Source organism: Chelmon rostratus, chromosome 13 (genome assembly GCF_017976325.1).
Source record: "Chelmon rostratus isolate fCheRos1 chromosome 13, fCheRos1.pri, whole genome shotgun sequence".
Classification (NCBI taxonomy): domain Eukaryota; kingdom Metazoa; phylum Chordata; class Actinopteri; order Chaetodontiformes; family Chaetodontidae; genus Chelmon; species Chelmon rostratus.
Window position 1 is genome coordinate 1,916,576 of NC_055670.1, and position 144,179 is coordinate 2,060,754.

General features: G+C 42.4%; 2 protein-coding genes across 2 annotated transcripts; both read left to right on the forward strand.

The window, feature by feature from the left end:
- Positions 1–37,241: 37,241 nt before the first annotated feature.
- On the forward strand, positions 37,242–62,024 carry wars2 (tryptophanyl tRNA synthetase 2, mitochondrial). Its single transcript, XM_041951315.1, has 6 exons — positions 37,242–37,346; positions 51,228–51,488; positions 54,196–54,276; positions 55,976–56,058; positions 58,003–58,121; positions 61,204–62,024. Exons 1-6 carry the CDS (start codon positions 37,242–37,244, stop codon positions 61,653–61,655), a joined length of 1,101 nt encoding a protein of 366 aa, XP_041807249.1. The 3' UTR covers positions 61,656–62,024.
- Positions 62,025–67,443: 5,419 nt separating this feature from the next.
- On the forward strand, positions 67,444–103,813 carry tbx15 (T-box transcription factor 15). The gene is made up of 8 exons (XM_041951249.1): positions 67,444–67,630; positions 74,627–74,834; positions 78,282–78,383; positions 86,767–86,938; positions 93,743–93,910; positions 94,713–94,777; positions 99,899–99,996; positions 102,981–103,813. The coding sequence occupies exons 1-8, from the start codon at positions 67,444–67,446 to the stop codon at positions 103,811–103,813; spliced, it is 1,833 nt and encodes a 610-aa protein (XP_041807183.1).
- The last annotated feature ends 40,366 nt before the right edge of the window (positions 103,814–144,179 follow it).

The following is a 144,179-nucleotide window of genomic DNA, read 5'->3' on the forward strand; positions in this document are numbered from 1 at the left end:
AGTGGGCAAAGTAGACAAGGTTTTCTTTCTCCTGCCAGAGATCCTTGTTTTTTTCATTTTAGGATATTGAAATTTTTATACATAAAGAAATCTGCAGCTCAGATTTAAGTTATTTAGATTATTTAAGGCAGGAACTGTTCCCAGTCCTGTCTGCAAGAGACTAACTTTATGTTTGATGATACAAAAGATCAATAGACTAAAGTTGGAATCTGGGATGGAGCTGAGTTTAAACCTGTTATGCTTATCTGAGGATGACATGAATGTTCAGAGCAGCCACTAGTATAAAAGGATGTATTTTATGTGTGAATGCATCAGATATCTGAGATACAGACACCACCGTGCTGTTTTTACATTGCAACTTTTCCCAGAGCTCCTCGTTTCTGTTAGCGGTGTGGAGTGACAGATAATGCATGAAATCACTGTTGAAAGTAACGTGACTGATGACTTGGTTCTGGGGTGTTTGCAGTGTGGGCGCAGATGAGGAAAGTGCCTGCCAGCAGCCGGAGGCTGCGAGCTTCAGAGAGCGCTAGCGTGTGTGCTGGTGTCATTCTGTTTTTCTCTGTCTTTCAGCAAAACGCTCTGCAGAACAATCACTTATTTTCTGCTCGAGGAAATAAAGTTCCATAATAAAAAAGAAACCCTTTGAAGTTTGGGGGGCAAAAGCTCGACTTGTCTAATAACCCGCCTGAAACTTTGTGTCCTCATGCCTGGCTGTGTGAACCCTTTTACTGGGGTGAATACTTGAACTTGCCTTAGGGACACAAAGACTTTATGAAAATAAAAAGACACATAAAAAACACATAAAACTCATGGTGTGCAGCTCTTCTACTTCATAATGTGTAATAAATACTGTGGAATGATTCTTTCTGATCATTGAAAATCCAGCGAGCTTTGATTTAATACCTCTGTGAAATAAAAATGGGATAACAATGCTCTCCAGCCTGCCTTCTTCGCCGCCTTCTTTTCTTTCCTCCACGTCCTCTCGTCTTCTTTTTCTCATCATCTGAAGACTTCTCATGTGCCCTCCAGGCTCATTTGGAACGCTTCATGTCCAATCAGTTGCCGCTGAAACGTGAATCCACTGTGACATTTTCTCTAATCAGCTCTCCCCGACCCTCTCTGTTCCCGCTGTGCAAATTATGCAAATCACAGTGTAATAACCTGACCAATTTGAATCAAACCAAACTTCTGACTCAGTCCTGCTGCTTTTTTTATTTTCCTCTTGAGGGGAAGAAGAGGACACAGCCAGTGTTGTACATGACTGAGGGAAGTAACAAGACCCTGTGTTGCCAGAACTCACATTGGTTGTTCTGTGTATTCTCTGACCTTCACCTCTTCTCTGGACTGAAAACTGGATGGTGTTGATGGTGTTGATGAGAAGCAGGCAGGTATGCTCATTTGTGGGTGGACACATACTTGCATACACCCATGGTAACATGTACACACATACAAGTAAAAGTGTGTGTTTCTCAGTTTAAATTTTCCTGCTGCCAGGGATTCAGCTCCGATACAGAAGTCTCTGATTTTTATTGTATACCTCAGAGAACAAAGACGTCTGGGTTTTAAGGGTGAAACCTTCATTTCAGTTTTATTTTCTAATCTAGAGCAAACCACAGGGAACTTTCTATCTTCCATGGTCTGGTTTGTTTCAGAAGTATTACATCGCTGGGTTTGGTTTAGTGCGTTAAGTCTAAGACTCAGAGGTACTGGTGCGACAGGAATGATGTTATCTGGATGGAAAACTGCACCTACTTTGGAAAACATAGTATTCGATCACAAATGCATTTTGGTGAAAAGCAACAAAATAAGATTTACGATAGCTTGTTGAAGTCCTTATAAAGAGATTCAAAACTTCCTAAGCAGCTCCAAAAATGCTTACAGCACATGGAGTTGGTCTCAACAGAGAAGGGTTTCTGAAGTTTACCACTGGTACCAATACCAAATACCAAACTGAACAGCCAATACTTTGCAAATGTTAAGTTTTCAAGTCTTTCCCTTGGTTGTTTTCCTCGTCAGGGTGGAAACGCATTTATATTAACCCTAGAAGAACACTAAAAGTCTTGGAAACATTGGAATAAATAAATAATACAGGTAAATTGGGCAGCCAGTGAATAATCTCCATTACTTGTTGGTACTTTCGGTAGTTAAATGTCAGTATTAACTGGATCTTTTAGCAAATTGAGGTATAGTTTCAACCATAGTGTGTGGTTCAGTTGTAGTAGATTATTTGTATTTTAATACCAATTGTCTTTATATTATTGGAAACACACTTTGCTTCCCAACAATCACATTGGGAGTATTAGTCCCAGCAGAAGGCTACACACATCTATTAAAAAACCCACACCCAAATGCTTTCACACTGTAACTAATTATCTGCTGATGTAAACGCAAAAACCAAATAAATATTGCAGCTGTGAATACGCTTTGCGTAATCTGTTCCTTGTGGAATCACACACAACATGAGGCTACTTTGGAAACACATTTTGCTGAGTTAATTCAGGGCAAAGAAGAAAACGTTTGGGCCAAATGTATCCTCTCCCTTGCCAAAGTGATGGAGGAGTAACATGCCTCATTTAGGAGACTCGTTTGAGGGTTTGGAGTTCAAAATGAGGCAAAAAGCCACAGCATAATGCTTCACTGTCCGCAGAAAGTGAGAATGTCATTTGAACACCAACATGTCAGACAGGAAGCACAGGACAGATGAGCTGAAGCGGCATGGGATATGTTAAAATTAGCAACAAGATAAGATTTAAAATGGGCATTTGTCTTTCTGGATTTACTGGCCCATGGCTGCTGTACAATGCTAATCTACCACAGGATGGACATGACTGATCAAAATCAGACACCTGATTTGTGACAGCTGCACATAAAGAAAGACCATCACCATTTATCAGAGCCCAATCAATCTCAAGACAACTGGAAAAGTATATTTAGCTCAAAGAGCCGAGCGGGAAGTAAATATTTTTACTGGATTTTTCCATTTAATGATATGCAGCAGATGTGGAATGAGGCGGAGGCGAGAGGCATGGGAATCACTTTACTGACTGACTGTCACCACCAGTATGAAACCAGTGAGAGGCAATAGCAGGCTTTCAAGTTAGCATTAAAGAGCTTCAAGGTTTTACTGGTGTTCTTGCATGTGCAAACCCGAGACCCCTCATCCCCAAATAACTGGGTTTTTCAGCAAAAAGAGTTGTTTTTGTCAAATCTGGGCCTTTGATTGTATGGCTTGGCAGAGGGACCCAAGGATTTGTTATGCATTACATGCAGTATGCTAAAATCTCATTTCCCTACTCTGATGAAATCTGGACAAATTGTGGGCTTTTCTCGGGACCAGTTGGCTGGGGAAGGGTATGCATGTGCACGCATGTGTTTCTGTGTGTAAGCATGCATATGTGTGTGAATTAGTCAAAATAAGGTCTCTGAATCTCCCCTCAGGCCATCACTAAAAGTTGTCAATCACCTCCTCTTTTAATTCTAAAAAGATGAGTGTTCACATGCTAAGCCTTTGCCTTTGCCTCTGAAGAGGTCTGCCCCTCACCCACAACGTGGAACCAGGGTGCCGGGCACACAAAGCATATTTACCAAATGAAAAGTGGCGCCGCATTAGTCTTCTGTTTGATTCAACAAAGCATTAAATCTACAAAATAAGTCATATCAGATAGCAAATGGATAGCACGAGTGTTCATGTATTTTGAGTTTGAGTGTGTGTGTGTGTGTCGGTAAGGATGAAGTGAGATGTTGTGCTGTACTTGCCTTGGATCTGGGGCGTTTCATTTAAGCGCTGTGTCTACGCTGCAAAAAAATCATAAAGTATCCATTTGAAGAAGTGATTTAATCCATTACAGAGAGCTGCAATCTGACTTTATTGAATCAAATCTATTCCATAATGCAAAACAGCTTTCAACAAGTCTTATCTTGTGGAGTGATCTGATCAAATCTTGCAGTTGTTTCTTTAATAAAATTCCTAGAACAGGTAAAACTGTGCTGAAATGCAGTGGAATTGTCTCACCTCATTGGCAAAAAAAAACGGAAATCAAATTAGTTTTAGTATGACACTAAATCTCTTGTTAATATGAGTTTCATCTTTTGGGGCGTGGGGGAAAACACGGGGAAAACATCCAAAGGAGTAGAGGCTCAGTCTTGGCAACAAGAGTGTGCTCCAGCGCCAGCACGTCAACTCTGTGGGAATTAGCAGCTCCAAGGGTGAAAATGAGACCGAGAGGATGAAGAGGCCACTTTGCCACGTTGTCCCCAGAAGACTTGGTTTCCTGGCGAGACATGTGACACATTACATGTATTTTACTCTAAGTTTAACCCAATTATCTTGTGATCGTAATATTTATTATCAAAGATAAGTTCAAAACAACAAGTACAAAGGAAAACATAGTTAGATATATAGTGGTAGTGATGACACATTTAGAAAACTTTTAGAAAATGCTTTGCATTTTGTGCCTTGTTTCCCCCAAAAGTTAACAAGAAATGTCTGATAACAAATCTCCAAAAGAAACTTTTCAGTGAGCAGTTCAGATGTGCTCAGATCTCAGATTGTGAAATATGTTTCATGAGGAGATAGAAAGCAAGAACAGGATGGTGTCGACAGATTTATATGCACAGGATGGATGTTGTAGACTCCTCTACTTCTGCACAGCATTCTGTTATCGTACCTGCAACGTGGCCCTTGGTTTCCACCTGCCATCTGCAGTAGGACGCCCCCACCTGGCTGCCCGATGCCTTCACTGACAGGTGAGGACAAAGCCCCCGCAGAGAGCGAGGCTTTGCATGTGGCATCAGGTTTAACAAGCTGTCACCAGGCTTTAGGGGATGGGGAAATGATGGAGATTTTACATGTGCGTGTACGTGAGGGTGCCCGAATGTACTGTACGCCCAAGCATATGTACACGTGTGTGCATACATGTGTGTGAGTGTGTGGGACACTGCAGAAACACAGGAGGCGCCTGGACCTGTTTCCAGTTAAAAGCAGAAGCCCCCACAACAAAGGCCCTGGCGGGGCTAGTCGTAACGAGGAGAATATCATTTTTCTTTGGCCTCTGTGATCTGCCGTTCTTACGTTTCACTTTCAAAGCTCTGCTCCCTGGCAGAAGTCCTCAGCTCTGCATCTCTGATGGAAAGAAGGATCGCCGCCCTCTGCCTCTCCTCACCTCCCCTCCATTCTTCCAAAAAAGTAAAATAAGTGGGAGAAAGAAAGAAATGAGAGAAAAAATCCCACATGCCTGTCTTACTTGCGATAGCTGAAAGAAGAAGCATGGAAGCCATATTTCTTTGTCAGCCCGGCTCTGAAGAGATCCTGCAGTAATCCTCCGACAGGCTATTTAAGGCCTGTGGCTTCCTGGTAAAGATCTCTTTAGGAATCCCCTTATCCCTGCCCTCAGGGGGCAGAACCACAGAATTTCTCTTCCTCCATCCCCTGCCAGCAATTAGTAGAGATGGCCAGCAGCAAGGTGGATGTAGTGGGACGGTTGAGGGGAAGGATGTAGAAGCACTGAGGCGCTTTAAATATTCTATTATATACTATTAAATATATGAATGTGAAAGGAAATGCATACAGTGCCTCATGCTCAGGTCAAATCAAGAGTGAGTATTTGTCTAATTTTCATCAGGTGACCAGAAACACAAAGTAAGAGCTAATGTTGCTGGATGTGTAAAACCATTTGTTCTGCTGCCCCCAAGAGGTGGAAAAATCAGTTATTGTAGGTTTAAGTTGACATAAATGAATGACAGCAGATTTATCCTGTAATTTTACCAGCAAGAGAAACAATCTCAGCACCTTCTGCATTTCTAACTTTTATCAAGCCAGATTTAAAGAGCAGGTTTTGATGGAGCTGTAACCTGTTAAAATCCTGTTCTGATCCTGTTAAAATCCATTGGTGAACCGGATCAGGGTTCAGGTTTGGGGATGCCAGTGACACCACAAACTAGAAACTCACCAGCTCCCATAAAGTTTGGCCCACTGGACTAAATGCTTGCACAGATGTTGTTGACGTGGTGTAAAAGGCCTGTGGTGATTTTCAGAGTTGTAACACTGAGCATGGCCTCATTAATGCTGCTCAAACATGACTTACTGAAGAGGAGGACCGAGAAAATAATTTCATGTTTGAGCTGGTGTGGTGTTGGTTGTGTTTTAGACCCACACTAGAGAACATTTTCACAAACATGTTGCCTTTTAAAGGAGTCCTCATACGACCCTGATTCCAGAAAAGTTTACTGTGTAGAACATGAATACAACTGAATGTGATCATTTGCTGATCCTTTCTGACATACACTCAATTAAAAACAATATGTTTGACCTCATCAGCTTCAAAGCTGTAATATTGCATGTTGCATCATCATCATTAATGTTGCTCAGCAACCATCACTGCAACTGACTGAAAAGCAGCAAAGGCCGCAGAGGGAGCAGGTCATGTCAGGTGATCAGGTCAGGTGGATGAGTGGAGACTGGGGTTTGGTAACAGGTGAAGGGGTATCCTCCAAAGGCTCAGCCATAGGTGGAGCGAGGAAGATGTTACTACTTGGGCTCAGGAACACTTCAGAAAGCCGTAAAAACACAGTTCATTTACACCTGATTGCATTCTGATTTATTTACGTTTAACACAGGGTCCCAACTGTTTTTTGTTGAGCAAATTTTGCCCATCTTGTTCTTGTGTTGGAAGCTTTTTTGTTCGAGTAGGCCAATGGCGAAATTCAAAAAAAGGTGATTTTTAAAGGAATTAAAAAGGCATGTTCTGTTGTTGTTTCTTGCTTCGTTTGTATTTAGAGTTTTGTTGACTGCTGTTAAATGTTCACTACTTCACCATCCAGTCTCCTTTTTGCAGCAAAAGTCAAGCCATTGTGTCATATGAACTGAATCCAGAGACATAACCAGAGTTGTCCCTTCACACATGTTCTTGTCGTTCTTGTCTACTGGAAATGCTCTGTTTGGTTTAGGTGGGTAGAGTGTGCAGGAAAAAGCACATGATGCAAAAATCACACTGGGGAATTCAATTTGTCCAACGATTTCGGCCTCACCGGCAGAGCTTCCCGAACGCTTTCATCTCTCCAGTGAGCAGACACTTTCGTTGCTGTCTTTGTGTAAATTACCCATGTTTTTCATGGACGTTTGTTTGCCAGTCACATGACATCACCACTCCAGACAACTATCTACGTGGACTCTGGGAAGGGAACTGGCAGGTAAGGTCTATTTAATGTCCGGCCGAACTGATTCGGACATTTGCGTTCTCACACTCAGCGGTGCATGTGTGAGAGATATACGATATGATACACTGTATGGGCCATTGAGTTTTCCTTGAAGTGATGATCGTGCTTCTCATGTGGTGAGCAGATCTGTGATTTTGACTTGATGCTCGCGGTGTGGCGAGGGGGATGTTCATTGAGCTGGTATTTATGGGCGGAAGGAAAGCAGCTTTGATAGAGCGTCTCTTGAGCGTTCTCCAAGATGAGATGTACTCATGTCCTCGACCTCTTGCCTCTTCCCCTCTTCATCTCTATCTTTATTTCCCATCAAACAATATGGGAAACCTCTGAAGCTGTGTGTACGCACACATGTATGTGTGAGAAGAGAGAGGAAGATCTAAAACGCTCTGCACTATAAAAATGCTAAGAGGCGACAAATCCCATTGAACTTGCTTGTAAAAATCTCATTGGACAGTCAGGACCTCATCAGACCATGAGACATCAGGAGGTGTGAAGTGGATGTTTACTCAAAGGGAATCTGGTCAACTGAGAGTTCAGAAAGAACACACTCCCCTAATACCCTGCCAATTACGTCATTCATCTATTGCCTGTCATATGCGAGCTTCCTGTATCTCACATCACTGTCACGTTCTGTTGGACAGGGCTTTGATGTGGCGTCAGAGCTTTGAAAAGGATTCAACTATGTGTTGCTGTTGTTGTTGTTATTGTTGCTGAAATCCATCTGACATGTGTATGCCACATAGAAGCCAGACAAAGGGCCGGCGCTGCCTGTGTGCCAGTTGTTGCCTGAGCTGCAGAGCCGACTCTGCGGGGTTCCTCCTTGCTGGGAGCCGGTCCAGCCTCGAAGGCTTCGGGGGGAAGTACTGAGGCTTTCATGCTGTTTAACTACAGATGTAGCCGTCACACCAGCTCCACATTTTACTGCTGCAGTGGCACGGAGCAAGACATTACCACCAAACCGTGGGATCGCCCCCAAGTGGAAGTGTTTTGAAATTCTCCTTTCTTCCAGTCATTAGAAGAACTAATATGGACAACAGATGACTAATTGTGATACAATGAGCGGCATCCAACATGTGATTTTCTTTAACTTGCCTGTCTCATCAGAGTTCAATAGGCCTTCTTCATGGCAGACATTCTGACCTGTCATAGCAGGAAAAAGTGTGTTTTGTCATCAACGTGCATTTGCACACCAGTTTCAGAAGCAGTTCCTCTAGGGAATTATGTTGATTTGCGTTTTCTTTTACAGAGATGGACTCAGGATGTGGACACGTATCTTAGCTTTGCATAAAGACCGGAACAGGCAAAAAGAGCTTAAAATAAATGCAGCTTCATCGCATCCACATTTTACTCCTCGGCTTAAATAATTGTGTCTGAGATGTGCGCTGATATTTCAAGAATGAATTAACGTTTTTCCCATTGTATCGTGTAAAACCATAAAATGGCAATGTTAGTTAGGAAGTGAGTGAATGCTAACATTAGCTGTAACACTAGTTAATTAACAAATATGATGCTTTAGCTTGAAATATGGCCAGATGTCCGTCTGGGATTTCATTCATTATCGTTTCAGTTTCTGAATTGTTTGTTTGTTTGAGCTTCCCACTCTGAGTGTCACATCAACGGTAAATGTCCACTGCGTGAATATGGTCCTAACCTGGCAACCTTGCTGCGATGACAAGATTTTGAAAAGCTGGCTGTTGTTCGTGAAGAAGTAGTTCCTGCATGTAGCTCCCCATGTGCACACAAATGATCATTTTTACATTTCAAGATAAGATTTTAGTGATTTTTAGATGCATCTGTAACCGTTTCCCCTGTCTCAGTCCTGTATGATCCGTACGAGTCCCAACTTCAAAATAATACCAAACAGTTCCACACAAATAATGTAATTTGTATGGAGTAATGCTGTTACACAGACTTATAGCTGAGCTTATGAGGAAGCCTCCTGATGTTATCCCAGATCTCACATCTTTATCCATTTTTGTACCTTAGTTTGAGGCTTTTATAGCAAAGTTCACAAAAGTGTCAGATGCTGCAGCACAGCCAAAAAAAATCCCATCTTGAATTTTCTATTCTGAAGTCTGTTTTTCTGAAATACTACTCCTGCTGCCTTTTTTCTCGCTCACTCAGTATTTTAGCTGCTCAGACGCACCAGCATCGATACATCTGTACGGCACGTTGAGCATTAGGCTGCTCTGCTACATGTGGAACATCAATCTGCAATCTGAAGTCTGCTCCACATGTGTGAGAGATGTATCGGGTGGTGTAAATATGTGTGTATGTGTTTTTCTGTGTGTATGCATGTGAATAATATTAGGTGAGTGTTAGTGTGTGAGAGAATTCGAGAACAGGGATTGTGTAAATGTTGATATGATGTCAATTAATTAAAAACAAAAAACAATACAGAACTATTTGCTATGCAAATTAGGCTAAAAAGTAGCAGCACCTGTTAATATATTACAGACTGGATGATTTTATGCTGGGGTGTTTTAGGGATAAACTTAGAATTCTACCTAATATATATGTATCATCTTAGAGATATTTCTCCTAACTATGCATTAATCTTACTCATGTAAATTACTGTGTTTAAAGCCATTAATAGTAAACACGTAGTACCTAACAGGTAACTGCAAGGATATTCAATCTGGCTCAAACGAATGCTCCTCAGACATATCATTCATCATTCATTCCTAAATACGCATACTAAAAAGTAATATCATTTTTTAATGTGTGATTACATCTTATATCAGCTGCTTTACTGTTTCTTATCATTTTTCATGACCCAAATTCCTCTTAATTCAATAAATACTAAACTATTTAATTATTACTGTAAACATAAAGTTCTGAATTAAAAATGAATTCAAAGCCCATGTCTGGTGCAACTTTCTCATTATCAAAAACTTTTAAAGCACTCTAACATCATCAAGCAGGCTAGTAAAATAACAAACATCACACAGTCCAGGACCCCTCATACCCCCGTCCAACATGTCCCAACATGTTGTCAATATAAAGTCCACAGGGCCTTCGAAGCTTCCATTCCATAACATTATAAAGAAAGAGTGGATGAAGTGCATGCTAACACCTACACATTTATTTTCTCACTTGATTTACTCTGTATGCGCTGTGTTTTGGACTTGTGAGGAGCGTTACAGACAGACTTTTCATTGCCTTGTAATGAACAACACAGTTTTCTGATTCTGATTAACATTGGATTGTAAACAAAATATTAAAACAAACCTCAGTCTTTCATTATGATGGAATGAGTCACTATATAATTTATACGGTCACAAAAATGACTGATTGGGTCAAAACATCAGTATTTGTCATTTATAAATGACTTGAGCAACTGTAATATCCTGGTCTCAGCACAAACTGAGAAACACTGTCTCAGCATCATCTCTCTGTCAAATTAACCAATCGGTGTACAATGTAAACCAGGAGGGAGGTGAATCCCAACTCATTTACACTGCTAAGGAGGGATAACCACTATGAGAATCCTGGATCCCCTGTAGGAAAAAACCTCCCCCTTGCCCCTCCGGTTTGGCCGTCCCAGTGAAGTGAGGAGGCATCGCTGAGATTGAAGCTGGCACCTCGCTCAGAGGGAGCTCCGGGGGTGGGAGGCCCAGCCCCGGGCGGTCCGCTGCCAACCGAGGTGAGGGATTGTCGGGGAAAGGAGACATGGCAGCTCCACTTCCTCTTGGCTCGACAATGGGAGCCAAATTAGAGGGAGAGAGAGAGAGAGAGCGCAGCCTCGCCTCATCTGTCACACTGCTCTCATCTCTCACTCTTTTTGTCTCCTTTATCTCTATATCTCCTCAGCCCCCTCAGGCCCACTCCTCCTTCCTCCCGCTGTCCTACTGGATTACAGTACAGAAATATAATCCAGATGATGGCTAACCACAGAGCATTGAAGAGCAGAGGGAGGCGACCAGAAATCACCAGGCCTGATAATCAGTGTGTGTGTGTTTTGAATGGTTTGGGTTGATGGCCATCGAGGACCTCTGACTTGTGCGGCTGTCTTTGAGTTGACGGTGCTGTTCTCATCCCTGCACTGAGCTATCAGGATTTTATTTTCTTACCCACTTTCTCTGTTTTTGTCTCCATCAATTGCTTATTTTTCTTTTCTGTCACAATCCCCCATCTTATCTCCTGGATCTCTTGGACAATTTCTACCGTTTGTGACATTTCAGATCAGGTAAATTTCTTAAAAACGTAACTTTTTAAGAAATGATAAGACTTTATTAATCTCACAATGGAGAAATGTACTTTTACAGAAGCTGTAGAGAACACAGTAGGGTGCAAAATAAGAACAATAAGGGTACAAATAAGAGCAAATGGAGCAATACATTGCAACTGTAATGGTTTGGTGTAAATCATTCTTGGTAAATGATGTTTCTGACTAGATTTTTATTTTTTTACATCATTGTTCTTCTTCCTGTTTCTGATTTTGATGTAAGTGGAACCCAATCTGATAACAATAACAGATAAGAATGACTTGTGACAAACTATGTAATGATGACGCTGTTTCTTAAATATTATATTTTAATCATATTTTAGTACTGTAATTTCTTGTTACTTATTCGCCAACATTTACGCTGATACCATACATCTGTGAAACTAAAGTCAGATGATAATATCAGCAAAGCCAATGCATCCACATTTAAGAGAGTCTTTGAAAAGTTCCAAAACATGTCTCATAAAAAGGTCGTCTTCTGCTTAATATCATACTATTGTTAGCAGGCTACTACTTGCCCCCACCACTAATTCCCACCACCAAAAGTGTCACACATCCAACTCACCTGTACCACACAATCCATTTTGGCTGCACTTTGTCTGCCATTCTTGTGCAACTAACTCAATATAGCTTTAGCAATATATCTGACTGCTTGAGGAAGACTCTGGTCATGCACATTGAGTGCATGGGTGCAGTGTGTGTGGGTGGGGAGGTACGCAGACTAACAGGCAGTGATTACAGGCATGCAACAGACACAGACAATGGATTTTTTATTTTTGCAGAGCATTTCATTTATTAATTGCTGTTGGGATTTAAAGATGATTTCAACAAATATAACAAAAATGCCTCTAAGACAATAAGACATTATTATTATTATTTTGATTACTGTTATTATTATTATTATTGTGTAATACTGTATACTGTGATACTGTGATTTTTTTTCTGATTTTACCCTGATTTTTACCCTGATACTACTCTCATACTGTTGCAACCCTACAGTATAATACAGGGTAGAAGCCAAATGAGGAACTTGATGTGATCCTGACCCTGTCACCTGTATGATAACTGCTTGCACAATCTCTCTTCTGCCTTCTTTTACTATGTGATCACATGCAAATTCAGTCTAACAGACCTTCCTCATATTTTGATTTGTCAGAGCAGGAGAAACACAGGTGTTGGTAGTAACACTGCTGATGGGTTTGTTCCTGTCAGGTGATGCAGTAAGTCATGCTGGGACCCTGGATATGGTACATTTAGACCCTGTTTGCATCTGGCATTACCATGCTTCCCTTTTTCCTTTTGTCCTGCGCTCATTGACAAGTCCTAAATGACTTTGTCCTACCAGTCTTCACAGCTGGAATACTTCATATATATATTAGTTCTTGAGACATTTTTGTTTTTGTACTTAGCTGTGGGCCTGTGTGAATCTGATGAGATGTAATAACTGTGTGCGTGTCCTTCGACAATCTAGTGGAAGTGACGAAGGCAGCAACAAAATCTGAGCAAGTGGTCAGAGGACACCATGCAGACGAATGACAGACTCCGCTGTCCACTTGTGATTGGATCACCCAAGGTGCTTGTTAAAACGAGGCGTAAACACAGTCTGTTCTTAGCCAATTAAAGTGGGCTTGTCGTAGCATTTTTAGCATGCTTCACTTTGTCCATTTTCCCATTTGAACAACTCCATACTAATTTCAGTTCAATTCATTTCACTATAATTCACTTTGATGACCACAAAGCTAAGCTGCTGGAATTTGTAACCACTCAACTCCATCATTACATAGCCATAATATTAAATTACAACAAACCACAATAAACATCACATATTCCCTTCAATCAGACCTGATTTGAAAAGAAGGGACATTTTCCAGCGCCCCTCCCTGAGCTGTCCCACCACCCTTACCACTGTCCACATACCCCTTATATTTAGACAAGAGTACCCACAATGAATCTTAAAATCAACCCTTGCCATACAATATCAGAGCAACAAAGATTGGGTTAACTAGTTCCCACATTTAGTGACGACAGTCAGGTGGTCAGGATCAGACACCTGGATGAAAGTGAACTGCAGTGAACATCCCTGCACTGTGGGCAGATAAACTCAACTCTTCGTTTACTTATGTATTACTTGAGGGGCGTGTATACATTATGCATATGATTTTGACAGAGGCTACTGCTAAGTGAGACAATAGCTGCGAGAGCATGATTCGGAAAATGGATGGCAGAGATAGTGTAAATTCCGTCATTGCTGGAGCATGTTTCTGGACCTCTTGGGTGCACTTATGCTCAGGACATTTGTTGCTTTTCCCTCCTTGTGATGCACTAAAATCTGTGTGGCATATTCTCCAAAAAGCATGACTTTGACCGACTTTGCACTTCATTAAATACGGGTAAGCCTCCTCCCATTTGGGGAGATACTTGCACAAACTATCAGAGCTTTTGGCGGGTACTGCAAACTCCGTCTCACATTCATTCCTTCTTCTCCTTTCATTGAGTGAATGATTCCTTGTCAGTGTTATAGCTAATCGTCTACATACTGCCACCTGCTGTACTAGAGGTGAATTTAGCAAACATATCAAGTCGGTAGTTATGACTCCCGCACCGCAGGGAGTCATAACTCGGCTGGCCAGGGTACGCCTCGGGGTCCCCCCAGAAGAGCTGGAGGAAGTGTCTGGGGAGAGGGAAGTCTGGACATCCCTGCTTAGACTGCTGCCCCCGCGACCCAGCCCCGTATAAGTGGAAGAAAATGGATGGATGGATGGATGGTTCTGACTCCCGTCAACTTGTTTTTTTTCTTTAGAAAGGTTAAAAATACAGGAGGTTTACAGGAAAATATCTAAACGGTAGGATGGCGAGAAAGACTGGTGAAATATGGTGAAATATGATATCAGTGTGGAAAAGTTTTCATGAACTGGATAAAGTTTAGAAAAGTTTAAACCACAGTAACATTGTTGTAATCATCACGAGAAAGCATGTCAAATCTGGTCGTTACACTTTCATCCATTGTAACGTAATGTTTTGCCGTGTCTGTCAGCAGTCAGCGTTTCCTTCTTTCTCTCTCTGTCTCTCTATCATTCACATCCATAGCAACTTCACACAGTACTGTATTTCTCTCATATCTCCTGTCTTCAGTCCCTTCAGTGTCTCTTCTCCATTTCTTGATCACCGTGCCTTCCTGGTGTCGACACACACATCTGGATGGCGGCTTTGAGGTCTGCAGTTTTCATCAGAAATCAACACAAGCCATCACGTTGTAACCTGTTGAGATGCTCGTCGGTTTTCTAACTGTGCTCAGTTTGTGGCTCAGGAGGAGCTGATTACAGGAGCCATCTATTTGGTGTTAATTTCACTGATTTTGTCATGTTGATGATAGACATTATATCAATTATTTATAAGCAATAAAATTTTTAATAGGAAGCAACAAACAACAAAGAAGTAATTGGTGGCGATGTGTTGCAGGGCCACTCCACAATCATTTAACACATGCAGCAGTTTGCCAAGGCGAATATTATGCAACATGCAGAAGAAGTGCATGTTTCAGATCAAGGACTTGAGAAACCAAATTTGTGGTTTGGTGGCATGTTGAATATAGTTAAACATACAAAATACCAAGCGCTAAGAACCCCCTACAAAATGGCATCTAAATTTCCATCAAAAACATTTGTTCAAAGATGGCAAAGAGGGAGATGCCTTACAGATAGCTGACAATACCACAGCGAGCAGAGCTGGAGAAGAAGTGGTGAGCCAAGAGAATGAAGCGTTTTGCTTTAATAAAGCCGCTGTGGTCAGTCAGCAGAGGACAAGTAGAGACAGAGGCCTGACTGCTGGAAGGAATGTCTGCCAATTTATGTGTAAAATAACCTCTTCACTCATAATGCCCAGCGTGTTCTTCTCCCCATCTGAGTTGAGTTCAGCTGAATTATTAACTTTTAGGTAATTACTTGGGACCCAAAAGTAAAACTCAGAGCAATTTATCATGTGATTATCTAGTGGTGGAAATCTGGAGCGATGGAGCGGGGCTGCCTGGATTGTGTGCTGTGAATCAGAGGCAAACAGCAGAACGGGGCAGGCAGTGGCTGGAGTTTTCAGAAATAACATGGGAGACTGGAGAGGATCAAGGTGTAGCAGGTAAACCAGGAAGGCAGGAGACAATGGACCTGAAGCAAAGGGGAAACAGGATTTACAGGTTCAAGGACAGCAAGAGAAGACTGCAGAATGTGGTCTGACAGTGACAAAGAGTAGAGTGAAGGACCAGGGTTTCTATTCTGCAGGCTGCAGGTGTAGTTGATGAGGGGATTGACAGCAGGTGTGCAGGTGAGAAGGAGGAGGAAGAGACTAGGTAGAGAAAACAGCAGAAACACTTGGGATAAGGGAGGAATCTAACCAGACCCTAACAGGTCTTGAATGTCTCTGTGGTGTTTTTGCATTTGTCTGTGGCCATTTTGTGGCTCTTTGTGGTTGCGAAATCAATCAGGAAAAACAGAAATGAAACCTAAACTGAAAAGGATCTAAAGTGAAACTTTGAAATAGAATAGAAAATAAAAGCTTAGTTAAGTTAAAAAAAGCAGAACAAGATTTAAATAAAGAAGATAAACTCATAAAAGTTGAAGAAAGGGAATACATTTTCAACTTTCTCTTCTTTACAGAACTAAGTTGAGCTTAATTGGCTTTGTAAATCACACCTCTTTCAAACTCAACAGAAACCAAATAAAACTCACCCAAATCACCTTGGTCTGTTGCTCCAAGGTCCCAACAATCACCATCTGTGGTTTGGTCAAAATAACCCTTAATTCACAGGGCTAGATATGAAAGTATGTCTCCTGGGCTTGAGGTCTTCACAGGTGGATCCGTATGTACGGGTTTGGATCCACGTTTTATGTGGTTCGCTCCGGCTCGGATCCTGTTCTCTTACAGTGGGTTTCAGTACTTTTGAAATTATGTGTAATACCTGAGTGGATCCGAGAAGACCAGGCCATGATCAGACAGTGATAATGATGGAAGTACTGTCTGTGTGTGTGTGTGCATGTGTGTGTCTTGTAACGTGCAACATTGTAAGAATAGCATGAGAAAGTGCAGGTGGGAAATAAGGTGAAAAAAAACAAGTGCTACAAAGGCTTGTCTCGGAGGGCACAGGTGATGGCACATTAGCAATGCTAACGTTAGCAGCCATGGTAATTAATGAACAGTCCTTAGTACAGTTCAAACGGGAAAAAAGTTAACTTTATTATGCTCAGTGCAAAAAAAACTGCACAGCTGATTATAAACGGGTTTGTTATCTGTCACTGTGACAGCAAGCGGACTGTCAAGCTGAAATAACACCTGGATTAGCCATGCTGTTTCAATCATGACTCTCCTGGCAAGGACGATGGATTATGCTTCATGACCAGGCACATGGAGAAACTACTGACGTGACATTAGGCAAGACAAAAAGTTTGCTTTTGACAACTTGTAAATTATGTGTTAACTTTTTAATAGCAATCAGCTGGGAAATCCATGCTGATCTGGTCTGTGTCTCCTGGCCAGATCCAACATTCTTTGGTCCTGCAGGGGTCCCGGGTCCCCAGCTTTCAAATAATAGACAGGTAGTATATGTCCAGGTATTATTATTTGGCATGAATTTTTGGACCTGTGAAGACCTCTACTGCACACTGCTTTTCCACGCTGTTGACGACCAACCTCCCTGTCACTCCTCTCTCGCTCCATAAATGTCCTGTCTCCACCTGCCGTGTCTTTGTCGCACCTGGAGTCAGAGTCCCGTGGCCGAATGTCTGAACCATGTGAACACACAAAGACACAATTATTGTTCTAAAATAAGAATAACCTACACGTTCAGTTGAGAGCAATGAACCGGTTGTTAAAATACCACTATGTAAAGGCTGTAACCGTGCGTAATGTCCGTGCCAAATGATATAAAGCTTCCTTTGTTAATGCTGGAAGATAATTTGCAATTTAGGCAAGAAGGTGTTTTCAGAGACGGTGCTGATTTTCTGTTCTCTGATGATAATGACTGGTTAAAGTGCTGTTTTCAGTTTCCAGGAGCTGTTCTCTTGGAATTGGTTCAATTGGTTTCTAACTTTGATGAAAAGCCTACATACATGTGTCAGCCTCAGAGACTGTGTTCGGCCCTGATCCGGCCGTGTTCATTGGGAGGTTGCTGAGCCCAGTTCCATTGCCTGCGCTCCCCCAGTGCTCCGAGCTCCCGATCCAGGCAGACTGGAGTCAGCTGATAGGGCCACTACTTACTACAGCTAGTAGCTACAGCCAAAGATAGCTAAAGCCAAGAGTGTAGTGAGCAGCAATTAGCAGTGCTCTGGTGATCTGCTGCCTTCTGTAGCGCGAGCTTTGACGGTGGTGGCTAAGTCTTCCATATTACACCTTTTAAAGACGTTCAGTGAAATTCTGATGACACCTATCCATTATACCTTCAAAATCCCAAGGTTCACTGTGTCCACTGTCACTTGTTGGTAGTTTGATCACTTGCAAATTTAAAACATCTTTAATTTTATTCAATTAAACAAATTGACATATGTAAAACCAAGTGCTAGTTAGTATTTTACTACAGGAGTACCGATTGGTTTGTACAAAGTAGAATGAAGCTGTCAACTGTCGCGAGTTTCCCTGTGACCACCAACAGGCTAATCCTGCATTCAACACAGGTACCCTACAGGAATTGAACCAGGGACATTGAGTTTGAGTGACTTTTACTAAAAACAATGTTCAGGAAATTACTGAGCCTTCTTAAAAATGAAATTAAGTATTTGTGACCAGCTTGAAGATTTAATTTTAATTTAGGAACAAATGTAATGGGCTGAAATACTGAGAGTTAACATGGGACAAGAGAAACACACGGTAACACTGTGGCATGGAGCATATTGAAGAGCTATCAAACAGTGGACAGTGCAGGCGCTCGCTCTCTCTCTTCCTCTTCCTTTTCCTCTCTCTATTGAGTGTAAGCATTTTAGGGCTATGATAAGTAGTGATCTGGCCTGCTTCCTTTCTCTCTCTTACTGCACACATGACAGAGGAGCTGCACTCCTCTCTGTGGGTCTGGTTTCAATTTCTGGAAAATGAAGAGGTTGTGAGAAGTAGAGGGGAAAAACTCCTGCCTTGTAAATCCATTATTGTTCAGGATATATCAGAAATCCAGCTTTAATAGCACTGTTTGTGTAGGCTCTGCTCTCTATCCCCCACTTTATAATCCTATTCGCCGACCAAGGCTTAGCCGCACAAATAAACATGGTAATGGATCCCCTCACATATAGCAAAGAGAAGAGGCAAAGAATGAGGCACCCTTCGGCCCAATCTTTTCCAGATGGCACCAATAGATCACATTATTTATGTCGGCTGTGTTCAGGTTCCCAAGGCAACGCTGCTCTGTTTCACAATCGTTGGTTCAATGACCCGAATCTCTTCTGTTTTTTCTTACCCGGGCCTTGATTAGCGAAGAATCCGAAGAAGATGGATCTCCTTCGTGGAAGAGTACGCTACTGATGCACAGATGTGGTGTCACTCCAACGCACCTTCTTGAGAGGATAAACCTTCCATCTCCCACCTCCTCCCATATGGGTTTCCTTATGATATTCAATCCTCAAGATGGGCGTGCATTATGCAGCGCATCGTTTCCATTAGCGTAGCTCGCTCCCCTTCGTTCACCCGTGAACTGCGGTCCGATCTTTGGGACTCATTACCCTTCTGCTCTCAGTGTGGTTACGGATAGTTAGCTTCGTTCATGAACCTTAATTGTTTCTCCTTGTCTTTTTTGCTCGGAGATGAGCAGCCGGGCGGATGAGGATGTACGCTGCAAATCTCTCCGGCAGGCGGAGACATCTACACGAGAAACAAACCTGCTGGATGTTGCCATGTTGGTGTTTGTAAGTTAACATCCACTCTGCCTGCCTGTGCCATTTTAATCACAGTAACAGTCAATCTGCCCATCCCGCCAACCTGTGGTGACACAGAAAGACAGACACATGCTGCAGGGACAGAAAGATCTCAGTGAGTACAGGAGGTCAAAGTTTTCATAGCTGGTAGCAGGGAGGGGATTCCTGAGAGGATTTCAGCTGCCAGAAGCATCTCTTGCTTGTTTATCAAAGGTCAGTCAGCTGTGGAGTCTGGACACAGCATCCATGAAACCTTAAAAAAACAGCTTGAAGGTTGCTCACCCTCATGAGGATGGTTCAAAGCTGTCGTATTTTCCCTTCCATCTGAACTGGAAAGGTAGTGGCTGGTATGGTTGTGGAGATCTCGCTGCTTCTGCCAAAACTCACCGTCTCCTTCCTCTGCTTCTTCTTGCTGGCCAGGAGTCAGCACTTCAGGCTGTTTGCCTCATGCATCTTTCCACTTCTAGCAGCGAGGGAGACGGAGGAGGCTGGCGTCGGTTTCTGACATGACGATGGAGAACAGGAGGAAAAACAACAACAACAGAGAGGTCGGAGGATGTTAAGACCTGGTTGTTCTCCAGAAAATCTGTGTTTTCTGAGTATGGTTTGTTGCTGTGTTGCTGCCAGGCATGCTGTGTGCAAGTGTGTGTGTGTGTGTGTGTGTGTGTGTGTGGGCATAAACACTTCATGCATGAAGCCAGATTTGATACCCAGACTCCAATTCTTTTGGATTTTGGTGCCAATAACCTTTTTTTTTGCAACAGTCCTCAATTTGATGATTCTAAGAAACGTAGAAATTGGTTCTTATTGGCTGTGCCTGTACAACCCCATGGATTTATCATATCAATTCTGGAACTAAATTGCTGAATAAGGATTTTTAGGCTGCAGCTCTTAAAGATCATACCCTTGCCCGTCCCCACTATGCAGTTTGATTTATTAGTTTATTTGTCAGGGATGGTGTCCACTAATCAGCAGAGAGAGTTGGCCAATTAAGCACATTTTCTGCAGTCCTTGTACAGAAGGCACCCTACGATATTTGACATATAACATTTGTGACAGAGTTGCTTTCAGTGGAAACGCTCTGTACTGAAACCTACCTGTACACTACCTGCTCAGCACCAAACAGCAGACAACGTTAGCAACTAGCTGGTGAACATGGTGGAGCATTTAGCAGCTAAAGAGCTAGATAGTTCCCCCAGGAGTTGGTGTACAGCAAATACAAAGCTTAAAGTAGACTATTAGACTCATTTTTTTCCAGGTGGTTGAAACATGACACAAAATTAGTGCTTATATTCCCCCCATCTTAAAGAGCAAACTATTCACTGTATCAGCTGAAGGGGTGATAATATGTCAGTGTGTCTAAAGCTTGTTTCTGCTGCTCCCAAGTGGTGAAAACAGTTTTTGAAAATTGTGCAATAATAAAATTCTATGGATGTGTGCAGGGAAGGAAGGAAGCTAACATGAAAAAAGTGTGTTTGTGCGAAAAGGCAACAGCAAAACACATTCAGTATTTATTAAAAGGCTAATGGTGGGACATGAGCACAATCAGCACATGTTGAGATCAAGGTTATTGATCCCTTAAGAGGAAAAAGAATGAAAATTAAAGGTAATTTGTCTTCGCCATGCGAATATAGAGCTCCTGTGGGCGCGCTATGTTGACTATTGACAGATTTACAGAAGAACATATGTTCGCAGTTTTCAGATATACAAATTTACAGTCCAGTGCAAGAGCAATTGTGCATCGCTGGCGACCTTGCAGCTGGAATTGTGCAAACTTTGACAAAGAGCACACTGATGAGCCAGTGTTAAACTCCCCGGTCACTCAGTCGGTCCAAAATCGACCGCACAAGTGTCGCTCCCCCCAACTCTCGCCTGGAAAAATGTACTCCGACTGCGTGTGTTCGCTTCCTGGCTCGACCTGTGCTGTCATATTTCTCTCACTCCACACGTTCCTGTCTTTGTGGCGATAAAAACTAATAAAACACTGCTGAGAAGTGGCTGCCCACTGTCCCCCTTCCAAAAAACTCAATTAAAACAAAACAATGAGCAGTTACTGCACATTATTCACAGCGTAGCTGCATGACAGGGGTAAATCATGCAGTCTAATGACAGATCGGTGCATGATTCAGGCATATATATGAAGTGACAGTGAGTTGTTTTGAACAGATGTAAGCTGAGGAAGAAGAGGAGGAGGAGGAAGCTGGAAATGTAATTATAATTAATGCGGGTGGATAGAAGGCCAGTGAGTTCGGACAGTAAGCAGAAGCTCGTCAGTCTGGCCCGGATGGTTGCGGGTGCGAATCCCATGTTGCTGAGGCTGGTGCAGCAGCTGAATAAACCCAGCAGAGGAATGTAGGCTGGAGACAAGCAGCAGAGAAACACATTGGAGGAAAGTTCTCTCATTTTGAGGATGTGGGATTATGTGGGACAGACGGTTGGGAAGGTTGGACGGATTCAACTGATCGACCACCTGCTAGTCTGCAGTACCCACTTACTATATTATATATATATTTTTAAAAGCCCTTAAACTTAAACTAAACTTAAAGGAAAGTTTTAGATTCGCAGTTGTCATGACTGCTTGTTTGTAAAACACCTTTGTGTTACAATCACATCAACTAACAATAATGAGATACCTGTGGATTTGAAAATATATATTTGTATTTTGTTATATAATGTATACATAAAATAATAATTCAATTAACTAGATTATTATATAGATTATTGGAATTATTGACATTTTGTAGGAGTGAAATTAGAAATAAAGCGAATTATATTTTTATTCAATTTAGAGCGGTTTGTTACAAATTATCAATATGTAGCCATTTGAAAAGAAAACATTATGCTTTCAATAGACAATAAAATGCAAATAAAATGACTAAAGTGAAATATTTAATAACATTAAAAAATCAGTTGGCAAAAATTATAATCCATGTTTTTTTTATCATATAGTATAGTACACAAATATTTTTTTAAACTGTAAAACGAGTGCCCATAAAAGAAAAGAGACAAACTTCAACCTTAAAAGCAGGCGTTTGCTCTAATTCTGCTGCTCATCATGTGCTGATGATAGAGTTTCTGTTTCTGCTCTGAGTGAAAGAGCTTCTAATTTGGCCCCGGAGTGTGAAGAATCAATGAAGAACCATGAGAACAGCTGTGGCCTCGCAGTACCTTCAGCACAGTGGGCCCATTGAGAAGGACGTCAGATGGGGCTGAGGAAAATCGAACACACAGGCTGAGCTCACCCTGCTAATTAAATGTCTAATTTAGGAATTATTGTCCGGAATGAGGGTCAGATGTGGGTTCAATCAATAAAAACTCATGCACATGAAAACACTAGAAGAGTGTATGACACATGCAAGATCCGTGCTTATACAACAAATATGCATCAGTTGGTTTCCCTTGGTCGATGTGAGCCCTTACATACTCTCCATATTCTCTACCTTCACGCTATGGTCCGGCTCAATTTTCAGCAATCCCATCACAAGTGTCTGTACCAAATTTTTATTTTTATTTTTATTTTTTGATTGTGGAGCCACAATAGGATAAAAAATAAAATTTCAGGCTAAAAGAATTACTTTTAGGGTGTTTTTATTGCTGTCGGTCAAAATGGGTCAAATTTCACCTGAACAATATATAAGGGCTGAATTCTGCTAACTCACACAGGGTGAAGCAGAGGTATGTGGTTCTGGAGCGGATGTTTACACACTTCTTCTTTATTAGTAGCTGCTCGTTTGTCAGTGCTTATGTGCCGCCCCCATCTGAAAAAGGTGATGTTAGCATTATGCTACACGCTCTGGATTTGCTTCCCTTTTTAAGAACATGAGGAATGCGCCTGTTGTCCTCTTGCTCTTTGTTGCACATACAAGCAGTTATTGTCACTGCAGACATTTGTCATTTAATCATTGGTTTTTGGTCACATCCGAGAATAGTTGCCATACAACAGCCATTGAGGGAAAATCAAAATGAGAGCGACACCAAGTCACAGTTCGGCGTGGTCTGAAGTGCGAATGCCGCTTGAGAGCGAGGAGAGACACAAATGAGAGGAAGTTCATGGTGGATGACCTATAATTTCACAAATGAGGAGCAACTTTGTGTCGCACCATCTCTTCTTAATCATGTATCTGCTCATAAACATGTCTGCTGGGAAGCTCTTGTGTCTCCTCTCATGGCAGCGAAGCATTACTCAGGTCTTTTCATGTCTTCAGATGTTGTTTCCAGATGGAACCACAAGGAAAATGCCACACTGTTGGACTCAAAAATAACTTTATATTTTTCTGTCTTTGATAGCTGGTTGGCCGTTCTGGTCTACACACTGAAAGACTGTCTTTGTACACGTCTTTGTGCTTCTTACATAGATGGATAAGACAAATATTTCAGGACATTTAAGATGCAATTTCCCTTCCAACACTGTGCATTTCAAAAGAAAAGACTGTTATTTACAAATTATTCTATTTTAATTAGAAATGATTATTTCCACTGTGGGCTTTGGAAAGGCACCAAACATACAGAGTAAGTTGGGGCTCATGATGATGTCTGAAAGAAGAACAGAACAGTGAGTCAGGCTGATCAGGCCAGTTGAAATTACATACAGTGAGTCTGAAGCCAGCGCCTTGTTAAGCCTCGCCACATCACAATAAGCACAGCAAAGACTGTAAGACGGACTTTTGAAATGAGCTCAAAAGCTACGACCACAAAACCGACACAAATCAGTTGTGTGGCATTTAGTTCCACTTCAGCGTCCAGTGACGTGTAATCCAGCGTTTGGCGAAATTGTCAAATATTACATTTATTTTCGAAAACACATGAATGTTTCAGTACCTGTTCTGCTTCTTCTACGGGAGACAAAGCTCTCACGTCACATGGTCGCTGTTACAGGCCTCCATAGTTTCCTGCAGCGTGTGAACAGCGGCCGCTCTGCTCTGCCCTCATCTGGCTCGTTGTTCGGTGAACCTGATCCCCACTGTGGCTCTCCGTGCTCGTTAGTGCGTTCGCTGCTCCAGCAGGACTCGACCCAACATCCATGTGGGCCAGATCCTCTTGGCCTGGGCTGCAGCTGGGGATCACACACACACACACACACACATGAGGGCACAGGCACACACATGCACACACATAATCTACACACCGACTTAGAAGGATGGCAGACACACACTGATCCCTCAGAAACACACTTACTTACACACATAAATAAATAAATACACCACACACGCAAAACACACTCATACACACATTTGGAGGCCTAGTTCCACCATTTATCTCCTGTGTTTATATTTAATAATGATGCCTTATTTTGCATAAAAAAACAGAAATTTACCCCTAATTATGAGTTAGATTTTTTCTGTAAATCTACTCTGAATTTTGACTTCTTACTTAATTATTAACTGTTTCTGGAATTATGATTCTGTCATGACAACAGACATCCTGTGATATTTCTATTAAATTTTTCTCATGTCAGCTACCTGTCAATGTCTTACTAAATGATAATAAAAAAATACTTACAATAGGTGGTCAGTCTGAGCAGAAATGGGCTTCCATACCACACACTCATATATACAGATAACATCACTGCAATCCTGCTCTCAGTGTGGAGTCGATATCAAATTAAAAATCATTGTAGATCTGTTTTAAGGAGGAGTAAGATAAAAAAAAAAAAAAAGAAAAAAAGATTAAAATCAAAGCAGCAAAGGTTGAAATATCAGACTTTCAGTTCCTCGTGTAGGTCAAACTCCAAAAACCTGTAACACAGAAGACATTCAGACATTGTTCACAGGCTTGATGAGTAAACTGACTTTTACGTGTCAAATCTGTGGAGTGTCTCTTGAATGTGGCAGTTCTGAGGGCCTCTGAACTGGACCTCCTCAACCTGCGGACCGCTGATCTGGCTCCATTTTGTGAAGTGATGCATTTGTAACTATTGAGCAAATAGTGACGCATAATGACCCTGGTCTAAATGCTCTGCGGCATAAAAAAAAAAAAGATCATGTCTGCAGGTCTGGTTTTCCTGACTTCCTTCTGAAAGAACGATGTAATTGTGCTCCGGTCCCACAGGAATCCCGCAGGACCCCTGAGACCTCCAATTAGACACACAGTCCGACGCTCCGCTGCACTCACACTCACACAGATGCACACAAACACACTGGAGCAGACAATCAGACATGTGCTCCCTCTCATCCACAGGCGAACACACAGACTGCCGCCTCGCTGCTGTTTCTGCGTTTTCCACAGTGAATGGGATGGCGGTTAGGCTGAAATGTAAATGAAAATGAGCGGGTTTGGTGGAAGGACGGCGGGCGGTTCCAGCTGTATGACTTCGGTAAAACAATCCTCCGTCACACACGCTGAAGATCTGACGTGCTGACAGCCGTGATGAGGCCTTGAAACAGATATTACACATCTATTACACATGTGAGCACACTCACGAAGACACACACACACATATACGCTATCGCTGTGCCTTCCTCACATCGGCACACACATGGGAAAAAGGGAGGAAGAGGAGAGATATACGGGGATGACTGAGGTTTGGGGTTAAATGGAAAATGGTTCACTGTGCGTACAGCCAGCATAAATGTAACTGATTAGAAAACTTTAAAGTTACCATCCAACCAAGCAGGAAAATAGAGCAGATTTCTGATAGTTTCAGCATTTATTCTTTTTTTCCCCCCCGTTGGTTAATGCTAACCATAACTTTTATTTACCTTCACCGCAGAGACAATCTTCTTTATTCGAGACAGGCCTGTTTCCTGTTTTAATCTGCTGCTGATGCTGTTAACCTGCAGCCTTCAGCCAAACACTCAAGTGAAGCAGCAATAAGCAAAACATATTACTGAGCAGAGGGGGACTTTAAATCTCTTGCAACTACAGTATATAATTCTTCAATATGTTTGTCATTTCATGTCTCATATCTGGAAAAAATCAAATGACATTTAAGGCACAAACAAATCAGGGTTGTCCCTCCTCCAGTCCAGGAGGAGGCGATAATGTACCTGTAGCTGTTTTGCTAAGCACCAAAAACACCAGCAGAAGCACAACTTCTGCACTCAAGCAGTCATGCTAACAGCTAAATAATAATGCCAAACACATGAATGAATTGTATTCATGAACTCGTGCAGGCTCATGCTGCTCCCTCACACGTCACAGATCATTTATGAACTGATCGGGGATCAGCTAACCGCTGCAGCAGTTTGATGCACTATGTATTTGAGTATGTATGTATATATGTATTGATATACTTGGAGCTGTTGTTCCTTGTTGATTTAATAATCAACAGCTAAGTCCAGTGTGGTTTGGGTGTAGTCTTAGCTGCCGTTATCACGAGGACAGAGGAGACACACCATGACTGCATGAGGGAAATCAGACAGTGAGTGGGTATTTCCACAGACAGTCACACTGTGGGAGGAGTAAAGGTAACTATGCATCTCAGAGAGATGGATGCATTTGTAGCTTGCTGATCAGTTGTCTCTCAGTCCATCTTGAATGCCTCCTGGATGCATTTCTGTGTATCTTTTTTGAGAGAGACATGAACTGAGTAAGAGTACATGGGGTCTTCCAAAACAATAAGGTTCTATGTCAGGGAGCCTCGCAGTATAAGTGTCTGAGCAGACAAAACTTGTTCGCAGGATAAACTCATTGTTGGTTTTACTGTATTCAAGGGAAAACATAAATTCATTTCAGACTTGTTATACTTTATTGGTACTGGTTTACCACATTAATCATATCATTGCTGGTTTCATAAGCCCCAGTTCATCATATTTTTACAGTTGTGGTTGTAATAGTACAATTTCTAAGCATGCATAGAAAACAGCTGCAACCAAATGAAACAATACAAAAAAGAACTTTCAAAAATGTGTTTTTAATTCAGAGAAGCCAAATTAGCTTTTCACATTGAAACACAAAGGGAAACATATGCTTATTACATGCACACACACATACATATACGAACATGCTTGCATGCTTTTACATATACATGCATGTACTCATGCACCCGCGTACATGTGCTGACATCCGCACACTCGTTTCTTCCATTACCTCCATCATTTTAATTTACATGTCACAATCATTTAGGATATTTTATTTCAAGACTGTCCACATGGACTCAAATTTTATGACGGATTTTCTCCATGTGTTCGATATGTTCCAGAACAGTACAAATCCTATCCTTTAACTCGTGATCGTACTCACCAAAACCCCCTTTTTGTTTGTCCCTGCGCAAAAGCATTTACATGTATCTTTGCAGAAGCAGATGGAGGCCTGAAGCCCACATGGTGTGGCCTGCTGGAGTGAATTCACTGCAGTGAAATGAAATCAATAAGTGTATTATAGCAATAGCTAATAGCTTACCGTGATACTGGGAGGTTTTGGGGTTTGACTTGAGTGAAGTCATAGCAAATCATGACACGATGCCTATTGTCTCCACTTAAAAAGGGATACCCCTTCAGCTATCCAAGTGGTGGATGTGGGTGCTGGCATGGTGGTTGTGAGACCAGATGAAACCTTTGCGATTGCTGTGGGAAAACAGAGCAGAAAGCCTGACTTGTAACCATCGCCATCCATCCATCCTGTCAGAGTGTTCCTCAGCTTCGACCTTACCTCCCTGCAAGCTGCTCTGGATTAAAACATCAAATGTCAAAAATTTAAAAAGTCTCCTCCAAAAAAAGTCTGAATTTTGGAGACGCCTTTTCCGAGCTGCAGCTGCCCAGGTGTACTTTTCTCAGATGTGTTCATGTGAAGCAGCTTCCTGAAACAGAATACAGAGTGTTTCACATCTGTATGTAGAGCAAATACCATCGACCTCTCCTTCACTCGTTCCTGCTTTTAAATGAGAGTAAATTAGGTGTTATAATGTCGCGGCTGTTTTTAGTGGCTGCTGAAAACACACACACACACGCACGCACGCACACACACGCATACACACACACAGACAAACGCACGTATTTGTACACACACAGTTTATTCAGTGTTCTAGCTCTTAATCAGTCATCAAGTTCAAGGGGAAGCAGGCGATATAAGCAAACACACACATACACACACTCACAAGCTACCTGGATAACAAGATCATATTTGGGGATCATGGTTTACTTTGGCCCGCATTGCCGGTCTTTAATGATTAAATCATTTATTGGTTCAGGTTTTCGTTACTCTGTGTTAGCACATATCTGAAGGTGACGGTGTGACGCCAGCTTTGCAGAGGAGCGCAGTGTATACTGTGTACAGGTATATAACATGACCATGTTTTGAAGGGTGATATGCTAAATCCCTCTCATCTCCCGCCTGTTGCACTTGGCAAGTTTTGCGTTGTAGCAATTTGCAGTGATAACAGTAGCAGATTACCGTTAAAAACAGCATCAATTTTCTGATACACTGGTAGTTTCAGTCAGACTTTTTTTTGTTTTTTCTTTCATTCTCGGGGGTTTTCATGGCTGAAAGGATGCTGGCAGATTTTATCATCAACAGCTTCCAAGCCATTTGCTGCGAGCGGGTTAGAACTTCTGACTTTTTTCATTCTAGCTGATTTATTTGAAAATTAGAGGCCTGCAAATGGATGTGGAAGTGCATAATATCATGCTTACTTATACTCATGCCAAAAAAGCTGCAAAAAAAAAAGACTAAATCTGACAAATCTGAAGTATAAGTCACCATCCTGTTCAGCTGAAGAAACGTGTAAAAGACATATAAGTAAAGGAGTAGCATTGTTCTCGCATGGTAGATCTAGAGTAGTATTATAGTACAATAAAATAAGAAATAGCAAACTCATTCACATTCAAACAAAAAAAACGAACACAAGAGTTAGATTTATGATTTATTGTTAGTGTTTTCAAACAGTATGTTTAAATTTTGCAGGATAAAAGGTTTTATAGATGATGACAAACTGGTGAGCTTTGCAAACGCATCTCAGGTAAACGTTCTCAAATCCATTAAAGAGCAAGACAGATAGCACGAGGAACTGGTTAAAACTTAGTGGACTGTCCAGTTCTGACCAGGACTTTTACAAAGTGATAATGTAAATACCTAATTATATAGTGCTGCATGTTGCCCTCTTGACTTTGGGGTTTGCTGCTGTAGCTAGTGAGACCGTTAGGCAGCCATGTTAGTGTTAATTAGAGCAGACAAAAACACTGTTTAATCCAATCCTCACACGTGCTCTGCGAAGAAAAACACACCCTAATATTGTTTGTACTATTAGATTTAAATCACTAAACCAACTAACTGTGTGTTTGAGTGTATGTACATATTTGAATGAGGTTTCTATGTATGTGTCTGTTTGTTTCCCTACTGCTGGTACGTGTGTGTGTGACAGAGAGAGTGTGTGCTGCAGAGTTTTAAAATACTATGTCGTCAACATTTCTAAAATTTCTAACCAAAAACAGAGAAACACACTGCTGCCGCATAGAAGCAGTGAAACAGATGCATCCAAAAATGGCCGAGATGTTTAATGAAAACTGAGTTTCTCTGCATGACTGTATAAAGGGGGGTGTCACACTGAAAAGTGATACACATTACTTTTACTTCATGTTAATGAAAGAAGGAAAAAATGACCGAATCGAGAGGCATCTGACTCTGGGAGTCGCACAGTCTCTAGGAATTACACTACGGGGAAAACAGCGAAATACTGTCATCCAAATTGAGTTTGTCTGCGTGACTTCTAGTTTCTTTGGTGAGCTGTTGGGGGGAGGAATGTGGGAGACGAGGGAGAGAGGGGGTTCATATCCAAAGAGACAGTCATTATTTTTCACGTCACAGGGAATAAATGAGGGCTGTCAGGCTGACTAATGACCGGGTCTCTGCTGTGGTGGAATCAGGAGAAAGTCTTCGTCTACTGATGTCAGTCATTTTCTGATGGACCCTGGTGCTGATGGATTGTAGGATCTGGCTCTGATTACACGCTACACTGGCATCCACTCATCCCCTGATCCCTTTGTTATTTTGGAAACGGGTAATAAACACACATACGGTGGCCATGCATGTATTCGCACACACACACATGCACATACAAGCAGTCGCTCCTGCTCTGCAGTCTTCATCAGTTTTGACACTTTCCTCAGACCTCAGCTCAGTGGCGGAAACCCCCGGAACACACAGCACGTCTGGTTCCCAGAAAGCCACACTCAAACCTCTCAGTTACACTTTTTTCATCATGCTAAATGGCTAATAATGACTTTGAAGTACACTCTAATTACATAACGTATGTATGTATGTATGTATGTCTGTATGCATGCTGTACCTCCAAAAATAGTCCCATTACAGCATTCAGGCTGAGCAGATGCTTTTATTGTGACTTTTATTTTGTGTTCCTTAACTCTGAGCCCTCCAGGAGGAGGCACATCTTCCTCATGACGGAGAGCAACAAGCAGATGGGAAATGTGGCTGTAATTTTGAGGAACATTTACTACAGCCCTGGCAAGAGACAAGAACTACTCATTTGTTTCCATCAGTTACAGCGTAGTGTGAAAATACAAAAACAACGTATTTCTGACTCGTAGGATCCAGCCATGCACATGTGAGTTTTCGACTCACAGGTTTCGAGATGTCTGCTGCCAAGAGATTTTTGGCTTTGTGGTGAAAAAGCTCGAAAGATACTTTAGCAAATGTTTATGATGAGTTTAGGACCAAAAACAAATGAGACCCATAGATGAACGTAAAGGTTAGAAAAAGAGGGACATAGAGACCTGTCCTATGAAAAGTCTACTGCTGAGTCACATTCTGTGGGCAAAAAGTGAATGATCAACAGCAACAGTGATAATGATAATACTGAAGCGGAGGAAGTGTCCTTGTGATCTGTTGTAATTCTGTGTTTCACCCTCTCTGCCCCCCCACTCGTGTCCTGTCAACACTACAACAGGCAATGAGACAAGGTGCTGAAACTGACTGCCTCCCTGAGGGACCCCACGCTGCAACCCCTCCTTACACACACACACACGCGCGCACACACACACACACACGCACACACACACATGCACACACACACACACACACACACACACACAGAGTTGGATCTGATTGACAGGATACGGAGATGTCTTCAATAAGCAGTATTGAGATCGGGACAAAGAATAAAAGGTAATGTTTGCCACCCATGTCAGTAATCCTCTAAAACTCTTGTTTAGTGTTATCTGCAGACTCAAGACTGACAGAAGAAGTGAAACTTTTGTATTTCTCATTTATTGCATCTTCTCCCAACTTTGTCGCTATTTTTTGTCACAATAAACTTTATATCATTACTATTTATATTAATGGGTGTGGAATCTTTATCTTTATTTGAATTCTTTTCATACCTTTTTCTTCTGTCCTTGCACTCCTGCTGCTATGCACTTCAATTTTCTTGCATAGCTCCACACACCATGGTTTTTCATCTTATTTATTATGAAAATAAACTTACAATTTTCTATGTGATGATTTTAGGCTTACCTTTTGTCTCTCTGACTTCTTTTGGGTTTATCAATAAAATCTAGAAATGTTTGAGTATACTGTATATCATTTTCCTCATGTTGAGAACAGAGATGCTGTCTCTGTGTATGTTGATGCTCTGTCGTCTTCGCTGCATGCCGCTGTCAGGTGACCTCCGACATGACCTCCGTCCGTGACATCACGTCAGCCAGCAGCACTGATGCGATGCCTCATGTGAAGCGTCTGAGCCTGTGGTTGGAAGCAGCGTTTAAGCAAGTGAAAAGTTCATGTTTCCCGACAGCGTTCAGGCTTGTTAATGGGAAATAATGAGACACATGTAGACAGAGATGGTGATCATGTATCAACAGCATCATGTCAGCCTTTTGATGCATTCAGCTTATCATTTCAGCCCAACACTGAATAAATCGTAAGTGCTGGTATATGTAAATTTGAATCCTTGATATTAATGTATGATATATATTTGGATAAATTGTCTTGATAATTGATAGTTAGATAATTGCATTTCCAGATATATCAAAAAGACATCTCTTTCAGCTCACCCACCCTAAGCACTGTAGGTGGGCATGTACATTTTTATACACACACACCGACACACGTGCACATGGAAATCGAATGCACACACAGTACATGTGGACTCAAATGCACAGAAAAATACACGCTGGTTTGCACGTGCACAGCCACACAGATTAGTAATGAAATCCAGATTGTCCTCGGGGAAGCAAACATTGCTCTACACAAAATACTTTGTGCTGAATGTTTATTATGCTTGCTGAGGCTTCCCACTCTGAGAACAGCGGGCCGGTGAAGGAGGGACGCTGCAGGCTGTGTGCGGTCGGCCCGACAATTCAATCACTGACACATTCTCTGCGCCGCACAGTATCGGACTATTATTTTTCAACCCTCTGGCCAAATTCTATCTTTCCAGCAATTGACTCATCTGTCTGACCATTTGGTTAATTGTCCATCCATCCAGGCATTTGTGCTTCTGTTTGTCTGTTCTTCAATCCGTCTGATTCATCCATCAGTCATTTGTCTGTTCAGCCAACAGTTCTTCTGTTTGTCAAGGTGGCTGTCATTGTGCTGTGTGTCCATCCATCCATCCATCCATCCACTTGGGTGGTGGACATCCTGTGGACAGTGTCAGAGGGGAGATCCTGTCTTTCAGCGTCAGGATTCAGAGTCCAGAAAACACACACACACATCTTTGGCCCCTCACTCAGCAGCCCCCTACCCTCCCATCATGCCTTGCCTGACTGTATTATGACAGGTGGAGTGTCGGCCGCCACCAGCATCTCTCCTCAGCTCCAGAGGGCTGCTGCTGCAGAGAGTTTCTATGTGTGTGAGAAAGCATTAGAATGTTTGTTTAGAAGTTAGACTCATGTGTGCATACATTTCCATAATCTCTATATATACGACAAAATCCAAATGCATGCTTACATGTAGATGTGTTGTGGTCAGTTTGAAGGAGATGTAGAAGTATGACAGGGAGAAAAAGATGGAGAAGAAAGAGGGCAGGAGATGAAGACACTGAGAGAAGGACAAGATAAAGACAGGACAATCAGGAAAATCAAGGGCATCAGAAGAGGAGCAGGATGAGGCAGAGGAAGAGTTGGAAGATGGTGGAGACCATTATCAAGAAGGAGGTGAGAAGGGGATTTAAGATGTGGAGTTGGGTTGGAAGAGGAGGAGCAGCAGGAGGTGCAGAGAGCCTGATGAGGATGAAAAATGAATCACCCTGATGGTGAAAGGGGAGCAGGTTTGTGATGAAAGCACAAAGTCGTCACTCATCACCTGGATGGCCTCTCGCTCCTCTCCGGAGAGCCCACTGCTGAGTTTCTGTTTCTTCTTCTCTGCTTCAAACTGAGTGATGGACAGTTTTTAACGCTTTAATTCCCAGTGAAAGAAAGACTGAAAGATCTCGCCACATTTACTTCCTGAAAAAACATGCACGCCTATCAGCATACAGCAGTTACATCACGCTGCACAAGTCAGCATTCTGGAAAGAAAAAAAGATTATGACGACTCACTAACTTAGAAGCCGCAGTTTCATCCTCGATGATGACTGATTTTTACATTTATTTATATACATTTTATGTTCATCCAAATATATTCATGGGCATGTAAATTTGGACGTTTCTGACTTTGGTGATCTAATTATCTGCTTTCAGAGAAGCTTGAAAGATGCACAAACCATAAAACTTGTAGTAGGTTTTTAAACCTTTCATTCAAAGGTACCTCATGGTGTATTTGTCCTGTTTAGCACAATGAAGCTAAGGATAAGGATTGTTTGTTTACAAGAAAACTCCACAGGTCAACTTTAATGGTGCATTTTTTGCCCTGCATTATATTTATGTTACTCACAGTTTTGCAGAAAATATACTTTTCTTTGTGACAAGCAGTTTTCAGGCTATTTCTGACAGCTAAAAACTGACTTAAAGTTAGAACACTGTGCATTGTTTGCTATTGATATCACATCCATTTCAACTGCTTAATGAACAGAAAGAAAGACATTTCTTCAACTCAGTTTGAAAAAATGTTGCTTTGATTTATTAATGCATTAAATGCTTTAATCCACCATCTACTGTACGCTGGATGTTTTAATAATGGTGACCTGTAAGGATGTGGAGGAACTAAACCACTGCAGCGCTACCATTCTGACCTCACTCAGCTCCAGATCTACATATAACCCACATAATTTACCATGACACACACACACACACATACACACACACAATAAATAAATAAATACATACATAGCAGACAAAGAAAAGACGAGGAGGAGGCAGAAGAAAAAAGAAGAGAGAAGATGAAGAGCAGGAGGACCAACCTCTATTGGGTGGCCAGGAAACAGGAGCTGAATGCTTACACACACACACACACACACACACACACACACACACAGAGCAAGCACACAAACCCACCGCCCACCAGTCAGTCTCCGCTCCACCGACCAGCTCTCCCATCACCCGGGCGTGAGAGAACATACCAGCTCAGGTCTCTAAATCTGACGCACCAAAGAGCTCAGCCTCAGCGCCTCGGGAAATAATAATGAATATGGAATGATACAGTCTGTATTTTACGCTGCAAATGCAACCAGATGCAAAAGGTAGAGGGGAAAAAATCAGGAGCAGATGTTAGTAACTTACAGAAACAAGAGGTCTGAGGAGCTGTGTGCAACCAGTGTGCCCTGCAAACATATTGTAACCCTACCCTGTGTGTAGTATAATCACTTAGAGTATGTATATCGCCACTTTGTAATGAGGGAAGGTATGGAATAGAGGAGTTCTGCAGCTGCTCCCTGGGAAAGCTCAGTTGTTAAGGAAACAGCCAGGCCAGACACAACACCACCCGATTAACATAGAGACCTCAGACAATAAGGAAACCGCACATGTCTGACACATTTCTATAGCCTACTGTACATGTGGTGGTGGTGGGAGAGCGTGTATTTGCATATCTTCCTCTCCCATAGGCTGCACAAGGCTCAGATATTCAGCCAGTACAGGCAGCTGGTGTACAAGTTTGGAAAATAGAGTAGAAAAGTGCTGTGTAGTTTTCAAAGCAGCTTTCTGTCGAGATATTATACATGAATTTAAAGGGACAGTTCACCCTATTATCGAAATACATTTGTTCCCTCTTACCTGTAGTGCTATTTATCCATCTAGATAAGTGTGCCTTCTTTCAAGTATAATGGAACAAGATCAGCTTTTGTTGCTCAAAGGGCCAAAAATTACATCAGAAAAATCAACATCAACACAGCTGTACAGGGTGACGTGCGTGCTAGAAAAAACCTGAATTATGTGATGAAGGAATTTACGGCGGTAGCACTCGTGTGAGGCAGTCTAAAATTGTGCTAAAATGCTCGTCTAGATCGAGGTCTTTGCTGTAGCCAGAGCTGCATATTGCTGTGTGAATCAATGGAGCATCATTATTCTACTCGGTAGTTGTAGTCTATCACGCTCTTAAAAACCACGTCCCGGGCTGTGTATGGTCCACACACCAACACCAGTTCCCACAATTCCAGGGAAGCTGTGCCTCCTAATAAATGTTGAGGAAGGTCGTCTGTACCATATTTGTTTTCATACAAATAGCAGACATGTAACATCTTACAGTTTGTAGAAGTGAAAATAAATTACTTCTGGCATGTTTATATGATTGTGAAGAATACAAATTTAGCTCTAACTTCATGTAAATATATGAAAAGGTTGATGATATTTGATAAATATCATTTGCAGCATTTTACTGATATATAACTTTGTTAAAATTTTCTTTTTTTTCCCTTTACCTGACAAACTTTAGCTTATCTTAACATCAGGACAGTCAAGTAACAATAAATTAGCTTAAAATAAAGATAAATCACTGTGACAAGAAACAGATGAAACACTACCAAATGAAAATAAGGGCGAAACAAGAGGGAACTAACTTTCAGTGAGCAACAGCAGCTCTAGTTCTGTTGCTGGTGTAGAGTGGCTGCAGAAAAGATGTGATGAGACGACCTTTAAGACCTTTTATTAAGTGATGTCTGCTCACAGACTCTAGTTGTGACCAAGGACTCGAACCTGTTGTATTCTGTAGAAAAATAAAGTAGTCTTTGGATTGTAGGGCTTTAGTTGCAGGCTACACAGTTTCCCTGGTTTGTGTGTTAAGTTTTGGGTGGTTCCTCTTTATGTAACATTAAAGACCTTTGCTAGTCACGTGCCTGTTGAAGTGATGAATTTAGGATGAAGTTGTGGTGGTTTAAGAGATGCTAACATACGTTTTATACTTGCACTGCAATTTTGTTGGCCTGTGCAACAAACCTTTCAGCCTTTCCAGAAATCATGACTCAGGCACTCGAAAGAATCCACAGTCCTTGTTGTGAGCAGTTTCATGTCAGGACTAATTCCTCTGAGCGTACTTTTCATTCTGTCATCATTTTATTGGTACTAAGTGCTAATGCCTGTGCTGTGCACTTTAGAGAGGACTTGTTATACAGAAAAAAGCACCAGATTTATATAGAAAAAAAGCCACCTGACAAGTGAAGAAGCAAATCAGTTGGAATTCAAGATGCTCGCACATCAATTCTCAAAATTTAAATCTGTAACTCAGGCTGTATAAGAGATTCAGAATTAAATTAATATTTGTTGGCTGTATGCTCAATAAAACACTCCAACAAAGGTTTAAAAAAGCACATTTTGGAATAAAAACAGCAGGAATGAAACACAACAAAAAACAGCAACAAACAACAACAACAACAACACTGTTTGATTTTCAAGAGAGCTAAGATTTTAAAATGTCTAATCAAATCTTTCCTTTATTTATTTATTTACTATATTTGATAATGAACATTTCGCATGACCAAGCATGACCACCTATTATGAGCGTAGTTTCTATTATTTGCAGTTACATTTTGCCTAAATGAGTTTAAAAAATGACACAACGTTCTGTCACCTGACTGTGAGTGTCCTCGTTCAAGCGCTGAACTGCAGCTGTCCATTTTGTCTGTTCAAAGCTACCGTAGTATGATGTCACAATCCAAGATGGCGCTCCCCGTGCGGACTAACTTGAGACGTCTCCTCAGATTCATTCAGAAGTTTCATTCTTCGGAAAGGTTCCTCTGCGCTGCTGCTCGTGCGGATAAGAAGGTAGGTGTCGCGGTGAAAACACTGTGTGAACTAACTGGGACTGTTTGTGTGTCAGCTCGGACTGACCGCACACTGACACACTGACTGAAGCAGCTGTGAACCTGAATGAGTCGCAGCCTTCGGAGCAGATGTGAGAGCAGACGAGCTGTTTGTCTGCATGTCAGCTTCTCATTCTCTCAGTACAGACAGCAAACCTGTCCTCGGTGATGCCTCTGACGAACAGCGTTGTTTACATACTAATGCTGAGTGACTGAGGAGGGGGACAGGCACAGATAACAGCTGGCTGTTGTTAACATGTATGGACTCAGGGCTGAAAGTCGGGTTATTATTGGTACACACAATGTGAAACACTTTAAATATGGCAGGTTGACGTCTTATTTAAAGCTGCTTAATTAAAATAGCATCACATTCACAGGGTTGGTTGCTGAAATGTTTGGTATAACCATCACACACCAGTCTTTGAGTAGGGTCATACCCTGTATCTCCAGTATGTAACTGGACATATAGTAAGATAGGCCCATAAACTGCAGGTATTAGCTTGTTGCAGATTTATTCAAATCTGTGTATATGTCCGCAGGTGAGTAACAAACTGCAGTATGTAAAGGCAAAGATGTGTTTTAAGTACTTAAACACATATTTGTTAATTAACAAATTAACAGACTGCACTGACAAATACATTTTTCAACAGTACACATCTTGGTTACAATTCTCTAACTTCTTGTTCTTGCTCATATTTTTGGTCCTGTTTATTTCTTCTTTGATCAGTTGTTTTGCAGCTGTAAATCAGGATACTGTATATCGACTTCTTATATTTGAAATAGTATTGCAAATGTCAGATTTAAAAGAATACCCAGCTGTTGGTGGGAACTGATGGGCTCATTGATGCTCATGCTTATGATGTTATGGTCATAACGGCATGGATGTGGTCAGCAACAATACTCCAGGAGGTTGTGCTGTTTAAGCAATGCTTAGTTGTTTCAAAGGGTCCTAAAGTGTGCTAAGAAAATATTCCCCACACCATTGCACCACCACCAGCATCATTAAGTTGCTGCCATCTGATTGGCTGATTAGGTCCTGTCAATGAGCAGTTGATCAGGTGTACCTAATGAAGTGGCCAGTGAATATATATATCATATATAAGGGCAAATCTGCTGTGTCTTCCAGTTGTCATTAGTGGTGCAATGACAGGTTAGCAGTCACAACAACAGAATGAGTTCATCAGTGATTGGCTAACCGCTGACATAGTGTTAAAGAATGTCTGGTCAGTTTTGTATACACCTTCAGACCTTTAACCAGCCAGTTCATTTTGAGCTGAGGAGCATGTGTACTACACCCCCCAGGATTTCCATTAGAGAAAACAGGTGATGTTGTCCTGGAGAAATTCTGTTTAAATTTTATCTGTTTTTATGGACCCTATTTTCGCTCGTTTTGTGTCCAAGTCACTAATGGGGAAAACATTTTTTTTAAAGTTGGCCCAGTATCGGGCGAGAGCGCTGCAGCTGTTAGCTGCAAAACAGGTTGTAATGTAATCCCTCCGAGTGTTTGCACACCGTCAGTGTACGTCCATTGAAGGTGTTTTCTTTTGGCACTGACAGGCTCAGATGGTATTCTGTGTGTCTGACATCATTATCTCTACAGAGACAGACCTTTCTGTTAAACAGAAACCAGAGACAGCAGCTATATTGCCAAAGCCACCAGACTCCATTTACAAAAACAGCAATTTTAATCATTGTAAAACAAAATCAAACTCAACAAAACCTTCTTTGTTCACCTTACACTTCTTACATCTTAATTGGGAATTATTTTAGTAGGACAGTATGGCTGGGTAGATTTAAGTATGTCGGACCTCAACAGGTTTTTTCTGGGAAACCCATAAATACCAGATAACAGAAACCTGCTCCCAGTGGTAGCTTTCATTTGTGAGAGCTGTCCAGTGGTCAGAGCTCGCTTGTCTGCCCTGGCTAGCTTAACTTTTAACTCATCATTCTTCTCCTCAAAGTGTTTTTCATTGTGTTTAGTCATAGTAGCTCTCGATGGCAAACACACAGAGGCTCAAGGTACTGAGTCTCTCGCCCTCTACCACCACACTGATTGGCAGCATACGGGTCTCAATCATATGGCACACCAACTGGGTGATGACCGACGTGATTATGCCATGTGTGTACGTAAATTAACCTATAGACTGACATGCATAACCAGTCAAAAATGCTCTGTGTGGTTAATTGATGATCATTTAACCATTGACATCCCCAACTGAAATGATGCACTAATAAAATGTTGTGAGTTTAGACATTTCAGTGTTTGGCCAATCTTACCTTTTCCTTTGTTGCTGTTTTTTTTCTGCACCTGTCCCCAACTGGGATTGGATCTACACTCCATTCACCTTTTTTGCTCTTCATTTTGTGTTGACGAACCACCAGCAGCAGCAGCTGAGTGCAAGAATTCAGTCAGCCAAAGTTTCTCCTTGGCAGCTAGCCAAAGGCGCAGCACTTCTTCAGCAAATATGTAGCGCAAAAAGTATTTTTAGTGTTAGTCCTATGCTCTCCAGTGTAACACTCTCTTCAAGCGCTTGCATGTGGATTTGTAGCAGGAAGTTTAGGTATTTAGAGCAGCTGCAGTTAGTTTGACAGCAGAACATGTTTTTTAAGGCTTAAAACATCAACAGAAACTGTCAGCTTTGGTGTCAGTTGTTCATAATCAAAGACTGGAGGAAAGGCATTCGGAGAAATGGAGGAAATAATGAACTGAAGTTGAACTAACCAAGGCAAGTTGAAGCAACACGTGGTTCTCCATTAAAACAATTACAACATGTCTTCACACATTGATCATCATCGATTATACATTGATTATATTTGGACTTTAGCTATAAAATGACGATGTTATCGTTCATTATGAGAGTTTGAATGACACCATTTGGATAAGTTTGAGCATTTCCTTCTGATCACATTCTAAACTGCTCAGTTTTGACTGTGGCAGCTTTCATTTATGATTGAAATCTTTGGTTTATTCTGTGCAGTTTCCTTTCTTCGTCTGGCACGTGACATCACATCCTCAGTAGCGCTCCTTGAGTCCTCTTTATTTCAGTGGATTTAAGAAACGCGCCCACCATAACTCAGCGTAAGGTTTCCTATCATTGCACGGCTGCCTTGGAGAAGCAAATGGGGTGTTAAGTCAAACAACGAGTCCCCTGGCACGCGTAAGAATAACTAGTGCGTTTCAGTACAACAACGATGCTAATTATTGAGCTGTTCTAGCATTACGGCGCAGTTGAAAACCTCAGCCATCTGCCCAAAGCCCTGTTGCTGGTTGATGTACGAGCTGTAATACAGTATGCACGTTCACTGCCGTCCCGTCTGTATTTTGTTAAGACAAAGTCTCTGGAGAGGCTGGAGAGGTGTGTGACGAGAGGGGAGGAATGGGTGGAAGCGGGGGACTCAGAAAGCATCACAGCAGTGCTTCATTACCAGCAATAACATCAGAAATGAAGTGTTGCTTTTCATTTGTTTTAATTTTCTCCAAATGTGGAAGGCCGAGTGCAAACACCAGCACGCTCACAATGCCCTGAGGTGTGATGTGCGTCAAACAAGACGCTTTCTGGAGCTTTTTCTGCTCTGGAAAATGTGTTTAAAAAGTCACTGAACCTCAGCGGACTGACACGAAGATGAAGTGCGACCTTTGTCAGATGCTTTGAATTTTGAGAGAAATGTTTGTGAGACAGCCGTGGTTTGCTTTTTAAAATCTTGTCACTTGTAGTTAAAATTCTCTCTTAGTGTCTGCTCACAACTGGAAATATCGATGAGATGAAGTCATAATTTAACAACCTGTTATTTTGTAACCCTCCTGGCTGGTGACACAACCTTGTTTTCGAATTAAAGGATGTGTTCTATCTTTTTTGCTATTTTTCACAGAGAGAGAGACGTCATAGGTTAATGGTTTGCAGGGGGGCTGCCCAGATGTTGTCATTATTGACTAGTCAATCAATTCTAAAAAGTTTTCCACATTGATATTTTACACATCAAGTTCAGAGGACTTTTCAGCTTGTTTTCTAATGTCTTGTCTGGCTCTGGAGTTTGTCAGCTCTGAGAAAATACCCCCGGTCATGTGATCAGGGTTATCATAGCTTGGACTTAGAAGGTTTCATGAAACACTGTTGAGTTTCATAATGAGAACTGCAGGAGCCATTATTTTTATGAGCTCCACAGCTTCATAGAAAAGCAATAAATTGTCAGATTACCCCTTTAAGTTTATGAAATTCCAAAAATAATACTCATTGCAATGCATATTCATTCACATGTTTTACAGTATTTGGTGTCCTCACTCTTGAACAAACTAACTTCATCATATTTGAGGCACTGCTTAAATTAATTTAACCTGCGTTGTACTGCCGTACACTAACTTCCAGCCTCATGTCAGCAGGAAATAAAGGGCTCCCCGTCCAGCCATCCCTCGCCTGTGGTCCTGTTATTGACTGATATCAGTCATGTCAGCCCTGGGCTCCAGGAAAGAGGAAGTGACTTCTAATTTGCCTCTCTGTTCTCCTCTGCTCCAAATTCACTTACTCGGGTGTCAGCTAAAACCATTAGAGCGGCTCCCGCACCACATGGGAGACGCCGGCGAGAGCGAGGAAACATGGCCTCCCCTTTGAGGATGTTCATTAACTGCCCTATTTATTTTCAACTGTCAGAAAAGCCCACTAATTCTCAGCAGTCCCCTCTGTGTAATTAGGTCTGTCGTAGTCATTCTCCAGCCAGGGCCCTCACTCAGACGCTTTGCACATTACCCATTTCTTCCCAAATGTCAACATATTCCTTTTTTAAAAAATTCAAATCTAGCTAAGTCGAGTTACAGAATCAGCCTGTAGCTGTGCGCCCACAGTGGTGCCAGGGGAATCGGGCTAGTCCTCCTGCGTTTTAGTCCGTGCCTGATCCAGCGCCTTTTGCTGAGCGTCTGACATTTTTAATTAAAACATACCGAGTATCTGGTATCGTGCCTTTGAGCTGCACTCAAGTCAACAGACACTGCTTTTGCAGGGGGAAATTACAGAGAGGCTCCTGGTGGAGGTTTGCCGTGAGTGTTACCATAATTACATATTGATAAATTTATGGAGTGTGTGCCAGTTCTTTTTCCCTGCGTTGTAACTTTTATGTGTTTTTCGGGTATTATTAGCCCTCCTGTCAGTCATTTGTTTCCGGCAAGTGAAATAAAATTAAACATGTCCATTGTCAACACAGAAGAAGGAAGTGGTATAACGAAACTATTTGGAGCAATTTGGAAGGGCCCACTGAATGGAAACAAGTAGCTCTGGCATGAATGTGTTTATCTAACAGTGAAAAAAGTTACCTATGAATTAAGCTAGTCTTGGCTTTTCCAGCTGCACACAGTTGCTTTCCATGTGATCACTGACATACTGTAGGCAAGCTGCTTTGGTTTTTACAGGCCTGAGCTTACAGATCAGTTTTAGTTAGCGGTACTGACTAAAACTGAAAGTGAATGAAACTGATCAGGCGTGATCTGTAGCTTAGTTAGTAGCTATCGTGGGATGATTGTTGGAAATTATTTTGAACCGCAGCAAATATTTGGGTGTTAGGCTGTGTTCAGGCAGACATTACTGCTAGAGGAAACAAAGCCTTGTCATTCATTTCAGTCAGACCGCTTTGTTGGCGAAGCTGGGGTCCCAATGTAGAGGGCTCGGGCCAAAGTAACACAGGGTCGTCTGCAAAAGCGGTGATCTGGCTCAAGCTTTCCTGCAACTCAAGGCAATGCGTTAACGTTTAATTCTAGTGTTTCTTGTGATTCTCAAAATGGACAATAAAATTATTCCTGCCGTTATAACTTTCCAGAGTTAGAAAATCCTGTCGCTACCACACGTTGTTTACTGTGCATTTACTTAAACTGTATTTGTGGAACTTGAAGCAACAGGGGTGCAGTGCAGTGTTTGGTCTGAATGGCCAGTAAAAGGGATTTTGATAGAACAGCATGCGTGGTGCAAGATAGTGTCTTTCGGACATCTGTTTCCAACCGTTTCAGTGGAGCTTTCATTCATAACACATTGTCTTTCTCAGCAGATAGAGATCCTATACACACCTCAACTTTAACTTTACTTTTAAGCCACCATTGCCACAGTAAGTCAATGAGAATTTCTGAATCATCATGTTTTATAATGGGCTTTGGTGTACGTTTTTAAGTTGAACGTCTTGCACAGCCTTGCTCTGAGTACACCAGCAGGTAATATGATACCACAGTTGATACAATATCAGTCGCCAGTGTTTGTCACTTCCCATAAACTAGAAAAGTCATTAAACGTTTAGCTCCTAATGAGCCAGATCACAGCTTCCTGTCTTGAGTAGGAACTGCTCCTCTTGGTTATCTCCCCCCAGGCAGTATTGAAGTCTGGTTCCTTCAGAAGCTGCAGCCTGTTAGGGCTGGAGGCTGGGGCTGCCTCCCCTGCCTGGTTATTTTTGGAGCACCGTCGGGCCCTGTCTGCGGGGAGTGCTGTTTTTGAAGGGCCTCCAGTACCATTAATCAGCCGAGGGACCCCACGGTGCGAGCAGGCCCCGAGCCCTGGCCGGCCACACTGCAACGTTCTGTTCCTGTACCCCCGCTCTCCGCACAGTGTGAAACTCAGAGGAACCTCATCAATCTCACCTGTCCCACACGTCAACCGCAGATTTAATCAAACGCTCCTTTTGGGCCTTCCTCTCTGCTCCCCCTCCAACACACTCAGAGAGAAAAAAAAGAAAAAAAGTGCCAAAGCCTGGACGTCGCTATAGTCACACTTTTATTCTTATTTATTTTTTCTTCCCCACATTGCCTCGTCCATCACTTTCTTTTTTCCTTGTCCTGCTTTATCCGCCTACTGCATTTCTTAATGTCGCCTGTGTCGCCGTTTACATGCGTGCATGTGTGCGTGTTTTCTCTGTGGTCGTACGCACTTTGTTTCAAGCTGTGGTGTGTTTCCACACTGGCCAAACACGCACGCACGCACACACATGCTTTTAGGGATAAAGGGGGGTAATACAGTTAACCCCATTTCCTATTTGATACCTGACTGAAGTGCAGCTCTGTTGGTCTCCGGCGTTAACAGGTCCCAAAGTGAGAAAAAGACAGAGATGAAGAAAGACACAGAGGAGTGGGGGGAGCTGTGTCAAGGTGCATTTCAGCATGATGCCGGTGTTAATGGGGTGCTTGGGGCGCCCAGAACAGAAGAGGAACACTGGATCTTGTGTGTCTGACGCTCAGCGGGAGAGCCGTGAAAGTCCTGCATGTGTCGGCCCATCTCGGAGCAGCCACGGTCAGATCTAGAGCTCTTCCCCGGCCCACAAAGAGCTGATGGTAATTCACAGCAGGGCGAGCGGCGATGCTCCCAGAGGTGGTTCTGAGATGTGTTGAAATTGGCGAGGTAAAATGGTGGTGACCGTCGGCCCCGCTCATCAGCGCCTTGGTGAGAGAGATGTCAGTGGGCCACTCCAGGACTCCCGGGCTCTGATATGATGTATGAGCCCCGAAAAGCAGCCCAGAACAGGTCTGAGAAGAGAAATCCACTGTTTTGCAAGCGCTCGCTCAACCAAGCCACGGCTGTGATTAATAACAGTGAGCGAGCAGGACTGTCCCCTCACGTAGCACGCTTCAATCCAACAATTTCTTTCAGTGACACCAACTGCCAAATTTGGGTCGAGTGAGCCAAAACGGTCAGCTACTGATTGACGGCCATGATGTTCAGTTTATGGGACAGATTTATAAATGGTTTGACTAAAAGAAGAGCATGCAGTCAAGTGTGCACGCCTCGTGGACACTTCCGACCAGGTGTACACACAGTTTTCTCTGGCATTTGTGATATTGATATTGCTGAAATAAGAAAAATGTGATGACTTGGAATCTAATATGCAGTGTTATTCTTTCCGGCTGTTTGATTTTAAGTTGCACAACATCTACAAGTTACATCTGCAAGTCCACATGTTATTTGACTGTTCTTTGGCAAATATGGCAAACAAATCTGTATGCATATTTCAGTCTTGTGTGCATTCACTCTGTAAGCACAGTTTTCTGCATCTGGTCCAAGCACTATGTCTCATGTGTGTAACAACACACTCTTCTCATTTAGTTGCATCTTGTGCTCACTTTAATGATAAATCCAACACTGGCCATATAGTTCCCACAATGAAGTGGTTCCAGGGCGAGAGAAGGGAAATGCTGTTTCCATGGAATCCTGGAACTAGATTTTCTCTGGAATTGTGCATTGATTCCAAAGGAAGAAGACAGACTATTTGTTCTCAAATGAGGTGAATCAGCTCCAGTTGACTTTTGTTTTCCATTTAATAACGTACCGTGTGCGTAAGATCTGGTGGTGTTAATGTTTTGTTGATGGGCTGTCTGATTCTTTCCACCAGCGTCGTTGCTTGATGTGAGCTGTCAAATCCATACGGACGGACACCTTCACAGCTTAACTGATGTTGATGTAGGCAAACTCCACGATACATGCGGACATACGCCTATGTTTGCACACGATCTCTGTCCCTGCGGAGATTACCACACACATACACACACACAGACAGACAAATGAACACATATTCCCGGAAAGGCAGTGAAAGTGTGAAAACATGGCCTTTTAGTATATGTAACCTTCTCGCTGTTGCCGTTAATGTCACACACACGTGGTGCGTAATGCATTCAGCATATGGCAGACGTGGACGAAGAAAGCTTTCGTCACCTTAGCAAGGATGTAGTACGACAGCCGGTCAGTGTAAAATATGAGGAAAGAACAACCAGCGTTTCCCGCGTCTGCTGCGTGTCATCAACAGGCGTCCAGCGACTGCGAGACAGATGGAAAGAGAGGGAAGGGAAGAGACAGTAGGGGAAGGCAGATGACGCTGCTCTGCACGCTTTTAATCTTTTACTTCACTGTAGCTGGACAAGGAAGGGTCGTATTTTTTTTTGTCTTGAGCTTGCTGTACTTTAGGACTGAGCCCTGCCATTTTTTTTTGACTGAGTACTTCTTCCGCCACTGATTTTCAGTATGTATGCATTAATATTTATATGCTTCTACGTTCATAATAACTCACATCCTAATGTTAAGACATTTACATAAACATACACAACACCTGAATATCAATGAATCGCAGTGACTGCTCAGTTTAAACCAAGAAAGAACAGAACATTTTATCATACAATATTTGCAGGGAGAGAATAGATACGTCTTCAGAGGAGCTTATCCGACCTACAGGCAGACAAAGATGGAAGAAAGCAGGCCAGGAATTGCAGATGATTGTTCTTCTTCAGCAGCAGGAAGTAAAGGAGATAATCGATAAACTTCACTGATCACTGCTCAGAATATCTCCAGACACACATATGAGAATCACAGAGTCGACCACTGATCCTTTCAGCGGTAGCAAACACATCCTAGCTGCACTCAGCGAGGAATGCTGCAGGAACCTGAATGTTTTGGTGAGAGAAGTCCACTGTGAGAAGCAGACCAGGTCACAGACCCAGAGGAGACCGGATCCTGAGTCCAGTCCAGCTTGTCGCTGCCGGAGAGAACCGGGAGAGGTAAAGAAAGATGAAACAGTGTTCAGGGTAATACGCCGAAGGACATAAATACACATCGAGAGCCAGAGTTTCTCAAACGTTTTCATGAGGGTGAGAATACAGAAGTGAGAGCGCTCGGTTGCAGTCGGTCCACATGTGTTTGGACAGTGGCCTGATTCGTGTTATTTTCACTTTGTGCTCCAGAACCTGAAATGAAATAATACCTACGGATCTTGAACATAATATTTGAACATCAACATGTTAGCAGATCTGCTGGACACGGCTGTAGGCTGCTGGTCTGGTTGTGTTAAATGTTAGTTCAACATCGAATCGCAGGACAGAAAAGTGCATCTGGCCACAGCCTCAGCAGGTGTGCAGCATAAGCTGTCAAAGGCAAAACACCTGCTGTGACATCACTGAGAGGGGGTGTGGCCAAAAGTGCAGCACTTCTGAATTTTTCCACCCACACAGAGCAGTGTGTCACCAGTTCTCTGCCAACTCAGCTTCATTTATATAGCAGTTAAAACACAAAGTGGTCAACCAAAAAGATTGTTCAGCCCCCACAGTAATAAACAAAAGAAAGGAGAATGAAAGTTTAAGGAAAAGGAAAGGAAAGGAAAACAAAAATGACCTTGATTTCCAGTCTTCTTTTTTTTTTTTATAAAACCCCCCACATTTTTTGTCATTATAGCTGCTTGACGAGTTTTTGATTTATCTTATTGGAATTTTTAACAAGACGCAAGGTGTCATTTCACCTCCATCACATGAAGTCAGGCAACTATTATATATTGAAATAGTCCATTGCCAGAGTATGCCGGATGATAATATTTTATTACTCTTGGCTTTGAGGTGCAGTATTCATTACAAACATTAATTGCTTTACAACATTTGCTGTCTCCTCTGTCATCACGCAGTCGTTGATTTACTTGCTTGTGTAGCTTACGTTCACTTCCAACAACTATAGAGGCACATGTTTAAAGACACTTTACCCTGACCAAAAGTAACACGGAGGTGTGTGGCGAAGTAGCTTTACGCGTGATAGCGTGATTGCCCAGTGGCTAGTTAGCCGTGGCGTTGACTCTCATTTGACACTCGATTGGCTCAAATGACACCATTACCATGTCTGCATGGCTAATGGCTTCCCCTGGGGGACGGAGCGGAGGGGGAACATGCGTTTGGCGTGTCAGCTCGAGGTGAGAACACACATGAGCCAGACTTGGGGCCCCGTCCGCACCCAAATCAATCCTGACACCTCTTAAGAGGCTCTCAGCATCAATGGCTCTCCAGTGCAATTACCCCGTCGGTAATGACATAAGCACCCAGTTCCTTCCTGCCTCTCTTGCCGGGCCGCGACCAGCTCCCTCAGGCCAGTAGATGGAGACTTTGTGGACCACGCTGGCCACGGAACAGTTGTTATTTGATCCCTCAGGGCTGAGAGATGGAGAAGCTCTGGGCCGCGCTGGTGAGAGAGCAGCTGTTATCTGATCTCAGGGGCTGCGCTGAGCCTGTCCCTCAGCCAGATTGAATGTGATGTAGCTCAGCTAGCTGTCAAGATAACCGATTTCTCAGCAGTGACTGAAGAGGATATCCTCTGAAAGCTTCGAGTTTTAATGATTAGTTATGATAACCTTGAAGAGCACGGCCGGGGAACACATGATCGCCAGTCAGATCTGAGGTGATAACACGGAGATCCCATGGGTTTTGTGGGGGGAACGTTTTAAAACGGGCGTCTCTGTCCAGCTGTTGCTGTTTACAACCCATCAACACATCTCGCGTGAAGCTAAAACAAACTTAACCTCGGCAGAATTGTGGGTCATTTTCTTTGCGAGTGATTCAATGAAAATGACTAAATCAGCCTCAAGATGCACTGTATATTACTGAGCAATTTCTTTGATCAGAGACTTTAGCAAACATTGTTTTTATTGGCAGTTGATGCCAAAGTATTATTTATGATAGCAGTGTGAAGTCTTTGCCTTTTAATATGTATGGCCTCTTTTATTGGATTTCTCCATGTGGCACTTGAAAAGACAAATTTTAAATAAGATAAGCATTTTTAATACTGATTTGATACAGACATCATGAATGTCTTCAAAATGCTAAAAAAAAAAAAGAAATTCTCTGACTAGGGTAAGTTGCTAAGGCAAAGAAAATGTTGGGTCATCCTGCAAAACGTTGAACTTGGCTCAGTGTTTCTGCAGTGCAGTTCACTCAGCAGCACACTGCATTGCCAAACAAGCACAGATTCCTGGTAGATTACTTACTTCAAGTGTAGGTTGGAAACATGGAGCTGTTGTTCCACTGCTTTGGTCTAGACTGAAATATGTGAACACCTACTGGATGGGTTTCTGTGCAGACATTGGTGGTGCCCAGAGGATGAATCATGATGACTTTACTCATCCTCTCACTTTTTTTAGTGCCACCAGCAGTTCACAGATTACATGTATCCTGTAAATTGTCTCAACAACCACCCAATGGATTGCCATGAAATTTTGTAAACACATTCATGCCCCCCTCAGGATGAACTGCAATAACTTTGGTGACCCCCTGACTTTTCATCTAGCACTGTCATCAGGTCAAATTTGATACGTATGTCAGATTTGGTTTACTGCCAAATACCTGCAAAACTAATGCCATTCCCATCAGGCTTTGCTGCATGCTGGATTTTGTGCTAATTAGCCAAAGTTAGCATGCTAGCGTGCTAAACTAAGATAGTCAGCCTGGTTGCATTATACCTGCTTAACACCAGCTTGGCAGTATTGTCACTGTGCGCATGTTAGCATGGTGATTTTAGCATTTAGCTAAAAGACCCGCCCTGCTGAAATGTAGCCTCATATAGGTGCTAGCATGGCTGTAGCATAGCATCGGATAAGCCTTAAAACTGATGGACATATTGTTCAAAACTTGACTACGGCACATACCGACAATACAGCCTCTTTGGATTTTTTAACCGCGGTGCTGTTTTCAGCTTTACAAAACTCCCTGGCTTTGCTGTTATGTTGGATTTTGTAGACCTTGTGTAATTGTAACCGCTGTGCATGTGGACGTTCATGTTATATCTACCGCATATTCCACCTCCCCACCCCCACAAGGATGCAATCCCTCAGCACCTTCTCACCTGTGAGTGACAGCACACAGCCACAGCACGGCGCCTCTGCCGGGAACTGGCCCCTGGCCTCCATGGTGGCCGGGCAAACGTGTGTCACCCGGGCGCCAAACACTTTGTCTTTCTAACTGCTCAACAGAAACAAAAAGTTGCAGTCTGCGTCTTTGTGTTTTTCTGCTCTGTCAAAGCCCTAATCTACTGTGTAATGGCTTTGGTGAAGTAGCCCCAGGTTTTGGAAGCCATTGTGGTTTCATGTCTCATGACAGGTGCCGCTCTGCTTCCCCGCTAATTGTATCATGTCGTGCTTGGTGCCACAAGCAGTGGTTAAGTCTGATCCAGCAGGCCCAATTGAAAGCCAAGGTTCAGCGGAGTGGGCCGATGCCAGCAGAAATGAGGCGGTCTGGTTTGGCCGGGCTCTGCAGAAAGGGAAACACAATGTTTGCCCAACGATACAAACACAACGATTGATCTCCCTCTTTCTTGCAGAGGGGGTGAAGAGCCCGCTGCTATCCCAGCCCTGGCTCTGGAAAATACAGTCCTTGTTGAATGTTGGTGATATGGTGGGCTGCATGTTGTATGGTATATTTTATATTTTCATGGCTCTGCCTCCTCCTCCTCTTTCAGTGTCCTTCCCCGATGTGGTAACAGAGGCCTCGAGTTTGTCTGGGCGGATGTTAATTATTATTGTTGGCCAATGAGGTGATGCATTCTTTGTGCTGGATGTGTTTGGGAGAGAACAGAGGTGCTAGCCATGGAGTTAGCATATCGGTAATACAAGCATGACCGCTGCTGGCCTCCAACCTGTCAATAGTTTAACACTGACACTTCAGTCTTTGCAGGCTTCTTTCTAGTTGTGACTTTCTCACCTTTTCACCTTCACCCTCTCTCTCCAAGCACTAGTTTCTCTTCACTCACCATTTCTAGGAGGAGTGTTCTTCTCCTGTCCATTTTCTTGTCTTTTATCTTGTTGTAAGTGTTGTTAGTGTAGGATTTGAAATTAACAAATCATCTCCGTGTTCGTTTTGAGACATTGATATTATGGGTATTACATTAAGCACGGAAGACATAATTTGTGTGTGTATGGACACATTCAGCACTAATAATGGTATGAAATACAGGCTATGAAACATCTCAAATCATTTTTTTGGATACCTTCACAGAGCATCTTAAACTTGTCAATAAAAATAATAATTAATAAATAATTATTTAATAATTGCCCATAAAACTACCCTGATCATATTCCCCTCCTTTCCCAGGAGCCTCCAGGAAGTGGGCGTGTATTCTCTGGGATCCAGCCAACTGGGGTGCCCCACCTGGGCAATTACCTGGGTGCCCTGGAGAACTGGGTGGCCCTGCAGCACCAGTACCCTTCGGTGCTCTACAGCATTGTGGACCTGCACTCCATCACCGTGCCTCAGGACCCGGCCCAGCTCCGGACCAACATAGTGGACATGGCAGCCAGCCTGCTGGCCTGCGGCATTGACCCAGAGAGGGCGATCCTCTTCCAGCAGTCTCAGGTGAGCAAAGAGAGGAAAAAAACAACATTCAACAGTTACTATTACTACAATGACAATGTCAAGTAGATTATTAGCACAAAAAAATATCTATATTTTATTTTACTGTACTGTACCTGCACAGGTGCTATGGTGGATGTACGGTCATGCTGAAAATCAAGTGTCATTCAGGTTTCTACAGCATATCATTGTGCTGGCTCTTTAATGTATATTTCCCAACAGGAAGTTTCAGTTTTCTGACTTTGCAGTGCCCTGGAAGGCATCTGTAGTGTGTTGTGAATATACGCTGCTTTGTCCTCCTTTGCAGACTCAGTACTATTCATACGTGATCACATGTGAGGCGGTCTGGCCTGACACGTGCTCGTGAACACACATTTAGTTAATGTCTGCACATTTATGTTACATGTTTACTGTGGTTATTGAACCAAAATTCACATCTTAGCATAATGAACGCTTCAGTGTCTGCTTGTGTAGTTCATATATGCAGTATATTTAGACAGTCAGCCATCTTTGACTGTTTATTTTAGTGCTGTCGACTCTGTAATGTTTACTTGCTGACATGCTGGCCGGCCCCAAAACGCCTATTTGATCGCTCCTGATTCTTATCTCCACCTTATGCTCTGCACACATACTGTGTGTTTGTATGTGTATGTATGTGAGATAGTTAGGGTTCAGTCCATCTGTGTTTGTCTGGCACCCCCCCCTACACACACACACACACACACACACACACACACTCACAGTCCTATTTTTGTTCCCGTTTAGCTTTATGCCACATAACTTGGCAGCAAAGCAACCCTTCTGTTGAACACGCCTGTTCCACATGTAAAAATACAAGCACTGCCCAAAGAAAATACTCGACTTCATTGAAAAAAAAAAAGGACATATCTGGTGCAAGCTGAAGTCAGTGGTATCAAAAATGAAGTGAATGAATCAGCAGATCCATAAATCCTCTGGGTTTTCTTGAAGGATCGAGGAGAAAAATGGGTTTAGTGTGCAGGGCCAGTTGTTAGCTGTTTTCTAAAATCCCCTCTTCACAGTCCTAAGGAGTTGTTGCCATGGCTGTATGATAGCTCACTATCACTGTAATGTCCGTATGATCCGCATATCTCTTGTTGCACTGCAGTCTTGCATGAATGGAGGCCTTGTTCTTCCCGAGCTTTTAAATATCAGAGTTTTATTGCACTTCAAACCATATCCATCCCTTTCTGCGCTGTCATCGACATCTGTCCCATCTCCAGTCTGCCTGCAGTGTGTAATGAATACCGGCCCCCTACATGTTAGCCTGAAATCCTGGTTTATGTCCCTGCTGTCTGGTGTTGATGTCACACTCCCCAGAATGCTTTTCAAGCAATAAGAGAAAGAGGGGATGGCAATATAGCAAGCGTCCATAAACTTTAATTCGATGAAGCTGAAGGGTATTTCCTGCATCCCCACACACTCTCACTCTGACACATACATTCAGGACGGCCTCCATGAAAGCGGATATGTTGGAGTTGATTTACCACCGCCAGATGCACGAGACACGCTACATTAATATTCACCTATTCGTCGCTTCACTGCAACGTGTTATCATTTATTTAGCCACATGCAAAACTGATTTTTCTTTCAAATTAAACCAATCGAAAAATAATGTATCGCCAGCACCCAAGCAAAAAGCACAAATGAAACCTAAAGGGCAAATTTGATGATGTCCGATGTCTAAATTTCAGGGCTGGATCGATTTTTAGTGTACCAGTGTTCACTAGCTGATATCTGACTGTCCCCAAATAACAGGCATCAGTGACTTAAACTAATAACCTCCAGTGTGATCCCAGCAGATCTGAAATCACTGTTTTTTTATGTTGATCTTATTCACAACCCCAAAATTCATTCTGATGTGTAAAAAAAAAGCGTTGTTTTTTTGATAATTGATTCTTATTCTTCTGTTATAAAAGCCAGAGTCAGCTGTTTTTCACAGACCCAAGCAAGCAAATCTTCCATTAACATGTACAAAATAAAGATTTGAAACAAATGGCAAAGACAGCAACAGCACAGATAATGCTGATTGTGAAATCAGGAAATAATGCAATAATATCAGGAAATGCATATAAATCTATCATTTTTTAGTGTAAACTTGTCCTAATTTTAAACACAGGTGTGGCCAGGTGCACCTGTCTGTGTCAGGAGTGCAGGACGGACGGGGAGAAGCATAGACAGGCAGTACTCTTCTCTGCCACTTGGAGGCGCTAGGGAGTCACCCTGGTCCTCCGCCACAGCTGTCCCACACCAGACCTCTCATCCTTTCAGCTGTGTTTGTTTAATCTGTCTGCTTAATTGATTTCTCCGATTTATCTCTCCACTGCTTCACGAGTGATTTTTATGGCCGGACTAAATCAAGTACAACACACAGACACATATAGAATACACGTGTATGTGTGTACATATTCATATATTATTTGTCCGTTGTGTAAACGTGTATTATTACTCTCTGTATTGATTTTTGAACACATACATGCTTTCCCTGATCCACTGGTCACAGTCTCAGTTCTTCTGCACAAGCAGCAAACAGTGATTGTGCAATGCTTATCTGATGGTCTCAAGTCGGAGTAAATGCATCACTTCCTGTGTCCAAACGTCAACAGGTCAGGATTTGAGTCTTGAACTGACCAGCCAGAGGATTTGCAGATGCTTCTGAGTTAATTGCCCCGCCTCTCTCTCGGCCCCACAGGTGTCCGAGCACACTGAGCTCTCCTGGATCTTCAGTTGTCTGACCAGCATGCCCCGCCTCCGACACCTGCCGCAGTGGAAGGTTAGACATCTTAAGATCTCCTGCAGTGGACACTCACACAGACACATCACACAAATGATCAGTGAGACTGTTCGGGCCGCTGCAGAGGCAGCGAAGTACTATTTATGTAACGCCACACTTGGTAAATAGCAAAGCTATTATGTGATTTTTTTCTGCATTGAGTAATATTTCTCCCTCATACTCTTGTGTGACACTTCAGAGATGATATCATGCTAAATTGTTATCATCTGGGTGTATATCCTCGCCTCCTTCTTTCTCTGTTGCTGTGGTCCAGCATTATAAGTTCACACTGAATTTTTAAATGGGAGTATGCATTTTCCACACACCACTGTGATCGGTATCCAGTTATCCCGTCACCTTTTAACAAGCCTCTGTTAAATATTTCAAACAGTGCGTTCATGCTTCACAAGCCAGACTACAGACTTCTGTTAAAACTTGATAACACAATTTTTTAAAGAAGCATGTCAAACGTGGACTATGATTCTGTTATTAATATCCATATTATTTGTGGATCAACCAACGCTGACCACACCTTTTGTTAACGGACACTTTTAGAAATAGTTTTTTGGTTTCCTCGTGTGTTGGGTGGAAGGTTGGAGGCAGGAGGGAGCGACCAGCGTTTCAACAGCAAAGACTAAAACGTTTCATTCTCGAGCCTCTAACGACAATTATGGAAGCAGTTTAATTATGTTCCTGCTTTGATAACATAACTGGCCGCTCTTTACTCTCTATTATCTGTCACAGTTATTGATCACTTACCCAAATTTGAAAGCTGCAGAGATGAGAAAAATCTTCTATTCAAAATTTTTAAACTGATATGTGGAGATGCAGTGCCGAATAATATTTGAACTGATTGATGTGAAAACAAATTGAGTCCAACCTTAATATCCTGTGACTCGTTGGGGTCAGATCTGTTTTCCACTGAATATTCTTATCAACCGGAGATGGAGGCGTCTGAACACGGAGACTCGTCTTTAAATCCAGCTTGAATTCCCGTGACCGAAATAGTTTTGGTGTAGCCGAATCTTTTATCAAACAAACCGCAATCTGAAGATGAAGATAGCTGCTTTTATAGTGAATTACATATGTTGTGATTATTATTCATGTTGTACGGTATGGAAGTTGGACCTCCTCTCACTCCCTCATTGGTTCAGTATCATGCTGATTTCATTTTTGCCACGTCTGCGCTTAACGTCCGTTTAATAGTTGCAAATTAAGATCATTCCTTTTTTCCTCTCCCCGTGAGTTTCCGGCATTTATCCAACACCCCTATTGTCTGTTTTATCGCTTTGTTTCTCAATTCCACCTGCCAGATTTTTCAAAAGTCTTATAATTACAGTTATTTTCCCCAGCCACATGCAGTTTTAATGCATGTTGAGACAGAGTGCGAGAGCCCGCGGTTCCCTGCTCTCTGTAGCTACATCCAAAACACCTTTTGTTTACCTGACAGATGAGTTGATCTCAAACATGGTGGAAAATGCCTCGTGAACTCATCCGTGCTCGGTTTGCTGAGAGTTGATGGGTCGTAAAAGTGAAAATGGCTTTTTCTCGGGGGGGAAAGAAGAACTCTCCCTGAGTCACTCTTTCCCCGTACACTTTTTGTTTTTCTTGCATTTCTTTTTTTCCCTTTTCTTTTTCTGCCTTCATTTTTTCATTTATCTCAATTTGCTTATTTTCCCCTCCTCAATCTTTTACCCAGATGAAGAGCAAACAAAAGAATGAAGGCAGCGTTGGTCTCTACACGTATCCTGTCCTCCAGGCTGCCGATATTCTCCTCTACAAGTGAGCTCTCCAGACAAGTAGTGTGTGTGTGTGTGTGTGTGTGTGTGTGTGTGTGTGTGTGTGTGTGTGTGTGTGTGTGTTGCATCTCATAATGAAAGATTGAGCACCATTGTTTCAAGCATTTTCTGTTTCATCCACTAACTTGTCCTCTCTCTGCACAAAGAGCATTTATTGGCTGTAATTTTATGATTATGTTCCATCCTCTAGTAAAGCCGAGGGCTCTAAAGCCCAGGCAAGGATCAGTTCATTGTTTTTCAACCCAAATGTGTTAAAATTATTGTTGTTTCATCATTTCAGGAGTGGGTCACATGTGGGCTTTTATACTCCTCATTTTGCTTTGGGTACAGAAGAAACTGAGAAAAATCATCTCAGTATGTGCTCACAGAAAGCGTGTTTTTGAAGCCGTTTTCATTGTTGGAACATGCAGACCTGTGTTACCGTCTATCCTGTTAAAAAGGACATTTATCTTTGTATTTGAATGCTGAAACAATCGGCTGTAAGCCAGCATAAGAAGCTCGGCAGGGTCGTCAGGTTCTGTGAGCTAAAGCTGCCGGTGAGGTTGTGACTTGCATGGGTGTAACTGCTGATATGAACTATATTCCAATGAGATCAGAGTGACTGAAAGGAACCTGTCCTTTAACACTGTAGTTTCTTGCGGCTGTAGATCTGCTCTGCTTAATGAACATTTTTATTGCTGGTATTGGTAGTGTGTGCTGAACATTAAGTGCTGGCATTGCTTTCCAGTGAGTTTTATAACAGAGGTGGGTCATCTTACCTGACCTCTGCTAACATCATAAAACACATCATCAGTTCCTGCATACGAAGTCAAATGTTACCCGTAAGGGAAAAAGAGCAGAGGTGCTATTTCATAAAGCAGATGCCATATATTGCATGGCCATCTTTTAGGTTGTCATCTCGTAGCTAAATTGGGCACGAGAAGCCAGGCGTCAGGATCTGGGTGGTTTTCTACTGCAGCTAAAATATTTTTTGTGGGGGAAGGTCTGATTGGCCCGTAATCTGTTTTTTCCAGTGGGACATTTTAAAGGGCCAGCGCATCACCCTAACAAACAGATTTTCTCTCTTACCTCTAGTGCCGTCTGGCCATGCAGATACTTTTGATTTGATTTGTCCAGGTTTTGAGGCATCGGCCTCTGAGATTCCTGCCTGCATCCCAACACATCCCATAAGCCAACTGCTTTATAGGGACTATTTCTGCATTACAAAGTAGCTCCAGTGATATTACTGGTGTGTTCTGTGGTTCATCCAGGGTAAAGTCTTTTTAATGTTTTCAGTGTTGTGAGTAACAAAATAAAATTCAACTCCATTTTATGTGGGTGGAGACCGAAATCTAAGAGACCGATACCTCAACCCTGGGAAAATAAAGCCATCTCCACAGTCAGACGCTGATAAGGAAGAGATATGTTTTTATATCATTTGTGTGAATCAGCCCCTTAACACTCCTGAACGTATTTAAAGTGCAGCAAACCAAGCCGTTTTACTGGTTTCTATCGTTCGATCGGTCTTCGTATCAGATTTTGGTGCAGAGAAAGTGTCTGCTTTTATGTGTGATGTGCACGGTAGTGTGCTGGTGCTGCGTCAGTAGATTTGGATGATATTGTATCTCGCTGTTTCCGTGGTGAAAATGAATACTTCAGCTACGTATTTCTGAACAAATTCAGAGGTTATCTCTTCAGGGGATTTTATTTGAACATCAAACAACCAAAGCCTAATTTCCTGAAGAAAAAAGGGCTGAGAAGTAGCAGAGAAAACCTAGAGCTCTCTGGATTTTATTAAAGATGAAATTAATGGATTACTTCCTCCGGAGTGACAGTTACAAAGTTGTTAAACTGATGCTCGAGCGTCTGCAATTTGTGTTCACATCTTGCTGTGTATGCTGTCGCACACTTGTTTAAGCTCACGTTGTGTTATGGGTTCATCTCTCAGGTCCACTCACGTACCCGTCGGAGAGGATCAGATCCAGCATTTAGAGCTGGCTCAGGATCTCGCTCGTATGTTCAACAACCGCTACGGAGTCCTGTTCCCTGAACCCGGCGCCTTGCTCAGTAAGAACACACACACGTTTACAGGCATGGCGGCACACACACACACACACACACACACACGGTTTCATCACATAATGAAATAGATCTCTGGTGCCAGTATTCACTAGTCAATTTACTTTCATTTATATACCCTAATATCACAAATTTGCCTCAAGTAGCTCTCCATTTTTTTTTATGCACAAAATGTTTTTAGCAGGTTCAGTTTCCTCTGGAAAAACCTCTTCAGCAACATTATAGTAAATCATCATAGCACATTAAAGTCCTTTGTAACTCACACTAAAGAAATGCTGTTAGTATTAGCAGCTGTGTAAATGAGGTAGATCACATTCATTTTCTGTAATTACTGAGTAGTTTCATGTTTCATAGAGACGAGAGCGTGTTGCATTTTGATTTGAGGTGTACATATTAATGTAGAGAGGGCCGTAGTTATTACTGAATTCAATCTTAAATCTTTTTGCCATTTTTCTCCTTAACTGAGCTCTTCAAGCTAACATAAATGCCAGTACAGTGAGAATGTTTAAACCCATTTTTAATAAAAATAAAGTTGTTTTGATCTTTTTCTAGAAATGATTGTCATCATCTGGAAACTAGAAAGAATTGAGCCTTGCTTTGCAGGAATCAAGACCAAATAACGTTGATTTTAGACAATACTTACAACAAATTAATTTGCATTGGAAACAATGTTACTTACTGCGCTGGCAGGTTTGTTTCACTTATTTTAAGAAGATAACATTTCAGGAATTCAGACAGACTCAATAACTTGATGAGAGGGTTTTTGCAGCCATGTTGCACTCTGATACATTTCCTGCCTCCTTCTCCGGCTGTGGATTTTTTTTCCTGAATAATTGTCAAACAAAGCAGCAGCTTCAGAAAGAAGCCCATGTGTTTCGATTTGGAGGAACTGACACCGGTGATGTCTTCTGTTACCAGCATCATTTCTGTCATCAGAGCCTGTGTAGTTGCTGGATGATGATGATGATATAGCTTCATCAAGGGTTGTCCAGCAAACAGCTGGAAGGAGAAAAATCTGTAAAAGAATGCAACAACAAATGTCAGAAGCTGCGTGTTTTCTCAGAGGTGTTTTTAAAGCACTTTGACAGGAAACAAGGGGGAGAAATGTGGACATGCAACAAAGGTCCCGGCTGGATTTGAAGTGGCGATGTGGCTCTTCATGGCTGCCATCGTCTTACTAAAGAGCCACTTTGTAGACTTATTCCACAGAGTTCATTTTTCAGTCATCACCTCAGATGACAGGATGTATACGTCCTGCAACTTTGTAAGCAGAGGAGGCCTAAAACCTCAGTGGGACTCGCCTTGTTAAATAAAGGTTAAATCAAAACGTTTGACGACAGAGTGACCGATCACAAATTCCACTTATGTGAAATTCAGGGAAATATTAAGATTCAGCAAAGATTGAACATGCCATATGACATTATTACTGTTTTATTTAGAAATGGTTACTCTGTTTTCCAGTATGTAGACACAGTTTGACACACACATGGCTAACATGTTGAGAGATCCCAGTTTCGTCCTCCCTGATTATCAGCGTCATAAAAGCACAAGATGGAGTCAGTCATGTGTGCAGTGCAGCTTTGATTAAAGAAATCTTTTCTTCCTCTTGTATCTGAATAATGGAGTGATAATAGATTTGGGGGATGTGCTCGAGATGACTTCAGGGTGTGTGTGTGTGTCTGTGAGTGTGTGTGTGAGCAGCCAGGAGCTCAGCAGTGTTTGGCTCAGGCTGGTGGATCCCGTCCCCGTTCCTTGTCTCTGGCTAAGCAGGGTTGCCAGTCACCACCTTCCCTTTGAAACCAAACTGAAGACTGGAAGACTTTTTAATTTGGCTGAAATAAGGACGTCTCACGGGTGATAAACAGGATGTGACACGTGGGACGGATGTGGACTGCTGGGATGAGACAGAAAAAGAGAAGATTGCGGAAGTGTGGGTTTGATAAATCAGAAAGGAAAGGAAATCCCGCCTCGCATAGTCTGCTCATCACTTCACACTGAGATGTGTCTGCTTCACAGTGAGACGTCTGACTCTCTGTCTCATGCACACACACACACACACACACACACACACACACACACACACACACACACACACACACACACACACACACACACCAGGCAGCAGGAATGAAACCGTAATTCTTCATTCGGTCCTGCAGAAAGACTCTTCTCATCCTTTCGCTCCAGAGTGCTGCGTGTACGTTGTCTGTCTGTCTTCTGTCTGTGTTCACATCCAAAGTTAAGCAGTTTCAAAATGTGAAAAATCACTTTCAATAAAAAATGTTTTTAATAAAAAATTTACCAGCTGAATCTATCACCACATATAAAAAAACATAACTATTTTTATATGTCTTTATAGAGTTAAGCTAGTGCTGAAACAATTTGTCATTAAACAATAAGTTGATTACTGAAAATTCAAGGATGAATCAACAAAAATGAAGGTTAATTTTAAGTGACTGATCTAAAGGTAGGCTAGTTTTACTCATTAAACTCTCTCCCAAGTGTTCTCTGGATGTTCAGTTGACAAATTCAAGAAGAAAGAAGCTCTGAGTTGAGCAAAATGCTCATACGCCCAGTATTATCCAGTCCAATCCAATCCAACTTTATTTGTAAAGCACTTTAAAAAACAACAGCTTTAGAACCAGCACCAAGTGCTTGTGGACTTTTTTGGGCCTGGTTTCTGCCTGTCACGCTAAATACAGGCTGTCCTATCCTCTGATTGGTGGAGGTTGTTGGAGTCAGAGAGAGCCTGAGAGGAAGATTTGCCAACACTACTCAGGGCTCGGCATCTAATTTTCACTTGATGTGCAGTTAATATTCTTGAACAAATGCTAGAAATCGAATGAAAATAAAGCAGTGAAGGATGGTCCTCGCTTTCTGAAAATACACATTATCATGAAGTTCCAGCTGAGCTTTTCAAATGTAAAGAATAAAGGTTCTCCAGTCTGATTAATGTCTGTAGTCATTTTGCATTGTGTGAAATTCTTCTGCTGCTGTTCAAATGACTTTATTCTTTGGTAACATGTTTTATGTCCTCATACTGATTTGCGAACCTGATTTCCTCCCACAGGCTCTACACGAAAGGTCAAATCCCTCCGTGACCCCTCCGCCAAAATGTCCAAATCTGACTCCCAAACGATGGCGACGATCACCATCACAGACTCTCCTGATGACATCGCCCTCAAGGTTCGCCGTGCTGTCACTGACTTTACCTCTGAGGTCACCTTTGACCCCGAAACGCGGCCAGGTGTGTCTAACCTGGTGACGATCCACTCGGCCATGGCGAAGATCAGCGTGGAGGAGGCGGTGGCCCAGGCCAGAGGGCTGGACACAGGCGCCTATAAGGGGCTCGTAACCGAGGCTGTGATCCAGAGGTTGACACCCATCAGAGAAGAGATCGAGAGGCTGAGGTCGGACCGTGCTTACTTGGAGGGAGTGCTGGCCCAGGGAACTCGCAGGGCTCGGGAACTGGCTGCACCGGTCCTCAAAGAGGTCCGACAGCGAGTGGGATTCACTGAATAAAGCTACACAGACTGGTGGAGGACCTCTGTCTTTGTCTCATTGAAGTGAATGAGGTGGCTGTGTCTGCCTTTGAGTTTTGGCTGTATGCATTTCCTCAAATACCACACAAGCTACCGTTTTGATACGCTCTCCAATATTTAGTGGTCTTGACCGCAGTGCTCACAGACAAAGTGCTACACACCCAAAATAATGAAAACTTCTGGAAACACCTGAAATCAAAAACTCTTATTCAAAGAGGTAACATTTATTTATTCCATTACCCTTATTTGGTTTGTGTATTACATGTTGAATGTAGGTCACAGATGTGGAGAGCTGATGTTGTAGCACATGTCCATATTTGCATGTGTGGAGTCAGACTGGAGTTATGAAATCGGGGCTAGCAAATAAAAACACATTATCAAAAAGAAATACCAGATTTTTGCAATGAAGATTCAAACCAGATTCATCGTTGGTTTGACTTCTGATTCAAACCTTTTTTTTTTTTTTTTTTAATGTGCCCCCCCAGTTCGACGCCTCTGGGTCAAAGTTAAAAGCTAGACAGCAAAAATGTATTTTTGCATGTATCAGCTGAGCCTGATGTTGTGTTCAGACAGTATGTGAGCAGTAAAAGGACTTCATAGCTTCTGTGGAGCTACAGTTTAACTGGAGATCACTGCTAATAATGAACGAGTGCGATGACTGCAGTCGTGACACTGAAAGGTAAGGTACTGGTGTTTACTGATGCTAACTCAGTGCACAGCACAACAAGGTGTGGTGAGAGAAAACAGCGGCCTCCGCAACAGACTATCTGTCCCCTGCTGCTCTTCAGAAACCATCTCAGCTCCACGGCTTCAAGACGCACCATCACACCGCACAGCAGTGCACAGCAGAGCTTTTCTCTCTGTCTTGTCTTTGTATATAAATACATGATTTTTCTGCATATTTGCAGCTCAGCAGTTTTCACTACATTTTCAAAATCTCCATTTTTTCCTCTTTTTTTCCTCTTCTTTCATCGACTCTTGACTCATCTCTAGCTCTTCCTTTCTTCTCCTTCCCTTTGCTTCTTTGTTTCTTTCTTGTATCCCTTTCTGTCTTACTCTTTTTTTCACCTCTTCCCTCTCAAAGCTCCGGTATTCTTCTGTTGTTCTCACTCAAACTCTCCTCCGGGTTTAACTTTCTGCTCTCTGCCATCACACTTGCTCTAATTGAAAATGCATTTCTCTGGTCCTGTAATGATCCAGCGGGGACTCGGCCCATGCACTCTGCACACACACACACACACACACACACGGAGCTGGACTGCGCTATGGTTTTTCCATCTCGGTGTTTACCTGGGAACAGAGCGTATCCTCGCCCGGTTTATTTCCCTTTGCTCCCCTTTTCCTGTTGGCATAAGCAGCTGACAGAATATAAATAAAAAATATATAGACTACATATAGCCACAGCAGCGGGCAGTAAATCCAGAGACCTGCTGGGACGCAGCGCTGGGACAAACCCATGTCTCAGGGAGCTCAGTGATAGCGCGCTGCTGTCACAATGAGGCCGTCTGAATATGAAAGCGACATTTCACTGAACCGTTTTATGCGGAGAAATAAAAAGTTTCATAGAGTCGTAAAAAATGCTACTTTTGAAAAATGGAAACGGCGACAGGGACAAAATAAATAAAAAGAAAACGAGGCTTTTTACTGAGACTGAACTTAGAGGGTGTTCATGCGGTGAGCGGTGGAGGGAACTATGAACCTAAAGTCTCTTCACCTTCACACATCTGCTTACTTATGAATGCTTTGAATTACCTAAAAACCCCATATCATTGTCGTCATCGCACTATAAACTTAATTTACTTTGCAATCACACGCATTGTATCATGAAAATGGGCAGTACGTGATGAAAGTGTGTGGGTGTGTTGATGGTATTGTGCTGTTGGGGGCAGGGAGCTTTCTCACTCTGTTATTTGTGACATTCATATCTCTGTGATTATTCTGCAATAGTACGGGACTTTTTTTTTATTAGAGGATCACTGCCAGAGCGTTTAGTTGTTTTAAGTCGGATGATTGGAATATTGGCCTGGTGTTTACATGCACAAGCCGTAGCCTCGTTTGAATTTAATAATTACATCTGCAGAACATCCGTTTTATTTCTAGTGTCCGACTTCACGAGAGAAAAGCGCAGAATGGATCTAGTTAGAGTGATCAGGATCAGTGCTATTATGGGCTTTTTTTTTTTTATTTCCCTTTTTTAATATAGGGCTAAAACTTTGTCTTTTAAGAGCCAACTTTAATTACAGTGTTGATTAAATTCTCATCTAGGCCCATGTCCTCACCAAAATCCTTTTCACTCTCCAAGAACATTCACTCGTCGGTTAGAACATAACGAAGGGCCGATTTCTTTTGTTTGAGACTTATTTGATGTTTGTTTTTTGTTTGTTGCTGTTGTTTCGTGCCTCCTCTCGTTTGAATGGTCACATGTGAGCTCAAGATGGTGAACTCTGACCTCTTGGTTATGATCATCGCGGAATTTCTCCTGAAATGCGCCCCTCACCCTTGCGCCATCGTCTCAGAGCGGCCGGATGCTGCTGATTTAGCGGACTATTTTCCGCCTAAAAGGAGCATCAGGTGTGTGGAGGGATATTTGCACACAAGCCAAACACTGACCGGTCTCAGTCTTCACATCTTCAACTTTTCGGGGTCTGCTGCTGCCGCAGTTGCTCTTCACACTATATTTAGAGCGTTCAGTCCTGCGTGGGGAGTCGCAGTCCTTGGCCCGGGGTGGAAGGTGCTGAAACACCCGGAGAGCTGCTGTCGCTTTGGATGCTTTACTGCCCGCTGCATGCTTTATCCACGGGGTCAGACGGGGTCAAGAGCCTTCTCGTACTAATTGAACATTAACGCCACGTTTGAGCGCCCTCCACGCGTCTGTCCGGTGGGGTGAGGTCAGAAAACAAAGGTTCCACAGAGAGATTTTGGGTTTATGATTCTCTATTTTGCGTTTTGCAAGAAGCCCGCATTTTAGAGGAAACGGAAAATCCAAACAAAGCCGTCCAGAATGGCATGTTTTGTGAGTGTAACCCTGCTGCTAGATGAATTTAGAAAGTGTGTGAGAGAAAATATTGGAAGACATCGGACCTTATAAAATGTTCCATATAAACTTCTGGAGATATTTATCTGATTTAGTTAAAAAGGGAATCAACCCGTTCAGATGTGCCCCTCATGCTTTCGTTTTGGGTTAATGAGATGCCATCGGGGCTTTGGGTCCAAACAGCAAACAGTTGGTTTTAGCTTTTACTGCTTGTGTTTAACGAGTCTCCTTCCACGGAGATTTAAACCCACCCTCTACACACACATGCGCGCGCGCACGCACGCATAATATTTGAGCCTCCTTGTTTGCTTTGCCAGAACTTTACGCACACGCGCCGACTCGCACAAAATCCATCCAAAAATGTTTCTAAAAACCAAGTATGCGCGGAATGATATTGTGAGAATTCCAATCAAAATGCTATAATTTCACGCTCATTATTTCTCTCTCACTGGGGCTCAATGATTATATTTGAGCTCAGATCGAATATGTCTCAGCGCATACTTTATTTCGATGAAAGCGTCTGAAATGCGCGTAATCTCTCCTGCGTTGATCTCAATAACGCCGGTTTACGGTGACTTGCAGAGGCTCATGTTGACGAAGTCACTTCTATAATATTTCCGTAGTCACATAAAGTATGTCAGTGCCAAGCTACGGAGACCCAGACGGGCACAGTAAAATCCGTCCACAGTTTATCCGCAAAATATGTTTTAATGTATTATGTTTAATATGTTTTAAACTTAATTATAATTTTGTTGGCCGCCTCTTTTGATATTCTAAACTTTATTTCCCAGTTGCTACAGATTTTGAGCTCAGCTATAATCCAGGTGCGAACTTCAATATTAATTTTAAAACGACCAGCGCGCAGCGGTGACCTTTACAAAGCTCCATGGAGGCTTGCGCAGGCTGACCTCAGGCCCGCTCGGTGCAAACTGCCGCGGACGGATCGAACCGGCAGAACATCCTCACTCAGCTCTCTCCTCCTCATCTTTTCGTCTTGCCACTGACGGGAAACGTGTGGAGTATATTCCCTGCTCACTGCACACTGATCCCAGGCAGCTCAGAGCCAAGTGTCAGCACGGAGACTGAATCTCGAAGAGAGACATCATCAAAGAGTGAACCAAACTGTCCTGTCGCAAAATTATTATTATTATTATTATTATTATTATTATTATTATACGTGTTTAATGAACATTGCTGCTTTTTTATTATTCCACTATTTTTATTATTTTTATTTTATTATTTAGTATTGGTCTTCCATACTGTGTTAGCCACTATATTTACTGACAGTACTATTAGAAATAATTCTTGTTTGTATTAAACCAAAATAAAAATACTTGATTTCATTTTGTCAGCACAAAATTTAAAGATGATGAAGAATAATTTCTGTTCCCATTTTTTAAATATTAATTAACTTATCGAATAACTGCCCTTCAGTTCAAAGTGTTTTGCTCCATTATTGTTTTCACCAGTGGCGGGGATTTGTTTGGTTTCAACATGTTTTCAGTAAATCGACAGACTGATAATAATAATCATACAGCTGATTCATCTATAGACTGATAGAATGAATGGAGTCCGGGCCGTCGGGTGTGTTGAATGCTAAAAGTCCTCACACCCGCTCCTGTATGATCTCCCTCCAAACACACGATTTATTGAGCATTAATACGCATTTTACTGTTGCCGACCTGCAGATATAAGCGCGCAATAAGCCGAGCAGAGCCGAGTTACTTCACGTACTAATCTTTTCGTTCCTTTTCGTGTCGGACCGTGCGGCCCTGAGCTCAGCCCACCTGTCCTGCTGCAGCCCTGCTCTGGCTCCTAAGCTGTTGGGTGACACCATGAAGCTGTGCTGTGACTTTTCCCACAGTCCCTGGTCATGATGGAATCAGCGGCTCAGACTCACTTGGTGAAAAGACGGACGTTAAAATGACTTTGGGATCCTCGCCATGACCCGAGGGCCTCGCGTCGGCCTTGGCTGACGGTCCCAAACCTGGATGAGCAACCTTCAGAGGAGCAGAGAAGTGAGGCTGCGGGATATGAGTGTCACAGAAGCAGGAGTGGAGAGGAGAGGTCAATAAAAAGGCTGCATCGTTTAAATCAAACTGGCACTAATTTTAATTTTATTATTCAGTTAGCAGGGAAATCTGCGCGTGAAGCAGATATCACTATAATGAGAAAAGAGGTGAGTTAATGCATTTTTCCATGTGCTACATTATGGAGTCAGTTCATCAGGCTGCTGCAGTCCGGATGACGGTTCCTCTTCCAGGACGCGCGTCTCCCTCCGCCGCCATTGGACGAAACACTTCGTCTCGCTGCTTTTCCTCACTTCTCATTGGATGCGTGCGTTTGACAGGGCGCGGGAGGGCCGCCCCCCTGCGCTTGGAAAAAAAACTCCTCCAGAAGTGAGTATCAATCAGAGAGAAGTTAGGGGGACAGAAAGAGAAAAGAAAGACGCGGAGTGGAAGGACGGAGAGACGCGCAAAGCGACAGACCGCATCAAAACTATCAATCCTCCCGGACTTGATCTCACGCGCAGCCAGGATGTCACAGTCCGCCTTCAAACGTTTCACACAGCGTTTCTAGTCACAGTTGGGATTACTTTGGACACTTGGTGAGTTTGCGTCCCGCTGTAAACACTGACGTGTGCATTTTTTTTTTCTACTGTTTTGCTTGACTGCGTTGGACGGACGGAGTGGGTTTTTCGCCGCGTCCCCCCCGTCGGGTGGATTTGAGAGAAATGAGTGAGAGGAGGCGATCTGCCGCAGCTCTGAGCTCTAGAGCCCACGCTTTTTCCGTGGAAGCCCTGATCGGCTCCAACAAGAAGAGGAAGCTCCGGGGCTGGGAGGAGAAGGAGCTGGAGTTGTCCATGGAGAGCCTCGCCACGGACGGAGAGGACCCGGCGCACTGTCTGGATATAGACCCGGGTCAGTGCGCAGACATGCACCACACCGCTCAAATGTCCGGATCTCCGTTATATCACTGCAGGGCAATGCAAAGCGACGAGTCCCGAGTCAAAACATGGCTCCACTTTCAATGACCCAACCCACGACAGGGCTTGTAGCCATAAGCTCCACGATATTTTTTTTTCTTTAACTCCAGAGAGAGATTCTGCTCAATGATTCCGCTCTGTTGCAGCTGTTACACACTCAAAGTTTTCTGCTCTAGATGCAGCTTAAACTCCTGATGCGTGCAGGCCTGTAGAGAGCGTTAAGTCCCGCTGGTCCACTGTCAGGAATATGACACGAAATATGCATCAAGAAAACTCAGTAAAGGAGGTCATCTGCATCCGTCACAAATCAAACTATCAAAACAGCCTCATGAAAGGTTTTAGGACTCAGCATAAGGCGAAGTGATTAGAGGTGTCTCTCTGCCAAAGCGAGTTGGCTTGTCCAGGTTTTGACTCCGGACTGCTGGACTGTTAGATAATAGTGACATAAAAATGTGAGTGAAAGATGAGTTAAAGCGTAAAGCTGTGTTGCTGTTGGGACGCTGTTTGCTTTCAGTGTGAGTTTGGCTGCAGGCCTGCAGGGAGGCCTCGGCTTCTTGCACTGGCGCGAGGTAAATGATCTAATGTGTTTTATTCTGAAAGAGAAACCAATTTTTTAATGATGGTGTCCGCTGCTGAGAAACAAGCCACGGCCCCCCCGTGCAGGACTGCAGTCACCTACACAATGAAAGCGTCCGTCCCGGCGCCACAAGTGGAGCGCCCGGTATTCTGCAGGTACGACAGCGCTCAGAGAGCCGTGGAGGTGGATCTCTGAGCGAGGAAAATGTCTCATCAGTTTAAATCAGTCACAGACAAGTAAAGTGTAAGTGATTAACAACTATCCAACCACCGTGTAAATCTGAATACATTAGAAGCTGAAATGAAAACAACCACATAAAATATATATATATATATATATATATATATATATATATATATATATATATATATATATATATATATATATATATATATATATATATATATATATATATATATATACATAATTCAGAGGATTTTTTTTTATTGAAGTGTTGTAAAAGCAGTGACCAGTAGAGGAAATCCAGATTAAAATTGTTAATATTTTATTGTATAAGTAAATTCCATATACAAACATGCGATTACACAATTTTGAAAACAAGCAATTTCTACATCAACTACAATTTTTATGGAAGCAATTCATTTAAATATTTATCATATTTTTTTATTCACGACTTATTGGCGTCATCATGAACGTAAAGTGAATTGTTAGACTTTAAGCTACAGCGCACTCCGTTTTGTGAATTAATGCAGGGCATTCAGGTGAAATGAAAGCCCGGATCTCTGATTGGAGATTTGTTTTGAGCTGAACTGATCGTGCAGAGATAAACCTGCTGCGCCGCTGAGACGTAACTTTATCAGACCACCGGTGACTTTTAACCTCGCCGCTTTGCTTTGAGCCGAGACGTCGACACTTTGAAACTTCAGTTTTAAACTGACAGACACAGCTGCGCGCCTTGAGTCATCCCTCCAAATCCAGGCAGTTTGGAAATTCCAGGTAATTCAGTTCAAACAAGGACAGCGTGGACGTTTGCTCGTCTTCTTGCAGAATTTCACATTTGGTGAAAATGATCTTCGCGAGGATTATGGATCCAAATGAGGCCCGTTCTTAAACAAAAAATCTTACTAAATATTTTATTTGGCCTGACATATACACATTTGTAAGATAATATCCAGAATATGTTACACACACATCTTTGTAGAAATGTAGAGCCAGGCAGACACGAGCCTCTCCTCTGCGCGCTGCTCAGACAGTCTCAGGCCGCGCGGAGCCCCGCTGCCTGCTGCAGTCTGACCTCCGGGGCGCAGCGCCTTTACGCACGGCTCTTCTCTGCTCTGAAACGGCAAGGGACTGAACAGCAAAATCTTCAAAAGGGAAATGAGAGGTAACACTTTCAGGACTCGAGGAGGCTGGTTCTGTCCTCTCTTTGGAAGATTGTTGTTGTTGCTTATATTAAAGTGTAAAGCTGTCTGTTAAATGACGGAGGTGAAACTAAGCAGCGATGCCAATGACAAACCGTTTGTTTGTGTGCGTTTTAAAAGGGCAGCGACAATCAACTAAAGCCTAAAGCCCAGACACCATTAACAACCCTGCAGCCAGTTTTCTGATGTCCCTTCTTTCCGTGGGGCAGAGAAGTCTTTCTGTTCTTCATCTCCCAGGTTTTGTCCGGGGACTTTTAGGATTTGTGGCCGCCCCCCCCCCAGTCCCACTCATTAGCAGGCGGGTTCCCGGCAGGTTCAGCGGGTCCTGCTCGAGTCCTAGAGCCTCCGCTTTGGCGCGTCGGGCGGCGGTGACCGAGAACAGCGAGTCTCTGTGGTCAGATTATGTGGTTTAGAGGAATCCTTAACGGAGTGATTTTATTTTTACTCAACTCCAGGCGAGTCTGGAAGCCGGTTGGTCGTATAACACGTTTATTAGCCTCAAAGACAAGGGCAGGACTGAGAAACGCGCAGGCTCTGAAGCAGGCTGGCATTTAACGGTCTGCCAGTAAGAGCTCAACAGTTCAGCTAGCACAGAAAAAGTAGTTTTGTTAGACCTCACAAAACTACTGCAACCACATCTCCATAATATTTACCTTTTAAGTCAATAGTTAACAAGTTGAACTACATATAGTATAATTTAATATTTGCGCATTTATCACAGGCCTGACTCAAACTGTGATTTACAAGGTGACACTTTTCGCTTTTACGCACAGATTACGCACAGAACGAATTCAGTACACCTGACGTCTCATTAGGCATTTGCTGATTAAAATGACTGTTTTATAATTCACTAATACTCAAATGATCCTGACGCTGCGCCCTCCATCCAATGCTTCTCAGAAGAGAATGCTGCATGCTGATAAAAGAGATGTGTGTATGTGCCGGATTGAAGCTTTTACTGCTTCCTTCGTGCCCGAGTCTCCATCAGTGTGGAAACAGGTGCTCTCATTGTGTGGATTGGGTTACTCGGTGATTTCATGGTTGACACAGTGCTACTGTCCACCTCAGAAATCTGCTGCAACTTCATCTGTATAAAAGACCTTTTCACTGTAAATGAATAGTAGTAGTCTGCATAAGCTAACTACTGGAGCGCAACTTAATTCTCTCATTTGTTAACCTCTTAAACTTTTGATATCCTCCTTGATTTTTCCATAAGAACCTTTAAAATAATAAGAAATATTTCCACACATTCTAACAGTATCACATGCAGCACGTGCTGTGTCTGCTTTGTGACCCTTCGCTGAACGTGTGTGGTGCTTACACTTACTCACATGTTCAATCCCAAGACCAAACGCGTTTTTATTGCTGCAGCACAACATCAGCTGGACACACTGCAGACATGAGATCATTTTACTGTCCCAAATTTCAGCATTACATATTTGATATGTTTGGAAACTTTTTGCATCAAAATTAAGTTCTGTAGGTTTGGATGTTGCCCGGCAGTACAAAATATTTATAGAGATGGAAACACATTTAAAAGCTTAATTCTCTGTGTTAAAGACAGTTTAAAAGAAAATTAATTATTAATGATAAAGGTGCTTTACCCACATCTATCTGCAGCTCCCAGTTTAAAAGCTCTGCCTCAGCATCATTAAAACATCTCCCCACAAGAGGCTTTTAATGTAAAAAATAAAGACCTTTAATCTATAAATGTTATTTTTTTAAAATTTCTCCCCAGTTAAAAACTTCATGAAATACAACTTTAATTCATGAAAGCTCTCCATCAGAGGTGTACCGCCACAGCAATAAACATTTCTACCTGCTTTCTGATTAAAATCCTCTTATTATTTCTGTAATACTTTCATTTAATGTATATGTCCATTACGTTCATGCTTTCAGTGAACTTTAGACTTTCTCCAGCTGTCTGGAGCTGATGTGAGTTTGACTGCATGTCAACTGTAACATAGAGAACAATCTGATGTACAGCACTGATTTGATTAAATTCAGACCAATTAGTGGCCTTCCATGGATGTTAGTACTGTTTTAATGAGGCCTGGCATGAGGTGATTGGGAGCCCTTAACCACAAGATACAGGCCCTCTCTGTGTGAATGTGTGTGTGTGTGTGTGTGTGTGTGTGTGTAACCACAGCAGATGTCAGGGCAGCGTTCTGCTGAGGGGGGAAATTTTTGTTAATCAATAAATGTCAGATTTTATTCATTGAACTGAAAAAACTAAGCTGATGCTTCAACCTATAAACTGAAAGAAAAGTTTCACACACACTTGATGCTGTGTGACACTGGACTCAAAGCATTGTTCCATTTGAGCTGCAGTGACAATTTGTTACTGACTCCAGACCTGATTTTTGTTTTCACAGATGAACATATACAAAAACCCATGCATATAGCTTGGTTTGTATGCAGCTGGTGTGTGTGTGTGTGTGTGTGTGTGTGTGTGTGTGTGTGTGTCTGGTGAGTGGCAGAGCACAGGTCCTTCAGCCTGATGACAGGGTGTCCAGGCGGAGTTGACAGGCCCATGCTTGGCCTGCAATTCCCCGCTCTGCATCTCGGAGGCGTTTCTGCCAAATTATCTTATTTAGTCGGGCCGCTTTTGCTCCCTGGAATGCATGTGTTTCCTCTGCGCGCCTCCGTTTCTCACAACATCCAGTTTCAGATCCCTACAGTAGATACGGGGTTGCTCAATGTGGCTTTTCAGCCTGTGTTTGATGCATTTTACTTTGGATGCCAGAAATTTCACGTTTTCTATGGTGGTGTCAGATCTTGTTCCTGTCACTGTGGAAAATCAGATGATTATTATAGAAGCCAAAAACTCCAGACTAATGATATTCCCTCAGATTTACCTCCTTACTCAGGTAGAAGACACTCATTTTAGTCCTCTAAATGATAAATTATTCACAATTGCAGAATAATAAATGAGAAAAAAAATGCTGCAGAGTCTGACCTGTTCATGTTTGATTAAATTCTGGTAACAGAATTATACAGCAGTCTAGGCTCAGTTTACACCTCTAAATTTTAGCTGGGAGTCAATTTATGCAAAGCATCTTGAGGCCGAGATAATCTGAGCCGTGTTGCCTTGTTAGAGCAGCAGACATATTATTCAGATTGACAGTGAAACAACTACGAAAACAATTTATAAAAAGAAGAAAAAACATCAGATACTCTGTAAAATTTGGGAAACAAATGAACAAACCACGGGTGTAAAACAGGGTTGCAATAGCAGCCCAACTCTTTTTAATGCGCTCTGTGTATACCCATATGAGCTCTCTGTATGCAGAACAGAAGTTGATTGGCGAAGTCCCAGAACAATCAGATGTCCCTGCTCTCCCTCTATCAGACGTTAAAGCAGTGCAGGCTCGCAGTGTTTTTTGGTCAGGATTTGCGCCGTCCATCCTGCCCTCTTTCTTTAACTCCATGCGTAATGAGTGTTTTTATAGAGAGTGAGGGGGCAGCGGACTGACTGATTGACTGGCTGAGTGTGTATCTGCATGTGTGTGAACAGTTCGAGGGAGAAGAAGGGGAGAGTAATCGTGTGTGACAGTCCTCACTGGCTGCAGTGACACTGGAAGGATCTCCCAAGATGATGGAAAGTCTGCCTCTGTTTCTGGTCATTACAGCCCTCCACCCCTCCTCTCCTCCTCCCTCAGCTCTTCCTATCTCCATCTCTTCTCCCCGCGCTCTTGTTTCCAGCGGGGTTGGCTCGGCCTGCGCCGTGGCGGTTTCGTCTGGGACGCTGTCCAGTCTCTCAGCAGCTCTGCATTTGCATAACCATATTTGTGTGCCCTTAGTCTGCCAAGTCAACCTCCTCGTGTCAGGGCCGTCAATAAATAATACATTATTAGATTCTTTTTTTATTTTTTGCGTGGTGGTGTTGGAGGGGGTGAAGGATATTCAGCTATAAAGTATTTCTGAGAAAAGAGAAATAAGAGATAGCATGTGGTGATCTTATGAGAGTTTTATCTCAGTAAAGGGCCGTTTTTGAGGAGCTTTAACATTTTTACATCCCAGCTGGAAAAACTACGATTTTGATATTCAACCTTTTTTCAAATAATAATAATAATAATAAAGAAATACCACATGTGTTTAGTAAAAATCTGAGTCAAGTAGAAATTCTTTGCTGAGAAACTCCAGTGGAAATACATTTTGATGTTATTAATTGGCAAAAAGCGGCTTGGATTTAGAATCTGGTGTAACTTCTACTTCCTTGTCTCACTTTAAAGAAATAGTTCAGTTTATGGTTTTTGAGATTAAATATTACAGGGAAGATAACAGTGAAAATGCACGTGGAAGAAAAATAAAAGGAAAACCTTCTGAAGCATTTTACCTGCAGAATGAACATTACAACTCTTCACGAAGGTCATGCAGGGTTTAAGATTATCATTGTTCCTGTTATTTTGTCCACCCTGCTGTGACCTGCATGTACTGAGGCTGCTGGATGAATATAAAGTGAATAAATGTGCAGGGACTGAGGTCATCTCGCTCGGTGTCTGGGGGTTACAGGCTCCGATGGATGGAAAGCTCTCCTGTAGGTCTGGACTGGTTTCAGGATGGAGAGAACGCTTTTATCTGCTCGAACATTGTGACCGTGTTGATGACTCTGAATGGTCAGTCTGTTAAAGTCGCTCCAGAAGGAGCACTTGAAGGGAAACTTAATTTGCTGAACGCTTCCCATCGGAGTTCGTCATTGTGTGGCCCAATTTAAAATTTAATATTTTCTACATCGCATTTCAAAGGCTTTACGCAGCATTTATTCTGCTTTTGACATAAACCCAGAACTCCATGACGAGTTGAGCCAGCGAGCCAGACTCGGCCGCTTCTCTCCAAGCTGCAGACGGCAGGTGATTTGGAGTCAGCGGAGAGAACCGCTGTACTTTCTCTCCGCGCCAAGTTTCCTGCCGAATATTAATTCCACTGTTTCAGAGCTGCCTTCTCATCATCTTCCTCATTTCATCCTCAGACTCGGAGGCGAGTCCCGGCTCGGACGGAGAGGGTCTGGCCGAAAGGACGTCGTGCTCCTTCGGCTCACCTGACGACCTGGCCCCCGGCCCCTGCGAACCATCGCCGCCGTCTTCCATGGAGGAGATCCAGGTGGAGCTGCAGTGCGCAGACCTATGGAAGCGCTTCCATGACATCGGCACGGAGATGATCATCACCAAGGCGGGCAGGTAGGCCGGGCACACACACACACACACACACACACACACACACACACAGAGAGAGAGAGAGAGAGACAGACTGCGCACCAATTGTGCGTAAATGGCGATTTGCAAACTTTTACGCGCATTATTTTCAACTTTATTTTTTGTAATTACTTGGTGAGGACAAACAGCCAAGTGCGTTCCTTCTCATTTCCGTTATGAATTAGTTTTTGGAAGAATTTCTTACCACATCAGATAATGAAAGCGCAGAATCAAGTCCTCGCACACAAACACAGAGCAAAATCTGAAAACACCGACCCACAAACACAAGTGCGTCATTTTGAAAGAAATCAACACCCACCCGCACGCACACACACACACACACACACACACACACACACACACACACACACACACACACACCTCAGCGCTCTGTCTGGAGGGTGTTAATGTGTTGCACATGCAGGCCGCTCTGTTGTGTTCAGGCCTTCATGACGCGGCAGGTTATTCCTGATGTCGGAGAGGAGCTGGTTCTAATTAATCTCTCTGTAACATGTTCCGGCTTTTTCTCGCTCTCCCCCTCTCAGAGAGAGGGCAGAAGTTGACCTGCGGATCCTGCAGGAAGGAGCTTTTCCCCGCAGTCTGCTGCGCTCCCCGCGACGGGAGCGCCGCAACATCCCCTCTCTGTTAACTGACATGGGCTCAATGCTGCTTCACCCTCACCACGAACATCTGATATAACAGCATCTTTATTATCGCGTTGGGTCTTTAAAGCATTTGGTTCTCAAGTTAAGTGACTAAACAAAATTTTCACGTTTCCAACAAAACCTTGTAGGAAGATGATTTGTTGGATCAGGCGCTTCCTGCGGAGACTGTGATATTTTCATGACAAAAGTGAAGAAGCATTGAATGAATTATCTGTTACCAGGGAAATTCCAAACGGTTCACTTCTGGTCCACTTCCTTCAGACTCATAACGCTTTTTCTGTGTGGAGAATTTCTTCTTGAAAAATGCCTAAAAAGATGTGTGAGCAAATAGACTTTAACAGCAAGTCAGTCTCATCAGCTGAAGGTTTATTTATCCCAGAGAGCGGCCAAACTGGAACTGAATAAATAATCACAGGATAGTTTCATTCTGTATTTCTCTGTTTAACAGGAGACTTTTATAAAATAGCGGAGGATCATCTTTATGTTTTAGTCTCTGTCATTTTGTTCTGTTGCTGAACACTTTTACAGCTTTCTCTTTTTTCCGCGCAGCCTCAGATGACACCCGGTTGTTTTTCAGCTCTTCCTCTGCTCTGCCTTCTCACGGAAACACGCTCGGATGTCGCGCTCCTCCTCTCGTTACAGACTACACCCGGCTCTTTTTATGAATTGGGTTTAAATTGGTAATCAGCTCATAAATAGAGCAGCAATCAGTTTGCGCTGAGGCAGAGTGAGGGCGGACGCGGCCGTCGCCGTGTGTATTTCACGGCCTGCTCATAATAAGGCCATAAATCCAGAGGAGAGGGGACGCAGGAGAACAGCCCTCTTTTCTCATTAGGTAGGCCCGGATTTACGACCTCTAAATGAAAAGGGAAAAATGCAGCGTTTGAAGTGCAAAACGAGGAATTAAACTGAAATGTCTCCCTCTCCGTATATAGACCGTTAATATAGGTGCCGTTTTTCCTTTTTTTTTAACTATAATTTTCATGAGATTTGAATGAGTTAAAGGCTCAAACTTTATCCTGCAGCTGCAGCTGGTTGCTAAAAATATTCCGAGGATAAAAATATATTTGTTTATACAGCTATAAATAACACTTCCAGACGGACTGTTTAAAACTATTAAAGTAAGGACTAGGACCACAGAATAATCCCTAAATTCATGCAGTGCAAAGGTCAGAGGTCAGCGTGACAATATGGACCAAAGGATTTCTCTCCACTAAAATGATGAGAATTATGGAATAATTCAAAGGTCAGAAATGAGCTGAGTGGAGACACTGGAAAAGGTTATTTCACACTGTGAGAAGAGCCAATGAACAGCGAATATTTTTTATAAATCCAAGAAGTAAAGACAGACGGCTGATAAAAGGCTCTGATTCTGGATAATGACTTTCTCAAACAAGTGTGCTTTATTTGAACGGATGAAATAAATCTGAACACTCTATATATTAAGACAGTGAACTCTGACTGACCAAACGCTGCAGCTCCTCTAATCCTCTCAGTGCTGAACATGCTGAGAGGAGACTTTTCACTTTCTAAGCTGAAAACTGGCATCACTGGATCTCCATCAATTAACAGAGCTGTCAGCCTGAAGCTGCCTGTAAAACAAACTGAGGGATGTTTGGAAATGTGCACAAAAAAAAAAAAAACACTGTCACAGAGACTAATTTTCAGTGTTTGAAATATTTCTACATCATGTTTTTTTAATCCCCACAGTGGGACCCCGTTAATGAACAGTCTGAACATGTGTCTGTGTGCTGTTTGATGGGTTTACTCAGCGCTGTGCAAACATCACTGTGTTTACATCAGCAGGGAGATTGTGGACCCCTCCTCATTTCAGCGATTAAAGACTGACACACACACACACACACACACACACACACACACACACACACACACACACACACACACAGAATTCTGCCCAAGTAGAACAAAAAAAACCAACAACTAATATTTAAAATGTTTCAGAGCGTTTATAAACTGTCACCAGTTTGGTTTGCAGTCAGCGTGCATCATATCCAGTGTACTCAGTGATGGAGACACAGCTGCAGGTTTGTTGTGTAGCAGTTAATTCAGCAGTTGTGATTATGTAACAGTGTACTGTGTCGCTGGCAGCTCGCAGCTGCACTGAATCTTAGGAGGAATCAGGGTGACAGATCTGGAGCTTCGAGCTCCTGCTTTCTATCACCTTGTAATGCTCATAATGTTCTTTGTTGGAATTTTCATCCAATTTTTCAAAAGGTGGCCTGATATAAAACGGCCTAACTGGAATTAATTTCAGTCAGCACTGATCATTTCCAGAGCTGATTAGTTGGGAGGTGTTTTTATCTAAAAATAATAACCAGCAGTACAGGGTCATACACTACTGTATGCTTTTCCTCCTCTCAGATCAGTGAGTTGGAGAAATAATTCTATCAGCACCGTAAACTGTTTGTTTTCATTGTGTTTTTCCTTTTCAGCATTTTTGTGTTTCTTATTATTAAAATCCTTATTGTGACAGGAAGAGAAACGCTTGCTTAAATGATCCTTGACCACAGCTGCAGAAAATGTGACACTGAAGTGTGGTTTCAGTGTCCTCAGATGGTCTAAATCTGCTTCTAGAGGAGTTTTTGGCATTATTATTTCATCTGCAAAGGTGATTTCTAGCTCGCTGGTACTTTTTAAAATGTTATTCATCTCTTGTCTTCATTTACATACAGTAACAGATGAAAAGGGACAGAAACGAGTGTTACTCCGTCAGATTTATCTGAATGTGCTGCTCTTTCCCCTTCAGGAGGATGTTTCCTGCCATGCGAGTAAAGATAGCAGGCCTGGACCCTCATCAGCAGTATTATATCGCCATGGACATCGTGCCTGTGGACAACAAGAGATACAGGTACCGTCCTCACACACAGACACACTGCTGCCATACCACGCATCAGCTGGTCAGTGTCATCCAGAACAGAGGTTCCTCTCTGAGGGCAGAAACTGAAAACAGTGTGAAACCTGACATCAAATTGAATTTCATTATCTTAATGCCATCATGCTTTAAATGCTGTATCAGATGCTTCAGCCGTGAAAAGAATTAAAATGCAGAGAAAACGCTGAGTGACTGTATTTTTACATGAGCATGAAAGAATGTCCAATGTACAGATGCTGCACAGCAGCACTAAAGCAGCTCTGGGCCGCCTCTGTCTGACGATGGCCGTGTGCAGAAATCCTTTTACTAAACGCACAGCTGTACATGATGTGCACATGCACTGCCATATTAGCATGAGCAGGCTCCCACTGCTGCCGCTGCCGCAGCTGGACACAAGGCTGCGTTTTCCTGGACGATCCTCAAATGTCGGCTCGAGCATAAACATATTGACCTAGTTGGATTGTTCTCATCTTCGTGCCGTTTCTCATGTTGGAGTTGTACGTAACAGGGTTTGGAGCGAACAAAGGCATTCCATCCTCTTTCATTTTTCAGATTTCTCATAACTGCTGTGAGAGGTGTTCCCGTCTTCTCCTTGGCACCACAGAAAAAGTAGCTAATCCCATCATTTGCATCAGTGAAGTGAAGCGAATGTGATTAAAGAGGAAGGCTTGTATATGATGGATCTCTCTGGATATGCAGTAAGACTGATATCCTGCCCCACAGTGCTAGGCCCTGAAGTCAGAGCCAGAGAGAGGAGATTGAAATGTATTCATCATCCCACTGGCCGAGCTGCAGAGCCAGAGGCCGCCTGCAAATAGGATAACCCTCAACATTCTGGGCTAATGACGGAAATGGGGGGAAAAAAACGAGGTGGAGAGGCAAAGGAAGCGATGCTGCACATGTACCTGCTGCTGTAGCGGTTGACTGTGGAAGTTTTAACGGGTTCGCTTTTATGGCTCAGTATAATCTTTTCGGGTATTATGACAAAAACGATGAAGTGAGATCAGGATGATGGGAAAAATGTGTTTACCTGCGTACTCAGAGGTTGCATCTGGTTTTCTAGACGCTGATGCACATCCAGACTGTTACTGCGTGTGATGAAGTGATAATGTGGCAAATAACCCAGAGCCTGCCTCTTTACATTTAAAATAGAGCTCGAGCAGTCGGGGCCTTAAAAAGCTGACGCTGCTGTTTTTCTATCAAAGCTGCCAGCAGACAGTTTCTGTCCTGATGTTCAATATTGATGTTTAAATTTCCAATGACCCTCTTATTTTTCTATGGAGTTAGCAAAAATAGCCTGAAGGATAAGGCCGGCGATGTCCTGAATTTTTGTTGTTGTCTACAAACCCCATGAAAGGACAAAACGCATCAGCGAGCTGAGGCCAGTACGTGTGTTCCTCATGGGTTCTGCTGCTGCACGGCCACAAGGAGATTCACGAGGGTCTCTGTGACCCCTGTGCAGACATCTGTGTGTGCCCCAAAATTTACAATAACCTAGACTGTCTGGACTGCAAGTGGACTCTTGGTCCACGCATCACACTGTGTCCCTTGTCATAAAGAAACTGACCACTTTCTTTTTTGGACTTTTTTAATGTTGTTCATCCAAATATGGCAAATACAGGAGCTCCTCTTCTTGCTCCCATGTTTTCTGGTGTGTACGTGTGGAATGTGTTCGCATGTGCACACCCTCGACAGGAGCGTGTATGGAAGCATGTCGGCTGTCCTTCTACAAGTCTACGATCAAGGCTTTAGTCTGTGTGTGTTCCTGTTTCCTCAGCCTGTCTGTGGCTCTCAAGTCCATCAGTTCCTGCTGAGGAAGCAAATCTTTAAACACTGCTCACAAGTATATACTTTCATTTTTTAAAATTTCCTAAAACGCTGGGGACTGCAGATAGACTCTAACAAACACTCCTCAATCAGGAGAACATGTGCATTTGTTGGGGACAACAATGAAACAACAGTGGAATACGATGTGGGGTAAACATGCAGAATATCACCAGATTTATATGTGCAAATAGAAGACACTCACACTTTACTTCATGCAAATGCAAACAAGTTTCATCTCATAATATGAATTATAAATATTGAATTAAAAATAACTAAATCACTGTCATAACTGTTCTGACATTTGTTTACATGTGTGATATAGATAAACACCACAGTGAAACCACCCCGTATTTTATACCATGAATGAAGAGAAATACACATATTATTTAATCTATACGTCAAAATCTTCAATACTTTTTGTGAAAATGCTTTTTTCAAATTTATTTGAGCCAAAAATTATTCATATGGCATCTTGAAATTTCGCTTGCAGTGAGACATTTCTTTCATTTCACTGTGGTAATTTCACTCACAGGATTTTTCCACCATTGTATTTCATTTGTGAGAAAGTGTTAGCTGCTCTTTAAGGCTGTAACTCCTTCATTCATAAAACCTTTGAACGCATTTACACATTCTCCAAAATCTGAAATGCAAATCAGCATCGAACGATGACATTCAGTGACTGACTGAAAGATCCAGAAAAGACTTGTCTGCACGAACAGTAACACAGACGCACGTCTGATCATAACCAGCTCTGTTGTGTGTGTGTTCTCAGTAGTGTATCAGCAGTGTTTTAAGGGCCAACATGGCTTTTCTTGGCAGCTGGTGAGCATATTCCAGAGTTTTAAAGTTCAGCGATATAAAACATGTTTACGGGGAGTTAGTTCTTTTGTTTTCGTGCACTGGTATGAGGGGAGCGTATGTGATTGAAGGCTGAGCGTGCCACAGATACGGCCCCCTCTCCCTCAGCAAAATGAAACCCCGTCATCTCACAGGGAGATGGAGAAAAGGCCCTTCCCCCTTCTGACGAGTCGAGTCCGATTTATTTACGACACAAAACTGTTTGTTAGGCAGAAATTAAAAGTCTGCATAAAAAACAAACAATGAACGCACGGAAATGATCTTTGTGTGTTTGTGTCGAGCCTCCTGCCTTCGTCATTTCATGTAGTTGTTTATTAATGTAGAGCTTTCCATCAGTACGCTCTGCCCTGCCACCTCTCCCTGCTCTCCCACCAGCGAACCAAGACATCATGGAGGATTTTTAGAGGCCAGAAGGTCTTGTAAAATTAAATAGGATTTTCTTCCTGGCTGGGGAATTTACCACAGGCCTTTGCAAACTGAGCTGGGAGCTGTCACTGGTGTGTCTCACGGTCCTGGGGAGTTTGGGGTCTGGAAATACGGTCTTTATTGGAATCGACTTGCTTTACTTGGGCTCCCTGCCCCTCTTTAGGAACGTCTCATTGGTACCGCGCTCATTAAATCTCCATATATTACGGCTCTTTTATGTGGACGGTCGCTCGGTTTGCTCCGAGCTCGAGCCGCTGAACGTGGAGCTGTCTGGCTCCTCAAACGTACCTCATTCGTCCAACCGTGTGTCAGAGCATGTTGCAGTGCTTCAACACACACACACACACACACACACACACACACACACACACACACACTTCCTCGTACCCACACACATTCAGAAGGGATAAAACACACACATCTACGAGCATTTATGCTGTTACACTTCTAACCGTAATCCAATGAACTCAAGATGTAAACTTGAACTTGGCTTGTGGAGAAGCGAGGACCGGAAGAATTACATCACATTTAAACTTTTTTTCTGTCTTTGTGAGGACATCTGGTCCTCACACTCAAACACAGGGAACAAAAGTTAACCTAACCTAAATAGAAGAACACACACACACACTTGAGCACTCAAACATAATTAATAGCACAGTAAAATGGGGATAAAGCACCACTGGGCCTTGTTATATTTGTGAGGACAGTCATTCATTCCCGACCACTAACCCTAACCTGATTTTACCCGTAACCCGAGTTCTTCACATAAATTTACTCTGACCTCAAACTAATCCTAATTCCAACCTTCATCCATTAAACTCAGACGGAAGTTAGCGTGACAGGTGATTTCATTTTTATTTCACCATGTTTTTGAGGACATTTGGTCTTTGCAAGTGTAGAATAGAGGAGCATGCACACACATGGGTGCCCAGCCACAATAAGAGATACAAGAAAACATAGAGACACCAACACACATTTATGTTACTACGCTTGTCAGGACAAACATTTAATACATTTGCTATAACCCTAAATTTAACCTTAAACTGATCTTAACCCTAAGTCTAAACCAACTTTAATGCTAACCTTATTCTAACCTTGATCCTATAAACACTAATCCTCGCCTGAAAGTGGATCTGCGTAGAGGAAGGCCAGTAAAATCTCATTTATCTACATTTGGTCCACATAAGTATGAAAATTCAGGAACGCACACACACGCTCACACAAAGCTGTTGGTCTTCTCTTACAAACGCTGCACACACACACCAGTCAACCCTGAATGGTAATTCAATAGCAATATTTACTCTGTCAGTACAGTAACCCAATATACAGCCTGGGTTTGGCATGTGTGTCAATGTGTGCGTGTGTTTTTATGTGCATGCCTGCCTGTGTTACAGCATATGTGTGATGAGCTGAGAACACACACACACACACACACACACACACACACACACACACACTGACAACCTGTTTTTGCTTTCTGACTGGTGTGTGTCTCTCGACGTGAGTGTGTTTATCCCAGTGGACGTAGTTGTGTATGTGAGGGGAAGAAAGACAGAATAAGAGTATGCATTGCACTTTGGATTTGTCAGCTGTGTGGTTTGGTGCTGGCTGAGGAGGGAAAGGACCCCCTCCTCCCCTCACCCCCATCTGTCCAGTAAGAGTGTCACATAAAGTCCAGTCTTTATTGATCCTGCCGGTGCCAGATGGCAGATTTATGGAAGATGAAAGCGGGGGGACTAATCAGATTTTCAGTCCTGTTTGGGGCTAAAGTTTCCTCGTTCCTTAACACTTTCCCTGCTACGCCGAGCGTAACCCTAAACAGCACTCCAAACAGGAAATTACAGAAACGCCTGGCACTCTTTGTGGGTGTAGATGCATATGTGCATGTGTGTGTGTGCGTTAAGGTCAAATGTCAGAGGTGCGAGTGGAGGTGTGTGCTTGTATTAGATATAATAAAAACCTGGAACAGGTAATTTAGTGTTCTTCTTTGTAGTTCATAGTTTCACCATTTAGCAGCAAGCAAAGATATTTTCTTATTAATAAATGCTTAGTTTATTTTTCCATATTAAGAGTTTTTCCTAATCTGAATCGAGGGTCTAATAATGGAGGATATCGTGTGCTGTACAGATTGTAAAGATTGTAAATTTGTCACTTGTGATATTCGGCTGTATCAATAAAGTTGACTTGACTTGACTTAGTGAGCCAACATTCACTGTGTGGTCACTCTTGATACACAGGAAGTGTGTGTGTTTGAAACAAACTCAGCATCAGCCACCGTGCACGAGAAAAATCAAAGGGCGCACCTACAGAAAGTTCAAATTCTGAGAATAAGACTTCTCTCTTGTGGGAAAATGCAGAAACAGCACGGCCACGAGGGCCTAGTCGAGACAGCAGAAAATAACTGAATATTCATGTGCTGCCAGTGCTGGCTGTTGACCAGTGTCACAATGTCTTTATTTATAGCGCAGTCTTTATTTGCACAAATAAGAAAACAATAAGACATCATACATTAACAGACAAAGAAGGATTGTGCTGGTGAGATTAAAAACCCAAATGAGCTCATTAAGACATCTCAGCATGCGGTCGCTGCAAACCTCACAGAAACATCCAGCTCAGTGATGAAAACTGGATTCCTGTGATGACTACATTGTGTACTGTGTAACAAACAGGACAGAGGGCGAGAGAAACAGCAATAAAAAGCTTTTGGTTGTGTGGTTGCATTAGATATTAGGCCGTTAACGCAGACCATTTGCAGATGCAGCCTACAGTTTGTTTCCAGTGTGTGTCTCCAAGGCTCCCCAAGGACACGCCACTTAAGAGAACCTCTCACTGAGTAAATCACTTAACTACTCAACCTCTTTAGAAATGTTCCTTCATTGGTCCACTGTTTCTGTGGCAACAAAGCGGATAAAATGCGCATCAACATGAATGAAGAGGTCAAATTAACTTGATGTTGATGGTCGATGAGTTCCACACTGCAATTAGCTGCATTTTTTAATAGATGGTGTGACACCTCACCTGTCAGTGATGATGCAACGTGATGAAGATTCGTAAGTTTCCAAAAGGCAGATGCTCACTGGAAATTACTAAGCATCTGTTACAAAGGGAGTATGGCGGGAGTGGAGGGACAAACCTCAACTCCTTTAAAAAGGCACCATCTCCAGCACAACAAAGCCAAATTTGATCTCATGTTTTTTTCAGTGTAATGTTCTAAATTGAAGTCAGACTGAAGAAATGAGTAGAAGGTGTGGACATGATACCTGCTAATCAAAGCGTCTCATCTTTGGGTATTTTTGGCAGTTCTCGCTGGTCTTCAGTAAAACCACCTGGTCTAATGAGGTGGATTTGTTCACAAATGTGACATTAGAAACATATTGAGGTGTTCATAGTCCCGTAGAGCAGACTTTACCTCCAATATGGCCGCCAAAGGGTGTGTTTGCCAACATTCAGAGAAACGGCCCTAATGCCTTTTAAATATGTGTTCGTATTTGTGTGAGCTGTGTTTTTGTGGCAGAGAGAGGCTGAGTACGTATTTTTGCTTATATTTGAATGTAATTACGCTGTGTGTGTGTGTGTGTGTGTGTGTAATGGGTGGTGCAGCCCTCGGAGGCAATAACAAAAGGACCAAATGAGCGTTTTGTCCATGTTTCAGGAGTGAGTGATGACTTTGGCAGAGACGCAGCAGATAAAACACTTTCAAGCGAGCGCAGGGCCAGAACTAAAGGCAAACAGCTGTGCTTCACAGTCGCTCTCCTCCACTTATTCTCAAGCTCGCTCTCCCACTCCGTGCTTCTCTCGCTCTCCTCTTCCTCTCCCGCTCCACCTTTCTTTTCTCTTTCTATCCATCAACATTATTTCACTCATTTTCTCTTTATCTCTCTCGACGACTCTGGCCGACTCTCTTTATCCTGCATCATTTTCTCTGTCCGTGCATTTATTTCTTTTCTCCTTTGTTCCTTCCTTTCTTGCATTTTTATTTCCTTCCATCCTTTCCTTTCTTTTCTTTTCCTTTTGTCGTTTTTTAAACAGTGCACACAGTGTTGTCTGGTGGTTTGTGGACTTGTTTTTGAAAGGAGGGTAAAAGTCCATTTCTTTCTTTCTTGCTCCCTCTTTCTTCTCTCTCCCTGCTGTTTAATGGGTGGGACGCCCTGAAGTACCCAAACTCACACACAACATCATCAAATATTATGGCTGGGCTTAATTGAAACTATGCAGCTGAGTGTGTGTGACTGCATATGGAATATTTTATGTTGCTCTTGTTCGAAATTTCAAGCACAATGAAGAAACAGCAGATGAGTTTTAAAAGCCGGTGTTGTGGCAACGTGGCCGAGTGTTTGGAGTTTGTTTTCCAGCTGAGTGAAAAAAGCAGAGGAGCTGCAGCCTTTTTGAAATCCCAACAGCCTTTATAACAACCCGCTCAACCCCAGAGTAACCTCAGAGATTCAAATGAGCTTTCATAACAGTGAGGTGAGGGAATATTAGTGCTGGAGATTGGAATAAAAACATAGTTAGCATAAGAAATGCGAGTGATATATGCAGGGGAGAAAATGAAACCGATGGCGCTGGGATTTTCCAGTTTGCATTAACATTTCAAATGAGTAAAATTTAGAAGCGAACAGTTCTTGAATGCAGAAGAAGTTTGAGCATCATCTTCCAGCAAACTGCTCGTGACGGAACATCCAGCATTCATTAGATATATTCAACTCAAACGCATGTCCAGTCAAATATTTCACCCTAAATTTCATGAAATAACATTTACTCAAACTCAACAGCTGGGAAACGTAATCAGATTTGTTTTCTGAAAGGTTTTGTTATTTTCCAATTTAAATTTTTAAATTATTTGTATTTGAGGCATTGCCCATCCTTTCTCCTTCTTTATTCATTCATGGTGCTTCAGTCCTTCATTAATATAGTTCACAGTACTTAGATGTAAAACAGTGTGTAACAAAATGTGTACTATGTACATAAAAAAATGTTCAACTGTGAATATTGTGACCAGATCATTGATCTTTACTTCCTGTGTCTGAAAGATTTTGCCACGATATAAAGCACAATTACAATTTTATGACACATTCTGGTTTCATAGTCTGCACATTCTGAACCTGCATGCAACACATACTGAATATCTTCTTCTTCTGTTGAGGATCATTAGACTATAGACTATAGACTTAGTCTATTTTCAGTTGCTGAGTTCTTGCTGCAGCTGGGGTGTTGCTGCTTCAGCCAGTTTCCCTGTCTCGTCCTGCAGGTATGTGTACCACAGCTCCAAGTGGATGGTGGCGGGAAATGCCGACTCCCCTGTGCCTCCGCGGGCCTACATCCACCCGGACTCCCTGGCTTCAGGAGACACCTGGATGAGGCAGGTGGTCAGTTTCGACAAGCTCAAACTCACCAACAACGAGCTGGACGACCAGGGACATGTAAGAGACCTTTTCCCTTTATCCTCACAACCCGAATGCTCGTACATGCCGACACAGCAACAGTTTGTGTCATCTTTCGTCATGACACGTCGCTTCTTAAATGCGCTGACTCTGCAAAAGTTTTCAGTTGCACGGGATGTTTTTTTTGTTGCACCCAGAATGAGTGTGTCAGGCTTATTTGCATTCAAATTGCTAAAAAACGCAGAACAAAATATTAAAAACACAAACAGCCAAAAGAAAACTAATAGAAAACTAAATCTTTCTGTTCGGGTTTGTATATTTGTATGTATATTTAATGCTCACATTTCCTCTTCCTGTGTTGCTTGTTGATGCGTTCTTAATTCTGATATTTCGCACATGACCTGAAGGCAACATACACCAACAAAGCTATTAAATGATGGCATCCTGAAATAATGTAGTCAATTGAACACATTTCCAGCTAGTTAAAACCCCTGGAGCGACAGGATCAGATGTCAGTATTTTTTTTTTTTCCATTGCTGACTATTCATATCATTCTGCAAAAGAGATGATATTTCAGCTGAAACTCTCTGGGTTTAAATGTTCAAGCTGTAATTCATTAGTTTCATTTCTGTGCTCTATACTTCATGTCACTCCGCGGTGCTATAGCAGTAAACGCACTCTTGGAGCCGTGAGGCAGTTTTTGGACGGAGCCGTTTTTGATGCGTTTGCTTGAAAGGAAAGTTGACACCGTACTTCATGGACTTCATGCTTTCATGACTCACAGAGCCATGAGACTTGTTCAAAATTGATTTTCTGCAACACATGACAGTCTGCTCCGCCACATACTGCCCTCCCACAGTCAGCCCGTTTCTTTTTGAAGATGGTCCACCCTGGCTGAATATTATTAGGTTTGAGGATTAGCGTGGAGAGATATTAGAGGTCTGGGATTTGAACCCGTGCCCTTGTTTTAATATATAATGTTCATTTCCTTCATGGCTCTGTAAAGCATTTTGTAATGAAACGGTTTCGTTAAAGGCACTTAATGATTGAATTTGATTTGTAGTACGCTCCAGCAGCCACACCACTGAGCTAAAGTTTGAGTCTGACCACAATCTGCCTGATTTACTGCCTTGCTTGCAGCCAGTCAGTAACAGAGGTGGTGAGCTAAAGTAAGTTTCTTATTGGTTCTTGGCTGCTCTAAATGTGTAATGTGGGTTTCATAGGTGAAATATTTAACTGTAATGCAACAAGTTAGACCACAATTTGTTTGATTTACTGCCTTCCTTATGTATAATCAGCAAGTGGGCAGCAGGCTAAAGTGAGTCCCTTATTTGCACTTTATACTTCTCCATAGTTAGAAATGGCTTTAATGGGAAAGGGACAATATTAGGTGGAAGAAAACTCTGTTAGCTTTTGACTGGTCCCTTATGTTTAATCCTGCAATGAAAGCTAAGAAAATGCAATATAAAGAACTATAAAATAATATTGAAATAGATGTTCTAAAAATGACAACACTGTACAATAACTTTCATTTGTGCGGCAGCATTTCAGCTACCGTTTCCAGTGGAAACGCTCTGATAAACTCTTTGTAAAGTTGCTGAGTGGCTGGTAAACAGGGTCGGAAATGTAGCATTAGCAAGCTAAGTTGGTGGAGACCAATTCAGAGTGAAAAGGAAAGGGCATATTGCACTTCAAATCATCAGGGGAAAGAAACACAGCTTCAGATAAACATTAAATTAATGTTTTTTTTTTTTCTGCCCCCAGTGGCCAGAAATTGATTAATACTGCTTTAAAGACATTTTAGCTCACAGTCCAGTCCAGATTTAAACCATGAGGTAACGATGTGTCGATAATGAGAGCATACCGGGCTGTACTTAATTGTCACTAAATATTCAACCTCAAACGGCCCGTGCAAAAAGCAACATTAAACTTGTGCAAAGGACGGAATTTAAAGATCGTAAAAATCTGAAAAATGGCAACTTTGACTGAAATCGAACCTCATAACTCAAAGCTCCATTTATATAATCTCTTCGGCAAAACGCCCACAGCTACTCGTCATCAGATTCAGTTTAATTTAGTCTTTCGTGGGAGCAGGTTGAATTAATAGCAAATCCAGAAGTGTCTCAGCTCTGTATTAACTCTGCTTTTATGGGCCGGTGGAGAGTCAGTGCAGGCAGGAGATGATCTGCTCTCTCTCAGTGGCAGACGGCACAACGGCTCCTGCCGCGACCGTTTAGGGTCGACCGTTTGATCGCGACGAGCACGAGGAGCTGCAGCGAATCAATTTCCTCTCTGAGCTCGAGATGCCAGGTGACGCGGTGATTGCGCGGGAATGCATCCAGCGCGCCGACAAAATGGCGGCGTCCAGTTTAGCGTATGGAGTCTGCGTGGGGCTGGCCGGGTCCTGCTCCTCACAGCTCTGCAGATGATCACATCAGCTCAGTGGTGACAAATGTAATAACATATGGGTGTCAGTGGGCGAGGACTCACATACAGGACTCTCTCGCAGAGTGAGGGGAGGTTGTCTTTCCTCTCCCGCTGCTCGGTTTAAGGGCTTTGTTTCCCTGGAGGGGGTTTAGAGGCCAAAGGAAATTAATTTTGGAGCTTCCTGTGTGGGAAGCCTCACCACTTCTCGCTCATCCTCCTGACTTGTGGTGTCGTGAAATGTCTGCCTCATCAGAAACAGACACCGTACATGTCATGAATCATCAGACGTCACAGCGTACAACAGAAGCAGCGTCTGTGAGAAAAAAACAATATTTATTATGTCTCAGACGGCACATCGTCATCCAGACTGATAAACAGGGCCTGCACTAGTTTGCAGTCTTCTGATGACTTTTGCAGGTTTATCTATTGACAACAACATGAAATCCTTGATTTTTTTTTGTGAAATAGAGTGACAATTTTGGTTCTTAAAGCCTCTAAAGAATCTGGGGCAGAAATTGTATTTTTCTGTAACACTACATATTATTGACTTAGATTTAATACTACTATAATACTATTACGTGTTCCTATCTATCAACACTCACAAACTCAGCTGATCTGCTTCTTCAACGCTGTGGTTGGCAGTGACCAAACAACTGTCCTCAGATTCTGATTCAGATTTTGCAAAATCTTGATTGGTAGATGAAAGCATGTGACATCGCATTTTGCCCCGCCCACCTCCAACCATTATAGAGAACACAAACAGAAATGTCTCAGTGGGAACACCATTTATAGTAAAAAAAAAAGCCTTTTATGATCTTTGTGCATTTCCATTTACCCTCTACTTCATACTTCTGCTTCAATCCAAAAGAAAATATACTAGTTCCTTTGCAGATTTAAGTTTCTTTTACATGGATTTTACAAATCCACAGATCGATTCAGAAAATATGATGCACTGTTGATAATTGGTTGACCGATTAATTTCATTTCATGATTACAAACGCACTTTATCTCCACACTGCAACAGTCAAAATCATCAAGGCTGAAAACACAATAAAGCTAAAGGGCTTATTTTTATTGACTGTGCTCCACATCTGCTTAACCAAACCAAACGTGCATAAGAAAGCTCTGCAGTTGATTCTGATAATAATTCTGTTCGAAACGTAGAGATCTAGTCTCTATAAACAGATATCTGCTTATGAATGCAGAGTCTGTCGGCAAGAGGCAAGATTTCGGGATTGGAAGCTCTGAGGTTTCCCTTTGTCATCGAGTAGTATTGACCAATCACATTTAAGCGGGCTTTAGTTGCGGGAAGAATGCAATCTCTGAACCAATCAGCTGTCGCCAGGTGATGATTTAGCTTCTTATTACCTTTTAATGTGTCTGCATTCATGTGCAGACATCTAATCATAGAGATTAGCCATGGCAGCAAAATCATCTGAAGTTGCTAATCAGACTGTAAACAAGGATTAACTCCGGCTGCACCGGGAGCCCCAAAACATTGACCGTTGCCTCGGGAGGCTAAACTGTCGTCATGTGATGTGACGTGTGTTCAGAGAATGATAAAGTTCAGGATATTTCTTGCTATGGAGAACGTCCACTTTGGTATTGGATCTGAATTCTCCTTTTACCAACATGTCACTGACACCACACTGGAAATTAAAGTCAAAAAGCATCTGAAAAGTGTTGCTTTTGTGCTTTAGGCAACATGTGCATCATGACTTTGTGTCATACATCAACCTGAAAAACAATCAGGCAGCTTGGCGTCATTTGGCGCCACACACAGGATGTCATACTGTACGCTAACAACACTTGAACAGTTCTGGCCTTCGGGACGCCTCGTCTCCTGGCTGCACTCGCTAGCCCTGGGCCTCGTCCTCGTGGGTTCAGATCCGCCTCATGCTGTCACTCGCGGCCATCCTCTGTTTCCTGTCTGTCCTCATCGGTCTATGGGAAAGCCTAATAATACGCTGGAGCGGCTGGGCTGGCCAAAAGATTTTTTGTTGCTGCTCTTTTGTTTCATAGTTGCTTTGTTGTTAATGATCCATTTTGTTGCAATGATGCATTGCACTGTAATGTAGAAATGCTGCTTTAAACATTTGCCTGTTTTTCTTCAATCTAGAGAGTTTTTCATATGGCAGCGGTCTGATGTGTTTTATGTGTTGTAGCCCTGCACATATACAGTCAGTCAGTACTGTATCTACTCATCAATGCTCATGACTGTAACAGGTGAAAGGTGAAGGTCATTTTAAATTTGGACCACAGTCTGTGTGAATTGTTGCTTCCATCACTACACTTTTATTGTCAGTGAAGTGTTTTTAACTATATTTGAAAACCAATTTAGGCCACACTGTCCTGTAAAATGTGCTTTATAAACAACATCTGATGTGATTTGACTCTATGGAGATACACACAACATCTGTTATGAGGGACGTGCCGGTGTCTCTCCGGTGTGAACGTCCAGATGATTTTCAAAGGGGATTAAAAGAGCGTCATTACCTACCGTGACAATGAAAACATCACTTATTTAGCCTAATTGTGTCTGAGCGTGAACAACAGTCTGCTGATGTCCTCTGGCTGCCCTCGGAGTCCTTTGTTCTGAGTTCAGTGCGTCAGTGTGTGATCCGCTTCGACTTTACATCACCTCAGGCCGACTGGGGACTAGAAGCATGACTCCTCTGGGCCGTGAGGCAGCTGTGTGTGTGTGTGTGTGTGTGTGTGTGTGTGTGTGTGTGCATGTGTCTATTCTAAACTCTCTATTGCTAAAACATGACGATTCAACCTGTATCCACTTCATGAATGGTTTTCTGTTTGTTACGCTTCTATTTTAGTTCTTTTCTGGTAGAAACCATCTGATCCACGTGTTACTTTTCCTCTCATAGCAGCAGAAGGTTTACAGACACTGAAAAAGAAGTATGAATTCTGCCTGAACACTCATAACTTCACAATAAACTGATCATGATCATCAGGCTACTGTACTTTAATTCTGTAATTTCCATTTTTAAAATGGCGTCTCACCAATTTGTAGAACAGCTGCAGAAAAACAACCCACAAGATTTTATGCAAAGCTTACCAAGCACCCGAGGGAAGAGACACCGCAGCACCGCCCACGCAGTGTGATCGACAGGTGATCTCTGGGCACAGCGTGCAGAAAACACTGCAGAAATGAAGGCTGAGCAACACAGATGGAGGCAGAATGCTTTAAAAGTAATCTTTGTGATATTCAGAACTGTTCCCCAACAGCCCTGGTTTGATACGACCCCCTCTTTTGTAACAGAGTGGGGGGTGGGGGGGTCGGCGGTGCTTGGCTCTGGGTAGGTTTTCTCACTCTCAGATTAATCAAGAGCAGACCAGGGCCCCGAGGCGAGGCTGGGGCCGACACCGTCTGACGCCTCCGCTCCGCTGTGAAATAATCCTCGGCCCTCCTGCGAGCGTCATCGCAGTGTGAACTCGGCTTCCGCTGGACGTCACGCCGCCCTGATAGAAAATGATTTGAGCTAATTGATGTTACAGAGGACTTGCATGGCCTGTGTGTTTGCAGACAAACTTTGTTTTATCTTGAACTTGAAAGTTTAGAGGCACACATCACACACGCATGCGTGGATTTCTAATAAACTACTAAACATATGAGGGCCGTTCACCAAGTTGGTTTGAAATCTTTTTGCAGTGTAACTCGTCACTGTGCCATTAAAGAAATATTAGAATCTGCACTTTCCATGTTTCCTCTGCTAATTTCAGTCTGCTGGAAGCATGAATAGATATGAACGACTGGTAAAATGTTCTCAGTTTGGAAGATGTCTGTCATTATTTTTGCTTCTTTTCCAAATATCCTCAGAAAGATCCATCCATCCATTATCTATACACCGCTGAATCCTTTGCAGGGTCTATGGAGCCTATCCCAGCCATCTCTTGGGCGAAGGCAGGGGACACCCTGGGCAGGCATATACAGACATACAGACAAACCACCATGCACACACTCATTCACACCTACGGACAATTTAGAATTACCAATTAACCTCAGCATGTTTTTGGACTGTGGGAGGAAGCCGGAGAACCCGGTGAAAACCCACGCTGCACAGGGAGAACATGCAAACTCCACACAGAAAGATCCCAGGCGGGATCGAACCAGGGACCTCCTAGCTGTGAGGCGACGCTGCTAACCACCGAGCCACCGTGCAGCCCTCCTCAGAAAGATGATTTAGAAAACCAGTTCCTCTCTCACACACACACTTGCAGATGCACAGATGAAGACAAATTTCTGGTCTTGAGTGTTTTGTTTCCTCTCCAGTAATTTGGATTCAACTTTCGTCTGACATCGTATCAGCTGGGCGATCGAGACCAGCCTGCACAGGCCGCACCATCACTGCTAATGACGTTCATACGAGCTGCACTTCATCTTCTTTCCTTTCATATTTTCAGATCATTCTCCACTCCATGCACAAGTATCAGCCTCGTGTTCATGTCATCAGGAAAGACTTCAGCAGCGAGCTGTCTCCAAACAAGGCAGTGCCCAGCGGCGAGGGAGTCAAGACCTTCAGCTTTCCCGAGACTGTCTTCACCACCGTCACCGCCTACCAGAACCAACAGGTGTGCAGCTCTCATTTTATTTCTCACAGGAAAACCATTATTATTATTATTAATATTATTTATTAGTGATATATTGTCTGTAAAAGGTAATGATAATAATACTGCTTACCCAGCATGCCTGGTCCTGCAAATTCATTCTGGAGCTCCTGGATGATGCCTGGACCCTGTGTCACTGCCAGAGGCCATGGCAGACCTGCTCGTACACTCCCTGAATTCATTGATACTATTATTATTATTATTATTATTATTATTATTAGTGCCATTAGTAAAACTAGCTGTGGTGGTATTGGGGTGGCAAAGGTAGTATTAGCATTAGCATCCATGTATTTGTTTTTTGTTTTGTCATCCTGTTAATGTTCTGTCTTTGCTGCATAAAAAAAAGGTTCAGTTATTGGAACGTTTTCCAATTTTCCAAACCCCACAGATTTCACTGTAAATATGATCAAATTCAGATGCACTTTTACAAGCCGTTTTATAAGCTTAAGTCACCAAGTTTTCCTTCTCTTGTTTTTCTCAGAACTGTACTGGGGGAGGACATTGTCTCCTTAGAACAATATATATATATATGTGTATAATTAAACTCACTAAAATGCTTTAATTATTTTTATTCCTAAAACGGCCAATACTACATGGCATGGTAGGAACCAAAAACGTTGCTTCTAGATGACTTGCAATATTAGTATACTTTATTACCAAATAGCACAGTTATATTTGCAGATTTAAATAATCTGGGAAAGTTGTACATTCATTTTAACCTGCAATAATCACAAATATCTCCTTTCCATGTTCTCCTCGTCTGCAGATCACCAGACTAAAGATCGACCGCAACCCATTCGCCAAAGGCTTCCGGGACTCTGGCAGAAACAGGTAAGATATCACAGCGTCTGTTTACGCACAATACAGCCTGTTACAATGTGCCCCACAAAAAAGCTTTCTTTCTTTTTTTTGTATATATAAATATGGAAATAATCCTCTGAAGATAGCACTCACTACCATATGCTGCTCCACATAAAACCAGCTGCCTTGTCTGTTGCCTGAGAGGAACCCTTCAGATCTGCAGCGCAGACAGAGTCAATAATAATAGATGGGGTCACTTGTACACCTGACCTCTCCCTTTCTTTCTATCATTGTGTCATTCTTCTCATACGATATACTTAAAGGTAAACACAGTTCATGGCTGAATGTGTAGTAGGCGGAGGTAGGAATGAATGAATCAGCGTCACCCTCCACCAGTCGATTGTTGTTTTGCACCACATAGACAGATGTATTGTACAATTGTACAATTCTCTAATTAAATAGCCTGAAATAATTGTGGTAACATTCTTTTCATTTATTGTGGAAAAAAAATGCGAGACAGCAAACATCACAAACAACCTGACTGGTCAGAGGCGCTCATCGCTCTGCCAGCTGTTGCATCAGCTCTGTTGTCTCTGCTGCTGTGCTGATGTCAGCCAGAGAGAGCGTTCCTATTGGCTGCTGACACTGCAGGACCATAAATCCTGTTACTGATCATCACGCACCTTTCGTGCAGGATACTAACATTCTTACATATGTTTGATTTTGTCAGTAAGGACAAGCCCTCGCTGTCTCTTCCTTTCTTTCTTTCCTCCCTCTCGCTCTCCGTCTCTCCACTCTCTTGATTCGTCTCTCTTTCACTCGGTCTCTGAATTATCATATACAACATTTGTGGAGGAGAGGAGGAAGGAGAGGGGGTGTGCTGAACCACCAGACGCCTCCGCACATGAAAGCAGCCCCCTCATCTGGTCTGCATTATTGGCACACAGATATTTGAGACATCTTTTTTCGTTTTTCAAACAATAGGCCGTTTGATTTATGAACTGGCATTAGAATTTCATTGCAGAAAAGCTACAGATGAAAAGATAACGGAGAATGAGATATTTGTCCGCAGAGAGAGACAATGAGTTTATCCTCGCGTACTGCCTGTGGATCCGTCCTTTAGGCCCTGTTGGGATTTGTTGTGTTCAGATTCAAGCAGAGTGAGAACTCAGCTTCTGTCACCTTAAAAACCCTCTCTCAGTTTTACAGTTTCTTGCTTTGTGTCTAGAGCTGCTTTTTATCTTTGATCATTCATGAATATTGTTAGAGAGCTGAGGCTCTGACCATTGACCTTCATACTACTGCTGTTGCATAATCACAGTGAGTGTAATTGGTCACACACTATAAGTCACTCCGGATAAGGATGTCTCCCGAACACAGAATGTAACTGTAGAGAAATACAGTATTTTTCAATCCGGTGCATTGTTGCATTAGATTTCACACCACAGCTAAAACATTTTTTTTCCTTCCATGTGCCTCAGATTGAATTTTTAATGAACAAAAGTCTGCATGTTCAGTTCAATCAGAAGAACGTGATATGATATGATATAAAGTCCTGTAATGACAGTTATATTTTGACACAAACTTCTGAACGTCTTGAATTCTTGAATTAGAGGGATGAACCCCATATCTGGCCATTAGTAATAATAATAATAATAATAATAATAATAATAATAATAATAATAATAATAATAATAATATGATGATGATGATGATGATGATAATGATGATGATGATGATGATGATGATGAAAATAATTAAAAGAAACATTTTTATCTATTTTTTTTTAAAGAATATGAGTTTCAAAGAAGATGAAAACTACAGAAAAAAATGATGGTATGAAAAAGCAAGAGCATTAAAAACAAAGCAGAAAAAAGATTTAAAAAGATGTTTACAACAGTTAAAATTCACATGAAATCAGAGCAACATAACCCCATCTGACTGACATCGCTGACGGTGTCTCGGTGGTGGTGGTGGTGGCGGTCGGTTGCATGTTTGCACCAGCGTCAGGTGCGGCTCAGCTAATAAAGGGTCATCTGATTCGTGATTGGCTCCTGCGTGCAGGAGGTGAATGTTGTCTGCTTTTTCGTTTCACTGAGGGAGGGGGCGAGGCGCGGATGCTTCCTGTATCACATTCATCCGGCCTCCTCCAACTCACACACAGTTCTCAAACCTGATTGAACCGGCGAAAAGTGACACTGTCCAGTGTCCAGACAGTTTGAAAGAGTTTGTGAATGCTGCATTCTGGACAGGACATAAACCCCCACCAAGATGTTTTAATGTGAGCCCTGAGAGAGCGGTGTGTCTGTCTCTAGGAAACTTCAGGCCTTATCTGTCACTTTCCTGCTTTATTTTTCTCTGTCGTTGCTGCTTGCAGCTGCCAGGTCACATGGAATCAAGCAGTCATTTTGATGTCATGTGTATACCAGCAGATAGCACATGTCGACCGAGTCGACAATTATAAACCGATAATTATGTGAAACATGAAGATATGTGAGCAGACAGGAGCCAAGTTACGTGGCTCACATCCTGTGTGAGTACCACATGCATTTATTTGTATAGCCTGCTGAAGTATCACATTTATGTTCAGAGAAATATTTAAAGCCAAGACTTTTTGGCTGCAGTCAGATCAGATGGAATATGATAGAGGCCCTGTGCATCAATTTATAATCATTTTCCTGCAGCATGCCAACATATCTGACATGTTTGGAAATCTTTGTATCTTGACACAAAAGGCCAGTTTGGTGGATTCCAGCAGTGCTAGTTGTGCAACATCAGTTGTAATGATGGACATGCTGACTGGGATCAGGGGTCAAACCTAAAATTTCAATTGTCAAAAAGAAACAGAGAAGATATATACAATTCAAAAAAAAAAAAAGTGAGCACAGGACTGAAATTCCAGTAGAGCACAAATGTCTTGTTGCCATGAAAACAAACACATTTAGTCAAACATTTTTAGGCCGCAGGCTTGGCTGACTGTGCGTGCTCGAGGAGATGTCTCAGCGCTGCAAAAAGTCACCCTTTGAGTAGCAAAAATGTTGTGTAATCTACATGATACTGTACTAGTGCAGTATTCTGACTTAATGCCAATTTAAATATGTGATTACTCCTTTTACCTACATGTAGTTTCTGCAGTGAAGACTGTGCTTTTAACCAATTTAGCAAAGTAAAAAAAAAAATTGCATATTGAAAGAAGAGATTTATCACCCTCTGATGAAACAGTACGACTTACCCGTTTCGCAGTCAATTCAGCCAAAGTGGAAGGCAACAGCTGTGACTAAAAGTGTTGGAAACAAGACGCTGCAAACGTGAAAGCAGGTGTGACATCTTTTGTTTGTGCTGCTCTGCCGTACGCGTCTTTTAAACATTACTCCGTTTCTATGACTATCGGATATTAGTGGCATTAACAGTCATCTAAAAAGCTGACATGCGTTTCTTTGGGTTGTAGCAGTAAAGTGAGTGCAGTGTGAATGCTGCCTGTTTGCTGGGAAACATTACCAACTAATTCCACATTCAGGGGAAATTCAAAATTAATAGAAAGGGCAAACCTGCACTGCTAATTCTCAAATTAAGCACCAGCTTGTTTTCTTTCTCCTGACTTTCTTAATAGCGTTTTAATATAGAACTCTCCCAAGCTTTGAGTTATGGTGGTGTCGTCAGTTTTGTCTGGTGACCGGGCTTTATGGCCTAGCGGAGGGATACAGCTCATTTGTTGGGTTTTGGTCCCGCGGCAGTGTGGCTGTATGAATGAGTGCACTGATGGAGAGGGTCCGGCTGATTAGCATGGCGCACTAACGAGCTGCCACGGCCAGGGAGTTAGTGGCCCTAAAATAACACGGGGAGCAGTGACGGGCGCTGGTTTCCCTGGGACGGGGCCGAGCGGCGTGCAGGGGAGTAAATCAAGCAGGAAGGAGAACCGTGTACAGATTCAAGATGAAACGTCACCCAGATTTATGTGCACAGTAAAAACCTGCTCCTTTTTAATGGCTCCAGTTTCCTCCGAGCAGGACTCCAGTTTCTCCCTCCCTCTCTCTCGCTGTCCTTCTCATACGCTCTCTCAGTCTGACTCATTTACCACCAACCTCTCTCTCTCTCTCTGTCTCTCACACACACACACACACACACACACACACACACACTAATATTAACTTATATAACTCTCCGTCTCTGTTCACCTGATCTTTTCAATATTTTTGCTGTTCTGAATATTCTGTCTGTCTCTCACCCACGTCAATCTCTCTCCAGTCATACACACACACACACACACGCACACACACACACTGGTCATATATTTTATTGCTATTGATATAAATATATTTTATTTAAATAGCACTTTTCTAAAATAATGTAATAAAGTATGTTACAGTAAAATAAAGATAACATTAAAAAAAATTACACATGTCTTAAGACAGTGCACAACTGGAAAGAAGAGGGGAAACACAAATAAGTCCATCTACAGGACTGCATGAATGATGGAAAAACATGTCACTGTATTTCCTAAACTATTTCTTTTGTTTTGCTACCATTATTATTCAGTGTTGTAGTTTTCATGTCAATCACGATTCAATACAACAAGGATAAGAGATTGTTAATAGATGAATAAGATCAGAATGTGCCATAAAAAACAAAACGATAACCCAAAGGAGATCAGAGAACACTACCTTTGCATATGAAAGCTCCTTGGGCAGGGGGCTCCACAGCTGAGGGGCCTGGACAGCAAAGGGCCGGCTCAACCTCACCAAGGAGCTAAAGCAGTGATCAGGCTCGTGGGGAATCAGCAGATCATAGATAATAAGTGAGAACTGGACCATGTACAGCTTAAAAACAAGCAATATTTTATCTGAAAATAAAAATCCATTGTGAGACAGAGGTTATTAAAGTTTGTAATGTGAGATTTTCAGCCACTAGATGTCGCACTAGAGCGCCAACATCTCAGACCAAAACAAAAAAGGTGTGTCAGCCACACCTGTCACCTCAGCAAGGTGTGACACACAGAGAAAAGAGCCCCTGAAAACCCAGCGAGATAAACAGCAGAATAACGTTATGCTTCTGTGAACAATGTCAAGTGATGAGGCACCAGGAGAGCTTGCTAGCTATCTTGCTAATGTTCTGAAATCTCTGTCTCTCTCTGCATCTGTCTCTCTCTGTCAGGACTGGCCTGGAGGCGATCATGGAGACCTATGCTTTCTGGAGACCTCCTGTGAGGACCCTCACATTTGAAGACTTCACCAATATGCAGAAACAGCAAGGTGTGTGAAGTCACAATCTCCGTCTGTACAGGAGAAAACAAAATGTCAACCCTCATGTCTGTCCTGTCTACTTCTAGCTTTAATGCTCGCTTCTACGTCAGTTTCCTAAGCCAGTTATTTTGGAAGCTAAAACACTCCCACCAGCAAAGTAAAAACTAACCTCTGTGTCTCCACTCTGATGGATTTCTGCTTGTATTATTGTTGCAGATAGGCACAAATTAGCGGCTGTAGAAAGAATGCCTTGGTTTCTTCTGAGGGACTGACATCCTAAGCTGATGATTTGACCTACACCAGATGACGCCCATTTACAACAACAAAATAAATGATCCCAGATATGCAGAAGCATTGCTAACAGCGTTTGTGGAGTGCTCAAATGCATTTCATGGCCTTGCTTACTGTCAGCCACCTTACAGAACAAGACTTCTCTGACCTTTTTCTTCAAACAGACGCATTAGAGCCCACTGACCCCATTAGATCAGTCAAAAATCTCATGTGGGAGAATCTTGAGTCGTAGCTCCATCTGCTCTTGACACGAATAACAAGAATGGAAAGTGAAATGATTAGATTGGAATAGTCGCTGATTGAGATCTTTTCCAGTCTGCTGGACATTATTGGAATTAAACCGTTCCTCGTTTTTCATGCGATCTGAATCCTCAGCAGAAACACTCTGGTATCCCATAAAACTCACTGCTGGTGTTAATGCACTTTTATAACGTTTTCTATCGCTCACTTGGATGTGAACGTGTCAACTTGCTGGCACGCAACATTTGACGGTTGTTCTTGCGATTCATTCAACAACAGTTATCACAAGTGAAAGTAAATACAGAACAATCTGCTCCTAATTACCCAAATATCTTAACTATCTACCAAACTTGAGAACAGTGCACAGTGGTAATTAGCATGACCTTGGCGCATGTGCTGTCCCGACCTGAACTCTGCATATTTTCCCTGCATATATCACCACACACTGCATCAGCTATGGTCGTCCTTCATTTGAGCTTGGCCATACGCTGCTCCTCTGGCAGGTCGGCCGGCGTCTGCTGAACTTTTCACATCACGCGCCCTTGAAAATAAAATCGTTAAACAAATCCTGTGGCTTTTGGACGCCTCCGTGACACGAGTCAGAGTCAGTCGGGCCACCTCCCTTTGTCTCGGCTCCAGCGCCGGCACAAGGTCTTAGTCACGGCTCATATTGAGGGCCGCGCCGCTTTAAAGCAACTGGGTTTCCTCACCGACCCTATCTCTGTTACCTCTGGAGGTCAGCATGACGTGACGCTCCGTATTTTGTCTGAGCAGGCGGACATGTGTTTGTTATCATTAAACTCCTCCAAAGTGATTAGGATTTAATCAAAGTCCTTGCACCGCCAGTGAACCCTGTGTCACCCTGAAAGGACACTGGTGTGCGTGTGCAGCGACTGCGTGTGTGTGTGTGTGTGTGTGTGCGTGTGCGCCTTTGCCCTTATGGCACCAGACACCCTTTTCCCTTCAAGTAATCAACTATTCCCCCTCGGCGCTGAAGCACCTCGAGCCCTTCTAACCAGAGGAAAACATGACATCACCAAACTATCTTCCCTTCGCTCTCTTTTCCCTCATATATGTTACCTTACTTTCTCTCTCCTTTTTTTCTTTATTTTTCTCCCTCCCCCCCCCCCCCCCCCCCCCCCCCCCCATCTTCTCGAGCAGAGCAGAGCGCTGCAGCAAAATTATCGAAGGCATATGGTGAAAAATCAGAACCCCGGCCAAGCAAGTCCTGGATTATTTAGTTATGCCTCCTCCTCGTTCTTGGTTCAAACCGAATTTCTCCAACGGCAAGATGAACCCTGGCCAAATTCTCATTAATAGAGAAATATGCGATTGATATCCCACAGCTATCATTTCACTTTGAAAGGCTTGACTTTGTGGATGTCTAAACTCAGAGTGCATGGCTTTTTATTGAGAGAAAGACTCGGGATGTGGGGCAGCTCTGTTGACCAGACATGGTCAAAACTAAATCCATATTTATCTCCGCATACCAGCGATATATTTTACAATACACTCCATGATCTCACATCCAGCAGAATGAGTAAGGCCCAGCAATTAGTCTGAGAGTCGGAGTTTGAAGAAGTCCATGTGGGTGAACAAGGTTATGTATTAAATGGGCAACAGGTGAATTCATAATGTAACTAACTGCTTACTTTATTAGTCTGACTCAGCACATGTGGACCACTGGGAAATGCTCCCATCAGCGATTACTACTGATTTTTTTTCCATGTGCTCTTTATGAAGAAAGAGACAAGGATGACACATGCTGAAATGCAGAAGATTCATCCTGATGATGAAACTTTGGTTGTGCAGGATATCCCTTTGTTCATTTTGTGAACATACAAAAATACATAAAAAAAACAAAAAAAAAAACAAAAACCTTTGTTGACATAATGTGAAAATATGGCCATTCATGCTTTAATGAGTACAGTTTGAAGTATGACCATCCATCATGAACATACAGCACCGCTGCCTCGGTCATCATGGAAGAATTTAGCTCACATGAGAAAATGATGAGAATGAAACTCTTCATTATTCCAGAAATTAGATGTTTAATTGTATGGACAGTATAATAAATTCTTTTACAATTCACAATTTTAGGAATTTTATGAAAGCTTGAAACGTGGTGGTAACTGGTGTGTGTTTTGGACTGGCTTTTCTGGGCTTGTTTGTGTCTCATTCACCATTGGATGTCTCTCCCCAACAACACAGTCACCTCACTGGATTACATCCATAGCTGAACAACACACAGTTTGCGTTAAAGGTTTTAGTTCTTTGGTCTAATCCTCTCTTGATCCCTCAGAAAATCTTTGAGTATTAATCATTTTTTTGCGCTGGCTCAAACTCAGCTGGATCTGATCTTGGATCTGATTGTTTTCATATTTAAGTACTCTTGACTGAGATAAAAGCAGCGTTCGGTGTGTCAGTGTATTTCACTACCTCTGTATGTGTGTATTCTGCAGGTGGAAGCACAGGCACTTCTCCCACCACCTCCAGCACAGGAACCCCCTCCCCTTCTGGTGCGGCACACCTCTTGTCTCCCTCCTGCTCCCCTCCGACCTTCCATCTTGCCCCCAACACCTTTAATGTGGGCTGCAGGGAAAGTCAGCTCTGCAACCTGGGCCTGTCCGAGTACCCAGCCTGCGCCCGCAGCAACATGGCGGCCCTGCAGGGCTATGGCGGCCTGGCCGACAGTTCCTACGGACGCCTCCAGGCTGCGGGGAGTGCTGTGGCCTCTGCTCAGCCCTCTGAATCCTTCCTGCCACAGAGGACTTCCTCCTTGATTGCTGCTGGCATGCAGGGCAGTGCTCATGCCTCGCTGACCGGCGGCGGTAGCGGCGGTGGCGCTGGGGGCAAGGTGGATGCCTACAGCGGTCAGCTCGGCTCCTTCCCAGCCTCCCAGCTTCAGTACGTGATGCAGGCGGGAGGTGGCTCTGGCTCTGCCTCATCCTCTTCATCCGGATCCTCCCCTTCCTCCGCCCACATGTTCAGCGGGAGCCACCACCACGTGCAGCAGGGCTCCTACAACGCTTTCTCCCTGCACAACCCTTACAACCTGTACGGATACAACTTCCCCACCTCTCCTCGCTTGGCCGCCAGCCCTGAGAAGCCGCAGGGAGGTTTGCTGTGCTCCTCGTCTCCTGCGGGGGCCTTCGCCGAGCGCCAGTACCTGTCCAATGGAAGCATGGACACTATGCACATGATCGGCAACACCACCAGCGGCCAGCAGGGCAGCGGCTCCTGTGACGGACGTCAGTATGGCTCCTCGTCTCAGATGTCCATGCACATGGTGTAGAAGCCGGGATTGAACCTCACAGTCCTCCACGTTTCTGATCTCTTCCAGCTGAAAAGCAAATTTCTAATCTCTGAACCCGGTTTGGCGTCGATGAACCGGTGTTTTTACATGAGGTACAAAACAAACCTTTCAGAAAAGGATATCACCTCATGCGTTTGTTTTTAAAGACACTCCACAACTTAGAAAACACCACAGAGGGAGTCAAAACTATTATTTAATTGTCTTTGTATTAATAAAGCAAAAAAATTTGGACAGCAGCCTGACTCTCTTACTGTTTCTGACAGGATGGAAACAACAAACTCCGATTAATAATAAGTAATAAGAAGGAGAGGTAGGAGCCCAAAGGCTCTGCTTCAGAGGGGATATCAGTTGTGAATCTGTTATGGTGCAATAGTATCAACACTCTTTTCAAGTGACTCATTCTTTATTTTTTGGGACTTAAAAGCTCTTCACTGTGATCCAGAAGTTTTCGCTTCACCCAGCACTTGTGCCGTATCGTTTTAGAAATGTCATGGGGTCAGTTTTGGCTGGAATCAAAGGGGCAACTGGATGACTGAATGACTTCTGCTCCACATACACGCAGGAGATGACGCTGCGGCGGCCAGTTCATGTGCTGAACAAAGTGATGCGACACGTGGATGCGTTGTGTCAAAGAACTGTAGCTTAACGGAGGAATTCTGTCTTCATCCTGAAAACTGTCAGCAGGCGAGTACGCGAGCGATCAGGACTCCACCACACAACGTCACTGACCCATTATCCTCATAGACTGGAATGGCTTCACTATTTTTGAGTGGATTATGTTTTTAAGCATATATATATAAGATGGCGAATGCAATCAATAACATAAGCTTAAAAGTTGTCGTGTGAAATGTTATAAAAAGAAGCAATAGCAAAACAGAGTAATTAAAGTATGTTTTGGTGTGTTGTAGAGATGTGTATTTAAGTGCTGAGCAATATAGCAATTTTACAGGCCAATCTGTTATAAAAATGTGTGGGAAAAGGGAAATGGCAAAGTAATTCTTTTTTTGAGGCATTTTAAAAAAAATGTAAATACAGGTGCCAAGCACGTAAAAAGCTCAATAAACGTTTTGATTCATGTTCAGTGTTTGGATTTTTTCTCTTCGTTAGCAGCAGCTTTTCAAACCATGTTTTCCAACTCAAGGTAAAGCGCTGTGAAGACACTTCCTCCCAAAACTCAGAGGAAACAGGAGTTGCTCGTAAAAAATAATTTGGAGCACATAAACAAGTGTTTACTGATGGCAATCAACAAATAATGATACTTATACATGCTGGATGTTTTACATTTCACAGTGATTACAACCCTGATTCCAACAACACTGGGACTGCGTGTAAAACAGAAGTAAAAACAGAAAGCAGTCATTTGCAAGCAGGCTGTGTTTACTGACAACTGTTTAACGAAGTGTTCCTGAGCTCATGTAGTAACGTCCTCTATACAGTCATGTGTTCACAAAGTGGTGACCCTCCTTCATCCTCGCTTGTGAACCACTGAGCCTTTCCAGGATGCTCCTTTCATACCCCATCATGATACTATCACCTGTTACCAATCAACCTGTTTACCTGTGGAATGATTCAAACAGGTGTTTTTGGAGCGTTCCACAACTTTCACAGTCTTTTGTTGCTCCTGTCCCAACTTGTTTGAAACGTGTTGCTGCATCACATTCAGAATCAGCAGATATTTACAACAATCAATGAAGTTGATGAGGTCAAGCATTGAATATAGTGTCTTTGTGCTGTTTTTAATTGAGCAAATGTCAACAAGGATTAGCAAATGATCACATTCTGCTTTATTTATGTTTTACACAGCGTCCTACATGTTTGGAATCGCGGTTGTAATTATTGCAAATAGCTGATGAATTATTATTTTCTAAACATGCCCTTTCGAGTTTGAGTTGAACTGTTGTCAATCACAGCTTCTCGGCTACAATAACAACGAATGACAATACTATTAATCACACGAGAGAGTGTTCTTCACTTATAAAACACACACATCTGCTCTGCACCACATCACAGGCATGAGCTTCAAACGCTGACGCAATGCATCGATCATAAACCAAACTGGAAGAAAACGACCCCAAAAAGACAAATTTTCTCCCTGCTGGTTCTGTTTATTATGAGAATGGAGAATAAAGCTCTTGTGCCAACTGCACTCAGCTGCACTGCTGTTGTGCTTGATGCACATAAATATGGCACCTGTTTAAAGAGACAGAGAAATCCCCTTGTAATCATTTGAACCTCTGAGAGAGGGGAAACATGCGGCATTTGGGGTCATTACTACTCCAGCTTTGTGCTTCCCCTCTTGTTACACAGGCACAGACTCCAGGGATTTAGCCAGGGCCAATCAGCGTCCATTACACGGATGTCTTCTGAGCGGCTCTCCCCAATCACTTCCTATCATGTGTTCGGCTCCAGCCATGAAATATCATATCTGAACCATCATCAGAAAATGAAGGGGGTGCAGGACCGTGGAGACAGCGACCCAGTATTGGAAACACCTGTTTTTCCAACCATGACTTCAAATAATGAGCAGGGTGATGTACCGGAGAGAAGCGCATGATTTCATAATTTGGCTCTACTCCATCGATGTGGACATTATTTCCAATAATTATTCACGTTATTTGTCTGATATACACCCCCGCTCTCGTTCCAGCAGCATTCAGAATCACCCTGTCCCCCTCGTCGCCCCCGCCCGTCCTCACCGCAAATTTACCTCAGAGCCTGTTAAATTAGAGGATGTATTTGTAAAGAGGAGCAGTGCACATGGGTCTACAGAGCAGCAGCATGACATAATGCACAGCAGGTCTGTTTTTATACCGTAAACTATCCATCAGGTCCTTAAGTGGAAAAGAATGGCCGAGCTTGAGCAACAGCCACTCGCTGCCTTTCATCGTGGCGTCTTTCATTAGAAGCAAAGTATGCAAACGATCCCATTGATTGATTAATAGCAGAGTGCAGCCAGCTCGCTGTAAAACATGAAACTGGAACAATTGGAGATACAGGACCGGGTATTTTAACGAGATCCTCTGACAGAGATGAGAGGGATCTGGTGCCTAATCTGCCGCTTTGAGCCCATTTTGAGTGACAGCACGCTGACTGGAGGGTATCCCATAATCCCGGTCTTAGTCATTGATCTTTCCCTCCGAACACATCTCAGACATTTTAACAGACTCAGAATCACTCTCTGGGGAACTTTACTGGATGCAAGTCCTTCCGAGGGGGGTCAGTGACCATATGCAAAAGAGGGAGAAGCTTTCTTTTCTTGGATGTGACGGTCTGGTTTTGATGGGACACAGTGTGAGTTTATATCAGACACTCCAATCAGAAATCCTGGTTAACTATTGCCCTCTTGTGTTTATTTCTCTCTTATGCTCGAGATTCCTTGGCTTGACTCATCTTCACAGTAAATTATTGCCGACTGGAGACGTGGACCCACTTTTCTGAGGTGTTACAGTGAGCCTGACATGTGTATTGAAGCACTAAATCATTGCTTTTTCACAAAGGGCTTTCGCATACCTTCAGTCGCCTTACGCCAGTTTTTTTTTTCCCCTTCAGGAACATCTTGAAACTATTTCAGGATTGATAAAGTCATGATACAGATGTCAAGCTTTAAAAAAAAAAAAGATACATACAGACTCTGGTGATGTGGCCAGTGTTTTCACAGTCACAGAAGCACAGATCTCACTCTCTGAAACATGATGACTCTGAAAGCAGGAAGTCTTGTCGTGTGCTGCTTGTGCATGATATCAAACGTAACTCCTGATTATGACCTCTAATATTAAAGCTGGTTAGAGAAGAGGAAACTGCAACGTAACACAAATCGTCAGCTTGTGAGTTGTAGATTCAACGGTTGAATTTTGACCTGTGTGTAGAATAATTGCTTTTTTCTGCTAACCCTAACCCTGTTGTAGACAAAATTATACAGAGATGCATGCTTTAATTAAAATATTGTAATGTTGGTATCACATAATAACAGCAATGTAATAATAATAATAATGTGTGTTTGTCATGACAAAATTATTGCATGCGTTTAAGGTCAACGAAATCATAAAATTAACACTTATTTCATGCACCATTTTCATTTGTGTCTATCTGTACATATATATTTGTGTATATATGTTCTGTCAGCCATAATGGTCGTCCAAAGGCCTAAATACATTCTCTTAACCACTCTGCAAATTATAATAACCAGGCTAACATCATTTATTGCCTGACAAAAAGTAATAATTGTAATAATCTTGTCATTAGCATTGTGTTTACTACAGTGAACGTTGCCATCATCTTGTATAGTACTAAATTAGCACTGTGAAAATACTGTACTAGAAGGAAAAGTGCTGCATTCAAAACCTTAAGTAAAAGTAGGTATGATCTGCAAAATGTACATCACGTATGAAAAGTGAGAGCAGTCACTGTGCTGCAAAATGCTCCCTGTCAGTGTTTTACTATTATATCTGATGTTTTTGGATGCATATCAGTGCTGCATGAATGTTGTATTTTACTGCTGCAGATGTTTTAGCTTGAGCTAACTGAACTATTAATATACCATTTGCTAGTTTAATCTAGAGCAATGCATCATATTCTACAACATCATCATGCGTTTGTAGCATCGCTGTCCTGTGAGAACCACGTAGCTCTAAAAAGTCAACTTTTCATGAGCTCAGAAAACCAGCGTGCAGTTTTGTGATGATTTACCACCTAACCTGAGAGGGTTTGGTAGTAGGTCATTTATCTAAATAAGTAGGTGAATTTTCTCAATAAAGGAACATTTAATCCTGCCGTTTATCAGAATTATTCAAAAATCACTAAATTCGGAGATACATGTTTATCACCTGATAGGAAGGGTGTAAAAATTGTAATATGAAAAGTCACAAGTAGCTAAAGCTGTCAGACACATGTGATGGAGTAAAATGTACAATATTTGCCTCTGAGATGCAGTGGATGTATGAAGTTGCATGAAATGGAAATACTCACATTAAGTACAAGCACCTCAGATTTGGACTTCAGTACAGTACTTGAGTAAATATACTTGGTTATATTCCACCACTGATGTTGTCATCCAACAAACACGATCAGTAAACCACAAAATCCTCCCGAACACAGACTTCATTCACACGAGAACAAGAAAAAAGCTTCTCGTCCAAGTCAGCGTTTCTAATTACAGACAAAACATTTGATACCAAACAAGAGAAAATCAGACCTCGGCTGACTGTAAAACTTTTGTTCTTGTCTACATGCAGTTAGGCTCATTCTCTTTCTTCTGTCTGGATGGGGGGAGAAAGATGGACAGTTGGAGAAAAGCAAATGTAGAACAGATTTGAAATGGACAGATGAGTGCACCGCTCAGCCTCTGGATAAGCCACACATGTGGAAACATACAACATTAATTACTGTGTGTGTGTGTGTGTGTGTGTGTGTGTGTGTGTGTGTGTGTGTGTCACATGTGTTTTCTTTAGGGCAATAGTTGTTGATGTGTGATGTGTGTCAGGATTGGTGGCTTTACCTAACATATTGTATTATTACAGTCATTATATCATTTGTTATACTGACTTACATTGACACAATATAGCAGAATATATCATAACATCAAAGCATTGCAACCATGATTCCCCTTACAATTCTGTCTTTTCAAATGCATACAGTATACCTTTAAACGCACTGTGATGGAAATGGTGAGAACTTCACTTTAAAACATTCAAAAAGTGAATCAGAATGTGAAGAAGAACCAGCTCTGACGCTCAGTCAAAGTCGTTTATGTGTTGTTATGCAGAGCATCTACTGAAGTTAGCGTGCTAACCACCCAGCCCCGACACGCCCTGTCTCATAATACCACTTTGCATCTCAGCAGGTGATAGTCCAGTAGCATAGCTCAGGCCTCCCTCTGTAGTTTCTGCTGGGTGATTTACGCAAATGGAAGTTTGCTATGTTTCACAAGCTCTCTTAACCTCTTAGTTAAAATTAACAATACTAACTCACAAAATGTCAGAAAAAAGACAGCATTTGTATCAGCTCTGGTTTTCCCTGCATTGATCTGGAGGCGGTTTGGCTGGCACTAATCCACAAATCCCTGAGTCAGAGAAATAAAACAATCTTAAACTCAAACATTAAATCAGGGTTTCTTAAAGCCCCGGTTCACAACCAGACCAGACCGGCAAGTCAATCTGTTCCCAGCCCACAGCAGAGTGCTCATCAACTGGCAGCCCGCGGGCCACATCCGTCCTGCAGAATATTAATGAATCCAGAAAATGAATGCATGTAAAGCTACTCACCAGTAAAAGAGGTCCAGGCCATCTTGAGAGTGATTGTCAATTATCTTGCCAACCCCTGGCAATGAGCTAAAATGTTCATATTTCATAGTTCACCGGTTGTACAAAATGAGATTATTCTCCAACTTCATCCTCTCTGGTCTGTGGACCCACCATCAAACCACCCTGGAGCCGACAGCAGCCCACTGGCTGAACTACAGGAGGTAACTCTGGAGTTGTCACAGAACTACTAAACTTGTATATTAGATGCAAGAGGTGTCATTTTGGTTTTGTTTTCATTGGTCAGCTACTGTATTCAGTCTCAAACAAAAGCTTTTTTTTTCTTCCTGGGATCACGAAGAGGACTTTTTAGTTAAGATCAGGACTCATTCATTGGTGGTTGAACTGTGGGTTTTGTAATGAGCACTGCCTGCCTCCTTGGTGGAGGTCAGAGAGAGTGTCCTGAGTATGTAGGTTCTACAACTAGTCTAAATGTAGCTAATAAAATATATTTAATTAAATAATAATTAAATAATTAAATAATAAATAATAAATCACACATAGACACACAGAGAGAAGAAATAAAACACACACATTCTCACACTCTCAGAGAAAGACGATGGCATGCAGGTTAACAGGAAACAGTCGAAATTATTTTCTTCTTCCTGAGGAGGGAAAAGAGATGTTTGAGATATGGTGGACCCGCACAGGCAGGTGGTTCTGATAAAACCCTGGGCCCAGGCTGTCCCACGGTACCGTGTCTGCTGAGTACAAAGACGTCCCACTGGGAAGCCCCCGTGTCTAAATGAGAGAGGTCCGGTGCTGCGTGGCGGGTTGTGGTCGGCTCCTCAGAGATCCAGCGGATAGAGTGACTGACTGGGCAGGTGACCCGGATATTGAAAACCCCCGTGGAGGGTTGATTTTAGAGTGTGAGAACTGGAGCGGTGGAGCGGGAGCAGGGTGTGCAGTAGTAAAGGTCAGCTAGGTGGAGTGGTGCTGAAACAGAAAATTACTCAACAGCAATATTGATTGGGTTGAGGGGGCGTAAAGCAAATATTAAAAATCATTGTATTTCAACATGGAGCAGGTCCTCACTACATCTACATCCTTCAACTAAACTTAGCTTAGTTTAAACCCGGATGTCACCAAATCAAATTCCAGGACCTGTGTGCTGTTCTTTTATTTTACAGAACAAATTGGAAAAATAATCAACAGATTACTGATTAAAGAAAAGAATCATTAGTTTCAACATTTCAAAGTGGAGGCAGCCACGGACTGCATGTGCTAGCATGTGTAGAGCAAAGCTAATGTTGGAACGATATTTCATACACATCTGATGGAACAGATGCAATTCTCTCCTTATTAAACCAACTTTCTCCACAGGCTGTGTAAAAACTTGTTGTGTTGCTAAGCTGTATTGTTACACAAGTCTAATTTCTTCCATTTTATGAACATGACTACAGTGATTGTGTGTTAGGCTCTGAGTGCCAAAATGTGGCTGAACGACACTCGGTATTGAGATTAAACGCTTCATGTGTACACACAGATGGGGAATAGTGTTACTCATGCAAGTAATCATTCATATTCCTGCTCTCCATCAATGACAAAGACTGAAACTAAACTGTAATCTTCCATCATATAACAAATGCATAAACTACAATGTACACATTCATAAAAGCAACTGCCATTCCAAGTGTGTTTGTGTGTGTGACACTGAAGGAGCCTGCATGTGATTATCAAAGGGCCTGATGTGGCGCACAGATGCTGGTTGGGTGAGTGACTGTGGTGGGATGCTGGGGGAGACTGCAGGGGGAAAAGAGAGCTGGGTCCAGATACAGTGAAACAGGTGTCTCCAGGCCTTGAGCAGCAGAAATGAAAATTAGGAACGGCGGGTTGTTTTCAGCCCTCGGACATTATCTGACTCCGTCAACTGGTGGCAATAAAATATGAGAGCTCTGGATTTCTGCTTTTTCGATCTGACATCTTTTATTTGTACAATATACTTTGTCACTGTTTTGTTAGAACTAGGGATGTAAATAAATGGAAATTCATTTCTTGTGCTCCTCATTTTTTTTCAACCACACCACAGCATTTCACCCTGAATCCAGTTCATCAAAGCTTTTCTTTAATTCTTTTCATTCTTTCTTTGAGAGAAAATCACATGCTGCACAGGAAGTCCTGTGTCTGTAATACACCAAAGAAGAACTGGCTCATTACAATGAGTAGATACAACTGCTGAAAAGGGGCTAATCAAGTTGAAACTGTTAAAGCGAAGCTGACACTAAAAAAACATCTGGATTTACACATTTAGTGTTGGTCCTATGAGGCTTCACGACTAGTTTCTCATCCCTGAACTATGACACTCGATAGCTTGATTACTGGTCTTTGAATTTTTGGGAAATAAAAATATAAACTCTCACTTTAAAATAAGCCAATGATTTTAAACAGCTTTAAATATTAGAGTTGTATGTTGTGTTTGTGATGCTCTGCAGCCTTTACCCCTCTAAACAATTTATCAGGCGTGCTTTCTAGAAACAAACTAAAAGTTGAACTTTCATTATGGACACAACTGCAGGAAGATGTAGTTTATTCTGAGGTTGACAGAAGAAATGTCAAAACAAACCGTCAGTCTGTCCCCACTGAGCTCCACTCACTGGTCCTGCAGGCACTTCACATCAAAGCTATGAACAATTTGCAAGCACTATTGGCGTTATGGTCCAAGTCTGCTCTGCCTGAAAGAGTACAAAGGAGAACAAGCCAGAGGTCAGTGCCATACATTAAAGGCCATCCCATTAAAATAACAATGTTTAGAAGTGTGTGCTTGCAGCAGTGCGCCTCTCTTGTCCTTGTCAGGCCTTCTGAGAGGGCATTCAGAGTTTTCCATTCGCTACGCTCATTACTTTCACAGGAAGTTTGTTTAACGGTCAACGTCGGGACGATGCGAACAACCAGGCAGATTTGAAAATGCAGACTTAATACCCCTGGCTAAATATTCTGGAAAATATTCAGCCCAACACACATGCGTTCTATAAATCTCCTTTATAATGCTTGTCACATAAAATGTTACTATGACTGTGGGCTTGAGAGCGTGTCCGCTGTGTTAAAGCTGGCCTGATTTCAGGACAGCCACGCAGCTCTCGGCCCCCCCCCAGCCTCACTCAATCTATCTATGGGGGCCATACATGCCTGCTGGTGCGTGTCTGAATGCAAGTTTGAGCGTGGCAGCTGTGCTCTCTCATGGACCTCACCTGCACTGGCTGGGCAGACGCCAGGGACAGATTCGCAGAAATTTCACAGTGCCATTTCTGAAGCCGTCAGTGAGCTAAGTGTCTGACTTACTGCTCTGATAAAACAACATTCTATTGTGGTCCGGATAACGCTATTAAACAACACTGGGGTAATCCCCAGTAACAGGCCTGCTGAAAGCTGAATCACACCCGACTCATTGTGCCGCTCGGCGGCTTGGCTGGGGTCGCATTGCGACGTGCGCTGAGATGGGAAAACAGGAAGCTGGGCTCCTCTCTCTTTCCTCTGGTGGAATTTGGAGTGGCTGCACATGTTCGGGGAGCTCCTGAAACCTGTGTGTCAAAAACACACACTGACCAACTGCCAAACCCTCTTTTAAGTCCCTGAAATGCGCAGCTGGAGGACAAAGGCTGGCTGTGGATGTGTGTGCTGTGTGTGTGAATGGCTGCTGTGCTGCCTTTAGATACAAAACAGAACATGGACATACAGAGGCAAAAAAATCTGTGTGGATCATTTACAGGAGTTGTGTGTGTGTATATCATTGTACAAATCAAGGACGACCCCTTCACTTACTCATTCAGACTGCTTTGCTTGTGGGTGTATTCTGGGGTGTCCAAATTATTCTCTATTTCATCTTTTATTCAAATATTAGGATATCTTACCAACACTAATGTCATAACTATGAAAACACCTTGCAGGTGGATCCTCAGACAAGCGGTTACCCAGCATCAATCTGCAGCTTTCCCTTTATATTCAAAGAACGGTTAATGGAAACTGGACAGGTTTCAACAGACATCAGCAGCACATGTCTTCTCTGTAATGAGGGCAGGTGTTGAGACAGCAAAGAGTGGAGTGACTGGGTTTTGACACAGCTCTTTTAACTTCTCGTATGAAAAACTACAGTCCATACTGTCATACTCTTTCTTTCTTAACTGTCGCTTGTTGTCATTGTGCTGCCAAGTTTCTATGCAAACGCCTGCATGTACAGTGTATAATGTAATTTACGTATAGCCTCTTCTGCACACACATGTGTGTGTGAAAGAGTTCAAGTTCAGATGTCTCACAACATGTACAGTTTGTGAGACATCTGAGCCTAATCCCTCACACCTGCTCCATAAAGGAATGCCAAGTTAAATTTACAACCACGAGTAAAGACTCAGTGGAAAGAAGATTTTAATTGAGGATGCCTCTGTGACGTTTGGACTGCATAACAGTTGGATGTGTTGTTTAGTCTTAATTGAATGAGTAAGATTCAAATGAGCTGTAAATCATTAAGTGTCAGAAGACTGCAAATGTCCTGCAGCTCCAACGTTTCTACTTTACTTCAACAAGAGGGCCAAATGTTTTTGCAGCTACTGCTCATGATTCTTTATCTGTGACTGTCTGATTAAAGTCGCCTAACCTGTAGTTTCACCAGTTTAAACACTGGAAAAAAAACAAAAACAGCTGACCAATGGTAGGCTAATCATCACATTGACTGCATGCCATAAAATCTAGACACTTGTGTTTGTACTGTAGCTAGTATTCTTGACTTACCTAAGGAGCCACTTAAATTACAAGAGAGCACACCGTTCTAGTGGTAAAGTGGTAAAGCCATGCAGATAGTTTTGATTTTACATGCTGAGATTTGAGATATGTGGCTCAGAAATTTCTGCTGTCACCCACGATGGTGCTTAATGCAATTTTATCAATCCATCCATCAATTTTACTTATTTATTTTTTTAATTGAACAGGAACATCTTGTTGCAGAAACATTCTGCTCACTCTGCTCATTGCAAACAGTTTTCACTGGATGACATGTTCTGCCAAAGAAAACGCTCTGCAAAAAGGGTAAAATCGGGAACCCAATGCAAGTGAATGGAGCGAAGATAATCATTCATAATTCTAAAAAGTGATATGTGATAATTAAATCTTGTGTTGTAAGTCTTTGGCGCTTAGACTCTGCAGGGATATGCTGTAATTAGGGGGCATCCAGGCACTGGAGGTGGTGGTGCTGATGACTCTGCTGAGACTGACAGGCTGGTGAGGATGATGAAATGCTGAGACTGATGGATCTGCAGAGACTGGCGATGATGTGGTGGTGGAGGGGTTGGCATAAGGGCAGCATGAATGAACATTCGATAGGCTCACAGTGAAGGTGTGTCTCTGTGCTGTTGGATGGATGTGACCAGCTGATGACAGCAGCTGATTCCTCGATTGACAGTCGACAGAGAATGACAGCAAGGAAATTATGAGTGAGCGTGAGTGACAGGAGTGAAAGCAGGATGGTTCTGAGAAATAAAGTGCAGGCCTGCATGCAAAAGAATAGTCTGACAGAACTTTCCTACAGCTTTATTACAAAACAGCAAGTATGTCTTTCAGCATTACATTTTGTAATTTGCAACTGAGGTACGATCTCCTGGCTGAGGTATTGCTGCTGTGCCCAGTGTTGCTGCTGTAGACTTGTTTTTTTCTTCTAATAACTTGCATATACCAATTTCTTTAGCTCTATAGCGTAAAAATACACATTATATCTGGCACCTCAACCTGATTCCTTGTGATTCAGCAGTAAAAAAAACCCTCATAGCCACTTTAAAATTACTGTATGGAATGGCATCAAATTATAATTAATTTTATGTATATAACATAATTAATAACAGTGAATGTTGAAGAATTTTCTTTTAGTTTTTTATTCGTCTGAAACACACTGTTGTTCCGAAACAATAGCTAAACACGGTGGTTGCTATGTGACACCTCAGGATTGGTATGAGTGAATTATCAGTTTATGGTCACAGGTGTGTGCTTATTGGGTTTTTAACAAAGTCAAGTGTGGCTCAGCCAATCAGAAGTGAGGACTGGAGGAATATGTGTTTTTTTTTTTTTTTTTTTTTTTTTTCTAACAAACAGTGACTTGGACGCTGCTGTGAGCAGCCATGTCTGCTGTCCAGATTGAGAGCTCATGCTCAGCCACGCCCCGGACGGCAGGTTGTGTTTGGACTGCACATCTCTGGCCAGAGCTGCTCTGCCCTGCCTGGCACTTGATCCACTTAAAGCCAATTACAAGACTATTACTGTGATCGCCTTCCCGAAAATGACAATGGAGCCTGGTGGTGGCGGGAGCCAGAGAGCAGGACAAGCCCTCAGCTGTGGTTCTCTCTCGCTCTCTGTGTGTCCGTCTCTGGCTGCTCTGTACTTAATTCTTTCTCTCCCACATTGCTGTTATCTCAATTAGCTGCAGCAGAGGCGATTGATATAATCACTGTTTTGGCTACAGAGAGGCGGAAGGTGTTGACAGATGACTTCCTACTTTGGCGAAATTAGATTTAGGAAATGTTTTGTGGGCTGCTTTGAGGTCAAAGTGCAGATGGCCAGACACGTCAACCCCCGCCACACTTTGACGCTTTAATTAATTGTAGACACGTATCAGGTGTTAAATTGCTATCACAGGATATCATTATGTTTTCACTGAGTCAATAATAATAAACATGCTCCTGATTGTTCAGTGTTCAGCAAAGCATCGAGGTAGAAATCTGTGTTTGTCTTGATTTTAATTTCATAGCACCTGCAGCACTGCAATATGCAACCATGCAAAGCTTTATCCAAGTGCTTTACAATTCACCTCTGATTCATACATTCACAAACACAGCAGAGAGCCAACATGTGGGAGCAAAGCAAGGAGCCACTGGTTAATGGACTCAACCTGCTGAACCACAGTGATTAGAAGACCATCTCTCCTTTTTGCAATACTTGTTTGCATAGACTTTCTGAAAATATGAAGTATTTCAGATCCTACAAATTCATTGTTACATTTACAAACAATATTACAAACAAAATAACCGACGAAGTGGCAAAAAAAAAAAAAAAAAAAAAAATCGCCTGGTTTGCTAGAAAATCTGACTTTAGGGTCCACTTCAAAGGTTTTCTGTGCTGATTTACAACAGCTCCATCCAGGACTGCGAGGACAATGAAGGCCCGGCGAGCTGGTAAGCATGCTAACGTGCTAACACAGCCTTCTCTGACACAGCTCTGACAGCTGTTAGTTCTTCTTATTCTGTTGACAATGTGAGGGAGCTATCAACTGTTAGCAACTATTGTGGATTTTTACAGATTAAGTCTTCAAACATAGCACAACCTGTTTCAAAGGTAAAAGAAATCATCTTATATTCAGGCTAATAATGTATTGCATAAACAATAACATTTCATCTTACTGATTAAAGCTGGGCTCACAGACTGACTAGTGAATCATCAGTGTCACTGACAGAACATGCAGCTAAGGCTTGTCCTCACTGGTGAGTGAAAACCATCTTGTTAGCCCAGTTTGCTGCTTGTTTAAATGTTTACTGAAAAACGTCAAAATCCACACAAACAGTCACAATATGCTAAATCTGCTGCAGACAGATGAAGTGCTTTTAGAGCCGGCCTCATTCCCAGAGCATCAAATACTGACACTTTGTCACATCCCACAGCATCTCACACAGGTGGCGCAGTATAAAGAGCAAGAAAGCTTGCGAATAGAGGAAGGTGGTCTGGAGATTTATGGGTCAAACTAACACGCGACGTCCACCCACGAGACTGATAAGACCATACAGAGGGAACCTTGTGCATCTTTGAACAGAAAGAAACAGTCTGAATATTTGTCATTTCCATCATACTTCAAGTGATCAGAGTGCTGTTTCATACATCAGAAACTTCTGACTGAGGAAAATAATTAGCATCGACTCAGTAAAAAATGCTTTGTTGGAGTTGGTCAGCGTGCACCTACTGTTTAACAGTAACAACATTCAGCTACTCAACAGCGTCATTCTTGAAGAATGTCTGTGTTTTTTTACATACAACCACATGGATTGAAATGGATCCAAAACTGTAGATGGTGGTCAGTAAAAGCGTCAGTGGTTTTTATTAAGAGATATGAAAACTGTTTTATGTTCACTCATACAACACATTCGAGTGTGTGTTTGTGTGTGTGTGTGTGAAGTACAGTACGTGGACAGGGTGTTTGCGTGTCTACATACATATGTTGAGCACACACACACACACACACACACACACACACACAGGCGTCCACCAGCATCACATACAGTACAACACGTTGATTTAATTACACAGGAAGTAGGCCCTGTGACATTCTTCTTCTTATTTATGATGTGTTGCGGCCATTTCTGTCTAATCCAGCCGAGAGGGGGAAACCCAGGGCAGCAGTTAGTCAGGAATTTAAACCACTTGTGCCGGGAAAACACTTGGTTACAATAAAAGCTAACTATCAAAACAAAAACAAATGCTGAGAATCAACTCATGTTTCTAGGTATAATGATTATTCTTATTTACAGGTGTGACGGACAAAATTTAAACTATTACACACTAAGAGGTATCTTGACATAAGATATTAACTGACTCAGCGAAGGAAGAGCCTTTACCTTGTAACTTTGTACATCAGGACACCTTGGAGTGCATTACTGTGGTTATACAACTGCCACCAAAGACACAAAAGAAGCTAATGGCTAATGGTGGTTAATGGCTACCCACTGTTTATTGAAACCTGAAGATCCTATTGATTACATATAAGGCTCTGCCTGACCTTGTCCCCAGTTACTTTTCTGATCTCCTCGTTCCGTACCACACCTTTAATTTCAACCTCACCTTGTCAAGCTTGCAGATGACTCAGTTGTACTGAGCCTGTAACATGGGAGTGATTCTGGTTGGCGACTTTGTTCAGAGGTGTGATAAACGTTTTTTAAAACTGAATGTCACTAAAACTAAAGATATGTGAGCACAACTGCACTTCTTCTGGAAGCTCAGCTGCTTTGGTGTGTACTCATGTTGCTCCTCTACACCTCCAAAGACAGTCATTGCTTACTCTGTTATCATTGGCTTTGATCATCTCAACAGGTGACAGGAACAGGGTGCAACACAGGTGAGATCATTAGTGTTAAACCGCCCGATCTGTTCCACATTTTCTGTAAGAGAGCTTTTTCTACGGCTCTCCAACCTCTATGGAGAGTTGAGCTTCTAGCCTCTGGGTGGAGATTTAGAGGATGAAAGGCCACATCTAAAAGGGTTAATCATTCTTTCATCTCTCAGGCCACCAAACTGCTAACCACTGATGATTCAGATGATGTTTCCCATAATACTACTGGGGCTGATGTGTTTTGGTGAAAGCTAAACTTATTCATGGTTTCTAACTGTCATTTGTTGTATTCTTCTTGTACGTATTTTATCTTGTCTTATGCATCTTGGCTTGTGTCTCTGTGTTAACAAAATTTGGGATAATTAAGCAGCAAAAGGGGCAGATATGTCCATTATGAGTTGTTAGAGAGTGAGGAGAGAACTTAAAGAGAGTGAATATGTATGAATAAGACTTATGTTTGCCAGGTGGTCAAAACATGACTTCAAATCAACTGAAAAGGTTGCCAAAAAAAATCAATCAAATCAAAAAATTGCAGATTTAAACTGTTCAGCATTTTTGTTTCCGGTGTCTTTTTATACTTTCTAAACAGACACCAAGCAAGCTGAGCAGAAAGTGGATTTCTTTGCAGTCAGCCTGCAAGTCAACTAGCGGGACCAGTTTAACTACGTTTCCCAGTATTTGAGTTGTTTTCAAATGTTGCTCCATCACCAGCACAGATTCTGCATTTCCCCAGTCTGATTCAGGAGGGAATCAGGGACCAGGCTGTGGGCAGAGAATGTAGCTGGTCAGAGGAGCTGATCTGGTGTCAGTTTTGCACTGCTTCATTCTGTAAAAACTGCTGCTACAGATGCACTAAAAGAATAAGGAAAAAAAATGTTGTAATACTTAAAGAGCCACGTAATGCATATATCACTAAGTTAATTTATTGATGTTTAAAAGTAATTTAACCAAGTCGACAGCCGGATAAATTCTGGTGGTATAATGAATTATCATTTCCAATTAATCCAGTGAGTGGATTTGATGTGAAATAGCTTTTGAGCAGCTTGTACTGTGGCTTGCGTGCGACTATAAATGTACAGTGTTGCTGTAGCTGAACCTGACTGAAGAGAATCACAAGGCACTGTTCCCCAGCACTGCATGGTACCACTGCATGGTAGTCACTTTCAGCTCCAGCTTTCACTGCGTACAACAATATTGCACATGCATTTTATATCTATAGACGATAGACTGTTTTATATGAAAGTACCAAAAATATTAGCCAGCAGCTGCTAATACGCAGCATAGAAATTGTGAATTGTGTTTTTATTTTTGAAATGATTATGCGCTGAATGCAATATATAAACATTCATATATTAACATAGATGTTTAAATGTGGGCTTTGTTCTGTCTGAACTACATTAGGTCTTAGCTGAGCCACTGGTGCTTGGTACTGGTGCGTAGGTGAAAATCAGGAGAAGTTGATGTGATAATAATTGTTTAATTTGAATAAATATCAACAGGACTTGACAAAAGCTTTGAATGTGTTAATACATCCTGCAGGTCCCCGTGCTGTCGAGCACTAAAGGGTCTCATCTTGCTGTAGCTTGAAGCTAATGCAACAGTTTTGGAACAGTGAGACATGCTCCTCACATGCCTGGATGCCCCAGTGTAATTTTATATTTCTCTTTTTTTTAAATCTCTAGTGAGTGAGTTGCCAGCTTTAGTTGTATAGGTTACAGAGCAGGCACGCTGGGAGCTATCTCGTTACCACTGCCTGTGTGTGTGTGCACGAGGGGGAGGGACGGCGTTTGTTGAGTGGAAAATGGCCTCTAAAGCTCCTCTACTCACCTTTCGCAGTGACAACATTTAGCACGGTGTGCCGACCCTTGACTCCCTCCTCTCACCCATCACCACCCTGTGCTTCGTACCCCCCCTCCCATTCAGATTTCCCTTTTTAAGGCTTCACTGCATGTTTTAGGAGTGATAGAAGGATAAAGTGATTTTGCGGGAGTAAATGCCCTTCAACAGATGTCAGACAAGACAGGATCGTGGGTGGAGGTGGTGATGGTGGTCAAGGTGGGGGGGTTGGTTACAGCGGGGTCCTGGTCCAGCCCCCACTACAGTCGAATGTGACAAAATGCAAAGTGGAATTCGCCGGCCCCTCCAGTCCAGAATTGGCCCACAGAAAGAGCATGTGAGAGGCACGATGGCATGTCCTTCGCAGTCCAGGCGAGTTTGGGTGACAGCTGCGATGTTTATAGGCCAGCTTCGATGACAGTCGAGGGGGGGGCGGCTCGGCTCTTTTCAGACAGGAATTAGGTTTGTCATCAGATTCTAAAATCCTTCTGATTTATGACGTTTCCACTCCTGTTTTCCCTCCTACCCCTTTGACCCCCGCCGACAAACGCCCAGCGGGGAGATGATGACATTCGGCAAAATTGTTTGTTTGTTTACCTCCACAAAGGATCGATTTCCCCCCCTACTCCAACATGCACCATGCTACAACTTGCACACCATGTCTTGCTGCTGTGTGTAGCCCTGTTGGGAAAACATGGTAAAATGAGCACTCTTTGTGTAATACTTTCACAAAACCCTTTCACAGTACACTTTGGGCTTTTTGTTGAAGTTTGTCTTATCGTTTCTCACTTAGTGAAAAGACGTCCCTCACACATATTTTTAGATTCACCACCTCAAGTTAGATTTCCATCAGCATAGTCTGCCCTGAGCGGCTGTTGCAAACTTCCTTGTGATTATAAGACAATTAGGTCAATTAAACACATGTTTCACATGTTTCTTGAAATTAATTTAAACTTAAATGACTGGGTGTTAACTGTAGAGACATGAGATGGCTAAGTTACAGCAAAGAAACACTCATAAAAAGTAAAGTCACCACTAGAGATCTCTCATACCATACCATATAGGTCAAGAAGTTAAAGCAGTGTGGATACAGAAAGTTTGTGGTATAATTCAGGACTGACAAAGAAAGTCTATGAAGGGAGATTTTAGTTTCCTGACTTTTTCTAGAATAAATAAAAATTTAGAAAGTTTGATCCATTTGGATATTTATCTGGTTGGCTACATACATCAGCATGACGCCTGGTTCTACTAAATATCACCGACTCTTTCCATACCGACACTGCAGGTAGAGCCTCAGCTCATTGTGTATGAATAAACTGTGAAATAGCATTCAGAACATGCACCTGTAGCACTAGAATGACTACAGGTTAAGCTTTTGCGACGACTCACTTTTACTACAGGTGAACCAAGCAGTTGTCCTGAGGGTCACCAGCCAGGAAGGACATCAAGGAGGAAGGAGAAAAAACATTTACATTATGATTAATTCACCAATGCATGTCCACATTGTGAGGTTTGTAAATGAGCAAATTTTAGAGATCCAGTCCTCTTTGCCAAGCCTCTGCTGAGATGAATTATTTGCATTGTTTTGCTTTTAAGTTAAACTAAGAATATTTGAAATTTGCTGGAGCTGTTCACAGTGTTCCTATAATAGCATAGAGTTAGGGAAAGCAATGGTTACTGTTAGTAAAAAGACAAATAATGACTGCAGATCTATGATGGGATGCAAACTCAGGTCTCCTGTATGAAAAGCAGGCATGCTACACATCCATCCACACCCCAACCTCCACACTCATTTTCTCCGCCATGCAACATAAGGGCATCAGACATACGTACATCTCAAGGTGCAGCATCTTCCAATATGGCAATGTCCCTTGGATACTGCACTGCGCGTAAAAGTGCACAAGTGCTGAGTTTCATGAGCTGAAGCGGTGTGGGACTTATATCAGCCCTTCACCCTTGTTTCAATGGGCATGAACAGAAGGGAGGCAACATTGCTGACTGTCTCTGGAGTCCATTGCTGTGTACATTACTCTGCATGTGTCAGTCCATTATGACTCTGTGATATCCTGCGATGAGCAAGGTTTCCTTTTCAGTGGCCCCTAATCTCTCTGATCCACCCATCCCAAACCTCCTCTGATTTAGAGATTACATGTAGAGCAACGTCTCAGTCGACCAGGGAATGAAATGACAAAATATCTTGCCTGACAACCAATTAATGAGGAGATTATGTGTTGAACATCTCTTTTAATAGGAGGGTGTCATCAGTACCAGGAGGGCTGTGTGGCAGTGCAGTTATGTAGGGAGGCAGTTTTACAGGAGGCACCCAGGCAGACCATGAGGGGGAGGGGGGGCGGTTATTTTAGGAAGCAGCATTTGGGAAATAACTGAGAAATGACAGTGCACTTCAGGAGGAGTCCAGCAACACTACCCCCCATCACCTTACTCAACAACATCATGGCTGCTGTGGAAACCTTGAGGTTTCCGGGGCCTCAGGTGGATATCCATCTAAAAAGGACTCCATCATTAAAAAGGCCCAGCAGAGAGGATGTACTTCCTGTGCCATCCTAGGAAGGTCAACCTGCGTCAGGAGCTGCTGATCCAGTTCTACACTGCAATAATCCAGCCTGTTCTCTGCTCATCCATCACTGTCTGGTTTGGATCGGCCACCAAACAGGACAGGAATAGACTATAATGGACAGTCAGGAGAGCGGAAAATCAGAAAACCAGGACTTCAGTCCAGTTATGAAACTGTCCAGAAACATCACTGCAGACCCATCACCCCACACACCATGAACACAACCTCCTTCGACTTCTCTGCAGGATTACAATATACATTCCGCATACATAAAGTCAAACTTTCATTATCTACTATATATATATGTGTGTGTGTGTGTGTGTGTGTGTGTGTGTATCCCATGCAATGTTAGATGCTGAATCATTGTTCAGTGTCTCGAAAGGGTCACTACAACATTTATGCACTCTTTCAAGACCTTGGGGGATCCCATTTTCTTGAGATATGTGTGATAGTGACAGGATTTTGTTATTTATACTAGATAGCCAGCAATACACGCCACTCTTTGTCACCTTGTTCTCCTCCAGACTAGTTGGGAAGGGACTAGCAAGCAAAATTTGTAGAATTTGCTCCAGCTTGTGCCAGTACCTTAATAACTACATTCAACGAGACAACAGAGAACTGACCAGAGAGTGTGTCTTTATCATCATCATCATCATCATCAAAACAGAGCCTGACCTGAAAGTGTCTTTTCTTTCATTAAATTGGAATTATTGGCAGGATCCCAACACAGAGACTACAAGAGGGATATTTTCTTTTCCTCTCGTCTTACTCGGTGTGCTGCTTGACACGGCTATAAAGAGAGAAAATTGTACTATTTTGAGCCACTAAAAAGAGGGATCAAATAGTACAAAAGAATGAATCAGCGTTTTATATCTAAGTTTCAGTCATTTTCTACCACAGTCATCCATCTTTTGTATCATAAGGTCAACATCAACACAACAAAAGTGCAATTAATACAGCACATGATTGCCATCTCATAAATCTAAGTCACAGAAGCATAAATCAACTCTACCCAAAGGGTCAATACAACGATAAAGCAAACACTCTATTTATTCTTCAGCTCAGTTTTAAGTGCAAATGCAACAAAATTACAATACTGTGTAATATCTGTAGCAGAATAACATTCCCAGCAGCTGTTTTCAGAAAATAAGCTGTGCTAAATCCTCAGTAAACTACTTTGTTAACACATTGCCTAAAAATGCAACTCATGATAAATTACTTGAGCTTGTCACCAACTCACCAACTTTGGTAACAGATACATCAGTTCTCCAAGAATCCAGATTTCTCTTTTTTTCTCTGTGAAATATAGGTAAGAGGACTGGAAAGCTTTGTTTGATTAGTGTAATGACCCAGAAGAAGGCTTGCCACCATTTCTGCACAATCAGTGAACGTTTATGCAGCATGAGAAACGTATCACTACTATCAGTGTTTCTGCATTTCAAAAGGAAATCAAGCTGGGTGGTATTTCCTCACATCTTAAAACAATGACACCAAGCTATGTGACACTTCCCCTCTCCTTATCTTGGGAATTTATAAGCTCTCCTCCACGCCAGGTGCTCTGACTGGGGAATGTACACACACACACACACGCATACACACACACACACACACAGATATACACTTACAGTGGAAACATGTCGTTCAAATGAATCTACAAATTAAAACACCAACGTTAAGCCTCAGACATAAATATTACAAAAACACACACATACTTTAACGTAGGCCTCTTTGTGCTCATACACACACATACTTACACACACGGTGTACGTGGTATCTAATTCACACAATTGTACTCTTGTACAACCTAAAATATGCCTTCTGAGTGCATATATAAATAAATATTCACACACACACACACACACACACACACACACACACACACTAAGCTGTGTCCCAGTGGACAGGCCCATTGTTCCTCCAGCTCCCACCACCCTAGTTCTCCATTCCCTCTCGTCCTGCTGTTAACGGACAGTATTTCACAAGCTGTAAATTCAGAGCAGATATATAAATCACAGGGGGCACAGCTCAGGGGGGCCGTGACGGAATCTGCAGACTTTTGCCCCGGGGGCCACTGGTGCTATTCCAAACCCAGTCGAGCTGTTCAACTACTGATGGCAAGACAAGGACGGTGGGGGGAGAGGAAGAGGAGAGGAGTGTCACTGTATGTAGGGGGGAGTCAGACAGGTCCTCCACACTGGGGAAAAAAATACATCTCAACAAGTCATTTGGTAATAAGCCTCATTTCATCTTCATTCAAACAGTGACACCAATGTCCACAGAATGTCATGGTCAGAGCAGCATTTGCAATCATTTGAGTCTTTTTAAACAATCTGTTGAATGAAAGTGAAAAATTTCTTCTCCTTTTAGCTCCATTTTGGTCATCACCAATCCTTAAAAAACAAAACGCATGGCTTCTTCACCAGCCGGCTGACTTTGATTGCGTAATGATAAACAGGTCATGTACAGTTGGTTCATTCAAATTTGTGATGAAAACAGCTTCCTGCACGTAATAATAAGAGCTGCAAGACTGAAGTTTAGAATAAATGTGCTGTAAACCCAAAACAGTGAGCTAACAGTTCAGACATTCTGCAGAGCTGAGTGATGATATCCTGTGGGCCTGCAATCACAGCGATCCCTTCTTCTCTCCACGCATGCATTTGTTTCATTAATATTAAAAAAAGTTTATTGGCCCGTCAAGATGATTATTACAAGCAACTGGAGTGTTGGTGTGCTTGTAAATGTGTTGACATCCCTTCAAGTAGTGAAACTGTGTACAAGTAAACTTCATGTAGCAGCAACAGACAGAAAACGGTAAGCCAAGAATGGCTGGATAAGCAAGAGTCTGGGAAAGTGTGCCGTGGCCGTCACACGTAGATTAGGTTACAGGTCTGGTGTCAGATTTGTTTTGAATCTGTAACCAAGATGACAGTTAACCATAACTCTGTCCGATGAACAAGCTGTTTGTGACAATCCACGTGGACCCACATAAACAAAGGGAGCCTTCCATCTATGGTGCAGGGCAGGAAAACAAACAGCAGCCCCAACCAGACCACAGCAGAAGTTCAGCGTCGTGCGGGGCTTCACAGATGGGCACATGGCTTGGCGGCTGAGGTTTGTTTTCCTTCAACCCTGTGTTGCAATAAGATGCCCTGTCCTCCCCTCCTCCCCACCTGATCTGCTCCTCTTCCACTGATCCATCATTGGATGACAGCGTGTGTCCGTAGCTGAATTTCTGCTCCACAAATAGCCCAGCCAGACAAGCCTCACTTTTTTGAGCCCCTGCAATCTCCTGCTATCTGCAGTAAGTCATGCGCTATGTGTGCTGGTCTGTGAACGGTCTGCAAGCGACCACGGCGACCCCCGTTGCTTCCCTTGCCGACTCCCCACGCCGGGATATTTTAGACTCACAACCTCCTTCTCTTCCTCTGTCTGTCCTTCTCTCTTTCTCCTATTTCTCCCTGTTCATGCTACCCCTCTCCCTCCTCTCCCGCCCCCCTCAGTCATTAATCATCGGCCTGCTGGGGGTGAAAAAAACAAACAGTACCCCCTCTAGGACGCAAGGGGCAATTTTCGAGTGGTGGCAACAACTTTCTGACTTTTCAAAAATATTCTTTCCCCAGCGGGAGGGTTCAGTCCACCATGAATCTGCCAGCTGACAAAAGTTAGCACTCAGCGGAGTCTGTCAGTAACCCCAGCCCCTGTCTGACGGGGAGACATCCACACCAACAATTAGAACTTAATAAATCAGTTCCGCGTTTTAACACCTTGATTCTCCACAGCGAGGGGTGCCGTTAGAGCATGATGTCTTGGTCGGAGATGTCGTCTTTGCTAATTAACTGTTCAGGCGGGTGGGACAAGAGCAGAGTGGTGTTTGGTTGAGTGAAAGTTTTAGGATAGTTGGGATGTTAAGGGAAGTTCCTTATAATATATATCAGTATATGAACCGATTCTTATTATTACATTAAAGCTAATGAAAAGTTAATAAAAACACATGCACTATATAAGAAGAGTAGTAAAGATATTTCAGAGAAAACTTAATTTGTAATCTTTGTAATATGTAGTTCTACAGTATATCCTGCCCCAGATCATTTCCTGTCTCAGGGATCATTTGAGTATTAAACATTAACAAACTACTGCTGTGTATTTAATTGTGGTTCGGTACCATAGTTATTATTTGAAGTATACTGAGCAAGTAGATGGACAAAAGAGATGCTGGGAGCTGTTTGAGAAGCTTCTGTGGATGTTTTGATATTTTTTTCAGCCAGACTTTTTGAATCTAAAATAGCATACATAAATGTAAGCTGACCAGCTGCTGTTCTCTGAGTCAACTAGAAAGCTATTACGTCACCTTTCATAAATATTAGTTTAGTTTGACCAGATACTGTATGTTTCTCCTGCACTGCAATAATAAATGCTCATCTGTAGCTGGGAGGTCAAAAGGATAGTTACGTGTGTGTGTGTGTGTGTGTGTGTGTGTGTGTGTGTGTGTGTGTGTGTGTGTGTGTGTGTTTGTGTGAGCGCGGAGGGGGTGGGATGAACACCTGTGCGACAGGCAATCTGTCTCTGTCTAAAGAATGTGACAGTGACCCCGGGATGAAGGTGAGTGTGTTGGTGTGTGTGCTACAGAAGCAGGTGCTCAGTTATTGTTCACAATAATGACAGACAGTAAGTCATATCTGTTTAGAGGCAGCTCTTTAATGTAGTGTTGAGACTGCACCATATTAGGCATCAGGAGTAGCAGTGGCAGAGATCTCCCTGATTCCACATGGTGACATTACATTAAATTGCTAATGTTATTACTGTCTGCAGTTTGAAAGTTCTCTGCAAGTTGCCGGGATGGAAAAAATGTAGATTTAAATGGCAGATGTGGTTGTAGGGGACCATGGCAACAACTGTACCAGGACTTTAAAAGGACGTCTTAGATGATCGGCTGTCGAATACTGCTTTTGTTTAAAAGTACAGATATGTTTCAGTTTTGTTCTCATGTGTCTCATGTATCATAAAGCATATTCAGCTGTGTTAGGCTGTGTTTTATTTACTTATTTAACATTGCTGCTCATGGATGAAACTGATAGTCAACTGACTCTGTTCATAATGTCACATGTGACATCCACATATCTCGTATGTGAAATATGGTGTTGATGTTCATTCATTTCTTTTAACATTTATTTGACACAGACATATACATATATATACATAGAGATTGCACAATGCAGTGTATCACAGCTTTATAGCTACTCCTAATATTCAATGCACGTCCCTATATTATATATAGTTCAGCTGACAACGCTTTCCATATTTCAGCACTCCCTCCCTTTTGGGCAAAGGGAGGTCTTCTGGTACGATGCATCACGGCTCCCTGCACTCGTACTACTTCCTATTCCTATTCCTATACAATCCAAAGGCCTGTAATGGTCGCACCAGAGGCTGAGGAGCCCAGCCATGTAAACGCTAGAGGATAAGTTTGCTGTTTGCAAATACAATGTAGTCAAAACTGGCAAGTTCAGGTTTTCCAGGATGTGACAGTTGTGTGATCTTATTGGCCTTTTGTCCGATATTTTTATTGCACAATTGTATAACCTCTCTAGGGGTTTAGTCACTGATGAACTTGCCTGCAGCCATGACGCACCACTGCAACTGAGGTGTGAGAAAATCACTGAGTGTGTATATATTTTGGCTGTATCAAAGGTTTTTTGATTAGACCAAATGTGTACAGATTGACTTTTTTAACATGTTTGTTATTGTTTCAAGTGAGGGTCCAATGTTAGTCTTCGATACTTGACCTCAAGAACTTGACTGACTGACTGACTGTTGATCTTAACATCTCGTTCAGTTGATGTGGGCCATCTTCCAGACGAAAAAACACGTGGACACTTTTTTTAACATTAAATGTCAAGCACAAGTTTTTAGGCCAATGGGCTATTGCTTCCAGGTGCTTTGACAACTCGTCTGCAACTGCAATAGCTGTTTTTTCATCATTGGCGTACATCTGAAGGCTAGCCCAAAGACATGACTGACGAAGTTTGTTTATGTGTAGACTAAAGGGTATCAGTCGTAGCACCAAAAAGTCTGGAGATAAGACTGCTTTGATTTATGATACTGGGTATTTTTTAAGGTCCCGGTAGACTGCCCCCACCAAGTCCCGTATGAATAGGTGGCAGTTTGCGTCTGTAGAAAATATCAGTCTGGTAATCCCTCTTTTCTAGGTGCTTCATCAGTTACATTGTCACAACCTTTTCCAAAAATTTTCTAAATCAAGGACTCAAGAGCAAATTTTTATAGCATCCTACTTCAGTTTACTTCAGTTTTGTATGACTCATTCTGCACTGAGTGACTTCTCAGTGATTGTTATTTGGGGTGCTTTAACAGAGCATTTCCCCTCTTGCCTTTTCGTGCATGGAGAGCTGTTTTCTCTCCTACTCTGCTCTCTGCTGGACTGCTACAGTGCGCAACCACCCTCTCAGCTTCTCTCAGCAGTGGGTTTTATGCTATTTATGCGTGCTGTACTTTCTGTGCCGTCTGTGCACCTATGATATGTACTGTGATGTTGTACTGTGATACACTGGTGAGGTGTCTGGTTATTGATTTCTCATGAAGTCGTCGTACTTGTGGGTACAGGATGGACCCAGTGGGGCATCGACCATACCTTGCCCCTAATCCCATTAGTCTTAAAAGGGCAAAGCCTCAAATACAATGTTACTTATGTACTATAACTCCAGATTCTACAAGAATTGGTGCAGCCCTCTAACCTGTGGACCCACTGGCTTTAACTAGCTGGAGAAAGAGCTGTTTCTGGGAGCCGATTGGCCAGTCTCAGTGCAACTTATACACACAGTGAAACAGCGGTGGGGCCTGGTATATTAAGTGGGTGTAGTCTAAAAGCCTTAAGTGCTGCACAAGCACGAGAAAGGATGAACCCACTACCCAAGTATATACTCATAGAATCTGGAGTTACAGTATGTACCTAACATTCACAGCTAATAGGGAAACTCAACCACTCAACTGACCAATGGTGTAACTTCATCGCTCAGTAATTCACAGACTTTTGCGTTTATGGGGCTGGCCCCCGCTGTGCTGCAGTCCAACCAATAAAACAAATAAAGCTAATTTTAAGATACTGAATGCTCATGCTTAAAAGCTAATTTTATATTCATGCTTTAATGATAGTAATGTTCCATAAATATTATGACATTTCACACATCAACTGACTATCTTGGCTGAACCAGTGCTGATCTAATTTTTTATTAGTTTAAATGTTTGGTTGACTGCTACAACATTAGAAGGTCTAGTGAAACTTAAACCTCCTCCCAAACACCACCTCTCATTCTCACTTGGTATGCTCTGGATGGTCAAGTGGAACATTCCTGCAGACTGCATTTCACTCGGTTGGCTCAGATCTGCTTTAATCACCTCAGCGATGGCAGAGCTGTGGATATAGAGTTACAGTACCAGGGAAAGAGAGAGAGAGAGACCCCAGAATTACTTTTCCATCACTGGGCCAAGCAAGGTTTCACAGTGTTAGAGCATGTTTGTATCAGTCCATACTGACAGTACTTTTTTGAGATTCCATCCACAATTTTACCTTCCTGTCTAGTTAATGACAAAATAGGTTGCTTGTCTTAAATTCCTTCCAACTCGACCCTTGAGAGGTTTTTTTGATCTGGTACTCAAGACAAAAATCATTTGTCAGCACCCTTCAAAACTATGCCAAAAAATTGTTCATATGACTGTTTTCCTGTCTTACTGCTTATAGAATCAGTATTAACTGATATTCTTGGCCACTTAAACACAATACTGACATACTTTCACCTTCTAAAGTTGATATGTGTCAGTAAACAGCCTTTACACATCCAGCAGACATAGAAACATTAGCATTCCCACACAAGTCCAGTATTCACTCTTCTTTTAGCTCTGTTTTGGTATCCACCAGCTCCTGTGGGAAATATCTGGCTCTTTACCTGCTAAATGCTCCACTATGTTCAAAACTAAAAACTTCAGGCAAACACACTGTGCACTACCTGCCCAGCACCAACTGGCTGACAGTCTCCTGCTGGAGCACAAATTGATAAGGACAGCGAGAGTTATACAAAACAGTGGAGCTGCAGGCCATAAAAAACAAAACAATGTGCTGAAAGACAATGAAGCGGCTTGTGGAGTCTGGTTATGGTCGTGGTTAAAAGAAAGCAACATTAACAGTTGGTTGGAGATGGGATGCAAACTTCAGTCTCCCACGTCAAAGTCACATTCTGTGGTAACCTCACACAACCACAAGATGCCTTTTCAGGAAAACATAAACATACAGTAGGTCTGACGTGTTTGATCAAGACTGTCGCTTTTCATTTTTAAAAATATGGAGACAATAAATTCATACCCCAAACTGGTTTATTATATAAACAGCTGATCCTGTGCAGGAACCTGCTGGTGTTTTCAAGGAAGAAGCACAGTGATATGAATAGCATGGAAGCTAGCTCAGCCACAGCTCCATGTTCAGCTCAACCTAAAAGGAAACTACAGCAAGACCCCCTGACATTTCAAGTCAGATTTTATCCATCTATACTGGATTATGTGCCTGTTGACGTTGATAAACTAGTCATCTGTGCATATAATGTAATGTTATACACTATTCCTCTCTCTCAAACCAACCCCTCCCACGCCCCTCTGTCATGGTGCCATGTGCCCGATCGTTTACACCGCTCATACTGTGTGTCACCAGGTCGTTACGTTTATTTCAGACGAACACCAATTAGCTGCCTTCTAATTAATCAGCACTCTCCCCGATTCCACATATCTGACAAGCTCAGTCCATCATCACTGTGGAGCTCGAGTGGTTGTATGATTGTCAGCTAAAGACCCTCTGGTCCATCTTTGTTTTTTGGATCGCGTCCTAATGTGGTTGGCTGTACTGGAATGCTATTCTTTCTGTTCCTGCTGATGTAAACAAGTTATATTTGATTGAGCTATCATTTTATTTTAGGTATCGCTTCATAGAGAACACTTCTGTATTTGTTACGTATATACACAGAATAGCATTTTTGTCACATTTTTGCACCATTGCTTGTATGTATTTTATGTGTCCTGTTTGGTATTAAAAACATATTTTAAACCACGTTTAAGCTTTTTTAATGTATAACTGGGTAACTATTTTTTCAGAAATAAGTATATTATGTCCATTTTGTAAATTATTGTGTGACTCTTGTGATTGTTACTATCCTGCCTGTTTTTTTTTTACTAAATGCTTTTATTTTGAAGCACTTCTGTTTGAAAGGTGCTGAATGAATTAGCCTTAGCAACTGCCATCATAACATAAGATGAGACAAAACTTTGTTGAAAAAATGAAAGATACACATAGTATAATTTAAAGAAAGACAATAAAAAGGGATGCAGTCTATATATCAAGTCTATATATATATATTATATATATATATTATGTATAAAAACATATGTAATATTGCACAGTATGTAATGTATATTTTAACATGTGTTGGCATTAATAACATTAGTGCAAAACAGTAGGTTTGTGGGAAACATCAATCAACACGTTGCTATGTTAAGTAATGCAGTCAATACATTTAGTTTCTGTGCTCATTTTAACAACTGCCTTATTTTATTAATGAATTTGAACTATTTTAAGTTTTTAGCCAGCTATGTATTTGGTTAACTGTCGCTGTCTAATGCAGCATTGCCAGGCTAAAATAATAATATAAAAATACTCTAAGTATCGTATTTCAAGACAAACTACTGTTTCATGACTGTGGCATACCGAGAATTGAGGTTGCAACCTATATAAATCTGTGTTGTAGGATTGTGCCTCAGTTCCAGGTACAGCATTTTTGCACCACAAGCCACATCAAACAGTACAGGAGGAAAAGTATAGCAAATAAACATGTTTCTCACCTAAACAACACTATTAAATAACACAGAGTTTGAAGAAGAGTGGAGAGTGTGGCTGTGCCACAGGACCTCAGCAAAGATGTGGTTGGATCATTTATGGCAGTGTCAGTTTTCACATATTGTTCACATACAATGAACAATCAGGCTGATTGTAAATCAGCTCCACATTTCACTAACAGGAATATAATAATACACATGTAAGAATTATTGCTAAAATTACTATTATTATTATTAGTTAGAAATTGTACAAAGCACTAAATTATTGTACAAATATTGTGTCATGTGCCGGGCAACACTGGGCTGATGTGTTGATATTGTAGCTTTGTTGCCGCGTTTGCAGTTTACATGAACCCAAAAGTTACATTCCGTAAAAATAATTAAACCTACATATTGCTCTTTAATATTAAAAAACAAGGCAGGTTCCTGTATCAAGGTGAATGTCTGATAACATGAGCCAATGGTTGGACAGAATCTTGCATCAAATGAAATGATTTATTTCAGCATTAGTAGCTCTAATTTCTCATCCTGCTGGTATCGGTATCTTAAATAGCTCAGTACACTACTGTACTCAAGCTATACTGTGTACAGTAGACCTATATGCGAATGTGAATGAAAAGCTGGCTCAATGTACACTATGTAATGTTTGAACCTGGATGAAAGAGAAGAAGGCCAAAGTAGTTCATGATTTGATCACTCCAGCGGTGAAAATAGCTTGCTATGCTAATCATTTCAGAAGACATGATATGAGCCCATGCTGACTGATGAATAGTGTTGTCTGTAATTATATCTAAATTGATTTATGGGGATACATTTCCAGAGCGCTCTGGCCGCATGCAAGGTTGCACCTGTTCAGCCAGATGGAGATATAGATAGATCACAAGGTACGGGGTATATGCACAATATACCAAGACCCAGTGTTTGAAGGCTCTGCAAGCTGCCAGTGACTTCAGAGGGGAAGAAGCTGAACTAAAGCAAAGCTGCCACTGGGAGAAATCTACTTTGTGTAACTGAAGCTACTTCATCAAAAGCAATAAAAAGAGATCAAACTGACAACGTACATGAATGTGTTGAATTAAATCACTTGCCTGTGTGTAATATTACAATGTGGCTAACTTACCTAAACTTTGCTGAAGTGGCTCAGTATTTGTGTAGTTATGGTCGTGGTGGTTTTTCCTCAGGCTGAGATTCAGGAGGTTTATCCCTGATGACGCAGTCGCTGTGTGAGCGCTAAGCTACGATGACCCTTTAGCACATGCACCACACAAAGGTCAAGTGTGTGGGGGTGGTGGTGGTGGTGTTGGTGGTGGCTGCCTTTACAGCGGCCGGGATGAAAGAAAAGGGGGGCAGGGCTGGTCAAAGGGGGTTCAATTACAGTAGAGAAGTTGTGGTAAAATAAAAATAAAAAAAATCATTCCTTTCCTGTTATGGCTCAAAAATATTTGTAGTGTCAAGTAGGTATGGAAAAAAAGCCAAAAAAAGTAATTTCACTACTTGCATAATTCATTCAATTCAATTATAACTTTTTTTTTTTGCAGTAGTTTGCTGGTAGTTCAACTACTATTTAATCACACGTAGTTAACCACTCCCCAACACCATCAGCTACACCATCAGGTATCAGCTTCATGGTGCACTTACTCACTGGAATTGTGATTTTACTTTAAATACTTTCAAAATGTGATTCAGACACTCACAACATCAGATTCTAAATCAACTGTCTTGCTTTTTCAGAAGTGGGCAGTCCATTGAAATTCAGCAATCTATCTCCATGTCTTTTTCTTTTTAATGCTATGTCAACAATAAAAAAAAAAATCTATTATCTTCGTATATTTCTATTAGAATTTTCCATGAAGCAGCATGGAAGATAATGAAAGATTAACTGTCCTGACTTGGCGTGTTCCTGGATGGAAACGCTTGCGGTCGCAATAAAGTTTATGTTACTACATTCCCGGTCGGTTGCATTTTAATACTGCACAGTTGGGGCCGCTCACAGGGTCACTGCAACCTTTCCCGTCACTGAGTCGCTTCTCGGTCTTACCGGAGCGCGAATTACAGCCGGGTGAGCTTTTCACATTAAAGGCCAGTGGAAATCTAAAAGCAGGACGGGGAGAGGGATGCAGCATGCGGGTGGGCAGCCGCCTCGTGTTCCAGACATCGTCACATCACATGAAGATCCCTCAGCACACACATCATTCTCTCACCAGGACAACGCGCTGGAAGCCACGGTCCACCAGTGTGTGCGCCGGCACATGGTGCAGTGTGAGTTAGCAGTCTGATACATGGACATGATTGTCAAACAAAGGCTTTATCATTTTCACATGTTCAGTCAGAAGCCCATTCTCCTTCATATCTTCAGCGCCGACGGCATGTACTTGTTCAGGGACATTCCTGTGTGGCTTCATGACCCTGCGAAAACAGTCCTGACAGGATGAGAACATTCCTCATAAACCTTATCTCTCCAGCTCTTTCTGTATTTTGCACTCTACCAAATACATTCAGATTGTAAAGAACTTCAGAGGTCACTTGGATGATTCAGCAAAGCTTTAATATAAAACTGAATCTGTCTAGTAAACAGCAGTTAGTGAGCCTGGACTCTGTGTCTCTTTCAACTGGTATCAAAGGAAAACCAGCAGGCTTGGTGAACATGAGTCTATAGATTTTGAGCTGTGTAAGATCAGCTTTGTTTCATTGTGTGAAGTTACCCATTGGAGCACCTACACTTCATCACATCCACACAAATATACACCTTCACACCTGAGGTCTGGCATTACAACCACAGTTGTTCGTCATTTTCCCATCCCGCTGTTTTCCGCCGCCATTTGAACTGCTGGCCCTTTGGTCACAAGCCTGCCTCTCTAACCTTTAGGCTTCCACCACTGCCCCCTAACTCTTCGGTCTCAGCGAGCCACAGCGCAGGAATGCGAAAGCCAAATAAAAGCGCTGAGGAACCAGAGAGGTGTGGGTTGTGGGCGAAGGTGCGTAAAAATGTGCAGCACCAAAGTTCACCCTGTTTTGGCCAAAGATACACTGAGAGATATCCAGCGCCAGAGATTACATCTTTTTCAAAGTAAATAAATGGAATTATGATGTTTTTCTTGGCCGTGCACATTGTTTATAAAGAAGCAGAGAGAGCAGTCCGTTCACACTTTAGGTGATAACTACAGTGGGCCTTTGTGAAGGCCAAGTGCTGGCCCAGGAATGATAGTTTACTTTGGAGGCTAAAATTGAGCTCAACTTTGTGTGCAAAGTTGTCAGGATTTGTACCTTGTTTACAGAGCATAACCCATTTGTGAACTTGTCTGTGTGTGTGTGTGCAGAGTGTGTACGTGGTGAGCCTGTGTGTGTGTGTGTGTCAGCATTTGGACGTGTGAGTAGAAATTGTACTTCATAAATTGTAAACGAGAGAATGTGTGTTTTTTTCAGTTTTCAGAAAAAACAATGCTGACTCTGGCGAGACGCTGCCTGGATGATGGATGAATTTCTGAAGCAGAACAGAAAGGGCGTCGCGTTGATACAATTACAAAATGCTTACTAAGAGTAATTCAGTAGCGATTCCAGTAGTTGTGTATATTTAGCCAGCCGAAGTAGCCAAAAGTTGACTAAAACATCCAACTGTGATCTAAATTTACTCTGGCTGATTTAGCTCACAGCTACAGCATTGAAAATATTATTACCACAACAGTTTGTTTTATCTTTTTCAGAGGTGCAACGGCTCTTTCCAGAGCTATACTTAGATTCTGTCACCGCCACGGGCCCGCTCATCTCCTCAGAGACTCCACCCTGCCGTGCTTCCTCGGCTGTATACAGAGAAAGTCTCTGATAAGAACTGACAGGTCAATAAAAGCAGAAATATCAGCTCCGTCATTAACCGTGGCCCCAGCAGCTGCCAAAATATCCCCCATCATGTTGGCCGGCTCCCCTCCAAACATCTTTAAAGAAAGGTGCTAATTTTATGACGCCAGAACGCAGATACACTAAACAGTTCAGCGCCAATACGCCCGATCGGAAAACAAACGGGGTCGCTTGTGTTTTCCCAGCTTGCTGCGATGCTGCTGCTGGAGATGCTGACACGGCCGCCTGAGCGGGCTCCCACATATCACCCTGTTACTGACCGATAACTGCGTGCCCAGACCACCTCAGCACTGTCTCTCAACACCCTAATACACTGAGGTGTTTACTGACAGTCTTCACACGTGTATTACAGTAGGTCACACGGCTGTGGCAGCCCACTCTAGCAGCACTCTTACTATGAGCACACACTAACTTTTATGGCTGATAATCTTCAAATGTGTACGCACCCAAATCTACTGAAGCACAGCCCAACATGGCGGCTGAGGATTTTGATATTCTGGCTGCAGAAACATGCAACACTGCTATTTCTGTCTAGTACGTGTCCTCTCACTGTACATGGGTGTGACAGCCTCTTGTGAGAGACAAAAAGCATTTTCATTTTGGTATAATTAGATTTTTTCAGTCATTCTATCTTAAAACAGCAATGACACTAAATGAAATCCACCTCTGTTCAAGAATTGTCACTTGATTCAAGAAATAATCCGCCATTCATCAATCAGTCATTTTTAGTGCAAATCTGGTGGAGTTTTTATCACAGTTTATAAGAAAAGTAACATCAGACTGCACTGTTTTGAGTTTTTTAAGCTCTGGACATTTTGTCAGTGGAGGAATTCTCACTGGATTAATGATTACTATTGAAAGATCATTCTTTAACTTCAATTTCAGATATTTTGCCTTTTTTGAACATATGTTTAACATGCTTTTTCTATGCCAAAAATAATGAAAGCGCTAAAAAGTAGAAAAATACCAGGGGACACTGAAACACTGAACTAAAACCAGATTAAAGACATTCTGCCTATGTCAGCTCAGCACTGTAACTGGGGGATACAGAAATATCTTCAAACAGCAAGTTCACATTCCCCAAATGTTACTGAGCAATTGAATAAAATGCCCATAGAGGAAAATCCTGCTGATCAGGATCAGACAAGAACGTCAGGTTGACCAGCCAGCATCTGATTTTAATAAAAAGGCAGTATTGTTCAATGCTAAATCTGCTGTTAAGTGAAAAGCAGGGGATTGTGGGAGTCCTCGTGTCCTCCGGCGTGGCAGGACACCAGACAGATTCTCCTGTTATATCAGGCAGGCCGGCCGGTCGAGACCATGTTGTTTTGCTGTTGTCCGAAACATTTGATGTTCTATTTCAGCCCGCACTTGAAAGACCTCTCTGTCACATTAATCAGGGCTGCAGTGAATGCCAGGCAGTGTTTTGTGTCAATCTGGAGGCCTCTGCCTACGCCGACGACGATTTATTGGGAAGAAAAGCGGCTATATTTGTAGTGGCAACCTTTTGCCGGACCTCACCAGCTGATGTCAGTTAATTATTTGTCCCCTGAATCTAATACGTTTTCCCTGTGCCAAAACTCTGGGCATGGAGAATCAAGACCCCAGCACATACACACGCTCATATAGACAGACGCTCACATATACACAAACTCAGATGTGAGCGCACACCTACTGACGCACACAAACACACACACTAGCAGATGTCGTCTCTTACTGTCGGTCAGTGCGGAAAATCAGACACTCCATCCATCTGCTCGTGTTATTCCTAGCAACCAAAGTTATGTTGCTATGGTAAAGATCTCCCCACATGAACTTGTCAATCAAGCTGCAGTAACTTAATGTTTTTATTATTTTGTCCCTCCGCTTGTCTTGCTAACCTCGTTTGAATTTCTGTTCATTCCCACGTTCTGGTTGGCCCGCCTCATCGGGTCCACAGCGTTTTTCTGTTTACGCCTCTCCTCTGCCGACAGCAGACGCCTCTGCTCTCCTCAAGACATGGACGTGAGTCAAAGCCGAGTGAATCAAAGCAAAGAGGAAGAAATTAATGTACTCTAGACCCGAAGCCAGCAGCATTTCAGAGCTCCTGAATGAGTAACAGCTTTGGTCGAAAAGCTTCCCATGGGTGCTGCTGAATAGTGTCGCAGCACAATCGATCAAAGCTCCTGTGTAACAAAAACTCAAAAGGTGCTCTGTACATGTTGTACGTCATGGTGGGTAAAAACCACATCTGTTTAGACAAATGTGTGATTTAGTGTTGTGGGTTTAAGGGAGAAAAGCCAGGAAAACTTGATAAACCACACAAATCCACCATAACCACAGAGAGCCTTGGTAAACTAGAGTAATGCCCAAATGAAGTGTGAGAAAAAGGGGGAAAAGAATGACTTTGTAATACCTTTAACGACACGGTTTACTCTAGGATGAGTATCGCGTTTCCTCAGAAATATTGCCACGTCCGAAATGTGGGGCAGCATTTGTCTCATTTTGCACGCTGACTTACACTTCGGTATTACACTGGAAATAGTTATGCTTGGATTTCAGGCTGTTGCACTGACCTTCTTCCACTTCCATTAAAAATATACTGCACCCTCATTGTATGTGTTTATTGGCAGGGGAGGATTTCTGAGGAGCAGTTAATGCTTTTATTTGAAAAATGTCCCTGCTCAAAGCGCTTGTTTTTAGTTGTGATGACAATATTTAATTCATTATTACAAGCACTTGAACTTAAATTTAGTATTTATGTTTAATGTTTAATTTACCACTCCATTACATTTCAGAGATAAATTCTTTTTACATGCAAAAAATAATGGTCTTATAAAATCCAATGAATTGTCATAAGCTACCCGACAATATATAACACAGTTAAACTTGTCTAGTTCAACAGTTAAACAGCTGAACATGTCTAATATTACAATACTATAATACAGCCTTTTTTTCACTTTTTTTTAATTTCCTTTTCGATTAGTGGTATTCAGTGGTGGAAAGTAAATAACTGCATTTACTCTATAAAAAAAGAGATTTTAAAAATCGTCTTGTGAGAGTTTGGGGTTTCTTGATATAATACAGTAAAAAGTGCCATTCTGCAAAAGAAAAAAAATTACTTTTATTTTTGATACTTTCAGGACATTTTGCTGGTAATTCTTATGCACTTTTAGTCTAGTAAAATTTTGGATGTAGAACTTTTCCTTTTAACAAAACATTTTTTTTTTTTACATAGTGGTATCAGTGCTGATCGAGACACTTGAATACAAGTGTTCAACAAGAATTTCTAAAACATAATTAAATTTGTTTGATGAGCAAGAACTTGAAGGTAGCTCACAGAGACTACTGATCAATATCATTTAAGAGTAACAGAGATGATATGCAGTGTTTTGTTTGTTTTTTGTCTTGATGTGTTCTCTGGTTAAAGGAGGCAGAACAGTAACAGGTGGTTAAATCTCAGTGACGTTGGTGGATTTCTGGGAAGGCCCAGGGACTGCCCAGTCACACCGGCAGGACAAGCACCTCAACACATCGTGGGCAGACCCGCGGACCTGTAACAACGCGACCTTGCTCTTCGATTACACAAGCGCGGCTCGGCGTGGATGGAAATGGAAAAGTTCTCAGCGTTTCCTGCTACCCTGTTCCCACCAACGGCATGGCCGGTGCACACTCGGCGGCCTCCGCCTTCACAGACTTCACAGACCCTGAATCTTAGCCGCTTCTATAAAACCGGTCTTTAAACACGACGCGGGCAGCAGGTGGGGGCTCCATGCCATGACAGGAATGCCGGGCAAGGGGAAGGACTCTTTGGGGGCTTAGAGATGCCCCTTGGCACCGTGGAGGAGACCTCTGCGGGGTTGCCCTTTAAGGCTGCACGGCCAGTGAGAGCGAAGCTCAGCTTGAAGTCTCTACATGTGAACCTGTCACTCTGGCAATCTGGAGGCTTGGTGGGGTGGAGGGGTGTGTGTATGGGGGTGGATTTAGACCATTAGTTCTGGGCTGCTCAGGCACACACTCACATGTGTGCAGAGAGTCACTGAGGTCTTTCTGCTAATTATAGGCTGAAATCTGACAGAGAAAAATTAGAGGGAAAAGGGACAGCTGCAAGGTCTTGTGGACGACGGAGGGAAGAAGAGAAGGGAGAGGAGGGGTTTTTGATTTCTCGCTAAATCCTCAAACCCCCTCCTTGAACCTAAAAACAAAATTCAATCATCTTGGTGTCCTTCTCGCTCTCTTATCCCACTCAACACAACCCCGCTGCCTCCCTCGTCCTCTCAGACAAGAGGTCAGGGGTCAGTCCCAGATGGGATCACCCGGGGTTTCACAGGACGTCCCAACTTTTCCCTGAACTAATGCCATTTCCTCAGGGGGGCTTAGCCAGCAGCTACAGAAGAACTCCAAGACCTCCCCTGTGTGAATGTGGTCACATCATCAACCGCTATCGTATCACACATGTGCAGAGTGACACGCTCACACAAACAGAAGAGCATATTGTCTTTATCATCGGTCTATTGTGAGTTATAGAAAAGGACAACTGAACCAGATAAAGCAAACGTCTCTGAGGTTTGAGCGTCTCAAGTAAATGTTTGCTTAAACACATGAATATTCAGGCCGGTTGATGTCACTGTGTCTCTTTCAAAACAGATACTTGATATATTTTATTCCATGACTGTAACAGTTAAGTCATCACCAAGAGAGGCTTCTTTCAGGGCTTAATTACCAAATGGGCAAAGAGGGCAACTGCCCTGGGGCTCCGGACCCTCGGGGCTCCCTGTCATCCTGTGAAACTTGTGGTACACTAATTTGATTAACTGCCATTTTTTCTGACAACATAACCTCAAGTCAGACAGCTACATCCATGAAAAAACGCTTCCATGAGTCAGACTCAAACAAGACTTTTTATTATTTGGTTTCTGTGCTGGGTTCATCAGTGTCTTTTTGGTGGAGAGCAAAAACATAATTTCAGCTGTAACGGTATCAGCCTGAAGGTGGGTCCTGCCCCCTCTACCTGTTTTATGGGTCGTGTGTGTTATGGAAAATGTGTTAAAATGTTCATGCGCTTGTATGTGGTACAATGCATTGAAATATAATCTAAGCGTGACTGTTGCGTAACATAAGTGATTACCATGCAGGGGTGTAAGTCTGGACTCTCCAGACACACTGACTGGAGAAACACTATGGCCGCATTCCAACTCGCACACCGTCCCTTCTTACTTTTAGTGCGTGCTGGAGCTGCCCTTACCAAGTGTGTATTGTTGCAAGCAGCATGCAGATAATTGAGACAAACTGCTTGTCATAACATTGCACCTTGAACATTAACCCTCGTGCTCATACTGTACATCCATCGCAGCCTGTAGCTTTTAAATAAAAAGAAAAAGTATGCGATTTGGAACGACTGCCAAGACTTTGTATGAAGCCTGCTCTCGGCGGTTCAGTTGGTCTGATGCATCTTCTGCTGTGCAGAGGACTGTGGGTCAGAAGAAGCCAGAAAAGCAAGCTGTGCTGCCCACTGTAAAGTTCGACAGTAAGACATCCTTGTATTTTTGGCAAACTTCACTTAATAAACTGTGCATTTCTAATTTTTCTGGCATACTAAATAGTATGGTAGTATGGATGAAGGAACATAGCATATGTTTCTTCTGTGTCTGTGTAGGATAACACCACATGACGACTGCGGCCAGGAAGAAAAGGCTGGAGGAGGAGTGTGAGCGTAAATATCAACCATGAGGGATATGTTTTAGACAAGGACAACGACTGTGTTTGATGTATCAACAGGTATAGGACATACAAAGCAGAGCGTGTTGCTCCATTAGATAAGTGGAACGTATGAGGTAACTCATGCTAACAACCAATAAAGAATACTTAGGAACGAGAGACAACGACAGAGATTGTGTTTGAGTATTTTATTTATATCATCTCACTACAATTAGACAGCATCAGGTTAATGATTTAACCATGTTAATAAATGGGGCAAAAGGGGCCACTTTGTCTCTTTGATACTGTGGGTGTGCCACTGTAAAAACTCAGCTCTCAAAAGTAGACACTTAAAATAAGCAAAATGATCTGCCAACAGAACAGGAAAATTTCACCTCCTAAGATTTTTAAAATAATTAGAACATCTCGTCTCAAAGAACCCACAGCTATCTTAGAAGTAGTGCGGCCAAACGAACATTGAAATTTAGACAAAGCAGGTGTGCACTCGTCAGCGTTGATCAAACAGCTTTATAAATCTGGAAATTCTACTTTAAAGCATTAAGTTGCTCAGAACCAGTAATAAACCCTGAGAAAGAAGTTAAATTTTATAAAAAGGAGAAAACAGCCTGAAACAAGTGAAATACTTTGTCAGTTTGAAGATATATCTTGTCAGACACAAAACAAGTATTGCTGTGATTTAAGATACTTCATCTAACTTAGATTTCTTTTTTCTCAGTGGACAGGGTACAGTGGTTTGAAGTGATGAATCCAGTATTAACATTAAGTATTTATTAAATCTCCTAAAGGTCATGACCTACAGGGACTGATTAGTTCAGAAGTGAAGAACTCAGGGTAATAGATCCCTTTATGTATCTGTGTATGTGGATTATTACTCATCAAGTTATTAATGAGCCTTCAGTGGGAATATTTTAGTACAACTCATACAGTTCATACAGCTGTGATTTGGGTTAATGGTGTTATCCATTTGGAATCAGTGTGTTTTTAAGATACATAAATTATACTTTTTATTTTCATCCATCACTTTCACACTCACACACATGCACATATTTACCAAATTTACCCTAATCCTAATTTAGATTCATTTCTGGAGACTCAACCTGACCCAAAAACCTGCTGTTTTTCAATTGGGCA

What these genes read in the sequence shown, in the direction of transcription:
- wars2 (XM_041951315.1), top strand. Translation starts at nt 37,242, where the DNA reads ATGGCGCTCCCCGTGCGGACTAACTTGAGACGTCTCCTCAGATTCATT. An exon ending in TCCTCTTCCAGCAGTCTCAG is followed by an intron (nt 51,489 to 54,195) that starts GTGAGCAAAGAG and finishes TCGGCCCCACAG; the next exon opens with GTGTCCGAGCACACTGAGCT. An exon ending in GACACCTGCCGCAGTGGAAG is followed by an intron (nt 54,277 to 55,975) that starts GTTAGACATCTT and finishes TCTTTTACCCAG; the next exon opens with ATGAAGAGCAAACAAAAGAA.
- tbx15 (XM_041951249.1), top strand. Translation starts at nt 67,444, where the DNA reads ATGAGTGAGAGGAGGCGATCTGCCGCAGCTCTGAGCTCTAGAGCCCAC. An exon ending in CTGTCTGGATATAGACCCGG is followed by an intron (nt 67,631 to 74,626) that starts GTCAGTGCGCAG and finishes TTTCATCCTCAG; the next exon opens with ACTCGGAGGCGAGTCCCGGC. An exon ending in CCGCCTACCAGAACCAACAG is followed by an intron (nt 93,911 to 94,712) that starts GTGTGCAGCTCT and finishes CCTCGTCTGCAG; the next exon opens with ATCACCAGACTAAAGATCGA.